A 144,179-nucleotide genomic window follows, 5' to 3' on the forward strand; every position below is an offset into this window, starting at 1 on the left:
AACCAATGAGAAAAAATGTTCTCTTTAATTGAAACCTAAGTGGGTTTTGCCTATTATTCCTACGATTGTCATGTTTCAGCCAATAGATTTTCCTCTTTTAGAATAGACTTTTGGTCCAATTACCTAGACCAAATGCATTTGGAAAGTCAATGCTCCATAAGCCATTTAGCTTGATGATACCTAAGAAACCATCAGACCAGTTGAAGTTATCCTAAATTGGCGATCTTAGAACATTGTTGCACAAAATCAAGTTTTTAATGATATTAGTCAAATAGCCAGAAGAATAGAAAAAAGGTTAGAGTCACAAACTCAAACCATTCTCTAACCAATTGATGCTCTCTGAATTCACATCCAAGAAGTTCACAATGACATCATGTCATGTATTGCACTTCAAATCCATTTCTACAACCAAAAAAAAAAAGATAAAGTCTTTGAAAGTTCAACTCCAACACCTATAATAAATGGTACAACAAGCCCTACCATGTCTCCAACATATATATTCCTTTTTAGACCATACTATACAACACCTCAAGTAGTTTAGAAGATATTAATGGATCCTTTAGTTCATACAATTCTGAACAACAATCCTTTGATCAAACACCGTCACAATTTTTCATTAGAGAATGCTATGGTCTGTCCAAATCAAAACCAAATATTGATCCCCTTATAGAAGATATTCAATCCACTATAGACCAAGACCAAGCTCCTATAGGAAATCCTTCAAGATCCAAACCACCACCTCTTATTGGAAATTTCAAATTCTAGTATTTTATTTTTTATGATGTCTATGTATCCTAACAGAAAAACAAAATCCACGAAATGACTATATGGCTTAATATGGAGATGCTTAAACCTCACGCCATGATTAGACAAGTTTTATGTAACTTTGTTGCCTATTTTACCAGAGATCTAAAGGAATGGTAGATTATTTTAGATGGATATCGTCAACTCCAATTAACACTTCTTGATATAAACCTGTTTATGTTTCAAATCTACACAAAATTTATAGGATATCCCAAGCATATTGTAAATCAAGTTCGTGGAGAATATTTCAAATTGAAATATTGTTTTTTTAATCCAAAAGACCTAGTAAAATATTTTAAGAAAATTTGAGCTTGTTTCTTTATACTTTCAAGGAGTCAATGATCTAAATTTAAAACAAGCCTACTTGAATCAACTCCCAGACCCACTAAGGAGTGAAACTCTCAAATATTTAGAGTTCCAAGGAAAAACATTGGCTCAAACTTCTCTTGGTGATTTATATCAAATTATGCTTAGCCAATAACAACTCTTGTGTAGCAAATCTAAGTTTTTATATAATGTTGAAAGACTTGGAAAAACTCTCAAAAAAACCTATGATCGTCCAAATTTGAGAATCAAATGCTTCTATAAAGATTCTCATTGTAACTATCTTACAAGAAAAAAAAAACATCACAAATGATACAAGCCCTAGGCCCAAAGAAATAGACGACATAAAACTTTTCCTTAAAAAAGATTTTTTTGCAAAAAACACTCAAACTGAAAACATGATAGATGTTTCATCTATAACAAAAAAGGGCATTTATCAAAAACATGCCCACATAAAAAGAAGAAAAAAACGGTGAATCAAATCTCGCAGATTATTGATCTTAGATCTTATGATATCGAGTTGTTTTTCTCTGAAACTGAGTCAAAACACTCAGATCTTGATTTCATTTTACAAGATTCAAACTCAACATCAGAAGAAGAACAAGTGTTTGACTCCTATAAAGTATTTACCCTACCAACTTCATCAATGTAAGTCACCCAGCCTCTTATTGAATTAAATTTTTTACATAGCAATATGACCGTCTTATCAAGGTCATTGATCACATTTATACGAATGTAGTATCCTTAATCCTTAGGCCAATTGTATTGCATCCCTCATGTTGGAAGCCTTACATGAAATTTCTCAAGGTTGCAAATAGTGAAGTATTTTCCATGGAAACCATAAGCAAAATGGTTAAGATCCAAATTTTTTCCAATGTGTTTGTGTCTCACAAGCCTCAAATTTGCCTGGGAATGATGCCATTATTGGTTTTGACCTAATCCAAAAGTTCTTAGAAAAATGAATCTTTTTACATCTTGATGGACTTCAATTTTCACAACATTTCTTTCCTTAGAGCAAAATCCAAAATTACTTCATGATCTCTCCAATTAAAGCAATACAACAACATATAGTTGAATATTCATGTGTACAATCTCATTTTGAATTCTTGCAAAAGTGTCTTTACCCTTTGTGGATGAGACTTGAGTTTTATGTCACACTACCATTCAAGAAAAATGAAGATGTAAATCCTACAAAGCAAGTCATAAAGGTCTAAATCTCGACTTTGCTCAAACAAGTTGAGACAGAGCTACAACAACTCCAAGATGAGAAGCTTATTGAGCCCATTAAATCCCCATAGGCTAAATCTGCTAGAATTTCCTGATTCCCATTTAACCCATACCTTCATGATACCATAAGGGTATGGGACAAGCCTGTCAGGGCAAACTAAAGACCATGGTATGTTTGGGAGAGTTAAGAGTAGGAAATCAAGCAAACTGGGGTATGACCAAGGCGCCTTCTCACTCACTCGAGCATTAGGTCCTCTTAGGTTTTCTCTTTGCCACTCAACTATTCTCTCACTTAACCTTTTATAGGGAACTAGTATAACTTTGTGAATGTTATTTTATTTTTAATTCAAATTATTCAATCACTTAATGACACATACTTTGAATACCTAATTAGGATATTCAAAACTTGGGTATAAATAATTTTATTAATTATACTGTGCATAAAATTATGTATATTAATAATGAGTATAAATATCGAGTACTAGTTTTGCAAGCTGTTTTGTCCTTTGCTAAATGTTGTTACTCTCTGGTCATATAGCTTGCATATTTTAGCAAGAAATTTTTAAGGAAGCATTGGAAGGATTTCCATAAAAGTTTAATCTTCTAAAACATTTTTTTTATTTTTTTAGGAGTATAGAGTGTCAGTTTCCTTTAATAGCCAAGAGGACATTCCATCACTATAACAGTGATAGAATTTTGAAGTGTTATTCTGAGTGAATAATGTACTTTTGTTTTTGTTTTTATGGTTGGCCTGTGCTTGTTATTGTAAGATGTTTTGTTTGGACTTAGGTTGTTTCACTTCGTGAATTCTATCATTATAGGAACTTTGATAAGCTTTCAAGAAGGGAAAATTTAGTCTTCTTTATTTGATAGTGCAAGCCTAGTTTAGTTGTGTGTTGTTTCTTACTTTCCTTGCTTGATAAAATATGAATAAATTGTATTTCTAGTATATTAAATTATATTAATGATACATGAATTTATACATATCATATATTCTATCTAAAAAATTACAAATAATATACAATTATGTAAAAGAGAAAACATATATTTAAAATATATGTTAACCTAGAAAACTATATATTTAGGATATATTTTAACATAAAAAATAATATATTTGAAATATATTCTAACATCTTCCCAAACTCACGTAGGCAAGAATTGAATTTATAATACAAATCAAGAGGTGATGGTGTCAATGATAGGATAATGATATAAGTATAATGAACTGATGAACTCATTTTTCCACATAAGAGAAAACATGAGTGTGCCAAAAAGAAAAACTGGCAAGAATGTTCAACTTTGATACCATGACAAAATATGAATAAATTGTATTTCTAGTATATATAACTATTTGAATAATATATAAATTTATATATATCGCAGATTCTATATAGGGAAATACAAATCAATATATAATAATGTAAAAAGAGAAAAGATATATTTAGAATATATGTTAGCCTAGAAAACCATATAATTAGGATATATTTTAACAAAGGAAGCAATACATTTGAAATATGTTCTAACAAGACGGATGAACATAGGTTGTTTCCATGAACTCTCTTTGGAGATCACGTTGCTTTGTTTATATATATTTTTACTTTAAGAAAAAAGATATGTCGTGATTGTGTGTTATTTTATTTTAAATTTAAAATCATCTAATCATATTATAATACATCATCATATGCATATTATACTTATTATTAATACATATAATTTTATTTACAATTAGTATCCATTTATATATCAATAATAATATAACAACATCCAATAGAGTTTATTTTATCCTTAATTTAAAATTAACTAATCAAATAATGGCGTACCTCTATTAATATATAAATTAATATTTATTATAAATATAAATAATTTTATTATTTATGGATTTGCATGGTTATTTATATTGATAGAGGTGGTGGAATGGCATGGTGTGAGCCACATAAAAAATGGACCACGGTGTTGCCTGAGTACGGTTGGTCCTTACCCTTTAAATTATTTGTAAAAATAATTTAACTGGATTTCAGCATAATTCTTCTATGTGGTCTACCTAGAAATAATTAAATATATAAAATAATTAATGTTTTCTAATAAACTCTTAAGCGAGAATTAAATAAAGAGTAATACTATATGTACTCATTTTGGATATATAAATATATATACACTCATATGTATCATTATATGATTGATTATTATTTTATTCTTAATTTAAAATTATTTAATCACATGATGATACATATAAATATATATATATTTGTATACCCAAAATAAGTACACATAATTTTATTGTTAAATAAACTTAAATGTCCGGATTTGAGCGTAATTCTCCTATGTGGCTGACTTAGAAATCGCAGCCAGCTTGGTGACCGTACAAAACGTTTCAAAATCAGAGCCTGCCAAAGGGATAGGACCATGATTTTCTATACATCCCAATGGTTGATTGTATGTATATAAAAAAATGGTCCTAGTTTTGGAAATTGGCTCTTTGAATCAATGAAAAGCCAATTTGTTGTTCCAAATTCAGAATTGATAAAGACCTCCCATCTTCTGCAGTACGAAAGGTCGATTCATCTATCGTGATCAACAAATTAGCTCTTTATCAATTCAAATTAATTCATTTGTCGTGATTAATAAATTAACTTTTCATCAATTCAAAGAGTTATAATGCATAAAAATGAATTGATTCTTTATTTTCATACACAATGAAACGGTTTTTATGACAAAAACTATATAAAAAAAATATATAATTTTTTAAAAATTATGCTGAAAAAATAAATTTTATTTTTAAAATTTTATTGATTAAATGATAATTATATTTTTAATATTGATAGTAAATTTAAGTTGGAATCCAAGAGTCTTTTAGTCTACAAAATCCTTAAAAATCAAAGCCTGCCAAACGCTGGAATCGCGGGACCATGACCGACCCTGCGGCTCACCTAAGGAAAGGGAGCGCGTGGGATAGACTCTGGTCGGTGATCACGTGCCGTAGATTGAATGGAAAGAGTGAGTGGATGGGCTAATAAATAAATAAAATATTATTGACTTTGACTTTTTAAAAGTGGTCAAATTCGCTTTGGTTCAATTACCAAATGACCCTCACTTTCCATCATAATCAAACGGTTAAGTAATATTTTTCATTTGATAAGAATAAATTATGTGTTTAAGAATTAAATTTCCGGAGATGAAGGATATCATTACTATCCTCTCTATAACCAATCAGCACCCTTGATTGAACATTAACTTATAATGATCTAAACTCTTTTCGTGGCCGAATGGTATTTCATGGAACTACCATTCTCATCTTTTAAGATCGTTAGTTTTAATATTTAAAAGGTGATTATAATATATTATTTAAATATTATAATTATGTTAATATGATTCATATTTCTAATAATTTTTTTCCTTATTTTCACTTTACTTCTTCAATTTCCTCTTCTTTTGTTAATTTTATTTATGTATTTTCATGTTAATTTTATATTGCTTGTTAACGTAGTAAAATATCATAGACTTTACTTTTTTTGGGTGGTGCTACAAAATCAAAATTTACATAAAAAATAATGTCATATTAATATGTCCTTTTGACCCATTTAAAGAAATTATAATATAAAATGGATTATAAGTTTTCAACGTGCATGCAGGACATTGATTATCTTGAAGAAATTTTAACATTAAAAATAAGGGAGAATTATAATTTTTCCGCTAAATTATAATTTATGGTTAATAAAATTAATTATTTTTTTAAGGCTAGATATACTGAATAGACAAATACCCTCTATAACTTTTATTAATTGTAAATAATATTTATCCGAACTATATTAACATATTTTCATCCTATTTTATAAAAAAATTAAAATTTAAAATCTAAATCAGTCACCAACAAAATATTATCGCCAATGACGGCAAAAATTACATTGGATTAATATGACTTTTAAAAAATATGAATAAATTATATTTCTTGTGTGTGTAAATTCATGTACAAAAAATTAGTATTTATACTAATATATAATGAGGTACAAAAAGAAAAAAAAATTAAAAAATTAATTTTTTGATTGTTTGATTTTTGTAATTGATGGACTGCTTAATTTATGAAATTGATTGATGATTGATTAGTGAGATTGTTTGCTTATTTGATCTTTGGGATTGATTGATGATTGTTTGCTTGATTTCTTGTTTGATTGGTGATATATTAGATATCTTCAACACTCTCCACAAACTTAAGGAGGCAAACCAGATGTCACTTGAGTTTGCTAAATAAATCAAAAAATTGTCTAGAAGGATAAAACTTAGTGAAAAAATTGGCGGCAAGTTGATCAACAAAAGAAACTAGATGAAAATGTAGAATGTCCTAAAGCAAAGGTTGTTGAACAAAATGACAATCTATATCAATATGTTTTATACGTTTATGAAAAATATCATTGTGAGTTATTTGGATAGCACTTTGATTGTCACAATAAAGATGAGTGGCAAATGTCTAAGGTACACCCATGTCATGCAATAACCATGGTAACCAAAGAAGTTCAAAGGTGGTGTCAATAAAAGCTCAATATTCAGCCTTGGTATTGGATCATGAAATGACAGACTACTACTTCTTATTGTACCAAGAAACCTTGTAATCCCCAAGAAAAAGGCTATATCCCATAGTAGAGCGTCTGTCAGTTGGATCACCAGTCTAATCAACATCAGAATAAACTTGCAATGCTAATGATGATAAGAAGGAGAAATGTAAGCCATGGAATAAAATGCCCTGACAATGAGTAGATCTAGGAGCTGACATGAAATGGTTGACAAGATGAACAACATATGCAATATTAGGATGAGTTACTATGAGATAAACTAAGCTTCTAACTAACTTATGATAGAGACTTGGATCTCGTAATAGTTCACCATTGGCAGCACGTTACTTGATATTCGTTTCTAAAGGCATATTGGTTGTTTTAACATTAATTGGTCTGACTCTAGAAAGAATATCAAAAGCATATTTAGCTTGTATGAGATAATACCCATAAGAACTTGAAGATACTTCAAGTCCTAAGAAATAACTGAGAGATCTAAAATCTTTCATTTCAAATTATTGACTTAAGAAAATCTTGAAATTAGAAATTTCTGTAAGATCACTACTAGTATAATCACGTTATTGACATAAAGAAGCAACAAAATAATGTCAAAAGTAGAGTTGTGAACAAATAGAATAGAATCATAAAAACTAGAAGAAAAACCTAATTGTCCAATAGCACTGCTAAATTTTGAAAACTATGCTTGTGGAACTTGTTTTAGTCCATATAGGGCCTTTTCTAACTTGCAAACCTTATTAAGAGGATGATCATACCCTAAGGAGGCTTCATGTAAATTTCTTCTATAAAATCTCCATTAAGAAATTCATTTTTAACATCCATTTGAGATAGATGTCAATGTTTGACAGTTGTAAATGCTTGGAGAGTTCAAACAAAATTGAGTCAAACAATGAGTGCAAAAGTCTCCTCATAATTAATGTCATACTCTTGGGTAAAACTTTTAGCCACAAATTGAGACTTATATCTTTCAACAAAGCCATCAAAGTGAGTTTTGATCTTGTAAACCCATTTCCAATCTATAAGAGACTTTCCACTAGGCAAATCAACAAGCTCCCAAATTTGAGTCATGATAAAAGCGTCAAGTTTTTGTGCCATAACTTGTTGCCACAAAAGATTAGAGGAAGCCTCACAAGAAGTGCAAGGTTCATGTAAGAAGGAGATGGTAGCATAGTAATGATAATCACGAAGATGAGAAAAAGTTGTTTACCCTAGTACAATGTAAATGATCTGTGAACTTAGGAAATGATCTTATTATGAGGTTTCCATAAATTGCTCAGACGTATGAGAAAGTTGTAAAGTAGGGTTACTTGAGGTACCTGTAATAAAATTTGGAAATAGCTCTAAAGACAAATATGTGAATAAGAGAGTCTTAGGTTAATTTGCAATGTCATAGGATACAATGTCGGAAAACCTCTTATGTTCCAAAAATGTGACATGTGAGATATGCACACACCTAGGAATAAGATCATAACACCTATAATATTTATGTTCAAAACTATATCCAAGAAAATAACATAATCTAGACTAAGGTTCAAGTTTCGTTCTTTTATGAGGATAGAGATGAACAAAACATGCACAACCAAATATATGAAACAATGTATAATGTGAAGGATTAGAAAAAGATGCTCACAAGGAGTCTAATTACTAAGGATAGACGAAGGCAAATGGTTGATGCTATAAATAGTAGTGAATGTTGTTTCCCCTAAAAACTGCTTTAGAATGGATGAAACAATAAAAAGAGTACAAATAGTTTCAAGAATGTCTATGTTTTTGCTCGATTTGACCATTTTGTTGGGATGTACTTGGACATGAGTATTAGGGTAGAGTGTCATGATCCTTTAGAAGAGTGAGTAATCGAGTGTCCCTGTATTCCATGGCATTATCAGAGCAAAAAATGTTAATGTTTCTAGAAAATTGAGTTTTGATCAATTTGGCAAACTCATTATAAACATCAAATAGATGACAAAGATTATGTAAAAGATAAATCCAAGTAAATTGTGAATAATCATCTATAAATATAATAAAATATTTTGAACCTCTCATAGTTGTAATAGGTGGAGGGCCCTAAATATGTACAAGATCAAATGGTGAAGAAGTAATAAAATCACTTTTATTGAAAAGCAAACTAAGATGTTTACCAAGTTGACAAAAACATATAGTCAAAATCTTCATGTGCAATATATCTTAATAATCTTGATGATGACAATGTTTTGAGATGAGACTTAAACACATGACCTACCCAGGAATGCCAAAGACTCAAAGACACATTAGACTAGGTAGATACAACAACATTAGTCACAAGAACATAAAACAATGTAAGCTTAAATAATTGCCCTACTTTACAGCTTTTCCTAGTTGTCTTACTCATTTATGGATCTGTATAACATAGCCATTATTAGAAAAATATAAGTTCAATCTAAGTTCACATAATTGGCCAACAGATTAAAGATTTAAGGAAAGTTTGAGAACAAGGTAAGTGTTTGGAACAAAGAGATATGTAGTAGAGATAAATCCTATATCGCTTACTTGCATTATAAATCCATTAGCAATTTGAATGCTAGAAATATTATTAGTTAAGGTCTTGAATGAAAATAATGATAAGGAAAGAGTTATATGATTACAGTAAGTAGAGTCAAGATACTAGGAAGTATTACTTGTGGTGTTAGAAATTGCAAAAATATAAGTAAAAGTAGAAGAACTAGTACCAACTCAAGTGAGAGTTTGAGTGATAAGTGTCTCAATGTTAGCCTTTGATAGAGTATGTGTGCCAGAGGTAAGTGTGGGTGCATATCTTCAATAACAATAATGACAAAATCGAGATGGAAACTCTAATTTAAATTATGTGTTGATTCCATTTTCTTAAATTAGAGTTCCTTTTATCATTAGAATGGCATTCCTCATATGTATGTCTATTACGATGACAATAAGAGCAATATTTTGAGGAATTAGATGTAGGTTTTGTAAACTATGAGGGAGTAGCAAGAACTGTATCTAAGAGATAGAGTTTTCGATTTGCATATATGTTTCTTCAAAGATTAATTCTATTATAGATATATCCAATGTTGATAAAGGATGGCGATCTAATAGTGAAACTTGAACTGATTCAAAATCTTCATGAAGAGCCATAAGAAACTGAGTTAATCATTATTTTTATCATGATATTGATACAAAGCTCAATGTCATCATCTTGTATTTTATCATGACGAGAAGATGAAAATCTCTTTATCACATCACCGTCGTCGCACTAAGAGAAAGAGAAGGTCAGAGACAACGTTAGAGATGACATCAAAAGATGTAGTTGAAGAATGGAGGTGAAACTACTATTTCTGAAAGATATAGAAGACGACTGAGTTTTAAAAAATATAAAAACCCTAGGTTTGGAGGTGAACATGTTACTTTTCAAAGTTTAAAAACTTTTAAATAAAGATGAAATATTAGTTTCTAAAACCTGGGGAGGGGGGAAGAGTAATAAGTTTTATAACTTTTTAATATAAATAGTAAAATAACTATTTTACCCTTCTCTTTAACAGAAAAAATTAACAGAAGTTTGTCTATGGGTGAGAAAAGGGGTTTTTCATCTCCAGTGGATATAGATTTGAGAATGGCCTAAAAATTAGGTAGGAAATAATCTTTTCCCCTATTCTAAATAGTTTAAATTTATTACAAAATTTTTCTAAATCAAATATATATTTACTAAAATTATACCTTTAATAATCTTTATTACAAAATTGCTACCCATCTTTTAACCCTAAACCTAAATCTCTCTTTTTTTCACATATTCTACTCTACTACCGCACACCTAATCATCATCTATTTCTATTTTCTCTAATCGTTTGTAGTTTCGCTGTCTTCTTGATTTTAAATTCCATTTTCTTCATGTTTGCTTTGAACTCACCATTCCATCGAATCTAAACATTCTATCATCATCATTATTGTTGTCAATCATCTTGTTGGTAAGTCATTTTCCTTCCTCTTCATTCCGATTTGTTTTTATTTATGAGTTACAATGGCTTCCTTCCTAGTTTAGGAGGGAAGTAAGGAAGAAATGTCAATTCTCTCTCCATAGAATGTGAATGGTGGGTTAGATTTTGGTTTCTGGAACACTTGTAGATTTTCATTTTTATTAAATTGCATTTTATGAGCTTTTGTCAATTGAGTGAAATGTGAATAGGGATGGTTAGGAAGATGAAGACATAATATTTTATTTATTTAGAAATGATGAAATGAAGAATGTGCTTAACCATAGAGACTTGATAAAATTTTTGTGACATGAAATGTGCATAATATATTTGAAAATGTTTCAAATGGATCTTTGTCAATAAGGAAAAAAAATCCGAAGAGAAATTCTTACAAATTAAGTTATAATGGAGAAAAGAAGATACCAAATCTTTGGTTATAAAGAATGAATATTAGCATATATATTGACAATAGAGACAAGATGCAATTTTCATAGTCTATTATGAAATTATTAACAAAAAAAGATTATCAAAAAAAGTAATTTTGAAACTATTTTAGTGTGTTATGCTAGACAAATGGTTGCAATGATAAACAATTTTACTTAATTTTCTTCAACCATTGTGAACTTCTTGAGGGATCTTACTGTGTAAACTTCTTCGGTACTTTGGGGTTTTTGATTTTGACATAATCAAACTTAATCAAAGATAATTATTTTGGGATTATAATGGTTCATGTTTTATTTTGGGATGGTGAAATTAGTTTGTTGATTGTGATTTGCATTATGGATTTTAATATTTGTGTTCTATATTAACTTATATTTTAAATTATGGATTATTTGATAGGAATGTCTATTAAAAACTCCTCGGTTAATAAAAGAAAAAACATTGAAGATGTTAATATTCAAAATTCTCAATCCTTTAAAAAATTAACATCTTCTGAAAGTGGTCATCATACTACAACTCTAATAGGAAGTAATCAAATGTAATTGATTGTCGATGAAAGTAATAAATCAAGTCAAAAGATGGATAGTCTTGTTCAAACCCTATTCAAAATATACCTAACAACTCTCTTGTTACTGGTTCTATTGGAAGATGTAAATCAATTGTATGACAACATTTCAAGAAAGTAAAGGTTAATGGAAAAGACAAGGAAGAGTGTAACTATTGCTATAAACAATTGGTAAGTGGGGGAAAAAATGGCATTGGACATTTACATGATCATCATAAAATTTGTCAAAAGAGAAAATATCATGATGTAGCATAGAAGTTGCTTGTGAGGTCTTATAGAGAAAATAATAAATTGACATTATCCACTTGTCAATTTGATCAAGAGGCAAATAGAAAAAATCTTGTAAATATAATTATACTGCATAAGTATCCTTTAAGTAGAATAGATTTGTGTGGGTTTATGAGATTTTGCAACACCATTCAACCTTTGTTCAAGATAGTCTCTAGGAACACCATTAAGAAGGATGTAATGAACATTTATGATGTTGAAAAAGGCAAGACAATAAAATTGTTAAACAAAAATTTGGGGAGAATTGTAATCATTTGTGATTTGTGGACTACAAACAACCAAAACAAATGGTATATGATTATTATAGCCCACTTCATTGATAACGAATGAGAGTTACAAAATAGACTTATAAAGTTATTTTTTGTATGTTTAATGTTTTTTAATATATTCTGTTTATATATATATAATAAACATTTTTCTATTTAAATTATAGGTTTGTTTATGTTCTTACCCCATTTATAAAAGATATGATTTTTGAGGTATTGATCGATTGTTTTTTTGAGTGGAATACTGATAAAAAATTGTCCACATTGATTGTGGACAATTGTTCCATTAATGATGCAATTATTGATGACATCTTAAATAAATTACCACGTTCATCATTTATGTTTTATGATTCATTATTTTATATGCGTTGTTGTGTTCACATTCTCACTTCAATTGTTCAAGATGATTTATCTATAATTAGTGATGAAGTTGCAAAGATTCGAGAGAGTGTTGCTTTTTAGAGAGCATCACCTAAAAGGGAGCATTCAAAATACAAAGAAGTTGTTTCTTAATTATAAGACTTGTTGAAACTCAACTTATCTTATACTTAATTTTGCTTTAATTTACAAAGAAGGTTTTTTGTCGATTAAAGCTTTGTGAGCCATACTATATATGTTTACCAATAGAGAAAAAGTGGGACTTGACATAAGATATTTATGAGAAATTGGAAATATTTTACAATGCTATTATATTATTCTTTGGCACCAAATTTCCGACTGCAAATAAATATTTTTCTAAAATTTGTTAAATTAAAATTCATTTAACAAAATGACTCATGTGGGAGAATGCCATGATAAAGAAGATAGCTGCACAAATGGTTGAAAAATTTAACAAGTATTGGAATGTGATTCGTGGTGTTATAGGGGTGACCATTGTTTTAGACCTTATATTCAAAATGAAATTATTAGATTATATATTTCTTTTGATATATGGAGATGATGATAAAAACAAAATAATCAGAATTCAATAGTATTGTTGTGATTTACTTTATGAATATAAACTTGAACATATAAGTAGTATAAGTCAAACTTTATTTGCTTCATCTTTTTCAGAATCCAGTTTTTGTGGTGATGAGGAGTACCTAACAGATTTTGATATGTTTATTGAACAAGAATCAAGTAATATCCAGAGAAAGTCAGAATTAAAATATTATTTAGAGGAGCAACTTTTATTTAGGAGTTTGAACTTTGATATATTGACTTAGTGAAAGTTAAATGGGCCTAAATATCCAACCCTGAGAAAGATTCCTCGAGACATTCTTGCTATTCTAGTCTCTACTACTGCTTTTGAGTCTGTTTTTAGCATTGTCAAAAAGGTAGTAAGTCCAAATCGTAATAGATTTCATTTAGGTATAGTAGAGACATTGATATGTTCTCAAAATTGGTTATGGATTGGCCTAAAAGATAATAAAATGAATTTTTATTTATTTTAATATAAAGTTAATAATTATTAAATTTTGTTAGTCTTTAATTTTTTTTTAAATTTTCTTTAAAGGTGAAGAATTTTATTCGACAATCTACAATAATAATGATTCAGAAGATAATATGTATTCTTATTAATCTTTTTAATCAAATCAAATAATTAATTTTATTTCAAGTGATTGAAGTATTGGTTTTTAAAATATTGTAAGAATTCATTATCTATTTTTGTATATATTATAGTTGATAATTGATGACATGGACTTAAGTTTCATTGTCCAATCTTGACGTTTGACATATAAGTAGATTTCGATTTTTCAGTATATTTCAATTAATTTTATATTTTTAATTGGAAGATTAGTTGAAATATTAAGGAAAATAAAAACATAAGTCATAAACCTAAAACATAATAAAAAGATTACTTGAACACAACTCAAAATAATCAATTCCAAAATTTACTGATTGATTTGTTGTATTTTGTGTTATTCTACTTGAATGTAAGAGGGATTTGGAAAGGTACTGTGGAATTGTGCTTCAACTATTCACCTATGAGGACTTATTTTGTTACTTTATATCAACATGAAAAATTAATAAAGATATCATAAAAAGCAACTAATAAAAGGATTAATTATTGCATATTGTTAGATTTTGTTAATATTATTGATTTTTTTTAAAAGAAAATTTTGTATTTGAATTAAAGTAACAAGTGAATATTTTGTAGCTCTGATAGAAAAATATGATTTATTTTAGAAAAATATGATTTATTTTATCTATTAAAAAATATAAAAAATTGAAATTTATATTTACCAGTACGGAGAGCAAATTTTTTCCTACGAGAACAAGAAAGGGATAGAGATTTTTTGTTATCCTGTAATGGGGACGGGATTGATATCCCTTCCCCACTGCCATCCCTAATTATGGATAATGGTAAAATTATAAATTGACAGTTAGGTTTTATAGACTAAATTGTAAATTTATGAAACTATAAACAATTCAAACTATTATATATTTTTATTTAAAAAAATAGATTTAAAAATTGTTATTTGACCTTTATAACTTAAATTTTTTGTTACCAGAATCTATTTATTCAAAAAGTAATTTATACTGTCAAAAAATAGAAAAAAGAGCAATACTATATATACTCATTTTAGGAACATAAATATATATACATTTATATGTGTCATCATATGATTAATTATTATTTTATTTTTAATTCAAAATCATCTAATTACATGATGACACATATAAATATGTATATATTTATGTACCTAAAATAGATACACATAATTTTATAATAGAAAAAATGTTTTACGGCCAAACTTTTAGGTGAAATTTACCTTTTTGTTGTTTTAGACATTTGTAATATATCAATTTAACCCTTCTTAAATTTTAAAAATTAACTATCAAACCCTTGGATTAAACCGTTTACAAAAACTAAAGATTAAATTCATCTCATTCGAAATTTTAAACTTAAAATTAGTCAATTAATAAATATTTCGAAGACTCATTAATTTATATATTGAACTAAAACGGCAGCGATAAAACGGAAATTATGATTTAATTAATTTTTAAGCCATATTTAGACACGTAGATCTAACAGAGATCTAGAAATTGCCACGTGGAACGAAAATTCCTCAAGATTTAAAATTAAAAAAAATTAAACGAGGACCAGGTGGATGCAATCGGACGGCGGGGAGCGCTTGAGGTGGAGATAGAGATTTAAAGGAGAAAATGAATATCAGCAATAAAACAAAAAAAAAAAAAGGAGAGAAACGTTTTTTTAGAAAGAGAAAATAAAACAAATCTTTTCGGGTCTGACGGTGACGTTTTGGTTCAAAAAAGCGTCCAAGTTCTCTTCATGTAAGAGTCTGGGTCCCGCTCTCCACCCTTTCTTTTCCATTCTCCTTTCATACTAAAACAACGGCGCTTCCTTCCAGCTGCGGATCAGACATAATTCATCTAATTTCTCTTCTTTCAACTGTTTTCTATTTTTCTTTAGCTTCTTCTTTGTATTCATAAAAGGGAAATAAATAATAGAACGGGTATTCTTGTTGTGTTTTGGTGGGTGCTTGAGTTGTGTTTCGCCGCCCGCCTGTTGTTTTGTATCAGCGCTTTAAGCGGAGCGGGTTGGCCGGGTTTTATTTGCTGGTTTTGTTTTTAATATTTATCATTTGTCTTTGGAGTTTGTGGGTTTTGTTTTTTTTTTTTTTCGTTTTTGCTTTTGGGTTTTAAAATAAACAGCCGCTGAACTGGGGCTCTACATGTGTTGTGTACAAATTATTGCTTTATCAATGGCTTTAAGTGATGAACTTTACTGTGAAATATGAAAACCAGTCTTGAATTTGTTCAATACGTCTCTGCATGTCGAAGAAAAGATAAGATCTGAAGGTGCGTTTGATTTTAAATCTGGATTTTTTGGGTATATCTAATATTTTTTACTTGCATTTGGTTTTATTCGAGTAGAATGCTGGCTTGGTTTGCCGTGTTGTTTTTTATTTCTTTGTTTCTCAAACAAAAGAGAAAACTTTATTTTTTATTCCTTTCTCCTTTTAGGAGGGATCTTCGGCGTGGCTTTATTTATTTAATTTTATTTTTTGATGAGAAAAGAGACGTAGTTTTCTTCATTACTGTACTGTGCTATTTGGAAATATATGATGAAGATATAATATTTAAAATGAGAATTAGATAGGAAAAGTTAATTAAAGTATGAACCGTAGAGGGTATTTATTAGTTTTTCGGCGTTCTTTGTGTTAGATCTCAATTTAATGCTAATTAATTCTTATTGGTATTAATTTAATTGGATTTATTTCTTGCTTTTCTGTTTTATGCAGGAAATGAGAATTGAAGATTGGGATGTTGATAATGCTTTATTTGTTTGTTGGTTTGCGAGGTTGTGAAAGATTGAGGATAAACTGTTGAAAATGGACTGAAGACGCTGGCAGTCCAGTTTTGGATGCAATGTTAAAGGCATTAGCTACTGGGCTGTTGATTTTTTCACTCCTAATATCGGTATCTGTGGCTGACAACGGCTTTCCGAGATGTAATTGCGATGATGAAGGGAGTTTTTGGAGCATTGAAAGCATCCTTGAGTGTCAAAAAGTGAGTGATTTCTTGATTGCTGTGGCCTACTTTTCAATTCCGGTTGAGCTGCTTTACTTTGTTAGCTGTTCAAACGTACCATTCAAATGGGTCCTCTTTCAGTTCATTGCCTTCATTGTTCTATGTGGAATGACTCACTTGCTCAATGGCTGGACCTATGGACCTCACCCATTTCAGTTAATGTTGGCCCTTACCGTGTTCAAGATCCTCACTGCCTTGGTCTCATGTGCCACAGCTATAACTCTCATTACTCTCATTCCATTGCTTCTCAAAGTGAAAGTTAGAGAATTCATGCTGAAGAAAAAGGCTTGGGACCTCGGTCGAGAAGTTGGGATTATAATGAAACAGAGAGAGACTGGATTGCATGTTCGTATGCTTACACAAGAGATTCGCAAATCTCTTAATAGGCACACAATCCTAGATACAACTTTAGTTGAGTTATCCAAAACTCTGGGTTTGCAGAATTGTGCAGTTTGGATGCCTAATGAGATCAAAACTGAGATGAATTTGACCCATGAGTTGAATGGTAGGAACTACTTGGATTTGTGTAATTGTTCTATACCGATTACAGATCCAGATGTTAAGAGAATTAAGGGTAGTGATGGTGTGACTATCCTTGAGCCTAGCTCAGCACTTGCCACCGCAAGTAGTGTAGAGTCTTGTGAACCAGGTCCTGTGGCTGCAATTAGGATGCCTATGCTCCGGGTTTCAAATTTTAAAGGGGGAACTCCAGAGCCATTCCAAGCGTGTTATGCAATATTGGTTTTGGTTCTTCCAAGTGGACAACCTAGAACTTGGAGCAATCAGGAACTAGAGATTGTTAAGGTGGTTGCTGATCAGGTAGCTGTAGCACTCTCTCATGCTGCAGTGCTTGAAGAGTCTCAGCTCATGAGGGAGCAATTGGAGGAGCAGAATCGAGCTTTACAACAGGCACAGAAAGATGCTATGATGGCAAGCAAGGCTAGAAATGCATTTCAGAAGGTAATGGGTGATGGGATGAGGAGGCCAATGCACTCAATTCTGGGTTTGCTTTCGATTATGCAGGATGGAGAGATGAATAATGACCAAAAGATGATTATCAATACAATGATGAAAATCAGCAATGTTCTTTCGACTTTGATAAATGATGTGATGGACATTTCAACGAAGGATGGTGGAAGGTTCCCACTTGATATTAGAACTTTCCGGTTACATGCCATGATAAAAGAGGTGGCTTGTCTTGCCAGGTGCTTGTGTATTTATAGGGGCTTTGGTTTTTCAATTGAGGTTGAGAGGTCCTTGCCTGATCATGTCATGGGTGATGAGAAGAGAGCTTTTCAGGTGATTTTGCATATGGTTGGGAACCTATTAAATGGCAACAATAGAGGAGGGACTATAATGCTTCGAGTTGTCTCAGATGGTGAAAGTCAGGAGAGGAATGATCAAAGATGGGCAGTCTGGAGACAAACCTCATCTGACAGGGATGTATATGTCAAATTTGAAATTGGGATGCACAATGTTGGTTCTCAATCTGAGTGCTCTTCTTCAGAGGGACAGCTTTGTGCTAGAAGAAGTGCCAGTGATGGAATTGAGGACCGTTTGAGCTTCAGCAATTGCAAAAAGCTAGTGCAGGTGAGAAGGGTAATTAATGTTTTTTGTCTTTTCATATATATGTATCTAGGAAGCTGATTATACTTGAATCATTCAACAATGGTAGTTTATAACTTTTGCTCTTTGACAGTAATTGTTTCCTTTTATTTGAGAAATACCACAATAAACCTCTATCTTCAATTATGGTGGTAAAACCGTTCATATGACCAGACTGGTTCCATCTCAGATCATTTTGGTAGATTCTACAAGGACCATTGTTATGAACTTCAAGAAATATAAGTGATCCATTTAGTCTTCTTTTTTCTTATTTTATTACCAATAAATATTTTGTAAATTTTATTATCGAGCGATATTTTAGATTATCATGTTTCTTCTGATATTAAGTATATGCTCGAAGAATGCAGCTTTTCTTTTTTATTTATGAATAAAATTAGCCCACATTTGTTACATATATAGGTCATTATTATTGCTTGGTTGACTTGTTAAAATCCAACTAAAGTATTGATCTCAGTAGCAATCCATCTTACTGCAATACTTGTGCACATGTGACTATTTAGAGTAAGAAATCAGACAATGATACTGTTCTAAACGTATATGAGAATATTACTGCAATGTTAACTTATACGACCAAGCTGTTCAAATTTGTTAGAGGTTTTAAAAGTGTTAGTTCTACAATGTATAACTTGGGATATAGTGAAAATCATTTAGCTCTGACTATATTCTTTCATTTATTCGAACAGTTTATAATAATTTTTGTTTCCTTCTTATTGGCAGTTGATGCAAGGGAACATCTGGGCTGTCCCAGATTCTTGTGGTTTTACTCAAAGCATGGGGCTTGTTCTTCGGTTTCAACTACGGCCATCCATTGCAATAGCCATCTCTGAATCTGGCGAATCTTCAGAGCATCCACAATCCAATTCTCTTTTAAGAAGCTTGCAGGTTTTATTAGCAGACAGTGATGATGTGAATAGGGCTGTGACCCGGAAGCTGCTTGAGAAGTTAGGTTGCAATGTATCTGCTGTTTCATCTGGATTTGAATGCCTTAGTGCCATTGGCCCAACCACATGTTCATTCCAAATTGTTATTTTGGATCTTCAGATGCCTGAGTTGGATGGATTTGAAGTTGCATTGAGAATTCGGAAATTCCAGAGTCCTAGTTGGCCATTGATTGTGGCCTTGACAGCAAGTGCTGATGAAGATTTGCGGGAAAAATGCATGCAGGTTGGCATGCATGGTGTCATTCGAAAACCAGTTTTGCTGCAAGGAATTGACAATGAGCTTCGAAGAGTCTTGCTGCGGGCAAACGAAGTGTAAGTTACCATATTGCAGCTATCTTTGAATCTATTCTGGTGACAATCTCAATGAAATTAGCACTGGCACGATTTTGCCTCCCCCTAAAAACCCACCATGTCCCAAGCACGCAAATGTTACATACAGTACATTCACAGTAAGAAAGTATACAAGTTTAGCTCTTTTTCTCTTTATGCGGAGTTTAGATGAAAGCCATGAACATAACATTAAAGATTTTTCTCTTTTTATACAAACACTAGACTAAAGCTGACCCATTTGTGTAAATGGGTCGAATTCGCATTGTCTTCTTGTAACACCGTTCAGAAGTCACTCGACGCAAACACACTTCTTATGAGATTCAAGATGGAGACAAAGTTCAAGGGTTTGCTCCCTGAAGGTGAATTTTGTACACAAGACGTAGTTTTATTTACAATAAAACTATGCATGTTAACTTTAAATGCGTAAATAAGTATATTTGTAAATAAGTATATTTGATAAATATTATCAAATGATTGAATGATTTTAAATTAAAAATATTATAGTATTTTTTATGTATTCGAGAGTGTATGCTCTAGACATTAAAATGGGGAGGATGTTTCATGAAGAGAGCCATGCAGGAATCTCAGAATTACGAACAAACACAAGTTTATTTTGGTTTGAATTCAATCAGAGACAGGGCACGTGAGAGGTGGACCCAGAACAGACACATCTCAACCCCAGCCCTTTAATTGGTTTCAATATGAATTCTATATTATGATGAGAGGACTTGACGATAGATCCTTTTGGAATATTGACCAAATGAGCGAAGCAAATTCTTGTGGTTTGGCATCTATCGCTTTTGCCGTTCAATTCCTCCAGCTAAATTTATTTCCCTGTCGGCTGGTATTCGTCGTGGGTGTTTCATTACCCATAATACCCTAGGTGGAATGACTATTTTTCACCAAAAGAAAACGATAATTTTTATTATTTAAATTTAAGTAGTTTATTTTTTATCTTTATATTAAAGATACCGGTAAAATTTATTAATTCATTTTTTATAAAAAAGCAAAAATATCATATATTTTTATTAAAATTATATAATAATTTGTACCAAAATATTATAAAAAATTAATTCACGTAGTTAATAATTATAAAAACAAAAAATTATAAAGAATCAACGACAAGATTGTTTCTTTTCCGTTGTTGTCACCCTTACATCATTGTTAACAAGTATGTTAATTTCTGATGTGTGAATGAGTCTTTCTATTGTTGTTTGCATTTTCAACCTTATGCATAACTTCTTGATATTAATGTTTTGTTTATCATCAATTTAATCTAGATCTTTCAGATCTCACTCAAATTTGCCTTGTTTTGCCCAAATTCGTCCTTGATGAGCTTTGATTTGATTGGATCTTATTGAATCTATCAACTTTAAAACATCTCACTACCTATAAAAGTTTCAAGAGCGACCAAATCCACGACTCCTTTTGAGTCTTTTCCGACAACCAAGAAATGAAAAATGAGGGAAAAAACTAGTTTAGAGGGAAGAAAAATATAAAATAATTGAAAATATAATTTGTATGGGTGTAAGTGATATTACCTATATATATATATATATATATATATATATATATATATATATATATATATATATATATATATATATATGTATACAATTTTGATTATATAGTTAGATATACAGATTATGTATTATCGTATACTTAAATAATTTTGAATTAATGATAAGATAATAATCAATCACATGATAATATATTATTTATATATTTAATTATATACTTAAAAATATGTATATAAAATATTAATGTTTGGATAAATGAATCATCCCTGACTTTTTATGATTCGAATTTTAATTTTTACTTCTTACAAATTTAAAATGTTGGGAATCTAAACTTTCTTTAGATAGAGTTTAGAGCTCCTGGACAAAACCATTGGTCCTCGGGCCATTCAGGTTTGAAGTTATCACCCCATGTTAATTTGTAATTCTATTCTTGAGTTTTCTATAATATTATTTTTTTAATCACTTTTTATGTATTACTCGGACCTAAAGGTGTAATTAAACTGAGATGAGTTGAATATTGTTCCTCTCAAACTCATTTCGATAATCTTAAAGGTGAATTCGAGCTTGTTAAAGAAATGGCTGATTCAAACTTGGCTAAAAAAAAATTATATTAAAACTTTTTAATTTTTAAAAACATATTATATTTGAATTTTATAACATAGATATCTATCAATTAACCACCCAAATTCAAAGTTTGAGATTTTGTAAGTAAAAGATTTAAATGGTTTATTGATATAATACTTAAACTAAGTTGTAAACTTGCATACTCGTCAAGTCAATCAATATTAAATTCGGGTTTAGTTTAATGGCCAAATTTAAATGATTCAAACTCAAACTCAATTTAAATTGAATTATAAATAGCTCGTGAGCAACTTGTCTTGTTAACACTCTCACTTGAATTAGCTGAAACCAAAGCGGTAATTTTCAATGCAAATTCTTCTTTCCACTTTGGGTATGCTTTTTTTTTTTTCTTCTACATAAAATATCAGTATTTTGACTTGTTAGTATGATTGAATACTAAAACAAGCTTTCCATACAACAGTCCTTACATATTTCAACTTTTTTTTTTCGTATGTTTTCAAAACAACTTTTATGCTCACTTCCCTTAGGACTTGAGTAATTAGACTCTGGTTAAATAAAGGGCAGAGATCTTCAGAAAGAAGCTCTTGATGGCTAATAGATAATATGATGTATTTGTGACCACAATTATCTTTACCTAGTATAATCCACAATTATCTTGATGGCTAATAAATCATTATTAGGATTCTAAGTGTAAAGTATGCGCTTTTATTATAAGATTTATATAAAATTGAACTTTTCAATTTCAATAATTACCTTTTAAGATGAGATTCTATTAAAATTCATATCATTTGGTATTAAAATCATCTTCATATTTCTCAATTGTAATTATATGACGTTGGTGATGACGATGGTATTACAGTGTTCATTCGAGGTTTATAGGGAGTCAATGCATAGTCAGTCCACGTGTGTGTTAAGGTTGTAAAATGTGATGATATGTTAGAATTTCAAATTTAAAATACGTGCTTCTAATTTGAAGTTTATATGAATTTTAACTTTTTAATTTAAATAACTAACTTTTAAAATATGACTTTTCCAATATTCATATCAATTGCAGTGTAGAATTTTCCCCTAGTATATTTACAAGCATAGAGCAGCCGAAACATGTTAGACAAATCTATTAGCAAAGCTTGAAGATCGATTATAACATGCAACAAGATTGCATTAATTATATAATATACTGTGAAGCCGGCCGCCAATTCTTGAAATCAACACCGAGTTCCCACGAGCCCCTGCATTTGACTAGAGGGAGAAAAACCGGCAGACCTGGGGGGAGGAATAGCTAAAAAATGTGCCATCCAGTATGATTAGATTCGAAGGAGGTTTCCTTTTTGATCTCCACTCATGGGAAAGTTGAAGCTAGCCATGATCCCACCACATATTATTTTCTTCTTTTTCATTGAGATTAGCGTAGTGGTGGATGGTGAACCTTGCTTACAACTCGTTATTCGGAATTCTTCTACCCTTCAGTCCCTAAATATACCTATAGGGAAAAAAAAAAAAAAACTTTAGCGAAGGAAGAATAGTGAACAGACGAATATTTCATCATTATTTTTACAATTTTAATAATTAATCAATTATACTTTCGATAAAACTTAATAAAATTACAATTTTAATGATAGCCTTATAATTTTCTAACAAAAAAACTTACAAAGCTGTCGTTATAAATAAGAATAGACTTAACTAAGTTTATTCACTTTTAAAAGTCAATTTTGTTTGGTTTTAATAATTTCAAAATTTCAAATAAGTTATTAAAATTTGATAAAAATCGGTTTAACTCAATAAGTTTAAGAAATGACATTTTCACCTAAAAATTTGAAAGATGTGAAAACAAAATTTTGAAATCTTTTACATGCAAATAATTACTCTAATAAAGGCTAATGTTTCAAAATTATAAAAGCAACTATTTAAACTTGAGTTTTTTTAATAAATATTTAAGAGTTCTTCATTTGAGTTTTGTTTTTTATTTTCCACCTCAATCATTTTTTAAGTTCATTAAATAAATTCTTATAATTTAAAATTTATAACCAAATAAAAATATTAGTTAATATGTTTATGGAAATATTATTTATCATCATCAAAATAAAAATATAATAACATATTGAGTTAACAAAACATATTTTTGCTGACTAATAAAATTGTATTGTTTAGAACGGGAAAATTCTAGCCCAAAAAAAATATTTCAGTTTGCCAAAATCTTTGAGATGAAACCTCTTGCTGCTGAGAAATAATTTCAAGGCAAGAATGACTGACTCATTACTTCTTTTTATTACTATGTTATCAACATAGACAAGTACAAAAGTGAGTAACCATTTTTAGAGTAATAAAATAAAGAAAAACCAGATTTACCTTGTGTAAAGCAACATCAAAAGGGGCTTGAGAGAGTTTGAAAAACCAATTTCGAGACATTTGTTTGAGATCACAAAGAGATTTATTGAGTTGACAAACAATATTCTCCCCCTTTCACTGATAACTAGGTGGAAGTGTCATATGTATTTCCTTATCCAAATCTCAATGTAAAAATATATTATTAATATCAAGCTGATAAAGAGACCATTTTTTAATAGTAACTACAATAAGGACATAAATAGTGACAAGTTTGGGTACGAGAGCAAATGTCTCATGATAGTCTATTCTTTCTAATTAGGTGTATTCTTTTGTTATAAGTCTAACTTTGTAGCATTCAATATATTCATTAGATTTCATTTTAATCCTGAAAACCCATTTGTAATTGATTGGTTGCTCATCACAAAGAAGAGGGACAAGAGTCCAAGTGTTATTATTCTCAAGAGCTTGTATCTCACCTTGCATTACATCATGTTATTCTCGAACTTGCACAACTTTAGTAAATGTTTTGGGTTTATTAATGGAAGACAAAGAAGTAAGAAATGAAATGGGAGGATTAAATTTATCATAAGAAAAATAACTTTCAACGGAATGGGCAATATGTTGGCCCAATGGCCTTAAAGGTCCAACCCACATTATTAAATAATTCTAATAAATTTAGATAATTAGTCATAAAATCCAATTTTACATTGATATCCCTATCATAAAAAGATATAAATAGCCCTCTTTTGGGTGTGACCCATAAATGAAGCAAAGGTTACACATCAGAGTTTTTTCTTTTCTTGCCTATGTTACCCCGTAGATAAAAGATAAAAAAGGTCAGATTTGTCTTTGGTCTTTAATTCATTATAAGGTATTATTAAGATCATCGAGGGTTTACTTCAAGAATTATTTAAACGCTTATTTCTCTTATATTGATAAATAATCACAAAGTATTGTAGAGTTTTGACTAAGAAAATAATTTGGGTATTTTTGAATGTTTATCTTAAATTCATAATTAACTTAAAAGTGATTATACCTTATTTTATTTATAGTGGATTTAATTTGAAATTTAGCATATGGTCTTTTCCCTCTATACTGGAGGGTTTTCCATGTAAATCCTGTGTTCATAGTTGTGGTTGTTTTTCTATTTCCTACATACAATTAATATTTCTTGTGATTGATTGAATTAGTTAATTTGTACAATTAGATTTATTATTTGTGGCCCCAACACAATACCTGAGCTTGAAGAAGAAAGTTTAGCCTAAGTATTAGAGTAGTGGTAATCACTTAATTGTGTTGGATGATGGCAGAAGTGAGTGAAACAATGAAGTTCTTGAGGATGAACAATTGGTTGTGTAATGGAAGGTTCCAGAGCATGTATGTTGGGGTTATCTTGGACAGCAACAGAAGACTTGGTGGATGGTGGAGGCGAGGTGATAAGAGTTATGAGGGATGGGTGGTGTTACAGGGGGATATGTTACGTCTTGATCAAGAATAGGAAAGGGGATTGCGAAACATAGTAATTAAATCGCGTATCGTATCATGTATCAAAAATTTGATTTTTTATATCATGTATCAAGTATCATATTGTATAGTATGATATGAATTTTAAAAAATGAAATAATTAAAAATTAAAAAATCTAACTAACTTGTTATCATTTTGAAAAATATCACAAATACACTTAAAAATTTAAAATTACTCTTATATACCTCTATAATATCATCATTTTCTCTAAAAAGTGTATCGATCCATATCAGTAATATTTATCGTATTATAGGATATATATTGTATCATATTAATTCGATACACCTTATGATACATATCATTTTACACCTATATCGTATTATATCGTAAAATACATATTATGTATCATAAATTATTGATAACTATACTGTGAAAGGCAAAGAATGGTGAAGATGATCTAGGCTATGGAAGGGAAAATAAATCTTAAAAAAAGTTGCGTTACGACAAGTAAATAAAAATTCTTGCATGCTGTTTTAGCATAAGGATAACTAATGATAACACCAGGTTTGACTCAAAAATCAAATTTTTGATTGATGTTCATGACACAGTGATCATAACAAAGACAACCAAAAAGACACAAATGATGATATGTAGGAAGGTTGCTGAAAAGAATTTCATATGGAGTTTTTAATGAAAACTTTAGTAGGATATGATTAACAAGATAACAAGCAATAAAAATGTAATCCCTGCAAAATACTAATGGTAAATTTATTTTAAAACGTAAAGAGCGTGTGATGTTAAGAAGGTGGTGATGTTTCCATTTTACAATGTTATTTTGCTAAGGGGTATCTCAACAACTATGTTGGTGGATAACACCTTAATTATTGAGAAATGTGTTGAACTCATTGGAAAAAAAATTTAAGTCCATTATCAGTGCAAATTTGTTTGATTTTAGTGTCAAATTGACGTTCAACCAGAGCGAAAAAATTGTGCAAATGAAATATGGATTCTGATTTATTTCGCATAAGTTATACCTGTGTTGAACGTGAGTGGTCATTAATAATGGTGAGAAAATATCATGCACCAGAAAAGGATGGAATTTTATATGGTCCCCAAACATTAAAGTGAACTAAATTAGCTCAAGTAGTACTAAAATTTTATCTAGTTGGAAAAGGCAAATGACAATGTTGAGACAAAAGACAAATGGTATAAGGACTCTTATAACAAAAAGAAATACGGAAATCCAACTTAGACAAATAAGATGAGATAGAAGGAGAAGTATGCCCTAACCGCCAATGCCAAAGATCAAATTGACCATCAGTAGTGGAGTTTACTGCAACAATATGAGATTGCACCTTTAAGTAATGAAGTGCACTCTCTTTACCCATTCCAATCATCTTCTTCGAATGCAGGTTCTATGTAACACAATGATCAGGAAAAAAGGTTATTGAACATTGGCGATGTTTAGTTAATTTAGTAACTGATAATAAATTAAATTGAAAAAGGGAACAAAAAGAACATTTTCTAATTTAAGGTTTGGGGCAAGTTCACAAGTGCCAACATTAGTTAAAGGGGTTGTTTATCCAGTTGGTAATTTAATTAAAGTAGACTAAATTGAAATTTTTGAATCAAGGTTAGTTGAGGACAATGCTATATAATCTGTGACACCTGAACCTGTGACCCAGAAATCAAGAAAAAGATGAGATAGGAAGCAAGAAAACGAACCTACAACATTTGCTAAAAGAGTAGCATTACCAGAAGAAATGAAAGCAAGAAACTGGTGAAATTGCTTTTGAGTGAATGATAAGACATCATCAGGTTTTTCTGAAGAGGATGTAGCAATATCAGCACAAGGTGGAGGCTTATATTGGAATGCTTGGATGAGTTCCTTTTTGGTGGAATAATGCCTTTTTGCTTTCTCCTATACCAAGATTCACTGTGTCCATTCATATCACAATGGTCACAATAATAGTAAGTTTGGAATTGCACTTGTAGGTCTGATTGGAGGCATCCATGGCTGATTTCTCAATGTTTGTAGAAGGGGTTAAGGGTATGGACTTTGACGTTCTTCTTGTAATAATAAGGCATAAGCCTTGTTCACTTGTGGCAGTGGATGCATAAAGAATTTGATTGCGAACAACACTATAAGAATCATTGAGACCCATGATAAAATCCATGAGCTTATCAATATGAACAAAACTAATATGGTCCTTAAGAGCATTACACGTTTAGGAAGGATATGTTTGATGTGACAATAGTTTATCCCAATTACATTTTAAGACAATATGAAAAATGGCACAAGAAGTTTGATCTTGTAATAGTTGAAACAGTTGGCTTAATAATGCTTTTGGGAAAAATTGAAAATCAAAATCTCAAACACTAATATTTAAGTAATTAGATTAAAAAAATACAAAAAAACACGTTATTCAGATCAAAATGATTCAAAAGAAAGAGGTTCAAGATAAATAATGTTCTTGTATCAAAATTTGTATCAAGTAAAATTTATATAGTAAATGTAATTAAGTCTCACCAATTGCCTTAAAATTTGTTAAAAACTACCAAGTGGAAAAACACATGAAAGTAATTTAGTTTAAAACCATCATTAAATATACAACCAACAACTACATGACGCAATTATCTATAAACCTAGGGTTTCAACTAACATTCTAAGGTTTATTAAATTTATCAAGTATTATGACCAATTGACAAAATATATACAGATATTATAACGAAATAAGAATAGAACTAAAAAAATGAGAAGTCATTATTCAAGGTGAATGAGATTGATCTACTTACCTAATGAAGAGAGACTGAAGGAGCAAAAAAAGAGAAATATTGGAGATGTTGAGGTCGAATGTATGACAATTTGGAGATGTGTGAGGCTGAAGGCATGACAAAACAAGATGAACCTTGGAGACACATGAGACTCTACCATAAGAATGACTTTAACTTAAAAAAAAAAAAGCCTGTGCTTTTTACTTTTTATTAATAATATTATATTATTACATTCTATTTATTAAATTTATAATAATATTATATTTAATATCAAATTGAATTCAAACTAGTAAGAGATAAATAATGTTATTGAATAGATAAATAATAATATCAAATCGATTGAATGAATATATCTTAAATTTGGTTCAAATCAAACAATAGATGAATTTAAATTGAGTCAGCTCGATTATAGGTTCTAAGAATACATATATTATTATGAAAGAAAAAAAAAATAAAAAATGGTGTTTTCAACCGTTTAAATATAAATATAATTAGAATATATGAATATATTAGCATAATTTTATATTGAAAACTTAATAATCAAACACATATTTGGGAAATTAAAGTAATTGGCCAAAACAAAAGGGGTTTAAGCGAAATTGCCTAAAAAGTTAAGGATTAAGCGAAAATGCCTTGAGTATCTGCAATGACCAAAATGCCCTTATATATAAGGGAAGAATTTTATATATTCCTTCCCAAATTTCCCCTAGTTCACCATTGAAATTCAAAGAAATTCACAAGTCTTCCACGAGTCATCCACGGTGCAGCATCTGTTCGTGTTTTTTTGACTTTTTTGTGTTTTTAAGAGACCAAAAATAGCAAAGAAGGTTAATACATCATCCCTGATCTTATTTGAATCAATTTATTGTTAGAATTATTGTGATTTGATGAAGATTTTGAGCATTGAATGTTTAGAGTTTCGATTTTGAACAATGCATAATATATTTTGATTCATGATTGTTTTGATTGAAATTTTTTAGGGCTATTGTGTTATAGGATGTGTAGATTTGATTTATATTGAAACTGAAGGTTGAAATAACGATTTTTGATTGAAAATGTGTTAGTTTAGTCAGAGATCCAACCCAAAGGACCCTTGGATTCCCCAGGTGAATTGAATCTCCCTCGAGCTAGAATGATAGCTCATGGGATGGGGTGAATTTCACTTTTTCAAAGAATTAGGACCCAAAAAAGGAGGGGGAAATCCGAGGGGGATGTGAAATTTTACATAAACCCAAGGGGTTATCCATGGAATATGGAGAATATGGGGGGTGGGGGAAATTGACTTTTTTGAAATTATAGGGCCTATAGATGATTAGAAAATTAATAAAGGGGCAAAGGAAAACTATAGGACTTGTGTAAGGGTAGAAAATACATAAGGGGATAAATTGATATTTTTCACACCTAAGGTTTTTTGAAGTATAATTTTCAAATTTCATATCCGTTTTTTCTATTTTAGGCTTTTTCGATATGTAGTTTTCAAATTTGATGTTTGTTTCTTGATTTTTATGCTTTTCTAGGCTTGTTTTACAATATAATTATTGAATTTCATTTATTTTCTGGTTTTTGTCATACTAAGCTAATTCAACGTTTAGTTTTTGAATTTCATGTTTGTTTTTTTTATTTAAGTTTTTTGGATGTGTTATTTTCGAATTTCGAGTTTGTTTTTTAATTTTGTGCTTTCTGAGCCAATTTTCTTAGGTTATTTCTAAATTTCAGTTTGATATTTTGGTTTTTTATTTCTAAGCTATTTCAACATTTAGTTTTTTAAATTCAGATCTATTTTTTTATTTTTGGTCATTTTAGGATATTTTGACTTGTGCTTTTTAGATTTTCGAGCAATTTATTTAGTTTTTGACATTCTAAGGTATTTCAACATTTAAATTTCAAATTTCAGTTTTATTTTTTTAATTTTCTAGTTTTTGTCTTTATAAGGTATTCCAAAATGTAGTTTTCATATTTTAGGACTATTTTTTCCTATATTAGTTATTTCCATACCTGTTTATATATTTGATTTTTATGAAATTTTTATAAAGTTTAAAATTTTTTTGCAAGATACTTCTTATAAAAGAAAACGTGATGATGGCGAGTTAAGAATTCCCGATGAGTCACAACACTTTCGAGCAGAGGTTATATATCGTGTCCTATATACTATTTTGTCGAAGATTAGGTCTACACTGACACTAGAGTAGTTACAATTGTTCGAGAGGATATGCTTCAAGTATTTTCTTTGATTACCAGATATCAAATTTTGTGGAGTGTTAGTATACTCATTTCTGCTACAACAACTATATCGAAGCTTAGACAGAGATGAGTTTTAGTTTAGAGTTAATGTGGTTGACGTGAAATTTAGCCTATTCAAGTTTGTTTTGATGATAGGGCTACCATTCAACCATATCATTACGTTTTTATCATATATTCCACATAGATCCAGATATAGGATTAGAGATACTTACTTTCAAGGATGTCAAAAGTGTATTATCACGATATTGAGAATGTTTTCCTAGCTAGGTCATGGGGGGATGATGATATCGACGTTGTCAAAATGGCCTTGTTGTATTGTCTATATATGGTGTTGCTTGAGAATGATCGAAGAAAGAAAGTATTTGTAGAGTACCTTCAGTTGGTTGATCACTTAGATAGATTTAATTCCTATCCCTAAGGTGTTCCAGTGTGACAAATGACTTTCGAATCGATGTCCCAAGCGAGTGATAGAGTCTGCTCTGATCAAATGCATGACATGCATATATATGACATCTACAGATTTTCCATTACATTCCAAGTAAGTGTATATTTCTTGATTATCTATATTGATTGACAAAAACATAAATTAATTTAATTTAACTATTAGTGTTTATATTGCGTCTCTATAGATTTTCAGGTGGCATATGCAAGATGTACCTGGTTTGAGTTATATGGGTACTATTTTCACGATGATAATGTAATTATTAATTAATTAGTTAATTGATACCTTAATTATTGAAAATATATTGAATTATATATCTGAATGAATAAGATGATATCACTTTCCTACTCTAACTGTCATGAATGAAGGTGGCTAGACCATCGTATGTAGACATTGTTCTATACACGGGTATGTCAGATCCATATTCTTTATCATCCTTTTTTACCGCCCCCCCCCCCCCCCCCCCCCTCCCTCCGACGGGAGATAGAGTATCTTTAGTGATGCCACTTGTTGATATACCAGTTAGTAGTCTTGAGACACCTGAAGAGTCCATTTAGCCCCTTATTACAAAGCATCTTACATGTCCTTTGTTGTTGAGACCCTAGCCACCAAGACCATACACCTTCTTGAGGTTTAGGACCATACTATCGATTCCCTTGTTGTAGAGACTTCAACCATCGAGATCACACAACTTCTTAGGATTCAAGACCGTGCTACCTATTCTGCCACACAAGAGTGTCCCCTGACTGCATCACCCATTATATCCCTATTAGATGTTGTTTTAGCCTACTAGGGCACTATGATATTACGTGAGATTTTCTATTTACGGGATGAGGTGTCTTCTCAAATAACTTGATTAGAGGATCATTTGACTTATTTGGAGGAAATTGTCATGCATACACGTCTAAGTCCAGTTGATCAAGTTACAAAGTCACATCTTATTTATTCCTTCTAAAAATTGTATTTATTTGTTTCTCTAACATATATATTAACTTTGTGTAGGGTACGCACGATGGTTTCAGGACGACGTCATCGATTGACCCTTTGATTCCATCATGTCACCCTTATGAGGTATATAATTAATTTTTTTATGATATTTAATATGAAATTTTGTTATTATATTTTATATAAAATATCACTGATTAAGTTGTTATTATTATTCGCATAGGATAGTGGCTATAAAAGAGTCTCGATTGGCCCTTTGGTTACATCACCTCTCCCATCCGAGGTTTGTCATTTATTGTTGTTACTATATTTTTTTGAATTATCATTAATTAATTTGTTTTATATATTCATACAGGGTCCTAGTCATGAGGGTGTTTCAGTTGGCCCTTCGGTTGCTTCACCTCCCTCATATGAGGTTTGAAAATTATTGTTATTATTGTATTTTATATGAAATACCATTTATCAATTAGTTATTAATATTCATATAGAGTACTAGCCTTGAGGCATTATTGATCGAGAGTTCTCCCTTTATACCTTCCCAACCGTAGAGGTAGCGTATTTTTTTATGAATGTAATATTTAAAGATGAATCATTTTCATTTGATGAAAATGGCTATTATCCGTCGAGTTTTGGCAGGAGAAAAAGAGATTTGAGAAGGCTAGTCGCTAGTTGGAACAGAGATAGTTGCTGGAGGAGGAGAAATAAACCCTAAGGGGGAAAAAGTCACTTTTCAAACTTTAGGTGGTGGAAAAATTATTAGATTTTTAAATTTGGAGGGGAAATGTGATAAGTTTTTAATATTTTTAATATTTTTAGTTAAATAATATTTTTACTCTTAATCTTAAAGGTTAATTTTAACAAAAAAATGAATATTTGAGTTTTTTAAAGTTAATAAATATGAGTTGAGATTTCACCAAACCTTGGGTGTGAATATGTCTTTTGGCCCAATATTTATTATCTTTAAGTTTTTTCAGTTTGTTTTTTTTTTTTTTAACCATAAATTGCGAACATTATCATCTTCACTTCTTTTCCTATTTCATATTAATAATAGCCAGTTGGCACTTGTCAAATTATAAGATAAATATTAAGATGTTTAGTTAAGTTTGCCACAGGAGCTCTGTCATATACAGAATTACTCAAGTTTGATCCTTATAACTCTTATTGAGTTATACCCGTGTTGAACGTAAGTGGTCATCAATAATGGTGAGAAAATATCGTGCACCAGAAATTGATGAAATTTTATATGATCCCCTAACATCAAAGTGAATTAAATCAGCTCAAGTAATACTAAAATTTTGTCTAATTGGAGAAGGCAAATGGCAATGTTTAGACAAAAGACAAATGGTACAAGGACTCTTATAACAAAAAGAAATATGGAAATCCAACTTAAACAAATATCATGAGATGAAAGGTGAGGGATGCTCCTGCTAATGGCAAAGATCAGATTGACCATTAGTAGTGGAGTTTACTACAACAATATGAGGTTGCACCCTTAAGTAATAAAGTCCACTCTCTTTACCCATTCCAATCATCTTCTTCAAATGCAGGCTCTATGTAACACAATGATCAGGCAAAAAAGTTATTGAACATTGGCACTGTTTAGTTAATTTATTAGCTGATAGTAAATTAAATTGAAAAAGGGAACATAAAGAACATTTTCTGATTTAAGGTTTGGGACTTGTTCACAAGTGCCAATATGAGTTAAAGGGATTGTTTGTCTAGTTGGTAATTTAAGTGGAGAGACTGAATTGAAATTTTTGAATCAAGGTTAGTTGAGGACGATGTCATATAATCCGTGACTCCAATCAAGAAAAAGATGAGGTATGAAACAAGAAAACGAACCTACAACATTTTCTAAAGGAGTAGCATTACCAGAAGGAATGAAAGCAAGAAACTAGTGAAATTGCTTTGGAGTGAATAATAAGACATCATCAGGTTGTTTTTTGAAGAGGATGTAGCAGTAGCAACACAAGGTAGAGGCTTATATTGGAATGCTTGGATGAGTTCCTTTTTGGTGGAATAATGCTCTTTTGCTTTCGCCTTCTCCGAGATTCACTGTGTCCATCCATGTCACAATAGTCACAATGATAATAAGGTTTGGAATTACGCTTGTAGGTCTGATTGGAGGCATCCATGGCTGATTGCTCAATGTTTGTAGAAGTGGTTAAGGGTATGGCCCTTTGATGTTCTTCTTATAATAATAAGGCATAAGCCTTATTCACCCGTGGAAGTGGATCCATAAAGAATTTGGTTGCGAATAACACTAAAAAAGATCATTGAGACCCATGATAAAATCCATGAGCTTATCAATATGAACAAAACTACTATAGTCCTTAAGAGCACTACACGTTTAAGAAGATGTGTTTGATGCGACAATAGTTTATCCCAATTACATAAAGAGAATATGAAAAGTGGCACAGGAAGTTTGATCTCATAATAGCTGAAACAGTTGGCTTAATAATGATTTTGGGAAAAAATGAAAATGAAAATCTCAAACACTAATATTTAAGTAATTAGATAAAAAGAAATACAAAATAATACATCATTCTGATCATAATGATAAAAAAGAAAGAGGCTCAAGATACATAATGTTAGTGTACCAAAATTTTTTATCAAGTAAACTTTATAGAGTGAATGTAATTAAGTCTCGCCAACTGTCATAAAATTTATTAAAAAACATGAAAGTAATTAAGTCTAAAACCATCACCAAATATGTAACTAATAATTATAGAACACAGTTATCAATAAACCTACGGTTTCGACTAACATTATAAGGTTTATCAAATTTATCAAGTATTATGACCAATTGACAAAATAAAGAGAGATATTATAATGAAATAAGAATATAATTAAGAAAATGAGAAGTCATTTTTAAAAGTGAATGAGATTGATCAACCTACCTACGGAAGGGAGGCTGAAGGGGCATAAGAAGAGGAATATTGAAGACGTTGAGGCTGAAGGCATGCCAATTTAGAGATGTGTGAGGCTGAAGGCATGACACACGAAGATGAACCTCGGAGACAGGTGATACTCTACAGTGGAAGAAGAATTCTAGAAAAGGCTGAAAAACACTTTAACAAAAAAAAAACGTCCTATTTACTTTTTAATATAATAATATTAAATTATTAATATAATATTTATTAATAATATTATTATATTATATTATAATAATATTATATTTAATATCAAATCAAATTTGAACCAAATTTAAACTAGTGAAAGATAAATAATGTTATTAGATAAATAAATAATATCGTTGATTGAATGAATATATCTCAAATTTGGTTCAAATCAAATTAAATACTAATTCAAATTGAGTTTGCTCAATTCTAGGCCTTAAGAATACATTAATTATTATGGAAGAAAAAATAATAAAAAATGGTGTTTTTAATCATTTAAATATGAATATAATTAAAACATGAAAATATATTTACATAATTTTATATTGAAAACTTAATAATCAAATACATATTAATAGTTCAATACCAATGATAGTTCATCTTTTAAAACTAAATTGTTGTTTTTATATTTTCTTATATTTTACATTACTTTTTATTTACTTACTACTGGTATATATTTTATAAACCATATTTTGCAACTGAAGTTCTAGTTGTTAAACAATTTATTTACAACTAAAATTTTAGTTGTAAAACTAAAAATTTAGTTACACATTTTGCAACTAACGCTATAGTTGTCAAACAAAAAAATAGACAATTAAAATTTTAGTTGCAAAAATAACTAAAAGGATGAAATTATTATTTATTTGCAACTAAAAATTTAGTGGTAGAATATTAAGTTTACTTCTCTTTTACAACTAAATACTTAGTTGACAAAATATAATTATTTGCAACTAAAAATTTTGTTACAGAAAATTAATTTTAATTACACATTTCGCAACTAGCGTTATAGTTGTCAAAACAATGATTTACAATTAAAATTTTAGTTGATAAAATAACTGAAATGATGAAATTATTTTTCAACTAAACACTTAGTTACTAAAACAAAAATATTTTAGAACTAAAAAATAAATTGTAAAATATTAAGTTTGCCTCTATTTTTTAACGAAATATTCAGTCAAAAAATAATTACTTGTAACTAAAAGTTTAGTGATGAAAAATTAATTTTAATTATACATTTCGCAACTAACATTATAGTTGTAAAAAAATTATTTACAAATAAAATTGTAATTGCCAAAATAACTAAAAAATGAAATTATTTTGCATAGGAGTGGCCCTATTCAGCGGCTAAGAAATTAAAAGGTCATTAGTTTGAGAACTTGTAGTAGTCATGGCAAAGAAAAAATTACAGGAGTAAAAGAGTAAGAGCTTAAAGCTTTGATACCATGTTAATAATGAAAGAAAACGAACTGGAAAACCAGTTTATTTCTAGAGTGCAATAAAAAAAGAATATAAATAATGTGTGCTAAACAACTATAAACTATTGTTATGTATAAAGTGAAAAATTAAGATATTGAATCTCAGGATTTGTGCTAAATTAGTGTAATGTACAATGAAAAAATTACGCTATTGAATACCATGATTACTACCGTCTAATAGATAAATAGTGAAATAAAAAATAGAAAAAATAAATATCTTTTATATTCTTTTTTAACTCTACACATGCTTTTTTTTTTGTTTTTATATTCAAATGCATATTCTAAAAATTTTATATTCAAATGTTCACCTGGCATGAAAAATATTAATTAAATATCTTCATTAATAGGGTCTAGAAACAAGTTCAAGAAATTTTAAAAGATAAGAACGATATAAAAATAATAATTTTTGATTCTACAAGTTTTTGAATGATACACAATCAGTTTATACTATCTTTTAGTTTTATAAGCATTGAATGTAATATCTATTACCTTAATTGAAATTACAATTTTTTTTTGGTGATTACGGATTTGGAAATACATAGAACACACAAGGAAAAAAAAAGTTAACTCTAAATAAAAAAAATTGATTTCCTATTATTAAAAAGATGCAAATATTTATCAAAAATATTTAAGGAAAGACGAAATCAAAATATTTATCACATTACTCTCCTACAGTTGTCACTTTATTGATTTAGTAATATAAATACCTATCACACAGACCTAGAGATCAAAGCTTCTTGATATATAAAAATTCAGTATGAGTGTTCTTAACAAAGCAAGTATGATTTTCTTATTGAAGATATTAATAATATCAAATATGTTGATAAGAAGTCAGTCGATTGGTTTTACCCAAAAGGTGAATGTTGTAATAGTGAATGATTTGCAAAGTAAACTGGAGTTGGGTCTTCATTGTAAATCCGCTAATGATGATCTAGGTTCACATGTGCTCCCTTATATGAGTGAATACTCTTTTCAATTCAGGGTTGACTTTTTTGGGAGAACTCGATTCTATTGTCATTTTGTATGGCAAGGGCGTTCCGAGTGGTTTGATATCTTCATTCAAAAAAGAGATTCTTGCGGACATTGTGTTTGGAAGATAAGAGAAACTGGTCCGTGTCTCCAAAGTACTAAGGAAGTTTGTTTTGGCTGGAATCGTTAATTGATGTATGCTTTTTTCAAGTTTTTATGAAATTGAATAAAAATATTATTGAATAACTTTCAATGGATTATTTTGACGTCCATATAATATTTCACATCTAAAATTTTTTTAATACACTTTATTCAATAAATCATGACTAATCTAGAGAGCTAATGGTCTTAAACTTTTTTTTTTAATCTTATTTAAAAATTTTAAATGTATTTATTAATCGGGGATATTAATAAATTAAATGAGGACTCACCTATGAATATAATGAACCATTTGTAACGAGAATATTCATTTTGTTTCATTTTTAAAAAATTGCTTCTGGGACTCACCTATGATTAATAAATAATTTAATCCCTTTTTGACCTCTATTAATTGGAAAGTTGAAGATAGCCATGACATGATCCCACCTCCTATTATTTTCTTCTTTTTCATTTAGATTAGGGCAGTGGTGGACGGTGGACCTTCCTTAAAACTCGTTATTCAGATTTCTTCTACGACAGTCCCCTATATTATTTGTTGATAACAAAGAATAACATCATGTATTCTAAGTTTATGCTATAACTCTTTTATTTTATATATGTTCTATTGAAATTTCTCCCTAAACTCAGCACTCTTGTCTTGCCTTTTATTTTTGCTTATTTTTAGGTTAGAAAGATAAAAAAAAAATAGCAATATTTTATACATATATATATATATATATATATATATATATATATATATATATATATATATATATATATATATATATATATATATATATATATATATGTGTGTGTGTGTATATATGTATGTGTATATATGTATATATATATATACACACAAAAATATATATAGATGTATCATTATGTGATTGAATATTACTTTATTATTATTTCAAAATCACCCAATCACATGATGATACATTATGTGTGTATACATTTGTATACAAAAAATATATACACATTGTTTTATTGAAAAAAAAAGTACAATAAAAGTTTCAAGACTCACTGAAATTGCGATGGATTTTGACTGTATACATAATATTTCTTAGGGATTTCAAGTAATTTGTTAAAGTACAATTACAATAATTTGTCTTTTATTACTTACATTATATTAGTTGATTTGTAAGTACAATAAAACTGTGTCCATAAACTAGGTATAAACTTATGCACAAACCATAAGTGTAAATTTATGTACAAGCAATAATATGTTATTATGAAATTATATGTTATTTTATTTTTAATTTAAAATCATCCAATAACATATTGATATGTCATTGTTTGTATACATAATATTATTCTTATAGATAATAAAAGATTATGATGATATTATATTACCAATTACTATGTCACCAATAAAAAAAGAGTAATTTAATTATCACAGTCAATTTAAATATTAAAAATTATTAAAATAATCTTAATTTTAATGCAATGTTATCTTTATTTATTAATTTTTATAACAAAAATACCATGTTTTCAATTAAAATAGCAAATAAAAATATTTTTTTTTTAAAAATATATTAACAATATGATAACAATTTGAAAAATAATAATTTAATTAATTAATTTCATTATTTAAAAACATTGAAAAACTATTATGATGGAAACTATTTTAGAAAATAAGCATATATTTTAGATAAGACATGTTAGTTTAACAAAATACAATACTAATTTATACTCAACAATATTTTAAAAACATTTAAGTAAAATAGTATTTTAGTTATTTTTATTATTGACAAATAAAAACAAAATTATTTATATATACTCATTTTAACATATATATTAATAAATTATACTAAAAAAATCTTTCACATTATCTATCTTGGTGATTATTTTTTATTTTTAGTAATAAAGTATTATTTATAGCAAACACACCAAATTAAGTATTTAATCTTTTGATATTATATATATGTATATGTGTTTTTTTATTCCTTTATATTGTGATTAATTTGACATTTCATATTGTACAATTCTTATATATAAATTACAAACTCCATATCGGGCACATTAAGTATTCCTGCTATTGTGATTCCATAATTTCCATTTCCAGTGAACTGTTGAAATATTTCTTTCTCTCTCTCTCTCTCTCTCTCTCTCTCTCTCTCTCTCTCTCTCTCTCTATATATATATATATATATATATATATATATATATAAACCAAAATCAAACTTATCCTTTCTTGATTAAACTATGTTACAGTGAATAATCAACCAAAATATGATTCTATCATACTTAACAATTAAAAAATAAAAATAGTAGAATAGAACACCACAATTTAACGTGAAAACCTCTTTGATGTGAAGGACAAAACCACAGGGCATCCCCTAAACTAATCCGTCATATTCAAAATAATGATACACAGTTTTCAACTTATGAATGAGTACACAACCCTTCAAAGTAGCAAAAAAAAAAAAATAATAACATAACTATAAAAAGTTAGATAACATCATATATGAGCATAGAAAAAAAACCCTTCAACTTATGAATGAGTACACAACCCTTGTAAGTTTTTAGCTCACGATATGAGCATAAAAAAAAACTCCACCATCCAAAATATAACATCAGATGTATCTAAAATACTGTCAAAATTTGAGATAAAAAAAAGACATTTTTCTAAAAACTGTCTAAACTGAACTGCAATATATAACTAGTCAAATTCTAACATAAATAACAACTTACTTAAGAGATAAAAAAAATGATCAGAGATAAAAAAATGATTTCCACTGTTCAGAATAAAAAACAATGAGTCTTCTACTAGCAATCCAAAAATCAGAGAAATCTAATGGTGAAATTGAGAGAAAACGAAAATTTCCTATATCTGCACAATGAAATCCATCATAGCATTTTTCTTCTCTTCTCTCTCCTGTATTCTGACTATTTTGTGTTCAAATATATATATATATAGATAGTTATGGTAAAGTGTTATGTATACAATTTTTTATACAAATAATAATATGTCACCATAAAATTAAAAAATTTTAAATTTAAAAATAAAACACACCCAATTGCATGAGGCCATGTCATTATTTGTGATTATTTGTTAATTTGATCAGTTTTTTATGTACAACTGTTATATTATAGTTTATTTTTTTTGGCTTGTGAAGATACTTGGTATAAACTTGCTAAAACTATTTGCATTTGTTAATCATTTTCCTCTATTGTGTTTTGGGTAAGTAAATAATCACAAGAAGGCCGAATCATAATTACAACACATGTCAATCACTGACTGAATATTACAATATAAGAGTAAATTAAATAATTCAACCCTATTGTGTTTTTTGGTTTTTCATCCCTAGCCACTAGAACTTTGGGCAATCCTATGGGAAATGCAAATGTGGATGCAAAGTTTCTTGGCAACAATCGGTGTAGAAAATATGATAATAGATAAATTTCATATTGATAAAATATAGAAGATGTTAAATTTATATGTATATTTTATATTACTTGAAGATATTAAAATAAAATTGATTAAATAATTTATAAACTCTTTAAATAATTTAAACGTATTTTTAATTGTAAAACCTAAATAGATAATGTGATTTTTAGGCAATAATTTAAACTTGTAAAAGCTGAATGCTGCGGCATCTCATCCTCACTTACAGGATCAACCTTGTAATATAATATATGCTCTTAAAATTTAACTTTCTAAAGTTGTAATTAGGAATAAACCCTAGAAATAAACATCATCCTAAACAACTTGAAATTTGGGTTTTAATGATTGGTTTAAGTTAAACTATTCTTTAACATGGATAGTAGAAGATGTAAACACGATGTGCACTCCACGACAATTGGACTTGAAAGAAAAGCTAACATATTCCAAGATTTCTCTCCATCATCTTCTCTTGGATGATGTTTGCAGCAACCCCACCATTAAGCTTAATTGAATATTTGTTAGTGGTGTTAATGGGTGATCTAAATTTCTTTAATGTAAAGTAAGTGGATTCTAAGAGTCTATGCAACTGCAAGTGGGTAGGGTGGCAACACTTGTAAAGGCAAGAGTAAAAGTATATATATAAATAAACCGTATGACCTTGAATAATATAATTATTATTTTTTAATTTTAAAATTATTTAATTATATATTATTATATCAGTTTATACAAATAAATTTGTACAATTTATTTATACATATAATATATAACATTAGTCTTGTAACAAAGAAAAGAGAGAATACATATATGTTTTTATTCGTCTTCAGGAGTAGTATTATAATTAGAGCGATAGCAATTATTGAACCAATGGGGCCATTTGCTTTTTTCTTCCTTTCTTTTCTTTTATTAAGATGCCTTAACGACATTGTATTAAGATTTATTAAGTATGACGCGTGAATTCATGTGAAGCGGGTCCTCCTTGTTTCAAGATATCTCATTCCTTAGGATCCCTCAGCCAAAGTTTCATTAAAATATAATTGAACACATCTTAAAAGACTTGTAGTAATGTAATTGAGATTTAACCTTAGCAAAAATTTGACTTAAAAGGCTGATAAGTCATAGGTGAACTTTGTTTGAAACTTCTAAATTTAACGACTTTATAAGTTTAGTTTTGGAAGCTATATGTCATTTAAATAAAATTATATACACAAATAAATTATATAAACTTAGATATACAAACTAAAATTGTAATTTGTGTTGAGTTATGTGATTATTTAATTTTTTTTTCATTCTTTAAAGAACCAAAATATTGGTTAAACAAAATAATATAATCAAATGAAGAAAGATGAAGACCATAAAACAAAACTAGGAGGCAGTACTTTTTCATTTTCTAATTCATCATACGAAAAAAAAAAAAAAAAAACAATCACAACATTACTAGACTTGAGAAAAAAAAAAACTGACAAAAACCTTTATAATATAAAACTAATTTATAGGCTATAATCCCATGAATAGATCTATAAAGACCAACTACATAAACTAAAAAAAAAAAATTGGTTAAATTCTCAAATTGTCTCCCTTGAACCAATTTCCTCAAATTTAAGTATGTCCAACATATTCTTCAGCTTCACGAACATCTCTAGCTTTAGTGGCTTTATAAAGATGTCAGCCACTTGATCTTCAGTCTTGCAATAATCAATCTTAATCTCTTTATTTTAAACCAACTCTTGTATGTAGTGATACTTGAAATCGATGTGCTTATTGCGACCATGATAAATTAGATTTTTAGACAAATCAATAGCAGAATTGTCATTACAAAATATTTTGATTAGACCATCTTGCTTGTGTTGTAATAACTCAAGTATCCCCTTCAACTATACTGCTTGTGTAGCACTACTGGTTGCTGCCATTTACTTTGTCTTAGCTGTGGATAAAGTCACAACCTACTGCCTCTTAGAAGACCACAAAAACACACTAGACCCATCCACAAAATGATGAAATACGATTGAATCCAATAGCACCACTGCATTTCGATAAAACTTTTCTCCTTGGACCGAGCCTCCCAAATGAAAAGTGTAACCTCGAGTACTCCTCCTTTCAATCATGTCACCAGCCTAATCACTCTTTGTCTAACCAACAAGACCATTACCATCAACATATGAATAAAAGATACCATCTGGTTGTGTGCCTTGGATATATCTCAATATCCTCTTAGTTGCTTGTAAGTGTGACTAGCACGGGCACTACATAAATCTGCTAATTAATTCAACACTATAAAAGAAACACTGTGGCTAAATGGACCAAACATATTTATGTTAGACTACATTTCATTCAAGATGTATTGGTTGATCAACAAGTTAAAGTTGAGAAAATATCATCACATGTCAATCAAACTGACATCCTAAAAAAATTTGTGTTTGTGAGTAAGTTTAGTTGTAGACCTAATAGTTCGTGTCATCGGATCGTGTTCGTGTCATGTTAATTTAGGTTTCGTGTCAAAGCCCTTCAAGTCTAACCTGATCCGAATTAAAATTGTGTCAAAATTTTTTAACTTTAACCTAACCCTTAAATATTTGAATTGATCCAGTCCGACTCAAATTAGCCTAAATTATCTATTGTTTTCACTCTCCAAAGTGTTTTTACCGCTTTAATTTTTTCACCAAATTATCCCTAACCTACTGTTAATAAAATATACAATATAACATTTTATCTTATTTATAAATTATTTAAAAATTATATACTAAGACCTTTAAAACAAATCAATCATTTGAATAACCAATTCACATTCTTACTATTTAATAATAAAATAAAATATTTAAATAAAAATAAAAAATAATATGAGTAATTTCAATTATATAAAAATACAACTATATATATAGTCTTTTAACATTTCTATAATTTATCTTATAGTAATATTTTTTCAAAACATTCAAGTCAATTCGATTATGTCAGGTTATTTTTGTGTAAACCTTAACACTATCCATTTTAATTTTGAGTTTTGTTTGGTTGACCCAAAATAAATTTCGTGCCAAAAAAACTTAATCCTAACCCTATTTTTCATATCATGTCATGTCGAGTTAATGAGTCGTGTTAAAAATTGTTAGCTCTAAGTTTAGGGAAGCCTTAGACTTACTCAAAGTGTGTCCTATTTAAAGTGTTGTAATATATGCAATGGTAGTCTCTACTTAAACTTAAGCACCAGTTTAAGCCAAAAAGGAGTCTTGTAAATAAAGTGTCTTAAGCTGGACTTGAGGAAAAATTGTAATATTGATGTAAGGGACAAAATTATCATTTTTGTGCAAGGGTTTTATGGTCATTACAAGATTTAGATTTTTTCTAACCTAGTTATATAAACAAACGTGGAATTCTCTAGAATTCCTTATCTTTTTTTTCTTTTTTGCTCTTTTGCTTTCTCTTACGCTCTCTACTAGGGTTTGGTATTCAAGTGAGATAACTTTCTAGTTTTCTCCAATCTGTGTTACATTTGTTAAGTATGTCTAGTGCATTTGGTAGAGCTTGATTTCAAAACATTTTGTTGTTTGTATACTTACATCAAAGTCTTTTGGTATTTTAGCTTGATTTTTGTGACTTTCATTTTCTTTGGATCCCAGATTGAGTGTTTCTTGCACTTAGAGCTTTTGAGGAGCAAATTTTCGTTTTCGATTGCATAAGGTCATTTCGAGAATTTAATCACCTAAACCCCATTGGTTCTTCTACTTTTCTCTTCAATTTCACTTTGGTTTCTTTTTGCTTGGGGACAAGCAAATTCTTAAGTTTGGGGGAGTTTGATGTGTGTATAAAATACACACAAATAGAGTTTTAACAATAAGCTTTTAAAGTTAATTTATGGTTTATTTTGTCAAATTTTTTAAGTTTTATTTATTTTTTATGGCTTGATCTTATTTTTGTACTGTGAATCATGTTTTAGATGTTTTGGAGATGTTCAAGCCTTCTTAGAGAGGAAACAAAAACTTAAAGAAGCAAATAGGAAAAGTTCAACAAATGTATGTCCATAATTACTAGGTGAAAATAAAATTTAAAAAATAAGAAAATATGGTTTAGTGGCTTACCATATAAAGAAAGCTTCGTGTTTTCCACTAGCCTATCACCAAAAATACAAAAACCCCAAGGTTTTTAGTGAGAGAAATCTTCAAGAAACAAGGTGGAGATTAAATATTCAAGATCAAAGAAGGAAGAACTAAGAGAATCAATTTTTGAAGACCTTAGAATTTTTCTTTATCTTTTTTAATATCTTCTTTTATTGATTAAAATATCTCTTTCTTTAACTTTATCTTATAATTTAAACCTTATTGTCATGAATAGTTAAATTCCTTTGTTAGGATTTATGATAAATCTATAAATTCTCAAAAATTATGTAATGGGTCTTGATTATTGATAAATGATAATGAATGTTTGATTTAGTAATTGTGTTTTTAACTTTTTGCTTAGTGTTAGATCCCAATATTATGCTTGTTTATATATTGAAGTGTGATATTAAGAAATATATACTCAGTTAGTTCATGTCTTTGCTAAACCTATAATTTTATTTAGAGATAAATATAAATTCTTTATAGGTACATTGATTGTCATTAAAATTAACAGGTTTTAATTAACATCATACAACAAAAGTAGATAAACTTTTAATTTTAACATGTCTAATTAACCTTGAGAGAGGAATAGGGTAAAATAGGATAATAAACCATTAACAATTCATCTTATCATTGATCTTAATTGGATTCGTTAGAAAATTTTAAGTAATTGATAGTAAAATCATAAACCTTAGGGTTCTTAATATCGGTATTTTATTTTTAATTTATTGGCTGATTACTCATTTTCATCAATTTTAATTAGATAAGTTGCATTTTAATTCAATTTCCCTCTATAGCGTTTTATTTCTCTATTTAATCTTAATTACAAAATGAACTAATACTCAACAATCAATCCCTGTGAAATCTACATCTTTCTATATTATTTGATTGATTTATATACTTGTGAACCATAGGCAACACTCTACATATGTTTTTCTTTTTAAATATATATCAAATGCATGTGTTCGAAATTTTATATTCAAATATATATCTTGTATGAAAATTATTGATGAAATAATTTAATTTATTGGGTCTTAAAAGCAAGTTCAAGAGATTTTGAACAATTAGGACATGAGCAATAATTTTGGTTTCTACGTTTATTTGAATGATACACGATCAAATTTATATTCTCTTTAAGTTTTATAAGCATTTAATGTAATATTTATTATCTGAATTGAAATATTGGCTTCTTTCTAAATTTAATTTTTTTATTTTTTAAATGTATTATTGAAGATATTAATAAATTAGATGGGCGCTTATGTAAGGATAATGAAATTTTTGTAATGAGAAAATTCATTTTGCTTTAATCCGAGAAAAAAAAAGCTTTTGGAAATGAAAATAGTGAAATAAGAATTAAAAAAATAAATATCTTTATATTCTTTTAACTCTACACATGGTATTTTTATGTTATATCAAATGCACATGCCTAAAATGTTATATTAAAATGTAAAATAAAATTATGTGTATAAATAATATACACAATTTTATACACAAATAATAACATATTATAATATGATTAGGTGTTGTTTTATATTTTTTAAATATGAAAATTTACAAATTTTATTGCACAAGCAATTAAATTAATATAACCCATGAGTAGAATTGGACTCAAACCGAGCCACCTTGAGCTCAATATCGAGTTCGGCTAGATCGAGCCCAAAAAGAGCCCGAGATTCACGAGCCTGAGACCGAGCCGGAGCTTCAATATTCAGAGAAAATGAGCTCGAGCCCGAATACGAACTGTAAGTCGAGTAGCTTGTGTAGGCTCGTGAACTTGGAGCTCGACTCAGCTCGCGAGCTGAGAAGCTTGCCCAAGGCTCGCAAGCAGAGCAGATCGATTCGGCTGGCGAGCCGATTCCCATTTAACCAAAAACGGTGTCGTTTTTGGTTAAATGAAAAGGGCAATTTGCTTCCTTTCTTTCCTTCACTTCTTCTTTCTTTCAGTCGCGTAAAAAGTAAAAACTTTCTTGAGATTCTGAGAACTCCAAGTGCAGCAGCTGCTCTCCAATTTCAGTTCGAGAGTATAACCCTCTTGAATCTTATGTTCCGACCTATTGTCTACTTTGACAGGGGTTTCTGTAGTGTTCAGATGTGCCAATAGAATATTTGTCCAGCGATCGGGATTTCGCCAGTGAGGAGTTTGGTGATGACAACGACGACGACAACGTGGACGACACAAATATATTTTAGGTTTGTGTTTTTCCATTTTTCCATTTTTTCACTTTTAATTTTTTAATTTTTGTCTTAAATTGATTGAACCCTAACTTTGGAATGAGGGTTTCTGAATTGGAATTAGGGTTTTTTAAATATTGTCCATTTGATATGAAATTTAACCTGCTGGAAAATTGGAGGATACAAAATGAATGGATAGTAACGGTTCTGAGTAGGAGCTTGACCTAGAAGATGTGAGCAAGTCAATATCAGGGAACTTTGATACTAGTTCTTCTGTTTTTAATAGCGAGTTGAGTTTATCTATTTATAGAGACTGATTAGGTGGGAGGACACGTGTGAGATACAGTTGCAAAAACTCTTTATGTTACAAAACTAGAGATGAATGATGAGTTTTTATTTACAAAAGAAAACTCATCTTTCTGATATGTTTATACTTGTTTGTCCATTTTTCTTTATCCTTGGTATAAACATGCCCTTAAATTAGTTAGAAGTTAATCTGATCTCTAAATTTTGAGCCCTGTAAAATTTGTAATTTCATATCAGTGCTTGTATATTTTACTGTTTAATTTGATGTAGAGTAGGGTATCTTGAATTTGGACCGTTATACTATTATGTTGTTTTCTCTGACTAACCGTTGGCATATGATTGGGATGTAGAATATGACGTCAAGAAGAATAGAACCATCTAGAGCAAGTCGAGCTTCATCGCAAGCATCTACTGCAAGCACGATAGCTCCTTCTGTATGTACATCCATTAAGAGAAAATCGATGCAAAGTGAAACACCTATACCTACTAAAACGGTTGGAATTGATGGTGTGGATATTGATTTGGCTAGAATAGGAGATTTTGATGTCTTAGCTTCAAGTGAAGAAGCCGAAGCAACTGAACGTCTTGAAGGACAAACAGAAGCACCACCTTCTGTTATTCCATCTACTAAGAGGAGGAAAACATCAGTTGTTTGGGAGTGTTTTCCTAAAGATAAGTTTGTTACTATTGGAGATGCTACATATGCGGTTTGCAAGTATTGCCAGAAAAAGCTGAAGTTGCAAAAGACCAAGGCTACTTCCCATTTGACACGACATATGGAGCAATGTGTTGAAATGAATAAAGCAATAGGGAAGGACTTACTTGTGGGGGGACAAACTATCTTGGGTTTTGAGCATTCAACCTTAAGGGTACCTACTCCAACTGTGGTGAAAACAAAGACTAATTATGAGCATCCCAAGGTTAGTTTGAGTTCAATTAATAACGTCTATTGTTACTTTGAAATTGTTATGAAATTAACTTTATTAACTAATACAATGATTATGGTGTTGGTGTTTTAGGTTCGAGAGGCTTTAACTCACATGGTTATGATATCTGAATTGCTGTTTAATATAGTTGAGCATGCCAACTTCATTAATTTTTGTCACGTTCTGCAACCTCTTTATGAAAAAGTTGGAAGGAAACAAGTAAAAACTTATTGTATTAGGGTTTATCAAGCAAAGCGTGAGAGGTTGAAGAAGACTTTTAAGGAGACTAGAAGGATTAGTATTACTAATGATCTTTGGAAGTCATATCATCAAAATATTGAGTATATGGTACTCACGACACATTGGGTGGACCAGTCGTGGTCCTTAAATAAACGGACTATAAATTTTGTGCACCTACCTCCGCCTATAAGAGGAATAGACATTGCAGCAGCAATTTTTGATTGTCTAAAGGGTTGGGGGATTGAAAACAAGGTAAAATCAAATTTGCAAATTGTTTAACTTGATACTCATATAATTTCATTGCATATAACTTTATTAATATTCACTAATTTTGTTTGTAGGTGGAAACTGTCACAGTAGACAATGCTACTGCAAATGATAGTTGCGTTAGAAGATTGAAGGAAGATTTTCAAATGCAGAGACCTTTATTATGTGATGGAAAACTTTTCCATGTTAGGTGCACTGCCCATATTGTAAAATTGTTAGTTCATGATGGGGTGGCTGTGATTAAACCCATCATAGACAATATTTGGGAAAGTGTGAAGTTTATAAGAGCTAGTGAGGCAAGACAAAAAAATTTTGCGAAAATTTCTATGCAGTGTGGAATAAAAGAGAGGAAGCTAGTTTTGGATTGTGCTATACTATGGAATAGTACATACAAAATACTAATTACAACACTACAGTTCAAAGAGGTCTTTCTTCATTTTATGTTTGTTGAGTCAAGCTACATATATATTGCCCGACAAGGGAAGAGTGAGAGAGATTAGAGGTTGTCTGTGACTTTTTAGAAATATTTAATGATATAACAAAATTAATTTTTGGGTCGCAGTATACAACTACAAATATGTATTTTCAAGAAGTTTTTAGGATAAAAGAGATCCTGAAAGAGCGAGAATTTGATGAGGATTATTCTATATCAATGATGGTGTGAGCAATGTCAAAAAAATTTAACAAATATTGGGGTGAGATGAATTTTCTTATAGCGATCGCTAGCATCATGGATCCCAGGTAATTAATTTACAATTGATTGGGTTTATTATAATATATATGTATACAAAGAATATGTTTCTAACTAATTTGTTTGGCTTATGATGATTTCAGGATAAAGTTTCTTATGATTACTTTGACATTTCCCATTTTATATGGTGAAGAAAATGCCCTTGTGGAGATAGAAAATATGAGAAGAACACTAGAAAAATTATACAGAGAATACGTTGACATGTTATCATCAAGAAATTCATCAACTGCATTTGCACATCCACAACATCAGATAAAGACCAAACAAGCACCATCAAGTACATCAGGTACATTAGATCATTGTCATTAAATGAAACTTTATAACATATCATTAGTTCTAACATTTAATTTGTACGTAAATCATCAAACTCTCGATATTTAGAGAGTAGACGTTTTCATTTAATTTGTACGTAAATCATCAAGCTCTCGATATTTAGAGTTAAATGAAACTGCATTTGAAGGATCATAAAGAAAAAACATACTTAGAAGAAACCATGAAGTCTGAGTTAGAAATGTATCTAGAAGAACGTATTGTTGAGATACCTGACGAAGTCAACTCAGACGACTTTAATGTGCTTCACTGGTGGAGGGACAATCAATATAAGTATAAAGTACTTTCAAAAATGGCAGTCGATATCTTAGCAATTCCTATTACAACAGTGGCTTCGGAGAGCGCATTTAGTGCGGGCAGTAGAGTGATTGACACGTACTGGTCATCTCTATCGCCAGAAACAATCAATATGCTTATGTGTGGAGCTGATTGGATAAGAACACTTTATAATATGAAGAAACAAGATGAGGTAGTCAATTACTTATCACAACTACATGATATCTTCTTCTTTTTCATTAAACTGTTGGTAGTATGATTAATAGCTTTTATTCATTTTTAATTTCTTGAAGAACGAAGGTAAAAACAAGATTGCTGAGCTTATCTTACCAAATAAATAAAGATATAAGGTAACATGCCGTTTAATAGCATTTAATTATTAATTGTTGTTGTCTTTATAATATTTAATAGTTGAGTAACTTTGTGGATGTATGCGACGTTGTTTTTTTATCTTAATAGAATCCAGTTGGGTTTAATAGCACGTATGAACTTTTTTGCACCTATATTGTTGGAAGCAGCCCAAATTTTATTATATGTTGTATGTATCTTGTTTCAAAGACTACTGAGAGGACATTGGAACAAAAGTAGGAAGATCAAAAGAGGGTAATTTATTATATGTTGTATGTATCTTCCCTTCAATTATTTTTCTTTGTGGGAACTGCATCATTGACAAAAATGTTGTTACTGTGCGATATATGCCTCTGCTGCTCTACTGTGTATAAGTTACAAGTAAAGAAAAAGGAAAATCAAAAGCAGAGGAAGCCATTTGCTTTCTACACTGCTTCTCTGTTTGGGTTCTCTTTCAAGAAACACACTTATCTGTTTTCTCTTCTCTGGAAAACTTTTTTTGTTTTGAAGATGCCAAGACCAGGTCCAAGGCCTTATGAATGTGTTAGAAGATCATGGCATAGTGAAAGGCAGCAACCATGAGAGGTCCTCTCATTCCAGAAATTTTCAGGTCTAACTCTTATCACTTTTTTTATTTTTTTCCTTTATCAAAAGTTCATATGTGTTTATGTGTAGTTACCAATTTTTGGCTTCTATTTTGCTTAGAGTTGGCAAGAAAAGCTCCCTGTTGTTGTCTTGAAATCGGTAGAAATTATGTACTCTAAAGCCAATTCGGAGGTTGGTTCATTTTAGTTCAAAATTTTGAATTTTGTTATTCCTTTCTGATGGGAATCTAATTAAAAAAGTCGACCATCGCAGGCCCAAAGGGAAGAATCCAGAAGGCAGTCCAGGAGGTGAGGATGTTGGCCCAACTGAGAGCAAAAAGAAAGACCAAATGGGTGAGGACAGAATGGAGAATTCACTAGAGCAGCTGAAAGACTGAAATCAGTTGTTTGGTTTTGCTGTTGAACTCATTATTGTAAGCTGGGTATGTTATTAAAGTTAATGTTTCATCATGGACATGGATTGAAATATTAAACTCTGCTCAATTCAGTTTCAATAGGAAAACTGCTCAATTATACATATGTTACCAGGCAAATGAGGGTGTATATATGATTCTGATTGTTCTTTTCTATCCTTGCGTGAGTGAATGTTTGGGCGTTGATGATTGAGTTGTAGTTGGAGAGATATAAGAATATTGAATCTGCAGGAGGAGGCTGTGTCTGGAGCTTGCTGGAGGAGCTGTGAGATTTGCTGGAACCTACAGCTAGCTGGATATTTGGCCCTTCATACAGGTTTGCAACACTTTCTAATGTTTCTCTGTAAACAAGCCTAAAGTCTGATATGTTCTTGGGTTTAGTATTGTTCATTTTCAAGCTTAAATGTTGCATCTTGATTATGTGATAGACTTAAATTTGTAATGTAAGTTTCAGAAAGTAAAAGTTAAATATTAATAACTTAATGTGGTTTGCATTTTGCCTAAAATTAGTAGCGAAAAACACCTTTTGCATTTTGGATGGGTGAATTTCAATGATCCAGAAGGCTGTTTTCTGTGACATGTTTGGAACTTGGTCTACTTTAAGGGGGAGTTTATTGAGTTTTTAATACTATTATAGTTATTGAAATTTAATGTGACCAAATATCTCCAATTGACTTCTTTTTTTCGTTATGTTTGTTCAATGATGTGCCATCTTGTAGCAATATAGCAATCTTATTGCATAGAGTTGTCTATACTTATTGAATCAGCAAATATAATATTTAGAGTAGAATTGTTTCTGTTTTCTCTTAATTCTAAATTAAAAGCCTAATCTGAATGCTATATCAATAGTTGGTAGACAGAGTTGCCAAAGGAGAATTGAATTCTGCTTTTGCTGTTGTGAGGCCTCCTGGCCATCATGCTGAAAAAGATGAAGCAACGGGATTCTGTCTATATAACAATGTGGCTATTGCAGCAAGTTTTCTGTTAAATGAAAGAGTGAAGGCCAGGTTTCTTTCTATTTTTATTTTTAAATCAGTTGTCATTCATAATATAAGATGACATTTATATCTATCATCTTCAGTTGTCATTCATAATAGTGGTGGCATCTCTTTCACTTGTTCCAATTTGCATTATTGAAATCAGATCTTGTTGGTACACTGATATGCCTTATTTTTGTTCACTGCATTAATAAGTACATGTATACCTTCATAATTTGTTCTATCTGGCTGTGTTTCGGCTGTGAAAATTGTGCTAATCTGTGTTGCTTGTTATGGAGGACCTAGAAGTATAAATGGGATCTCTGTTTGTGCAACTTCTTGACATATGGAAAAAGAGAATTGATATCTTCTTGACATATAATCTGAGTTACATTGTTTAATCTGTGTTTTTTCATGGTTAGTGGTGGATAATTTGGGGTAAAAGTTTTCCATATACAGTCATTCATTTTTCAGTTTCCGTGTTTTCTCTGTAAAGTTTGAAGCTTGCTTGGCATATTAGATTGGGTTTTATATTTTGGTGCTGTGTGTCTAATCTGTGACCTATTTATGGTTCTTCATATGCTTTGTAGTGTTGCAGCTTTGTTATAACCAGTTAACAGGCAGCATACCCACCAAGCTTAGTTCTTTGAAGAAGCTTAGTGTTGTTGCTCTCCAATCTAATCACCTCACTGGTGCAATCCCTGCAAGTTTAGGTGATCTGAGTATGTTAAGGAGACTAGATTTGAGCTTCAATCGCTTATTCGGTTCAATCCCGCAAAAATTAGCTGATGCTCCTCTTCTGGAAGTTTTAGACATTCGAAACAATACTCTGTCTGGCAATGTGCCTCCTGGTAATCAAGTTTCTACAGCTTTTGTTTGATTTATTCTATTTTTTGATTGATAATTAGTCTGATTTCTTGAAAAACCTCAATGGAACTTGATTTTGTTTTAATATGGTTAATGAAGCTTTGAAGAGACTGAATGAAGGATTTCTATATGAAAACAATCTGGAGCTATGTGCAGCTGGGTTTTACTTGAAGGCTTGCAGTGCTTCAAGTAGAATCAATCCTAATAGACCTGAACCTTTTGGAACTAGTACAACAAGAAACATGCCGGAGACAGCAGATTTGCAGCCGCCTTGCAACCAAACTTTCTGCTCAAATTCATCCAAATCTCATCAAGCATCTGTTGTTGTTCGTGCAATTGTTGTAACCAATGCATTATTAGCTTTCCAGGATAATAAACACAGATGCTATGACCGTTTGGAACTGGTGCTTGACTTGGTCCTCACGTGGCATTCAATATGAATTTGTTTTACAGTTGAAAATTGCATGTTTCAGGTCAACTTTCCAAGATAATCACAGATGCTATGACCGTTTTTCCATTTTTGCTGGGTTTACTATCTTAAGATCATATCTTTGCATTCAAAGCTATAACTAATGAAGTGGAAGTATCAATAGCTAAGCTAATAATTAATTTGGTTTCTCCTGAATCATGGGTCGGCAGGTCGATGAAAGTTTTTGTACATGCCTTTTTATTATAACAATAAAATTATATGTATCATTTTTGTGTATAAAACACTCATCTGAGTATAATTTTATCTTTAATTTTTAATTATCCAATCACATGATAATATATCGTTATTTATGCACATAATATTATTCTTTTGTTATAAATATAAGAATGATTTTTTATATTATCATGTGATAAAAGAAGTTAAGTTAACTAAACTAGTGTCCGAAAAATAAAAAATTATTATGAAAAAAAACCAGAAAAACCTTTGCTGAATATAACTGACAAACAAGAATGGAAGTTACACAACGTGTCACAGACTCACAGCAGGTGGATGGATGGTGTAATGCAAATTAATTGAAACTCACGCCAAGTTGGTCTCCTATTCCAAACTTGCTTAAAAATAATAGGAAAATTGTTGCAAAATGAAAGTAGGAAAAACACAATCAAGAATACTGAAAGATATTGTTTATCCAATTAATAAATTATTTATTTGTATAATAAATAAAAATTAAGGTATAATTGTTTATCCATTTAAAAAATTATTTTAATTTATTTAAAGAAAAAATTCTAGTTAAAATTAATGTATACGAATTAAAATGGGATAAAAGAAGTCAAGTCAATTAAATTAGTGTCCGAAAAATGAAAAATTATTATGAAAACTAGAAAAACCCTTGTTGTACACAACTAACAAACAAGAATGAAAGTTGCAGGGATTGATTATCTGCTAAATTAGTTTTGTGTTTATTCTTGAAAATATTTAAAATATATAAATAGATTGATTTACAAATAATGAAAATGCATTAAATAATGTTTAAACGAAAATAACATTTTGAAATTGAAACTGTGATCCTGTGAACAGGCTCGTTAGGCTCGGCTCGACAGCTCGTTCGATAGCTCGGCTCGATGGCTCGGCTCGTTAAGAATAAGCGAGCCTAGCTCGATATCCCGACTTGTGAAACATATTCGATTTGTCAGCTTGCTCCAAGCTCGCGAGTAGCTCGGCTCGGTATGTATTCTGAGTCAGGCTCCTTAAAGGCTCGCGAATAGCTCGTGAGCCTATGAGCTCGAACATGAGCTGCATTTTCATTACGTTCGACAAGCTCGAGTCGTGGCTCGGCTTGAATGAATAGTTATCGAGCTGATACCGAGTTTGCCTGTGTTTGAGCTCGGCTCGAAATCCAACTTTATCCATGAGTGTGGTACTCAGGATGTGATATCAAACATTATATTATTGACATGAATTTGTGCACACACAATGTTATTTTGTAGAGTAATGTACAATTGTAATGAGTATCAGATTGGCTACTGATTAAAATATGTCATTATATAATTGTGTATTACTTTATCTTTAATTCAAAATCACTCAATCATACGATTACATATCATTATTTAAATAAGTGTACATAATATTACTCTTTTTTATGCATTTAATGAACAAAGTTTTATAAGCAATACTTCTTTTGTAGCTATGGTTAACTAGGAAAATAGTCAATCTATCGTACCAAACCCTAAATGCTTATTATAATCAGCATTAGATCTGATAGTTCGTGTCATCAGATTGTATTCATATCGCATCAATTCAGATTTTGTGTCAGATACTTTTAACTCTTATCTGACCTGAATTATAATCGTATCGAAATTTTTTAACCCTAACTTAACCCTTTAATATTCAAATTGATCTGACCCGACCTAAATTGACTCAAAATTATTTATTGTTTTTACTCTTCAAAGTGTTTTTATCATTTTAGTTTCTTTATTAAATTACCCCGACATACTATTAATAAAACACATGATATAACATTTTATCTTATTGACAAATGATCTAAAAATTTACTTACTAAAACTTTTAAAACACGTTAATAATCTAACTAACCAAATTAAATTCTTACTACTTAATAATAAAATAAAATATTTAAATAAATATAAAAAATAATATGGGTAATTATAATTATACGAAGATACAATTATATACAATCTGTAAATATTTTAAATTTTTACTATAAAGATAAAATATATAATTATAATATGAGTAAGAACTTTCAAAGACGTCTATAATTTGACTAACTAAATTATTTTTTTACTACTTAATAATAAAATAAAATATTTAAATAAAAATAAATAATAATATGAGTAATTATAATTATTTAAAGATACAATTATGTACAATTTATAAATATTTCAACTATTGTTAATATTGTTTTTTAACATTTTTATAATTTCTAACAAATTTCATTCAAGTAACATTTCCCTAAAATATTTGAGTCGATTCTGATCATATCAAATTATTTTCATGTAAAGATTAATACTATTCAATTTAATTTCAAGTCATATCGGATTTATTCGAAATAGATTTCGTATCAAAAAACTCAATTCTAATTTGACATTTTTCATATCGTATCGAATTAATAGGGGTATTGAAAATTACCAACTCTAATAAGTACAAAACTTTTATGACATCGTACACAATCTCGAAATTGAGGATCTTCAAAACCTACATATTATTCCACATATACTTCTTCCAAAAAAAATTCATTCAAAAATGCAATTATTATTACTTTACTAATTTAAAATCCTAATTAATTGAGCCTGAAAGACATGTTCAAAAAATTTTTAATGATAAGAAGCAAATTAAGTAATTATTTTTGTTTCTGCATCTATTGAAATGATACATTCTTATTTTTTAAGATTTGTTAACCAAAGCACTCTATCGATATTATTATATAAATGTAATTTTTGTCTCTAAATTGAAGTAACACATTTTTTTTTATAATTACATAATTGCCACAAAAGACTTAAAACAGATATGTCTACCTTGAAAGAAAAATATCTGTTAGTTTATACTATCTTTTAGCATAATTAAATAAGTATCTAAATGATACACAATCAATTTATATAATCTTTTAGTTTTATAAGCATTGAATGTAATATTTTTTACCTTCAGTGAAATGATCTTTTAGCATTGAATGTAATATGAATGAAATAACATACTTGCAATCACAAACATAAAACACACAAGGAAAAAAGTTGTTAACTTCACTAAATAAAATAAACTATTTCGTATAATTAAAGAAATTAAGATATTCATAAAAAATATATATAAAGAAAGATAAAATCAAAATATTTGCCACATAACTCCCCCACAGTTGTCATTTTATTAACGTATTAATATAAATGCCTTCAACACAGAAACCTATTGATCAAATTAGCTTGATATATAAAAATTGAGTATGAGTGTTGTCAACAAAGCAAATATGATTTTCTTATAGAAGTTATTAATAATATCAAGCATGATGATAGTAAGTCACTCGACCGAACTTCCCCAAAAGGTCGAATTTCCCACGAAGGTGAATGTTCAAATAATAAATTATTTGCAAAGTAAATTGGACTTGGGTCTTCGTTGTAAATTTGCTGATAATGATCTTGGTTCACATTGGCTCCGTTATTCGACTACATACTCTTTTCATTTCTCGGTAAACTTTTTTGGAACAACTCAATTCTATTGTCATTTTGTATGGAAAGGGCGTTCTGAGTGGTTTGATATTTTTATTCAGAAAAGAGATAATTGCAAAGATTGTGTTTGGAAAATAAGAGAAACTGGTCCTTGCTTCCAAGGCCTCCTAATTAATGAGGAATATTGTTTTAGTTGGAATCGTTAGTTGATGTATGCTTTTTTTTTTTTTTAAGTTATGAAAATGAATAAAAATATTAATGAATAACTTTCCTCGGATTGATTTTGATGTCCACGAAATATTTTACATCTCAAATTTTTTAACACACTCTATTCAAGAAATCATGACTAATCTAGGGAGCCAATGGTCTCAAACTTTTTTTTTTTAATTCTATTTAAAATTTTTAAATGTATTCATTAATCGGGTATATTAATAAATTAAATCTACATTACTTTGTGCAGACACTATTTCATTTAGTAGACACTAATGTTATATAAAATTATATTGAGTATCAAATTGAGTATTAATGATAATGTGTCATTCCCCCTTAGGGTTTTAATATTTTCATGGTGTTTCCAATAAGCTTCTTTGTTGCTCTCTTCCTCCTAACACTCTTTCTCTCTAGACGTCACCCATTTCGTCCGTCATTAAGGAACAATAACTAGATTTAAAACCCACGAGTCGTTTTCAAATCTAGATGAATCATTGTTAGGGCTAGGTTTCATCTGTCATCTACCTTAGTTCATCTTCCTTCATCGATCATCTTCCTTCATGCGTCATCCATCGTCCTTTGTCCATCTCATTTCCTTTGTCCTTCGTTCGTCTCATTTCCTTAGGTTTGGGTTTCATCCTTTGTCCGTCAAACCTTCATTGACAAAATCAATGACATCAGAGAGGGAGAGTTAGGGCTAGGTTTCATCTGTCATCTACCTTAGTTCATCTTCCTTCATCGATCATCTTCCTTCATGCGTCATCCATCGTCCTTTGTCCATCTCATTTCCTTTGTCCTTCGTTCGTCTCATTTCCTTAGGTTTGGGTTTCATCCTTTGTCCGTCAAACCTTCATTGACAAAATCAATGACATCAGAGAGGGAGAGTTAGGGCTAGGTTTCATCTGTCATCTACCTTAGTTCATCTTCCTTCATCGATCATCTTCCTTCATGCGTCATCCATCGTCCTTTGTCCATCTCATTTCCTTTGTCCTTCGTTCGTCTCATTTCCTTAGGTTTGGGTTCCATCCTTTGTCCGTCAAACCTTCATTGACAAAATCAATGACATCGGAGAGGGAGAGGGAGTAGCGGGAGGAAGAGAGCGATGAAGAAGCTTGTTGGAAAATCTGAGAAAAAAATTAAAACCCTAAGAAGAAAATGATTACTTTTTAAATCTTGGATGAAATAACATTATTAGATTTTTAAATTAAGAGGAGAAATGTAATAAATTTTTAGTTTTTTAATATTTTTAGTTAAATAATATTTTTACCTTTAACCGTAATAATAAATTTTAACAGATTGATGAGTATTTGAATTTTTAAAAGTTAATGAAAAAGAATATAAAAAAAAAAAAGTAAACTTTGAATAGGAATAATTGCTTTGGGCTGGTTATAATTAGTACAAAGCTTTTTTAAACTTGTAGGCATAATGGCGAAACTGAGAATCTTCAAAATCAACGAGCACCCATAAGCAATTATTATATAAAGATATATGGAGCCACCAGTTTCAACGACAGCCCAAAACACTCTGTCCATATTGTTACATGAATGTAATATTTGTTCCCTAATTTGAAATAACACCTTTTTTTTTTATAATTACTACTTGCCACAAAAAACTTAAAACAAATATGGATGTATAAAAGCTATCAATTTTTGTTAAAAATATTTATTCTAATGAAGGTGTATTTGTTAATTCATATTACTGTTGTATTTATTTATTATTTGTTTATTTGTTTTATGTTTTAATTTTCCAAATTGAACTGTTTTATATATAATCAATGGGATTACGAGAATCCTTAAATTATATGTTTTTAAATAGTTTATATTTCATTATTTAATTATTTTACAAGATAATTTGATGTCTAAAACTATTGAAATCATAATGAATGATACAAAATTGAATAATTATAAATTTATAAGTTGTAATTATAATGTGCTGTGAGAAAAGTAACCACTTTAGAGAATAAATTGCTCTTAAATCAACCTTCAATTGAGATTTGTCAATCACACAAGATTTTAATTCTTTTTCATAATTTTTAAATTTATTTATTAATTCGGGATATTAATAAATTAAAGGAGCACTTGCCAAAGAATGATGAACTGTTTGTAATAAAAAAAATTCATTTCGTTGGAATAAAAAAAAGCATTTAAAGAGGATAAATAAAAAAATTAAAATATAAATATAAATATCTTTATATATATATATTCTTTTTAACTCCACATTTTTTATGCAATAAAACTAGACATACATGTTTTTGATACACAAATTAAGTACACAGATAATATATCATTATGTAATTTGATGATTTAAAATCAAAGTTAAAATAATACACAATCACATGATAATACATTATCTATGTACCAAAAGTATGTATACATGACATTGCTCTTTCTTATGTTATATCAAATGCATATTCTGAAAATATTATATTCAAATGTATAGCTTGCATGAAAAATATTAATTCCATATCTTCATTAATAGTGTCTTAAAAAAATTCAAGAAATTTTAAAAGATAAGAATGAAATATGCAAAATAATTTTTCAAGTGATCCACTAGAATCCGGCTACCACGAAGAAGAAACATTGACATAGGATTCGACAAAGAAGCGCCCTTCATCGATGCTTTTGGACAATGCATCATTGTCCAGATCAACAATTCTTCATCAACGCTTCTTCTCTGTGGTGACCAAGTTCGTTGAGTCACAAAATTCTATTGCATCACCGAAAAAATAAAACTCTAAAGGGAAAATTGCAACTTTTCAAAGTTTAATTATGAGGAGATATTGTTAGTTTTCTAAACTAAGAAGGGAATTGATATAAATTTTTGGAGCTTTAAAGTTTAATAGTAAAATAACGATTTTATCTTTATCTCTAATATAAATTAGTCCATAGATGAGTATTTTGGTTTGTGAACTATCATTGGTGTGCTTTTAAGATTAGACTAAAACTTGGATGGGAAATATCTTCTAGCCTATATAAAAATTTAGAATGAGTGTTCTCAACAAAGCAAGTAATATTTTCTTATTCAAGCTATTAATAATATCCAGTATGGCTATATTAAGTCAGTCAATCAGTTTTCCTTTTCCTCAAAAGGTGAATATTGTAATAGTGAATGATTTGCAAAGTAATTTGGATTTGGGTATTTATTATAAATCCGCTAATGATGATCTTGGTGCACATTAGCTCCTTCATTTGACTGGATACTCTTTCTATTTTAAGGTGAACTTTTTTGAGAGACTTCAATTCTATTGTCATTTTGAATGGTAGAGACATTCTGAATGGTTTGATATCTGTGTTCAGAAAAGAGACTCTTGTAGACATTATATCTAGAAAATAAGAGAAACTGGTCCTTGCCTCCAAGGTCGTGAGGAAGCTTGTTTTAATTGGAATCGTTAACCAATGTATGTTTGTTTTGCAAGTTCTTTACGAAATTGAATAAAAATATTATTGAATAACTTTCAATGGATTGGAATAATTTATAAATTAACGTGGACTTGGTTTTTCATTGTAAATCTACTTATGACAATCTTGGTAAACATGTGCTCCCTTATTCTCTTTTTTTAGTTAAAGGTAAACGTCCTTAGAGGAACTTAATTCTATTATCAATTCAAATGGTAGGGCATTTCGAGTGGTTTGATATCTCCATTCAAAGTAGAGATTCTTGCTAATATTATGTCAGGAAGATAAGAGATATTGCTCTTGCCCCTTTACTAAGCATACTTGTTTTACTTCCAAGTTCTTTATGAAATTGAATAAAATATTATTTAGTTACTTTCAATGGATTGATTTTGATGTCCATAAAATATTTTTCATCTCAAATTTTTGAACACACCTTTGTTCAAGAAATTTGGGCAGTTAAAGAGAGCCAAAATTCTTGAAAATAAAAAATATGAAAATCTACATATTTTATTACATAAGCAATTAAATTAATATTGCATTAAATTAATGTAATCAATATGGGTGTTAACAAGATGTGAAGCCAGACACTATATCATCAACATGAATTTGTTCACACAGTCATTTTATGTCGAGTAATTTTATGTGCTATTATAATAACTATCAAATTATGTATTATTTTATCTTTAATTTAAATTTACTCAATTATATGATAACACATCATCATTATTTTTATTTTTATTTTAATGAAAAAGTTTTATAAGCAATACCTCTGTAGCCATGGTTAACAAGGGAAGTATTAAATCTATCATACGAGAGCCTCATTGCTTGTTATAATCAATACAAAGCTTTTTTTAAGCCTATATGTTGTTGCACATATTCTTCTTCCATAAAAAATCCATTCACAAATGCAATTTTTACTTCTATTTGATAAAATTTACATTTTGAAAAATAAGCCTTAATTTGAAATCAGTAATTAATATAGGGAAACACCAGTAAATAAATAAATTATTAGTAGTTTAAAAAGATTTGAATGATAAGAAGGAAATTAACTAATTATTTTTGTTTCTGCATCTATTGAAATGATACAAACTTATTCTTTAAGTTTTTTTAACCATTATATGAATGTAATATTTTCTCTCTAAATTGAATTAACACTTTTTTTTTTAATAATTATATACTTGCCACAAAAGACTTAAAAACAGAATGTAATTTTTTTTTTTAAGTTTATACTATCTTTTAGCATAATTAAATATCTGAATTATACGCAATCAATTTATAATATCTTTTACTCTTATAAGCATCGAATGTAATATTTTTTACTTTAATTGAAATAACATTATTTTGGTGATTATATATTTGCAATCACGAAGATAAAACACATAAGGAAAAAAGTTGTTAAATTTACTAAATAAGATAAATTATATCGTATAATTAATGAGATTAAGATATTTATAAAAAATATATATAAAGAAAGATAAAATCAAAATATTTGCCACATGACTCTTCCTTAGTTGTCATTTTATTAACTTACTAGTATAAATACCTATAACACATGAAACTATAGGTCAAAACATCTTGACAGACAAAAATTGAGTATGAGTCTCGTCAACAAAGCAAAGATGATTTTCTTGTTGAAGTTACTAATAATATTAAATATAGTGATAGTAAGTCACTCGACCGAATTACCACAAAAGGTCAAATTTCCGGCGAAGGTGAAAGTTTCAATAATAAATGACTTGCAAAGTCAATCGGGCTTGGGTCTTCATTGTAAATCCGCTGATGATGATCTTGGTTCACATTTCCTTCCTTATTTGACTGAATACTCTTTCAGTTTTCCTGTAAAGTTTTTTGGGGGAACTCAATTTTATTGTCATTTCATATGGGAAGGGCATTCTGAGTGGTTTGATATTTTTATACAAAAAAGAGAATCTTGCAGAACTTGTGTTTGGAAGATAAGAGAAACTGGTCCTTGCCTCCAAGGTACTAAGGAAGTTTGTTTTGGCTGGAATCCTTAACCAATGTATGCTTTTTTTTAAGTTCTTTATGAAATTGAATAAAAATACTAGTAAATAAATTTCAATGGATTGATTTTGATGTCCATAAAATATTTTACATCTCACATTTTTTAACACACTTTATTTCATCATGACCAATCTGGAGAGCCAATGGTCTCAAACTTTTTTTTTATTCTTTTTGAAAATTTTTAGATGTATTTATTAATTGGGGATATAAATAAATTAAATCAGCATGAATTTGTGCACACACTATTTCATTTTGTAGAGTAATGTGCAATTATAATGAATACCAAGTTAACTATTAATAATGATTTGTGGTCATCTATTATAATTCAAAAGCACTTATAAATGCACACAACACTATTCAAATTTTATTTGTTAAACGAACAAAGTTGGCTAAAGGATTATTTCTGACCCAAATTTTAACTCAATCTCAAAATTATACCACAATCGATAAAAAACTCAAACACTCACCTATAGATTAACTGTAGTCAAAATTTTCAGTTAGAGACAAGAATAAAATCATTATATTATCCCTAAACTCTAAAATCTTTAAATTTATATCATTTTCCAGCTAGATTTTAAAAACTAACACTTCACCCCATCTTAAAGTTTGAAAAGCTTAAATTTCACCCCTATGTTTGTTTCCCTTCTCCGACTACCACCATTCCCACCGACGGGCAGTGTTTTTCACCCATTGTCTAGATTTGGCCATGAAGGACAACAAATGATTGTCACCCACAACAATGAAACGTCATCCTTTGTCACGTCTTCCAAATTTGGACAACGCTTCGTCATCTAGATCTAGACGATGAAAGGTCGTCCCTTGTCAAATAAGATTGTTGTTTTCTTCTCTATCACACAATCAGATTCCCTAAGCTACCAGAGATGAAACCTAGAAAGGGGGAATAGACATGTCAATTAGGTAGAGCCAAATGGAGGCCCAACCCAAAACACAAATTTGAAGCCCGACTCGGAAAGGCTTGGCTCGGCACTATAGTATGTTGGGACTAGCCTATGGGCTTTCTGGGCCAAGTTGCGGGTTTTAATATTAGGCTCATGGGCTAGCGCGATTTAATATTGTTTACAAATTTAAAAAAAAAGGCAGAAATGAAGGTTTCTGCTTGTGATAGTTATTTTTTTTATTTTTTCTATATAAACAAATCCAAAATTTTTTAATTTCCAATTTTATTTACAAATATCTCAATTTCAATTCTTTTATTATATTCTCCATCTCATTTTCTCTTATCAACTCTCTTTCGAAAACTGTCTGAATTTACAAATAATAATTCTTTATGTTTATAATTTCATTTTTATTTCAATTTTATCATTACAAAAAATTACAAATAGATTCAACATCAAATGAATCCAATGTCAAATGAATTTAGAAATTTAGATGTTGAGGACGAATAGATAAATGGATAGTATATATATTTTATTTATGTTTGTAATTATACAATATATAAATTAATTTATTTGTACTATGTTATAAACTTATAATATTTTTGATCATGTAACCATAGTATTCTTCCGTCATGAGTGAGAGATTATAAATAAAAAATTTGGGGTACTGTCCTCGGTTTTAATAATTAAAAAATAATTTGTGTTTAAAAATTTTAATTAAATTTTTTAAAAAATTGTTTAAATTTGTCAGCAGGATTAAAGCTCATGGGTAGACCCATTCAAGATTTGACCAACCCTATATATATAGGGTCGGGTCTTGGGCTGTAACACCCCTCCCTAGAAGTACTACCCACCGAAGGAGAAATATTACGAATTAATATCCGGAGTGTCTATTTTTTTTTCTTTTAAAATACTTTAAAATAAACGCATCACTAAAAGTGTTTAGAAAGTATTCCAAGAAAACTGAAAATCTGAAAACGAATAAAAGATGTATATACTCATATGAAAACTCATCTGAAAGCATCTGAAAACAGAGAGTAATCATATACAACTGTACAATCATCTCAAAAAGGTCACACAAGAACACGCCACTGTATGCATGTAATATAAACCAGAGATAACCTGCTCCAGCTGGATCTATCTTCACTGACCTGACCCTACCTCGTAGCTACCTCGATCACCTGTACCTGCAATCAGGAAAGAAAAGGAAGTGAGAGATAATAACACTCAGTAAGGGGAAAGAATTAAGTAAACTATCTCTTTTCCTGTTCTAACTCACTCTCGGGACTCAACCTCACTCATAACTCCCATAAGAACTCGAAGGGATAATCTAGTTCATGTTTTACTATTTAGGTCATACTTTGTCCTATTTGGTGTCTATTTGATACTTTCTGGAAGCTGACTATAGGGATTTGACACTTTTCTAAGCTCAAGCTCTCTTCCTTTCTCTCACTACACTATTTCTGAATATGATTTGAGCTTTACTATGAGTATGCTCTACTGCGAGCAGACCCTACTGTAGGTCTATGTCCTACTACGGACGTGCCCTACTGTGGGCGGTGTAGTGTAAAGTGCCCCCTCACAGTTTATAGCATGCATGCGTGTCTTATATTTTACAAATCTTGCTTCCATCTAAATCTATTCATAACTCACCAGACCATACTCTTGGGACAACCCCTGAATCTTGAGCCCCAAATTCCTTTTCTTTCTTTTCTTCTTCTTTTCTTTTTCTCTTATTTCTTTCCTTTCCTTTCTTTTCTTTCTTTCTTTCCAAAAACTACGAAATACTATTCACAGAACAATCATTTGGCAGGGCAACCTTCTTTTTCATACAATATAACAACCCAAACGGTTTCTAATTCATACAAGCTATATATCGTTGAAAAGAGGATTCAAAGATATTTCTAACAAGCTATAATAGCACTCATAATTCAATATATAAGGTAGTCAAAACATAGGATGAAATCAGTGGCAAAAACTATCTCCTCTGTTTATTTGGTAAAACAGTCCTTGTGGTTCATACAATATTTAACAGTCCAAATGATCCCCAATTCATACAAGCTATATATCCCTGAAAAGAGTATTCAAATAGATTTCCAACAAGATATAATAGCACTCATAACTCATTAGATAAGACAGTCAAAATATGAGATGAAGTCAGTGGCAAAAACTGTCTCCTCTATTTATTTGGTAAAGCAGTCCTTGTGGTTCATACAATATTTATCAATCCAAATTATTTCTAATTCATACAAGCTATATATCATTAAAAATAGGATTCAAAGATCTTTCCAACAAGCTATAATAGCCCATGATTCATAAGATAAGATAGCCAAAACATGGGACAAACTTAGTGGTAAAACTGTAAATATTGTTTAACTCTCTGTCATCAACAAAATCACACACATAGACACCCAAAATGGCAAAACAACATTTCTCAACTTCAAAATCATCATTTATAACATAGATCCAAAGAACCAAAACCCTAAAACATACAACATATCAAGAATGATACCCCTTACCTTATTTCAAGCTAATTTTTTGCAAGTTGGCTTCCTTTTCTTTGTCTTGCTTCCTTTATCACCAAAATCACCTTAAATCAACACCAAAACATACTAACATATTCATATAACATACATCCAATACATATATAAACATAGGTAAAGGGAAAAAGAAGAGATCTTTTGGTTACTAAGGCTTCCAAAGTGCTTCATTTTCTTTTCTTTCCTTACTTATCTTCCAAAACTCCTTCAAATCCTTCCTTTTTCTTCAAAAAAAACAAAGAAAAAGCATGAAGAAGGCTGGCTGCTAGATGAGGCGGAGAAGAGGATGGAAAAAGGGTAAAAGTTGCCTTTTTGACTTTTTTCTCTCTTTATATAATCTTTATCTCATTTTCTTTTTATTTTCTCTTTTCTTTCTTTTTTGTTTTTAATTTCTTTATGTATATCTATATAAATATATAGATATATATATAAAAACACACACACACATGCATGTGAACATATATATTTAAAACTGAAAATATCTCGAAATAGGGTCAAAAGACATAAATGCCCCTGAAACGCACCCGAGGGTATTACATGGGCCTTCAAAATCCATAGGTCGACCCGGCCCAAAGGCCCATTACTATACAAGCCTAAGGCCTGGTCAGGCCCATGAGCAAATGGGCCGAACCGAAGTTGGTCTGGCATGACCCATTGATGTGTTTAAGGGGAGAAAAGTGAATTTTTCAAAGTTTAATCATGAAAGAAAATTGCTAGTTTTCTAAATTAAAGGAGGAAAATGATATAAATTTTTAAGGTTTTAGGGTTTGGGGATAGAATGACTATTTTATTCATGTCTCTAACTGAATATTTTAACAAAAGTTAGTCGATAGGTGGGTATTTGAGTTTTTTATCTATCGTAGATGTGTTTTCGAGATTGGATTAAAACATAGGTAGAAAATTATCTTTTTCCCAACAAAGTTTTATAAACAGTCCCTCTTTTGATGACTAACAAGGAAAGTAATCAATCTATCATACTAGACCTTCGATGTTTGTTATAATTAGTAAATAAAAATTTTTCAAACTTGCACACGTAATGGCGAAATTGAAGATCTTCGGAACCCACGTGTTGATCCACATAAACTTATTTCATAAAAAAATCCATTCACAAATGCAATTTTTCGGTCTATCTATTAAAATTTAAAGTTTGAATAATATGCATAAATTTGAAATCAATAAGCATACATAAGCAATTATCATCGGAAAATATATGGAGCCACCAGTTTCATAATTTCAACGGCCGCCCAAACTTCATTAGAAATCAATAAATAAATTATTAACATTTTACTAATTTCAAATCCTAATTAATTGAGTCCGAAATACATGTCTAAGAAATTTTGAATGATAAGAAAGACATTAAGTAATCATTTTGTTTCTGCATCTATTGAAAAAATACATACTTAATTTTTAAGTTTTTTTTAACCATAACACTGTCCATATTATTACATGAATGTAATATTTGTTCCCTAAATTGAAATAACACGCTTTTTAATAGGCCAAAAGACTTATTCCCATCCAAGGTTTAATGCATTTCTAAATACATATTTGTAGAGTTTTAAAAATCTAAATATTCATCTATAAATTGTTAAATTTAACCAAACTCATTAGTTATAGGGGGTAAAATTATTATTTTACCTCTAAACCCTAAAACCTTAAAAATTTATATATTTTTCTCTCTTTGATTTAGAAAACTAATAATTTCTCCTTAAGATTAAGTTTTGAAAAATTCACTTTTTCTCTTAGGGTTTCAACTTTTTGGTAAAACCTCTCCCTCTCTACCAATTGGCACTATCCATCTATCTCTCTCTCTTCTTTCAGAATTATCTTCACCAAAGAAGACAAGTCTTCATCTAGATAAAGATAAATCGTCTTTGTCTAGATGAATTGAAAAGGCCATCAATTATGCTTCATCGGTTGCAAACAAAAACATCTAGAATCAACGGAGAGCCAACAATAAAAGGCAACAAAAACAAGACTGATCTAGAGACGATTCAATGAAAACGCGACAAATCTATCATTTGAGCTGATTCTTAATCTTTGATTCAATTTGTATTGGTTGGAGCTTCTTCACCTGTTGCCGGCAGTGGCAGAAGGAGATTGTGGCCATTGTCGTTGTTGTTGTTGTCGCCAAAGAGAAAAAAACTCTAAGGATGGGAGGTGGGGGGTGGGAAAAGTCATTTTTTAAAGTTGAGGTATGGGGTGAAATGTCAATTTTTAAAACCTATGAGGAATAAAATTATATATTTTTTAATATTACTAAAAAAATAATTATTTTGCCCTTAGTTTTAACAGAAAATTCTAACAAAAATTGTTTACATTTTTAAAATTTTACGAATGTGCATTTGCAAGTGGGTCAAACCTTGGGTGAAAATAAATCTTTTGACCTTTTTAATAATTGGATACCTGCCACGAAAGACTTAAAACAGACATGGATGTATAAAAGTTGCTAATTTTACTCTAAAATATTTATTCAAATGAAAAAGATAAGGTATGTTTTTTAATTTATATTAACGGTATATTTATTTATTATTTGTTAATTTGTTTTATGTTCAAAATGGAATAAATTTGAAATAAATAGGTATAATTAAAACACAATTTTGTATATTTTATTATTGAACTGTTTTAAATATATTCGAGAATCCTTTAATTTTATATTTTTAAATTATTTATATCTCATTATTATTCAATTATTTTACATATAATTTTATATCTAAAACAATTGCTTTAGAGATTTATCACTTGATTTTACCCATCAAAATAACTTTTTTCTAGGTTTATCCAACAATATTTGATTGGAATTGAAATCACAATGAATGATACAAAATTGAATAATTATCAATTCAAGAGTTGTAATTATAATGTGTTATCTCAAAGGGAAGAGTGGTTTAAGTTTTTTCTGTTGACATATTAATATCAAAATTTTGACTTACCATATTAAGTGATTGTGAGGTCGATCACTAGACATGAAATTTGTTCTACTCAGTGTGAATGATTCCAATCAAGTGAGAGTTATCATTTTAAAAAAAAAAATTATAATGTGTTGTGAGAAAAGTAACCACTTTAGAGATTAAATTGCTTCTATTTTAAATTTTTTTAAATATATTTATTAATTGGGGATATTAAAAAATTAGATGAGCACTTACCAAAGAATGATAACTGTATGTAATTAAAAAAAAATCATTTCGTTGGAATTTAAAAAAAAAGCTTTTAAAAGGATAAATAATAAAATTAAAAATGGAAAAATATACAACTTTATATACATATATATATATATATATATATATATATATATATATATATATATATATATATATATGTGGGGCCAAAAGATTTATTCTCATTTAAGGTTTAATGTAAACCCAAACTTATATCTGCTAATTTTTGAAAATTTAAATACTCATTCGTCTGTTAAAACTTGATGTTACTGTTAAGGATAAAATTATCATATAATAAAAATATTTTAAAAAAAAAAACCCAAAATTTATTACATTTTCCCCTTTGGTTAAAAATCTAATAAATTCCCTCCAACCCAAAGTTTAAAAAATAAATAGTTCCCCCTAAGATTTTTCCTACCACCACTTGCAACGGTCGAAGAGGAGACTGTGACGTTCTCCCTCCCTCTCAGCTTCTCTCTCAGTCTCACTCTATTCTTGGATGAAAATTAAATGTGTCTTCATCCAAGAATGAAACCGGATTGAGAGAGAAGCCAAGAGAGAGAACAACGTAGTCTCTTTCTCCGGCCATCGATAGTGGTGGTTAGAAAAACCCTAGAAAAAAATGTTAATGTTTCAAACTTCAAGTTAGGGGGAATTTATTATATTTTTAAACCTGGGGGAAGGGGGTAAATGTGATAAATTTTAGGTTCTTTTAAATATTTTTTTAATAACAATTTTATCTTTGATAGTAACAACAAAATTTAATAGATGAATAGGTATTTGAGTTTTCAAAAAATTAGCAGGTATGAGTTTTGATTTACACTCAACCTTAGGTGAGAATAAGTTTTATTTATTTCTTTCTTTCTTTCTTTCTTTCTTTCTTTTTAACTCAACACATGGTTTGTTATGCTCAAAATCGTATATTAAAGTGTATACCATGCATAGAAAATATCAATTAAATATCTTAATTAATCGAGTTCTTAAAAATAGTTTAAGAAATTGTATAAGATAAGAATGAAATAAGTAATATTTTTTGTTTCTATATTTATTTGAATGATAAAAAATCAATTTATACTATCTTTAAGCTATATAAGCATTGAATATAATATTCATGATCTGAATCAAAATGATGATTATTTTTCTTTGGTGATTATGGATTTGCAATCGTAAATTAAAACACATTAGGAAAAAAGTTCCTAATTTTACTAAATAATAAATTAATAATATTTTTTCTCATTAAAAAAATTATAATGTGTACTTATTACAATCTTTATATTTACTTTGTCGAAAATGTATAAAAAAAGAAAAGATAAAATCAAAATTGTTGTCACATAACTCTCGCTATATAAAAATTGAGTATAAGTTTCTTCAATCAAACAAATTATTAATAATGTCCAATATGACTACAATATATAAATTTTTCAGTTTTCCCAATAGTGAATGATTTGTAGAATAATTTAGACTTAGCTCCTCATTGTAAATCTGTTAATGATGATCTTTGTGAATATGTGTTCTCTTATTCAACTAAATACTCTTTTAAATTTAAGGTAAACATTCTTGGTGGCATCTTTGTGAATGGTTTGATACTTCTTTCAAAGTAGAGATTATTGTGAATGTTATGTCAGGAAAATAAGACATTCCTGTTTAATGAGCATACTTGTTTTACTTGGAATAATTAATCAATGCATTTTTTTTTCAAGTTCTTTATGAAATTAAATAAAATATTTTTAAGTTACTTTCAATGGATTGATTTTGATGCCTATCCAATATATTCTTACATCTCAAATTTTTTAACACACATTATACAATAAATTTTAGCTGCTATAAGCAATTAAATTATAATGTTGCATTAAATTAATGTAATCCCTGTGTGTTAACAAGATGCGATATCAAACACTATGTTATCAACATAAACTGCCCATACATTATGTAATTTTAAAAAGAGTAATGTTACATATAATTATAATGAATCTCAAGTCGGATATCAATGATAATATATCATCATATGATTACATATTATTTTATTTTTAATTCAAAATTACTCAATCATATGATAATATATCAATATTGATGTCCAAATTTATACACGTGCAAATAACATTATTCTTTTTTATATACTTAATGTGTAAAGTTTTATCAGCAATACCACTTTTGTAATCATGGTTAACAAGTGGCCAATCTATCATATCAGAACCTTAGTGCTTGTTATAACAGCGAAATTGAGAATCTTCAAAACTTGCATATTGTTTCACGTATATTTCTTCCATAAAAAATCCATTCAAAAATGCAAATAAAATTTAAAATTTAAACAATATGCATAAATTTGAAATCAATAAGCATTAATAAGCAATTATCATCAAAAAAATACATATATACGAAGCCACCAGTATCAAAATTTCAACGACTGCCCAAACTTCATTAAAAATCAATAAAATTATTAATAGTTTACTAGTTTCCAATCCTAATTAATTGAGTCCGAAAGACGTGTTTAAGAAATTTTGAATGATAAGAAGGAAATTAAAATATGTACTTAATTTTTGAGTTTCTTTACCCGAGACACTCTATCGTTATTATTATATGAAGGTAATATTTGTTTTCTAAATTTAAATAATATGGTTTTTTATAAATATATGAATGTCATAATATAAATAAGTGATTTTAAATTAATGATAAAATAACATCTAATTACGTAATAACATATTTGTATATAAAAAATACGTATATATAACATTATTCTAAAACAAATATGGATATATAAAAATTGCTAATTTTAGTCTAATATAATTTATTATAGATTTTTTGTTGTAATTATAGTGTGTCGTGAAAAGAGCTATAAGTTTAGAGATTAAATCACTTTCAAATCAACCTTCAATTGCGATTTGTCAATCACAAAATATTTTTTATTTTATTAAAATCTATCCCCTGCCAACAACACTACTTCCCTTAATTGGTTGTGTCAAGAGTCGGTGGGACAATTTCCATTAGTTAGTGACTCGATGATATTTCACCAAATAATTGATTTTGAGTTAAGGGTGGATGGTTTGTGATTCATGGCGGTGAACGTGGTGGCGAATTAAGGGAGTTGGTGGTTTATGATTCTATGCATAAGCTATAAAACCAATACAACCATTTAAGATCACTTAAGAGTTTGATTATAATTTATTGATAATGAGTTTCGAATACATGTTTTATATTTAAATATATTTATCTTTACTATTTAAACTATCTTTTAAGGACGCGTCTTAGTGATATTAATTTAGAATTTAGAATAACATTGATAATGATATGAGAATATTATTAGGGGAAATATTTTGAACAATTATTCAACAAAGCTTTTAATTATCATCACAAGGGCATACAAAGCCTTTAATATATGGGGTGGGTGGGACGATTTCCATTGGTCAGTGACTCGTTGATATTTCACCAAGACAATTGGTTGTGTGTTAAGGGTGGGTGGTTTGTGATTCATGGCGGTGAGTGTGGTGGCAAAATAATGGAGTCTGTGGTAATGATAGATGTAGTGTGTGCACGGTAAACTTACAATAAATTTGAGAAAAGAAGGCCTCTTTCACCCTTTATTTGCATTTTTAATAATCTTTTATGCATAAGCTACAAAACTAACACAACCACTTGAAATACCATAAGAGTTTGATTATGATATATTGTTAATAAGTTTTAAATACATATTCTTATATTTGAATATATTTATCTTTTTCACTTGAACTATCTCTTAAGAGGAGTTATAGTGATTTTAATTTAAAATGACAATGACAATAATATAAGAATAATATATGGGAAAATGTTTGGAACAATTATTCAACAAAGCCTTTAATTATCATCACAAGGGCATGCAATGCCAAATGAGCGATAAGTATAACAGATGGTTTTACCCAAATTAATATTATAATCTAACAGAAGAAAACTAATAGATCTTGGAGCAAGAGTCACCTCTGTCACCTAATCAAGTCTCACCTTCTTTCAAAAGTTCTCCTGCCAGATTATGGAGAAGAGCATCCCCCATTCTGTCAACAATTCATGTGTCTTCCAAAAGAAAAAGCTTTCAATCAACTTTAAGGGATCTGTCAAATGAGTCATCTGGGTGAGAAAAGAAAGGGTTTTGTACATAAAAAAATTCTGAATTTAAGTCTCTTTTTGACTCGGCTCAAATAGAATTCCTTATTAGAAAAAAAAAAAAAAAGGGAAAACTTTACGGGACTTGATCGATCATCATGCTTTTATTCACAGTGAAGCTGTCAACATATGGCGAGGAGGGTTGGACTGTCTGCAATTGATCTTCCAGATCATCAAAGTGCCAGAGAGGAGCCATGCGGCAAAGGAAGAAGCTGAGATACATTGAATGCTCCACCTTCAAGGAAACTGAAAATAAAGAGAATGTCTTTTACAATCTTGTTACCTTTTATTTTATTCAGATATGGCTTTACACATACAAATTAATATCATTTCTTTGCCTAGTTCTGGTTAAATCCATTAGAATTGACTGATTTAATAAAATGAAGAGACAAATGTCAAGATTATCCACTCCCTCCCCTTATTATATAAGCTAACATTAATATTTGTATCGGCAAGTATTTAATATAATTATATCTTTTGGGGCATAACAAACAAATAGGTAGCTTTTTTATTATATTATCTATTGAACTATAAAACTAAACTGATTTTAGTTATCCATCAAAATATAATAAAAAGAAATAACATCTTGCTGATACAAATATAAGTAAACCAAAGGTTAGCAAAACTAGTAAAGAATTAAAGCCTATGCAGGTTCTCTATTGAAAAAAAAAGTTCTCTATTAAAAAAAAAAAATCTTGCTGATCTTTGGTTCTTCATTATATTTCATCCTCCTGAAAACCTAATACGACAGGTTCTATTTTTTCATCAGACATGAAAGTTGTTTCCAGCCCCTATCCTCATATATTTTTTAATATTTCTTCAACTCTAATCTATCTCGTCTAATAATATAAAACTACATAAATAGTAGTAATCCCGACTCAAAAATATAATTCAAAGGAAAAAATCTGGTTTGATAATCTTTTTATTGGAAACAGAAACGAAAACAAAGAAAACCTATAAATATACATTCAAAATAATGGCTCCGCTTCTTCTTATTCCTTCTTTCTTTCTATCCTCTTTCAAGAACTATCTTTAAAAAGCAGAAAAATAATATATATAATAATGATAATAATAAAAGATTCACAAAGGTAAAGTCTTCCTACCTTCAATTTATAAATAGAAATTGTAGTTCTAGCTAGAAAGACGGGCGCGTGTGAGCCCCACTATAAGCCTCTTGTGGCTGACCGCCATTTGGTGGCAGATTATAAATAGAGATTTGTGAAGGATCAGGAAGAGCAGTGTGAGGGTGGTGGCCACTGCTTTCAATTTGCTGAGGCGAATTATCAGCGGGCCCTTGGATCTGTCCTTGACCGCCAGTCTCTTCATCATCTTCTAGAGGCAATCTCTCGTACGTGGCATTTGCAAACGTGGCGGCTATGACTGTCACAGGGCCAGCTGCCACCAGTTGCCCCACCACACTCCCTCCCACCACCTGACCCTGTCCGCCGGCCAAGTTCACCGTTAGCCCAGTTGAGCCTGGAGGAGCTGGTCCGGACAAAAAAGCCGCAGTCAACGACAAAATTTCAAACCTACCTGGTAGTGCCGTCAGGGCACCGGGTGCTGATGGTTCCCGTGATGTCTTCTTCATCTTCATTGCTTCTGGTTTCGTTTACAGAGATTTCAAGGTCACGTTTGTTTAGAATCGGTGAACTGGCAGCCGGGCCCATGCCCGGCATGCTGACTTGATTGGTCCACCCAGGGTTAGCCAGTTTTGTTGAATTGTGGTAAAAGAGCAAATAAGAGAAGAAGATTAAGCAAAGAATCTAAATCAAATTTAAGGATTTCGCTTTCGTTTATATTTTTAGCTGTTTAGAAGTTGAGGATTTGAGATCAGAAAGTCAAAACAGAGCTAAACAAGAAACAAAAGATTAGATGTACAAACTATGGATTGTTCTTTATGAGGTACTGGAACTCAACCTTTCACAGATTTATGAGAGAGAAGGCAGAAGCTAGTTAGTGATCGAGTACTGAAGAAAGAGAGGTAGTTAGAAGAGAGAATCAGATCCAACTGGTGATGGAGTGAAAGTACAGAAGAAGAGAAAAAAGGACTTTAATTTAGAAGATGAAGAATACAAACAAACAACAACAGATGCAAAACCCTCGATAGAATCAATTAAAAGAGGCACCCATGCTGAGACAGGAAGAGAATAAACTAAGTGTGAGAGGGAAATTTTACAGTATTCAAAACAACAAACTCAAAACACAACAATCAATCAAATCTCTTTTTCCCGTTCTTTTTTGGGAAAAGGACTATTTCCCACCCATTTTTTACCCTACTCTCAAACTTATACTCACGGCAGATCAAAAACCACTTTTCCCACCCATGACCAAACTGTCATCCATTTTTTCAGTTAGGGATAGAGGTAAAATCGTCATTTTAATCATAAACCTCAAAACTTTAACATTTCAGTTCCCCTCTCCAGGTTTTAAAAACTAACATCTCAACCTATCCTCAAAGTTTGAAAAGTTTAGATTTCACCCCTAGGGTTTGCTTCCTTCTCCGGCCACCACCGACGGCTGACGCATTCCACCGATCTCCCATCTCCGACTACAAAGGACAACGAAAGACAACCCTTCGTCATCCAGATCTGGACGACAAAGCGTCATCCAGATCTGGAAGAACAGACGAAGGATGACGCTTCGTCATCCTTCGTCGTCACGTCTGGACGACGCAACGAGAGACGAAGGACGACGAAGCATCGTCCTTCGTCTTCTGGGTGGATCTCTTCGTCGCACAGTGGTGCGACGAAGAGATCTCTGTCTCTTCGTCGCACTACCGCCGTTGCATCAGGAGAAGTAGGAGGCCGGTGACGACGTCGGAAGACGAAGTTGAAGAACGGGGGTGAAATTGTTATTTTTGAAAGTTATGGGGGGTAGCTGCATTTTAAAAAATATGAAAACCCTAGGTTTAACGGTAAAAATATTACTTTTCAAAGTTTAAAAACTTTGGTAATGGTAAAATGTTAGTTTCTAAAACCTATAGGGGGTGAAAAGTAATAAACTTTATAAATTTTTAATATAAACAATAAAACAACTATTTTATCCCTCCCTGTAACAGAAAAAATGAATAGTAGTTTGGTCATAAGTGGAAAAAGCAATTTTTGATTTGCCGTAGGTATAGGTTTGAAAATGGGATAAAAAATGGGTGGAAAATAGTTCTTTTCCCTTTTTTTTTTCTTTCAAAAAGCTACAGCTCTGTTGTGATTCGGGGAGTAAGTATTTTCTTTGTTATTTGGATAGTATATATCTGAAATTTGTAGTCATATAAACCAATAGAAGCTCTTATTATAGAGGCTTTGAAAATTAGGGTTTCGTGGGGTCGCGTGTGCGTGGGAAGTTGGGTAGCACGTCGTTTTCTCGTGCCCCAACATATGAATTAAAAAAAGGAGAAAGAGAATATTGAATTGGATTATTTGGACCACACTCATGATTACAATCCGTGAACAATATTTATATAATTTTATATGAATTATATTATATATAAGTTTTTTATATATAATTTATTATATAAATAATAAATTATTATATAATTAAGTATTATTTTATTTTGAAATTAAAATTATTAATTATATAATAATATATTATTTATATATATAAATTATATATCAAATATAGTTTTATTTATTTAATATTATATATTCAGTTTTAAATTTTTAATTAAATATTTAAATAATCTTTTAATATATAATTAAATATTTTTTTATTCATATTTAAAATTATTGAATCACACAATGAATAAATAATCCCTTTTGCCCTAGCATCATTTTACAAGTTGTAGGAAATTGAGCAAATTGCGGTAAAATATATTGACTAATATATATGACTTAATGTCATACATAGCAAGAGAAGAAGAGATGGTTTCAAGCTGTTGATCAAATGAAGAAATTAAAAGACAGTGGCTAGTAATAGCCTAACAGGGTGGTAGTGATTATATAATTTTCAATATTGGGATGATAACGATTAATGGTGGTAATGATGGTTTTATGTAAAGATCAAATAACAGAAAGTTGGATATAGATAAAAAAATGTTAGTGAGAATTATATGCATGTAGTATTGTATTTATCAATTATTTTAAAGCCAGATTAGTGATCAGATTAATTATTTTATTAATTTATGGTTTGAACAATTTAATTAGATAATAAATTGATTTAAATTATTATAAAATTATTATGTACTTTTTAAATAGTATTAAAAATTTACTATATTTTTTTAACATAAAATATATAAAACATAATTTCAAAAATGTTAATTAAATAATTGACATTCCATTACATAAATAAAGAAAAAATTAATTATAAATTTTATCATTAATTCAATTAAGATCTTAAAAATTGTAACTCTTTTAAGTTTAATAAGACCAAAATTTATATAATATTATATATACCTAATCTTATTGGTTTTAAATAATTTTCCTATTCAATGAGTTTACCAATCTTTAACTTAATTTTAAAAAAAATAATATTTATATATAGACTGAATTGAATTATGAAACTAAATTATAAATTAATTCACAATTTAACCAATCACACTAACTAATTATGTCCTGTTTTAAAAACAATACTATTTAGTATTATTTAACTATTTCAAATATATGTTAGTATATAAGGCTATCATAGATATTTTATGCACTGACATAGATAATTTGTAAGTCAAGGTAGACATTTACAACCCATAAAAAACTGAAATTATACTTTTCCCCAAATTTATTTCCGCTAAAACCACAATACACACTGTTAGTGTGTGAAATTTCATATTTTTCGGTATTTAATTTTCTTGATTTGTGATATTTAATTCGTTAATTATTTGATTAATTGCTTGTTTTAGGAAATTGGGCGTTAATTGCATTATTCTGAGAAAAGATACAAAATAAAAGGAATTTAGAGTTGTCACGTATCAAGACAGAATGACGGCAAAATACATAGGAGATGACTGATTGTGGAAAGGAGAGAATCGCGCTATTTACTGAAAAATTCACAGTTGAAGACTTAATTAACAATTGGAGGAAGTTCAGGTCCTTTGGATGATATTTGGCACAAAAATATCTCTCAATGACTGAAGCAGACTTGACACTATAAAAAGGACAATTGCTTTCTGTTTTAGGGTTTTTTTTGAGTTTTTTTATTATCTTTTTCTTTCAGAAAGAAACAGAGCCGCAACCCTTCGCTGGTTCTTCTTCAATTAGTATAGGATTTTTATTTTAATTTTATGTGAAGCTATGAACATAAACATGAGTGGCTAACTCTTTTCTTTAGTCGAGTAATCAGGATCATGGTTCTACGACGATTGTGAGATCTTCTTTACCCGTTCTTTTCTTTTAAATATTTAATTTATTCCTGATTTTATTTATTGTTGTCTTGTTCAATTAAATAGGAGACGTCTTATTTATTGGATTAAAAACAACTTTGCTAGATTAAATTATTGAATCCGTATTTGTTTGATGGTTTAATCATAAGTGGCTGACTAGCATGCTTGATGAAGTAGAATAATTATTGCATGTTAGTGGAATAGGTTAATCTAATTTAAACAAAAACAGCGTCCGTGTTTTGTTGATTAGAATCGGTAGCTTTTCTAATTCTTAATTCTGTTTTCAATTTAAATTCTAAGATCGTATCTAGAACTAATTGAAAAACAAGAGAAGTAATTAAAGAACGTTTCTTAATTACCAACACCTAAGGAAAAGCAGAACAACGAGCGTCTCGATGTTTCATAACTGGTTTATTTAAAAGGAAAAATTAATCTTTTTATCGATGATCAATTGAATTGAACCATACCTGAATTACTTGGCTAGAACTCGTCTTTTTATTGTTTCAATCTAGTTTTCTGATTACTTTGATTATTTAATTCTGAATTAATTTATTTTTGTTTATCCGTACGATTCGAAACAACAAAATCCCTCTTGCTTTATTTTGTTATATTTCAGATAAATAACCCAATCTTTGTGGATACGACTCTACTTGCCCTATCTACAAGTTTTCATTGAGAGAGTAGAAAATTTTATTTTTGGTGGATTCGACACCCACCAAATTTTGGCGCCGTTGCCGGGGATTGGTGTTGATAATTTGTCTGAAATTTTTTTTTTTTAATTTTTGTTTAATTTTTTTTTATGACCTGTTTGAATCCTGCATGAGAACTTCAGTTTGATTCTAAAATCGAGAAGACTGCGAGACAACTCCGCAGGGAAACTAAATTAATTAAAGCTTCTTCTTCTTCATCTTTTGGAATTAATTTAGGAGAGGATTTACCAAATACGAGAGTAACAGCAATGGCCGAACGAGAGCTTACTTTAAGGGAGATGGTTATACCTATCATCAATCAACAACCTCTGTGCATTGCCTATCCAAACATCGATGCCAATTTTGAACTCAAATCAGGTTTGATCCATTTATTGCCTACTTTCCGAGGATTATTAGGTGAGGACCCTCATAAACACTTGAAAGAATTTCATGTTGTTTGTTCCACTATGAAACCACAAGGGGTAAGTGAAGAGCAAATTAAACTGCGTGCTTTCCCTTTCTCTTTAACTGATAAGGCTAAGGATTGGCTATATTATTTACCATCAGGTTTTATCAATAGTTGGGATGAGCTTAAAAGACAATTTTTAGAAAAATTCTTTCCTGCTTCTAGGGCCACCTCAATTAGAAAAGAAATATGTGGGATTAGGCAATATAGTGGGGAGACACTTTATGAGTATTGGGAGAGGTTTAATCAGCTCTGTGGCAGTTGTCCCCATCATCAAATTTCTGATCAGCTATTAATTCAATATTTTTATGAAGGTTTATTGTTGTCTGACAGGAATTTGATCGATGCAGCAAGTGGTGGAGCTTTGGTTAATAAAACTTTAACAGAAGCAAAGAGATTGATCTCAACAATTGCCGCCAATACTCAACAATTTGGCATTAGACAGGATGCAACGGTGAGAAGGGTTAATGAGGTAAGCAATAATAATCCTCTTGAGCAAAGACTTGATAAACTCACCTCCTTGTTAGAAAAATTTGTAGTGAATCACCAACAAGTGAAGGCTTGCGGGATCTGTTCGAACACGGAGCACTCTATAGATGCATGCCCTACACTTCAGGAGGACACACATGAGGATGTTAATGTCGTAAGGGGTTATCAGAACCAAAAGAGGTATGATCCATACTCGAACACCTATAATCCAGGATGGAGATATCACCCAAATTTCAATTATGGCCAAAAGAACAATAACTTCCAACAGCCTGGATACCAAAATAGGCCCCCCCCTCCTCAAGCGTTTAATCCAACACCCCAACCTCAGCCGAAAGGTATGTCTCTTGAACAAATTGTTACTGCACTTGCTAATAATACACAACAATTTCAACAGGAGACAAGGGCTAGCATTCAGAATCTAGAAAATCAAGTCAGCCAATTAGCTACTGTTGTGGGAAGATTGGAAACTCAGAATTCTAGTAGATTGCCATCTCAGATTATGGTGAATCCAAAGCAAGATGCAAATTTTACTGAGAATATCAATGCAATCACCCTGTGGAGTGGTAAAGAATTGAAGGATCCTGAAAAGAAGATTCCAAAATATGCAAGAGAAAAGGAGATCGAATGCGAAATTGAGCCAAAAGAAGCCCAAAAATTGTCACCTCCTGCAGAGAAGTACATGCCACCTTCTGTGGTCACTCCACCTCCTTTCCCGAGCCAACTTGCAAAGAACAAAAAAGAACAACAAGAACAAGAGATCCTTGAAGTCTTTCGCAAGGTTGAGGTAAATATTCCCCTTTTAGATGCTATTAAACAAGTTCCTAGATATGCTAAATTCCTTAAGGAATTATGCACGTCAAAAAGAAAACTAAAAGGGGATGAAAAAGTGCATGTCAGTGAGAATGTTTCAGCCATTCTTCAAAGAAAATTGCCTCAAAAGTGTAAGGATCCAGGTATGTTCACAATCCCTTGCAAGATTGGTAATGTTAAAGTTCAGAAAGCTATGATAGATCTAGGAGCATCCATTAATGTCATGTCTAGCTCAATTTATCATTCTTTAAATGTAGGACCTTTAAAACCCACCGGTGTAATAATCCAATTAGCTGATAGGTCCAATGCATATCCTAAAGGGGTGTTAGAAGATGTTCTTGTTCAAGTTAATGAATTGATTTTTCCTGCTGACTTTTATGTGCTTGACATGGAAGATGATAACTCATCTAAATCAGTCCCAATTGTGCTAGGAAGACCTTTTCTTAAGACATCTAGAACAAAAATCGATGTTTCGGAAGGTAATTTAACTATGGAATTTGATGGTGAAGTAATTAGATTCAATATTTATGAAGCCATGAGATTCCCTAGTGATGTCAATTCAGTTTTTGTTGTTGATATAATCGATTCCCTAGCTCAACAAATTTTTGAGTTGCAGGATTCTGATAATTTGAAGGTTGTCCTTAATAAAGGACTTAACACAAAAACATTGTAAAGAATTGAGCAAAAGCTTGTGGTAGATGACAGATTGAGTGATACGGTTTACGAGCTAGAACCATTCGAAACAACCAGGTATGATGTTTCTTATATTTTATTACCCGTTTCTAACTCAAAATTACTTCCATCAATTGTGCAGGCACCCGAATTAGAACTTAAGCCTTTGCCAAGCCATCTCAAATATGTATATTTGGGAGATAATGAAACCCTTCCTGTGATAATTTCTAACAAACTCATTCTTCTTGAGGAAGAAAAACTCATTAGAGTTCTTAAAGATTACAAGGAAGCCATCGGATGGACCATCGCAGACATTAAGGGTTTGAGCCCATCACTTTGTATGCATAGAATCTTGCTGGAAGAGAACACTAAGCCTTCGAGGGAAGCTAAAAGAAGGTTGAATCCTCCAATGATGGAAGTTGTGAAGAAAGAAATAATAAAGCTTTTGAATGCTGGTATGATCTATCCTATTTCAGATAGTGATTGGGTAAGTCCAATACAGGTAGTACCTAAGAAAACTGGTTTCACTGTTCAAAAGAACGATAATGGTGAGTATGTTCCTATTAGAGTTTAAAATGGATGGAGGGTTTGTATTGACTATAGAAAATTGAATGCTTCTACTAGAAAAGATCATTTCCCTATACCTTTTATTGATCAAATGTTAGAAAGATTAGCTGGTCAATCTCACTATTGTTGTCTTGATGGATATTCAGGTTTTAACCAAATTCCAGTTGCTCCTGAGGATCAAGAAAAGACGACATTCACATGTCCTTTTGGTACTTTTGCATATAGACGTATGCCTTTTGGACTTTGCAATGCCCCAGCCACTTTTCAGATATGTATGGTTAGTATATTTTCAGATTATGTGGAGAATATCATAGAGGTATTTATGGATGACTTTACTGTTTATGGTAATTCATTCGAATCTTGTCTAAATAATCTGATTAAAATTTTGAAAAGGTGTATTGAAACAAACCTTGTGCTAAATTATGAAAAATGTCACTTTATGGTTGATCAAGGTTTGATATTAGGGCATATAGTGTCTTCTAAAGGGATAGAGGTAGATAAGTCAAAAATTGATTTGATTAAATCCTTACCTCACCCAACTTGTGTTCGAGAAGTGCGTTCTTTTCTTGGACATGCAGGTTTTTACAGGAGATTTATCAAGGATTTTTCAAAAATTGCCCAACCGCTTTCAAGACTACTACAAAAGGATGTCCAATTCGAGTTTGATAGAGAGTGCAAGAAAGCTTTTGATCAACTGAAGGAACACCTAATTTCTGCGCCGATTGTTCAGCCACCCAATTGGGAATTACCTTTTGAGATTATGTGTGATGCTAGCAATTATGCTATAGGGGCTGTTTTAGGCCAGAAAAGTGGAAAAATTTCTTGTGTGATTTATTATGCTTCAAGAACTCTTGATAATGCTCAAAGAAATTATTCTACAACTGAAAAAGAATTGTTGGCAGTAGTTTTTGCTTTAGAAAAGTTTCGCTCTTATTTATTGGGCACTAAAGTAATTGTTTATTCTGATCATGCAGCTCTAAAGTATTTGCTTTCTAAGAGAGAATCAAAGTCGAGGCTAATTAGATGGATACTATTGCTGCAAGAATTTGATTTGGAGATTCGAGATAGAAAGGGAGCCGAAAATTCTGTGGCTGATCATCTAAGTCGATTGGTGACTGACGAAGACCCTATGCCTTTCCAAGATGCTTTCCTAGATGAGAATCTTTTTCATTTAAATAGTATTACACCTTGGTATGCTGATATTGTTAATTATGTGGTCACTAAGTCATTGCCAAATGATCTCACTAGAGCCCAAAAGGAAAAAATTAAAAGTGATTCTAAGTACTATATATGGGATGATCCATATTTATGGAAGCAATGTTCTGACCAATTAATTCGCAGGTGTGTACATGATAGTGAAATCCAATCTATCTTGGAGTTTTGCCATTCTTATGCATGTGGGGGTCACTTTGGCCCGAAAAGAACAGCACGAAAGGTTCTAGAATGTGGGTTATATTGGCCTACTCTATTTCGAGATACATACATATTCTGTAAGTCTTGTGCTAATTGTCAAAGGAGTGGGAATTTAGGACATAGGGATCAAATGCCACTGAACCCAATTTTGGTTTGTGAAATTTTTGATATTTGGGGAATTGATTTTATGGGTCCTTTTCCATTATCTTTTGGTAATTCTTATATTCTTTTAGCTGTTGATTATGTTTCTAAATGGATTGAAGCTAAGGCAACAAGAACTGATGATGCTAAAACTGTTGTAGGATTTGTCAAGACTTACATTTTTTCCAGGTATGGGACACCAAGAGCCATTATAAGTGACCGTGGAACCCATTTTTGCAATCGGGTCATGGAGGCATTACTTAAGAAGTACAATGTTAATCACCGAGTCTCCACAGCATACCATCCGCAAACGAGTGGACAAGCCGAAGTTTCAAATAGGGAGATTAAGTCTATACTTGAGAAAACGGTAAATCCAAATAGAAAGGATTGGAGCCTTCGTTTGGATGATGCCTTATGGGCCTATAGAACTGCATACAAGACTCCAATAGGTATGTCTCCTTATCGCTTAATATTTGGTAAATCTTGTCATCTCCCAGTTGAATTGGAACACAAGGCCTATTGGGCAATCAAACAATGCAATACGGACTTGAATGAGACAGGTAATCATAGGAAGTTACAACTTCAAGAATTAGAGGAAATCAGAAATGATTCCTATGAAAATTCTCGGATTTATAAAGAAAAGACTAAGCTTTTCCATGATAAAATGATTTCTAGGAAAACCTTTCATGTTGGACAAAAAGTACTCCTATATCATTCTAAACTTAAATTGTTTTCGGGAAAATTACGATCTCGTTGGATTAGTCTTTTTGTTGTTACTAATGTATTTTCTCATGGTGCAGTTGAAATTCAAAGTACCTCTACCAATAAAAATTTTAAGGTTAATGGCATCGTCTAAAACCTTATTATGAAGGATTTCAGGCCTACAATGTAAAGGAAATATCTTTGGCTCTCCCAAATTGATGAATTGGTTGCGTCTAGCCAAAGACATTAAAAAAAGGCGCTTATTGGGAGGCAACCCAATTGATCTTATTTTTCATTATTTTTAATCATTTTGTGTCTTTAATTAAGGTTTAAATTTAAAAAAAAAAACCAAAATTAAAATTAAAAAATTATAAAAAAAAAAGAAAAAGAGCAAATTTCATTTTTGTGTCTTCTCTTTTATTTTTCTAATCTCTTTTCCTCCCTGTTCAATTTCTTTTCATCTCTACAGGCCCAAATCAAATGTCGACAGCTTCAATCACTCTTTCGCTGCACTAACACTCCTATTCAGGGAAGTCCTCTTAACTTTCATTTCATTCTTTCTTTTATATGTGAGCTTCAATTTTTCTACATTAAGGACAATGTAAAGATTAGGTGTGGGGGAGGGAATGCATAATTTTTCAATCTCTTTGGAACCCTTGACTCTCTTGAAAGCTGTCTTAGAATTTGCTTTAAGTTAGTATGCATTATTGGTTCGAGTTTGAATGCATGAAAGAGGCAAGTATGATTAGTGATTTTGCTTCAAATGTTTCGAGTATCTCATTGATTTTAATGATTGAATTGAATGAAAATGTGCAAGGTTTGCTACAAGTTGAACACTATTGTGAGCTTTTGAGCCCATGAGCATTTCATTACACTTTGCTCTAATTATCTTCTTTGTTGAGTGTTTATCAAACATGGCTTGTTATTCTAGAATTTGCTCTGTTATGCATTTCGAGACCACATTTTTTTTGAATTCATGCATTAAGATGATAAGGGCATTTAGGATTAACCACTTCGAAACTCTTAAAAAGCCATCCATAGCTATATTTTCTAGTAGATAGCCAATTTCGAGCCGAATCCCTTTTCTTTGTTTTAACCCATAAATATTTACCCTTAAGCCTTTTGTTTTATCTTGTTAACCCTTGTATCAAGATATTGTGAGAGTGAATTGCATGATTAAAAAAAAAAAAAAAACCAAATGGGTAGATGGGTAGATATAAGGAGTGAAAAAAAAAAATTTGAAAAAAAAAAAAAGAGAGAAGATATTCATCCCTATGTATTGAATAGGAAGTTTGGACAAGTGAAGTATCCATAATTGTATAGAAAAGAAATCCAATTATTCCTACATGTTGTAAATTAAATTTTAAAAAAAAAAAATCTTTGAAGAAGGGATGAGTTTCACTGAAAAAAAAAAAAAAAAGGAAGAGAGAAATGTGGTTGAAAGAGTTATCTTCGTTATTCTTTAAATATCATGTAAGGGAACTCACTCATATCTTGATCTTTACACCTATATTTTCATTCTTTTTCCTGCCTTCACCTAAGCCCCATTACAACCTTACTTAAGACCCTTTGATTTTTACATCGTATTCATATTTATTAGTGGTGGAGTTATGATATATGAGCGAACTTATGGTAATGACTTGCTTTGTTTTGATCTGAGAGCTAAATGAAACCCTCAACACTTTGAGAGTATAGAGTGAAACCAATGTGAGGGTGTAGAATCTTGTTTCATTTGATTTTGATGACATTGTTGAGATTGATGAGATGCTTATGTTTTTCCAAAAATTCATGCTATAAAGACTTGTGCTCTTGATTGTTGTTTTGGACTTGGGTTTCTAATGCATCTTAACTTTGAGTTATTTGGGGATGTACTGAAAGGAGGGAAAAGGGTGAAGAAGAGACTGATTGATGTTTACTTGAGGACAAGCAAAGGAATGGTGTGGGGGAATTTGTTAGTGTGTGAAATTTCATATTTTTCGGCATTTAATTTTCTTGATTTGTGATATTTAATTCGTTAATTATTTGATTAATTGCTTGTTTTAGGAAATTGGGCGTTAATTGCATTATTCTGAGAAAAGATACAAAATAAAAGGAATTTAGAGTTGTCACGTATCAAGACAGAATGACGGCAAAATACATAGGAGATGATTGATTGTGGAAAGGAGAGAATCGCGCTATTTACTGAAAAATTCATAGTTGAAGACTTAATTAACAATTGGAGGAAGGTCAGGTCAGGTCCTTTGGATGATATTTGGCACAAAAATATCTCTCAATGACTGAAGCAGACTTGGCACTATAAAAACGACAATTGCTTTCTGTTTTAGGGTTTTTTTTGAGTTTTTTTAGCATCCTTTTCTTTCAGAAAGAAACAGAGCCGCAACCCTTCGCTGGTTCTTCTTCAATTAGTATAGGATTTTTATTTTAATTTTATGTGAAGCCATGAACATAAACATGAGTGGCTAACTCTTTTCTTTAGTCGAGTAATCAGGATCATGGTTCTACGACGATTGTGAGATCTTCTTTACCCGTTCTTTTCTTTTAAATATTTAATTTATTCCTGATTTTATTTATTGTTGTCTTGTTCAATTAAATAGGAGACGTCTTATTTATTGGATTAAAAACAACTTTGCTAGATTAAATTATTGAATCCGTATTTGTTTGATGGTTTAATCATAAGTGGTTGACTAGCATGCTTGATGAAGTAGAATAATTATTGTATGTTAGTGGAATAGGTTAATCTAATTTAAACAAAAACAGTGTCCGTGTTTTGTTGATTAGAATCTGTAGCTTTTCTAATTCTTAATTCTGTTTTCAATTTAAATTCTAAGATCGTATCTAGAACTAATTGAAAAACAAGAGAAGTAATTAAAGAACGTTTCTTAATTACCAACACCTAAGGAAAAGCAGAACAACGAGCGTCTCGATGTTTCATAACTGGTTTATTTAAAAGGAAAAATTAATCTTTTTATCGATGATCAATTGAATTGAACCATACCTGAATTACTTGGCTAGAACTCGTCTTTTTATTGTTTCAATCTAGTTTTCTGATTACTTTGATTATTTAATTCTGAATTAATTTATTTTTGTTTATCCGTACGATTCGAAACAACAAAATCCCTCTTGCTTTATTTTGTTATATTTCAGATAAATAACCCAATCTCTGTGGATACGACTCTACTTGCCCTATCTACAAGTTTTCATTGAGAGAGTAGAAAATTTTATTTTTGGTGGATTCGACACCCACCACACACCTAGAATAAACAAACCCTAACTAGAATTGACAAAACTCATTCAAGTTTAAACTGCACGAACTACACAAACATGGAAACCATGTAAACTTCCGCAAACTATGTAAACCTCACAAACTATACAAACCCATGCAAATCACACAAACCAGCAAACTATGCATAACCCATTGTGTGGTTGCATGGTTTGCGTAGTATGGATAATATGCCTGTAAATTTAAGCATTTTGCATCCAAGTTTTCTCTCCTTGAACAACTACACTTTCAGACAACTAAACCATAACTATTAACAATTGCATTTTACTATCCATTTGACAAAAATAGACATAAACCTAAATCGTGTAAACAATGACCAAACATAAATAACCAAAACTCTAACTTATCTCTGAATCCATTTCCGAAATGTTGTTGTTCATTAAAGGTGTTGCTGCTTGTCAGAGATCCTAACTTCAAGGATAGTCATCAATTGGTTTGAGATTTCCATTTTCGGGTATCTTGCGTTTTTTAAATTTGGTTTTACATGTGTTTTGTTTTGATTTTGGTTGAGAGTTTTTTGTTTTTTACATTAGGGCAAAATGGGTATAAATTATGTCATTTGCTTATAAAAGTAAAAGACAAAAAAATTAGTCTAGAAAGGTATAAACGACAAATCATATGCCTATTTTAATTAATTTTCCTTAATTATCTAAGTTACAAGATAGAATAATATCATCCTAATTAATTAATAATAAAATTATTTACACAAATAATATGTACAACTTTATTCACAAATAATTACATATTACTATATAATGAAATATTATTTTATCTCTAATTTAAAACTACCTAATTACATAATGATTTACAAAATTATACATATTATTTATACGTGTAACATTACTTGTTAATTAATCTTATAGCGGAGAACACATGGACATTTTAAAATGAAAACCTTAAATCTTTCAAATTCCAGATAAAATTAGGGAAAAATACTGATTCATGGTCTTCAGTGTCTTCAATCTAATCTTTGTAAATCAAATTTGGAATCTTACAAGAACATTATAACTGTTTTGAAATCATTTGTTTAGATAAGACAATACACAAATAAAACTAAATTCCCGTCATCGATTCAGATGTTGAGTAATTCCTCTTCGAAATCTTGTAGGCTCTCAAATTCTGTAAATGATTGTGTATGTAAAATTTCAGAATTTTAAATTCTGAGTTTAGAGGCTTATGTATGACTTATTTATATTCATCTTTTCTATCGAAAGGTATAATCGCAAGGAAAAAATTGTAAAAGAGGAATTTCCAACTATAGTTGAATTAATTACAATAAAATTATGTGCATCCATTTTTTATACACAATTTATATACACAGATGAGATGTTATCATGTGATTGAATTTTTTTTATCATATGATGACACATATTTTAAAATCACTTAATTATATAATGACATATCACTATGTACATGAATTGTGTATCAAAAATTGGTACACATAGCATTGTTCAATTAATTATCCTTTGATATTCAGAGAAAAAAACTGACATTTTCATCATTATAATAGGTAATATTAATTTTTCATAAGTTTCCTCTTAAAAAATTAAAATTAAATGTACAATCAACTCTCATTAATTTATTTATTTATATCAGTTAATATGATAATTATAAAATTATGTATACAAACAAGTATATATAATTTTGTATATAAATGATAATATGTCACTAAATAATTGAATGTTTTATCTCTAATTCAAAACCACTCAATTATATGGTTTGTGTACAAAATTATGCATATTATTTTTATACATAACATTACTCATATGTTATCCTACCATATGTTATTTTCTATTATTTCAAAATCAATTAATTTTATGTTATCATATTAAGTGATATAGAAAACTTGTAAAATTTATTTATGCATATAGCATTACTCTTAATTTAATTTATAATCAAAGTTGTAATGGAAAAAGGATACCGAAAGATATTCGTTTTATGTGTTGAGGAAAATTAATTTTTAATTATTATTTGTATTTAATTAAAAAATATATGTTATTATTTATATATAAAATCATACATATAATTTTATTATAATTTTTTAACCGGCAATTGAATATAACTATATCATTTGAATAGAAAAAATTAATTTTTTTTTTCAATGTTACATGATTTACTAGAGGATACTTTAAAAAGATTCACTGTGTATATGAGGAATTTAAATAGTTAAAAAAATATAACTTATCATTCTCTCACACACACACTCTTATAAGTTTTGTATGTCTATAAGAAATGAGTTATAAAGTTGTCCTTTCTGTTATAAATTTTAATAATTGGACACACACACACGCCCTTCTAAGAAGTATTGTATGTCTATAAGAAAGGAGTTATAAAGTTGTCCTCTTTGTTACAAATTTTAATAATTGGAATAGCGAAATAAAAGAAAGATGATACTCTTTTAGACAGAATATGAAGCAAATTAAGAGATGTATATAACTTTTTTGATGGAAAGAGAGAATGTATATTGCAATTAAACCGGGGGGAGCTTCTTTATATAGACAAATTCCGTTACCCATAACCAATAATATCATTCCACCTCTCAATTTTCACTGCCCACTCTGCCTTGTCATTAAATGCATTCCCACCAAAATTTCTTATTTTTCTTTCACCTAGTGGAAAAATTCACTATATATATATAACATTATCCCTTATATTTTCATAATTTATAAATAATTATATTAACTTTATTAAAAAAAAACTCGATAGGGTAAAAATCAAAATAAAAAAATATAATTATTTAATTTTATATAAAATAATATTAGATATATTAAAACTGTTTCATTAAAACTTTTATTAAGAAAACCTAATGAGACAAAACTTAGTAAAAGAAAAAAAAGTATATTACACATTTTGTTCAATATATGATAAATTCAAATATTTGCTCCCTCTAATAAATGTTTCCCCTGATGAGTGTTGTTTCTGATGAGTGCTCCCCCTGATTATAGTGAGATTAATTTGGTTACTTGTTAAATCATCATATACTAATGTTATACACTAACTTTTCAAATATTGATATCGGTAATATCTTAATGAACAAATCTGTAAGATTCTCACTAGATCGTATTTGTTTAACATCAATTTTTTTGCTCTGTTGAAACTTATAAGTGTAAAAAAACTTTGGTGAGATATGTTCAGTTATGTTTCTTTTAATGTATCTTCCTCTGATTTAAGCAATACATATTGCATTGTTTTCATATACTATGGAAAAAGTGTCTATTGTAGAAGAAATATTACATGTATTCCGAATATGAAATATGATAGACCGTAATAATATACATTCTCGGTTGGCTTCATGGAGATCTAGAATCTCTAAATAATTTAAAGATGTTGCAACCAAAGTCTATTTGGTAGAGCGTCAGGATATCGCTATGTAATTATAAATAAAAATATATCATGTCTATAAGTAAGTCATATGAGGGTCAAAAAGATAACCAATATCTATAAATCCAACCAAACTAGGATTTTTAAGAGATTTGACAGAATATAATAATTTAAATCTCTAGTTTCACATAGGTAATAAAGTATATGTTTGATTTCATTCCAATGACGACGCATTGGTATAGAGCTAAATCAAGCCAATAAATTGACCACAAAAGGTTTATCCGATCTAGTGTTTATTCGACCAAATATAATATGACCCTAATAACATTAAGATACAGTACTTTAGGACTAAGTATCTTTTCATCTTCTCCTTTAAGACAAAATAGATCCTTTTCCAATTGAGAGACAAAACAACCATTAGGGTGTACAAAAGATAAGTCTTATTCATATTAAAGCATTTTAATAATTTTTCAATATACGCTGATTGATGAATAACTATTTTATTTGAATTGTGCTCAATTTGTAAGCCTAGATAATATTTGTTTTTCCTAAATCTTTTATCTCAAATTCTTTTTTCAAATATTCAATAGTTTTTAGAGTCTTTTAGTAGTCACAATTAAATACATGTTATCAACATAAACTATTATAATGGTAAATTTGGATTCTGACTTTTGATAAAGACACACATGGGTATATAAAGTTATTCACATAGTCCTCTTTTTTTCAAATATTCATTGAAATGATTGTACCACATTCGTCTAGATTGTTTTAATCCATACAATAATCTTTGTAATTTAATTGAGTATACACCTATTGAATTGACCCTTTGTACTTTAGGCAATTTATATCTTTCAAGAAGTTTTATATAAATTTCAGTATCTAAGTTTTCATACAAATAAGCAGTAATTACGTCCATTAAATGCATATGTAGTCATTCAGAGATTGTTAAACTAATTAAATATCTGAATATGATTATATTCATCATAAGTGCATAAGTTTCATCAAAGTTTATACTTGGTCTTTGGGAAAAGCCTTGGGCTAGAAGCATGTCTTTAAATCTAGTAATCTTATTTTTCTTATTTCTTTTTCTTTCAGATACTCATTTATATTCAACTGGTTGTACATCCTTAAGTGTTAAAACTACAGGCCCCAACACTTGACATTTTGCTCGAGAAGCTAATTTTGCTCAAATGTTTCTTTCCATTTAGGTCAATCGTATATTTGTTTACACTCAGCCACAATATATGGTTCAAAATTGTAGTAGCTGCTATAAATAAGAATATATCATCAATATTAACCATTTCGCATTTCTACATCTCTCGTGTATAAACATAATTTAAAGATATTTTAGTATTTTTATTTTTTCGTTCTTCAAGATTTTGTATTATTTTATTTTTAATTTAAATTAACTAATTACATGATAATACATTATCATTTGAATAAATACATATTACATTATTCTTTTTTATATGTTTAATGAAAAAGTTTTATAAGTAATACCTCTGTAATTTCTAGCCATGATTAACAAGCGAAGTAGTAAATCTATCAGGCGAGAACCTCATTGCTTGTTATAATCAATACAAAGCGTTTTTAAGCTTGTACACATAATCTCAAAATTGAGAATCTTCAAAAACTATATGTTGTTGCACATATTCTTCTTCCATAAAAAATCCATTCACAAATGCAATTTTTGCTTCTATTAATATGAAATCAGTAAGCATACATAAGTAATTATCATCGAAAAACATAGGGAAATACCAGTAAATCAATAAATTATTAGTAGTTTACTAATTTCAAATCCTAAATAATCGAGTCTGAAAGATGTTTAAAAAAATTTGAATGATAAGAAGGATTTTACATATGAAATTGAATAAAAATATTATTACTTTCAATGGATTGATTTTGATGTCCATAAAATATCTCACATTTTTTAACACACTTTATTTCATCATGACCAATCTAAGAGCCAATGGTCTCAAATTATTTTTTTTTTAAACTCTATTTGAAAATTTTAAAATGTATTTATTAATTGGGGATATAAAAAAATTAAATCAACATGAATTTGTGCACACACCATTTCATTTTGTTGAGAGTAATGTGCAATTATAATAAATACCAAGTTAACTATTAATAATGATTTGTCATTATATTATTATAATTCAAAAGCATTTAAAATACATGATAACACGTTATCATTTGAATAAATGCACACAACATTATTTTGTTATATTTGTTAAATGACCAAAGTTTGGCTAAAAGAGTATTTCCCACCCAAGTTTTAACTTAATCTCAAAATTATACCTATAATAGATGAAAAACCCAAACACTCACTCATAAATTAACTACAGTCAAAATTTTCATTTAGCGGCGAGGATAAAATCGTCATGTTACTCTTATACTCTAAAACATTAAAATTTATATCATTCTCTCATAAGTTTTAAAAGTTAACACTTCACCCCATCTTAAAGTTTAAAAAATTTAGATTTTACCCCTAAAGTTTGTTTCCCTTCTCTAGCCACCACCATTCTAACCGACAGACAGTGTTTTCTACTCATCTTCTAGATCTGGCCATAAAAGACGACAAAGGACTGCCTTCCACGACCACGAAGCATCATCCTTCATCATGTCTTCCTGATCTGGATGACATTTCGTCATCCAAATCTAGATGACAAGGTTCATTCTTCGTCGGAGAAGAGCGTCACTTCTTTCCTATCATCAGTCAGATTTCCTAAGCCACCAGAGATGAGACCTAGAAAAGGGAGAAAAGTAAATTTTTTAAAGTTTAATCGTGGAAATAAATTGTTTGTTTTCTAAATTAAGGAGGGGAAATAATATAAATTTTTAAGATTTTAAGATTTAGGGATAAAATAACAATTTTATGCATATTTCTAACTGAAAATTTTAACAACAATTAACCTACAAATAGATATTCGAGTTTTTTGTTTGTCGTAAATATATTTTTAAAATTAAACTAAAACTTGAGTAAAAAATAGTCTTCTCCCAACAAAGTTTTATAAACAGTACCTCTTTTGTAGTCATGGACTCATGGCTAACAAGGAAAGTAATCAATCTATCATACTAGACCTTCGATGTTTGTTATAATTAGTAAAAAACTTTGTTAAACTTGCACACATAATGGCGAAATCGAAGATCTTCGGAACCTACGTGTTGATCCACATATACTTATTTCATAAAAAATCCATTCAAAAATGCAATTTTTTTGTCTATCTATTAAAATTTAAAATTTGAAATCAATAAGCATGCATAAGCAATTATAATCGAAAAATATATGGAGCCACCAGTTTCATAATTTCAACGACCGCCCAAACTTTATTAGAAATCAATAAATAAATTATTAATAGTTTACTAATTTCAAATCCTAATTAATTGAGTCCGAAATACGTGTCTAAGAAATTTTGAATGATAAGAAAGAAATTAAGTAATCATTTTGTTTCTGCGTCTATTGAAAAAATACATACTTAATTTTTAAGTTTTTTTAACCGTAACACCGTCCATATTATTACATGAATATAATATTTATTCCCTAAATTGAAATAACACGTTTTTTAATAGTTTGAATATATATATATATATATTCAAACTATAATAGTTGAATCATATGTCGTATTATATATTAAAAACTTAATTTACTATATCATGTATCATATTATATGATACACCCTTTAAAAATTAAAATAATAAAATATTATAATTGACACATCATTATTTTGAAAAAAATCACAAATATCAATAATATTTTAAAATTTTTCATATATACCTTTAATGCATTATCATTTTTTCTAAAAAATGTAGCAATTTATATCAATAATATGTATCATATCATAAGATATATATTGTATCATATTAATTCGATACACCTTATAATATGTATTGTTTTTTATCTATATCATATCGTATCATAGGACACGATATGTATCGTGTATTTTAGGATATTAATTACTATGATTCAAACCATGATTCAAACTAGACTTAATCGTATTTTTTTAGTTTAGTTTAGTGTGGTTTGAAATCTAAAATTGTTTGATTTGGTTTGAAAATTTTTTAAACTTTTTTTTCAATTTGATTTGAAAAATCTGTCAAACCGTACCAAACTGGACCATGCACACTCCTAACAGACATGGATGTATAAAGGTTCCTAATTTTAGTTTAAAGTATGTTTGTTAATTTATATTAATGGTATATTTATTTATTATTTGTTAATTTGAATTATGTTCAAAATGGAATAAATTTGAAATAAATAGATATAACTAAAACACATTTTTTTAATTTTCAAGAATCTTTTAATTGTATATTCTATTGTTGAACTGTTTTATATATCAATAAAACTATGTATACCCATCTTTGATACATAATTTGTGTACACAGATGAGGTGTTATTATGTGATTGGATGTTTCTTTATTATATGATGACACATGTTGTAAAATCATTTAATTGCATTATGACACATTACTGTGTACATGAATTGTGTACCAAAAATGGGTACACATAGTATTGCTCTTTATATATATACGTGAGAATCCTTTAATTTTTTTTTTAAAATTATTTATATCTCATTATTATTCATTTATTTTACATATAATTTTATACCTAAAACAATTGCTTTAGAGATTTATCAGTTGATTTTACCCATCAAAATAACTTTTTTCTAGGTTAATCGAACAGTATGTGATTGGAATTGAAAATCACAATGAATGACAGAAAATTGAATAATTATAAATTTATAAGTTGTGATTATAATGTGTTACCTCAAAGGGAAGATTGGTTTAAATCTCTTTTAATGATATATTAATCTCAAACTTTTAATTTATTAGATTAAGTGATTGTGAGGTTAATCACTAGACCTGGAATTTATTCTATTCAGTGTGATTGATTCCAATTCAATGTGATGGTCTAATTCGAGTGTGGTTTCTCGTAATTAAAAAAAATTATAATATGTAAATTGCCTCTATTTTAAATTTTTTTAAATATATTTATTAAGGGGGAGATTAAATTGCCTCTATTTTAAAATTTTTTAAATATATTTATTAATTGGGGATATTAAAAAATTAGGTGAGAACTTACCAAAGAATGATAACTCTATGTAATAAAAAAAATCATTTCGTTGGAATTAAAAAAAAAAAGGCTTTTAAAAGTATAAATAATAAAATAAAATATGGAAAATATATAATATATATATATATATATATATATATATATATATATATATATATATATGTAGGCCAAAAGATTCTTATATATATGTATGGCCAAAAGATTTATTCTCGAATACTTATTTGTCTATTAAAATTTAATGTTATTATTAAAAATAAAATTATCATTTAGTAAAAATATTTTTAAAAACCTAAAATTTATCACATTTTCCCCTTTAGTTCCTCCTAAAGTTTTTCCAACCACCACTTGTGATGATTGAAGAGGAGATGATGACGTTCTTTCTCCCTCTCAACTTTTCTCTCAATCCCACTCTATTCCTAGATGAAGATGAAACATGTTTTTATCCAAAAATGAAGCTAGATTGAGAGAGAAGCCAAAAGGGAGAGAGAATGCCACAATCTTCATCTCCAATCGTCAATAATGGTGGTTGGAAAGACCTTAGGGGAAAATGTTAATATTTCAAACTTCAGGTTGGAGGAATTTATTATATTTTTAAACATAGAAGAAGAGGGGAAATGTGATAAATTTTAGGTTCTTTTAAATATTTTCTAAATGACAATTTTACCCTTAACAGTAATAACAAAATTTAACACATGGATGAGTATTTATGTTTTTGAAAATTAGTAGATATAAGTTTGGATTTACACTCAACCTTAGGTCGGAATAAATCTTTTGCCTCTCTCTCTCTCTCTCTCTCTCTCTCTATCTCTCTCTCTCTATATATATATATATATATATATATATATATATATATATATATATATATATATATATATATATACCATTAGTATTTGTATCGGCAAGTACTTAATATAATTATATCTTATTGGGACATAATAAACAAATAGGTAGCTTTTTTATTATATTAAATATTGAACTATAAAAGTAAATTAATTTTAGTTATCCTCCAAAAAATAATTAAAAAAATAACTAACCAACAATTCTAAAAGGGAAAAGGACAATTTCCCATCTAAATTTTAATTGAAATTCAAAATCACATCCACAACAAATGAAAAACCTAAATACTCATCCATAAACTAATTGCTGTACAAATTTTTAATTAAAGATAGGGATAAAATTATTATTTTACTCATAAACCCTAAAACCTAAAAATTTATATCATTCCACCCCCTTAGTTTAGAAAATAACATTTACCCTCCATGATTAAAATTTGAAAATTTAACTTTTCCCCTTTCCAGACTTCATCTCCAGTAGCTTAGGAAACCGGTCATCAATCAAGAAGAAGCAAAGGTCAAGAATGACCCTTCGTCATCCAAATCTAGATGATGAAGGGTTGTCCTTTGTCACTAGATCTGGAAGATGGGTGAAAAGCGTTAACTGTCGATTGGAATAACGATAGCCGAAAAATGAAACAAATCCTAGAGGTGAAATATAATCTTTTCAAATTTGAGAATGGGTTGAAGTGTTATTTTTAAAATCTATAAAATGATATAAATTTCAAAGTTTTATGATTTATGGGCCCCTGTCTTTTACTGAAAATTTGAACGACAATTAGTTCATGACTAAGTGTTTAAATTTTTCATCTACCATAGACATGATTTTAAGATTAAACTAAAATTTGGGTGAAAAATAGTCCTTTTTAATATTTCTTCAACTCTATTCTATCATATAGTAATCCAATTAGCTATGTCTATATTAAAAAAACTATTAAATAGTAGTAATCCCGACTCAAAAATATAATTCAAAAGAAAAAATCTGGTCCGATAATCTTTTTATTGGAAACAGAAACGAAAACAAAGAAAAGCTATAAATATACATTCAAAACAATGGCTCCGCCCCCGCTTCTTCTTATTCCTTCTTTCTTTCTATCCTCTTTCAAGAACTATCTTTAAAAAGCAGAAAAATAATATATACAATAATGATAATAATAAAAGATTCACAAAGTTAAAGTCTTCCTACCTTCAATTTATAAATAGAAGTTGTAGTTCTAGCTAGAAAGACGGGCGCGTGTGAGCCCAACTATAAGCCTCTTGTAGCTGACCGCCATTTGGTGGCAGATTATAAATAGAGATTTGTGAAGGATCAGGAAGAGCAGTGTGAGGGTGGTGACCACTGCTTTCAATTTGCGGAGGCGAATTATCAGCGGGCCCTTGGATCTGTCCTTGACCAGCAGTCTCTTCATCATCTTCTAGAGGCAATCTCTCGTACGTGGCATTTGCAAACGTGGCGGCTATAACTATCACAGGGCCAGCTGCCACAAGTTGGCCCACCACACTCCCTCCCACCACCTGACCCTGTCCGCCGGCTAAGTACACCGTTAACCCATTTGAGCCTGCAGGAGCTGGTCCTGGCAAAAAAGCCCCAGTCAACGATAAAATCTCAAACCTACCTGGTAGTGCCATCAGGGCACCGGGTGCTGATGGTTGCCGTAATGTCACGTTGGCCACGGAGCCACTGCCACTAAGCACGCAAACGCCACGCTGTCGCCTCCTTGCGAATTGGGCTACACTTTCTACCACATCAGCTCCACCAGCCACCTCCATGACATGGCTACGGAGAGAATTAGGGCTGTCCCTGGTTACGAAAATTGGTGGTTTAGGTTTGTTTTTGGATCCGGCAGGTCTGCCTCGGGGTCTGCGGTTGCCAATTTCAACTGCTCCCTCTCTGGGTTCATCACCAGTGTCTCTGTCTTCTTCATCTTCATTGCCTCTGGTTTCGTTTACAGAGATTTCAAGGTCACGTTTGTTTAGAATCGGTGAACTGGCAGCCGGGTCCATGCCCGGCATGCTGACTTGATTGGTCCACCAAGGGTTAGCCAGTTTTGTTGAATTGTGGTAAAATAGCAAATAAGAGAAGAAGATTAAGCAAAGAATTAAATCAAATTTAAGGATTTCTCGTTTATATTTTTAGCTCTTTAGAAGTTAAGGACTTGAGATCAGAAAGTCAAACCAGAGCTAAACAAGAAACAAAAGATTAGATGTACAAACTATGGATTGTTCTTTATGAGGTACTGGGGCTCAACCTTTCACAGATTTATGAGAGAGAAGGCAGAAGCTAGTTTGTGATCGAGTACTGAAGAAAGAGAGGTAGTAAGAAGAGAGAATCAGATCCAATTGGTAATGGAGTCAAAGTACGAAGAAGAGAAAAAAAGGACTTTAATTTAGAAGATGAAGAAGAATACAAACAAAGAACAACAGATGCAAAACCCTCGATAGAATCAATTAAAAGAGGCACCCACACTGAGACAGGAAGAGAATAAACTAAGGGTGAGAGAGAAATTTTACAGTATTCAAAACAACAAACTCAAAACACAACAATCAATCAAATCTTTTTTTCCCGTTCTTCTTTCTTTCAAAAAGCTACAGTTCTGTTGTGATTCGGTGAGTGAGTATTTTCTTTGTTATTTGGATGGTATATATCTGAAAATTGAAGTCATAAAAACCAATAGAAGCTCTTATTATAGAGGCTTTGAAAATTAGGGTTTCGTGGGGTTGCGTGTGCGTGGGAAGGTGGGAAGCACGTCGTTTTCTCGTGCCCCAACATATGAATTTTCAAAAAAGGCCAAAGGACATTTTCACAACACCCCCCAAAAAATGTTTCAAATTCCTACTCATTAACTTTGAAAACTTATTTATCCACTTATAGACAGTTAAAACTAACCGAACCTGTTAATTATATCATTTTTCCTTTAAACCATAAAAACTAACAATTTTTTTCTAACCCATATTTTCAAAAATAGCATTTTCCCCCTACGGTTTTTAATTTTTCAGATTCAATTTTTTTGACAATAAAAAGACTTATCTGATGATCTCTAGGCAACGTCTCTTCCTCTCCTGTATGTCCTCTTTCTGACGCTATATGGAGTCGTCATCATCAAAAAGCGAAGATGACTCGTCTTCGTGGCTAACAAAGATGAATCGTCTTCGTCTAGAGACAAAGAGTCTTCGTTAACGACAAAGACTCTTTCTTAACAAAGAGTCTTTCACATGGACGAAGATGATTCATCTTCGTCTCTGATGAAGACAAGTTGTCTTCGTTTTTTAATGACGACGAAGTCACAGAGCATCAAAAGGAGGACGATTGAAAGGAGGACACACCTAAAAGGAAGAGATGTAGTCTAGAGATCACCGGAGAAGTCTCTTTGTCACCAAAAAAATTGAATTTGAAAAATTGGAAACCCTAGGTGAAAATTGTTATTTTTGAAAACGTGGGTTAAGGAAAATTATTAGTTTTTAGGGTTTAAGAGGCAAAATAAAATCAATTTTACGTTTATTTTTAATATTAAATATATAATGATAATTTTGTCCTTAAAACTAACAGATTTAACCATCGATAGATAAATAAATGAGATTTTTAAAGTTAATAGAAAGAAACTTAGAAAAACAGCATATTTTAGGTGAAAATAAATCTTTTGGCCATAAAAAAAAAAAAAAAGGAGGTAGAGAATATTCAATTGGATTATTTGGGGTCCTAGTTTCAATGGTCTTAACCTAGCATTCAATTTGCACATATCCTTGAATCCATTCTCAACATTTTCGGGTTAGAATCATGTCTTTGTCCACACACGATTACAATCCGTGAACTTATCTATATAATTTCTTATGAATTATATTATATGTATATATTTTTTATATATAATTTATTATATAGATAATATATTATTATATAGATAATATATTATTATATAATTAAATATTACCTTATTTTTAATTTAAAATCATATAATAATATATAATTTATATATATAAATTATGTATCAAAAATATATATATATATATATAATTTTATTCATTCAATATTATATATATTCAATTTTAAATTTTTAATTAGATATTTAAATAATATCTTAATATATAATTAAATATTTTTTTAATTTTTATTTAAAATTACCCTAGCATCGCTGGTCTATCTCATACTGCAAGTTGTAAGAAATCGAGCAATTTGCGGTAAACATGTCAAGTTTATATGTACATCTAATTTAAGAATGTCAAATATATTGACTAATATATTTGACTGAATTTTTCAGGAGAAGGGATTCACGGGTCAAATGAAGTAATTAAAAGACGGTGGTTAGTAATAGCCTGACAGGGTGGTACTAATTACATAATTTTCAATATTGAAATGATAGCCATTAATGGTGGTAATGATTGTTTCATGAAAAGATCGAAGAACAGAAAGTTGGATATTGATAAATAATGTTAGTGAGAATTATGTATATGTATTATTGTATTTGTCAATGATTTTATAATCGAATTAATGATTAAATTAATTATCTTATTAATTTATAATTTAAACAGTTTAATTAAATAATAAATTAATTTAATTTATTATTAAATTATTATATTTTTAAATAATATTAAATGTTTATTATATTTTTAAATATAAAATATATGAAATATAATTTTAAATATGTTAATTAAATAATTGGTATTCTATTACATAAATAAAAAAATAATTATAAATTTTATCATTAATTCAATTAAGATCTTAAAAATTCTAACTCTTTTAAGTTTCATAAGATAAAAATTATGTAATATTATGTATACCCAGTCTTATCGATTTTATATAATTTATCCTGTTTAACGAGTTTACCGAATTTTAATTTAATTTTAAACAAATTAATATGTATATATACACTTAACTAGATTGTGAAACGAGCATAGATTGTAAACTAATTCACAATTTAACTAATTAAATTGATCGGTCCTGTCTAATTTTAAAAACACTTATATTTAGTATTATTTAACTATTTTAAATATATGTTAGTATATAGGAGTTTTATAGATATTTTATATAATGACGTAGATAATTTGTAATTCGATATAGACATTTCAACCCATAAAAAAATTATTTTTTTTTTCCCAAATTTATTTCCACTAAAACCACAATACACACTTAGAATAAATAAAACCTAACTAGAACAGACAAAACTCATTCAAGTTTAATTTTTTGTTTTGTATATTAGGGATTTTTAAGTTGAAAGTTTGGAGGGTCAAGAAGAATTCTTGAGCAATGGTTAAAAATTTTTTTTTTCGATTTTCATGAAACATCACTCTTATTAAAATAATTTAAATAAATAAGGTACACATAAATAATAAAAAATAATATTATATGTACCTATTTTGATAAAATAATCTAAAAGTTTAGACTATTCAATCGAAAAAATAAAGTTTAGTAAGTCAAAAATATTTTATCTCACAAGAATTATCTCAATCATCACTTTTGAATTTAAACAAAAAATTTTCATTCTTAATTTTTATAGTAATATTATATATATAATTATTATATATAATTTTATATACAAATAATAATGTAATATTATATAATTAAATAATTAAAAATAAATAAATTTTCAATTACAAGAAAACATAATATTATTTATATACAAAATTATATATAATTTTATTATAATTTTTAACTGTATCCTATTTTTGTATACTAATAATTGAATATAAATATGTCATTTCAATAGAAAAAGTAAATTTTTTTTTTTAATGTAAGATGATTTACCAGAGGGTACTCAAAAAAAGTTTACTGTGCATATGAGAAATTTAAATATTTAAAAAAATAACTTATAGATATAGATTATTGTATATCTATAAAAAAAAAAAAAGAGTTATAAATCTGTCCTTTCTGAATATTAAAAGAGAAATTATATAGTAAATATTAAAATGCAATATTGCTGTGATAAAATATCGTACTAATTAATTAATAATAAAATTATGTATGTAAATAATATATAATTTTATTTATAAATAATTATATATTATTATATAATAAAATATTATTTTATTTTTAATTAAAAATTATTTAATTATATAATAATTTATTATTATTTATACATAAAATTATATATATTATTTATACACTTAATATTTCTGATTGATTAATCTCACAGAGGAGAACACATGGACATTTTAAAATGAAAACCTTAAAATTCATGTTTTAAAATCTTACAAGAACATTATAACTGTTTTGAAATCATTTCTTACATATTATTTTATCTCTAATTTAAGTTGTATAAAAATAATATCAATTTGTGTAGAAACAACATTGAGATGTTTTTTCTTTAATTTAAAATTATTTAATTATATAATAAAATATTATTATTTATATATAAAATTATACATATTATTTTTATTTATAATATTGCTCATATGTTATGCTATCATATGTTATCTTCTATCGTTTCAAAATAAACTAATTTTATGCTACCACATTAAGTTGTGTAGAAAACTAGTAAAATTTGTTTGTATATTTAATATTACTCTTAATTTAATTTATAATTAAAGTTGTAACGGAAAAAGGATACCAAAAGATATCTGTCTTATACGTTAAAGAAATCCAACAAAGTCAATATATAGGGTTGAATTTGAATCAAACTTGTTCAAGCTCGAAAATGAACTTAACTTGAACAAGTCTGACTCAAGTAAATTTAAATTCAAGCTTAAGAATTAAATATATTTTAACTCAAGTTTTAAGAGTATTCAATTTGCTAAACTCATGAGTTTTTTTATATAAATAAATTAAAATGACATTATTTTAATAAATATTTTTCAGAGTAACATCGTTTTAATTGATTTTAGCTTGTTATAATATTAAACTCTCTATATATATATATATATAGAGAGAGAGAGAGAGAGAGAGAGAGAGAGAGAGAGAGAGAGAGAGAGAGAGAGGAGGGTCAGCATCAATACGTTGTGGACCGTCCAAGTTGCGGTGTCTTAAAAAATGAATTTATAAATCTGTCAACTTAATTTGATTAAACAAAGTTACAGATTCGGCACTTAGTCAAATCTTCATGGAGAAGGAGGGCTCTAATCAGTCTTTGTCTCAGAAAATGTGTAACATGAATGAAAGTCATTTGTGGCTATCTTTGCAGGACTATTTTTACTTTTCTCTTTTGCCTTTTCTTTTTTTCTTTTAAGTTGAATCGGGTGGCTGTGTGTGACGCATTATCTAAAGCAGATATCTCCTGTATAAACTATTGACTAAATTCTCACTTGAAAAGCAATACTAAGAAATTCTAAAGCCCAGTTGCATGGTTCATTAGAATCGATCAACAGACTTCTAAAAGACAATGAAGATGTGTCCCTAAATGGTTGACACGTTAGCAGCGCCCCCCCCCCCCCCCCCCCCTCAAAAAAAAAAAAAAAAGCTTGAGTTATTAAGAGGGGTTAGGCTATTTTGACTTTGACACCATGTCATCGTCATCTATCCATTGCAGTCCCATGGTTTAAAAGTTATGGACTCAGAGAATTGGTATAAAGAATAGCTACTTTCACTCCTCTCTCAAAACTGTTCAATTACAAAAGATATTTCCAAAAACTTGATGTCAAAATTTTAAGTTAAATGTTTATATAAAACAGTCTGATCCTATGAAAAACAGTAAATCATATTAAAATAGTAGAGAAGATGTAGTTATGGCACCATCTTAAACCGAACCATGGTTCCTGATATTATACCCCTCGACGCATCCATGATGTTGCCCTGAATTTTCATTAGAGTTCACTCAAAACAAAGCAACAGAGTTTCACCAAAGAAAGTGAAATTTGCAGTTGAACTAGCTGTACATACCATTCGGTCAAGCAAACGATTACAACTTAACAACCTATGGAAAGTGTTTAGATCGACGCTTCATGAGACAAATTCATGTATATAATTGAATATGAAAGATAATGATCTTACTTGTTCGAACTTACTCTCTTCAGAGAAACAACTCTTTCTTTCAAACAGTCTAGTGCCTTGCCGCTGTCATGCTCATTAAATTCCCGGGAGTATTAGGAGGAGGCTTAAGGCTACCTTCCTCGTGGTCATCATAGTCATCAATGAAAGATGCTCTGGAAGAGTGGCGTTCTCTGCATTAAAGAATGATGGAAGCCTAATAACAAAGGTTTAAACGCACAGGCCCACAGATGCAATTGAAGACAGGAAGCAGGAAAGCAATTTGGGGAATTCAGAAGGGGGCAGCTTGGGAGATTAAGGAGATATTGAAGCTACCAATTTAGGCATGAAAAAGACCATTCAAGATTATGTCGCTAGTTGTGAGGTATGTCAAAGAAATAAATATCAGGGTATGAGCCCAGTAGGATTATTGCAACCAATGTCTGTTCCAGAAATAGTTTGGGAAGATATCTTCATGGACTTTATTAGAGGTCTTCCCTGTACAAAAAAGAGTGACACTATCTTGGTGGTTGTTGATTGCCTCTCTAAGTATAGTCATTTTTTATCTCTCTCACACCCATACACTGCTAAGGCGGTGGCTGAATTATCCAGTAGGGAAATTGTTAAGCTTCGTGGGTACCCTAGATCGATCATTTCTAACCGATACCGCCTGTTTATGAGTCAGTTTTAATGGGGACCATTCTGAAATTTAGTAGTGCTTACCATCCCTAATTAGACTGACAGACTAAGATGGTTAACTGAGGCCTTGAGACTTATCTCCGCTGCATTTGTGTGTAACAGCCTAGAGATTGGCCCAAATGGCTCCCTTGGGCCGAGTACTGGTATAATACCACCTTCCAGAGCTTCATTGGTATTACCCCATTCAAAGCCTTATATGGGTGAAAGCCCCCAACTCCCTTACACGGGATCAAAAAGGTCTAAGATTGATGACGTTGATGTCTACCTTCAATAGCGCAACACTATTTTAACATAATTGAAAGATCAACTCAATCGCGCATAGGAGCATATGAAAAAGCAAGCTGATTTATATCAACGGGAAATTCACTTCAACGTTAGGGATACGGTGTTCTTGAAACTTTAGCCGTATTATTTTTAGAATTTGGCTCGTCAACCAAATGAAAAATTAAGTACGCACTTCTATGAACCATTTAAGATTACAAAGAAAATCAAATCGATTGCTTATCGGCTCGTCCTACCTTCAGGGAGTAGGATTCATCTTGTCTTCCATGTTTCTCAATTAAAATGGGTCATTGGACCTACCATTCACACACAACCTCTTCCCATTTCCTTATCTAAGGACATGGAGTTACAATTGCAACCAAAGTCTCTGTTAGTTACTCGTTTCTCCCCACAAGGTCACTTGGAAGTTCTCATTAAATGGTGCTAGCTGCCTGACGATTATGTCGAGTTGAATGAACAATTTCCCCTTTTTCATCTTGAGGACAAGGTGCGAGTCGCTTTCCGGGGAGGGGGGGGGTGGTGTTGTTGGTGGGGTGTGGTTAATTGATGGATGCCTCATAACAAAGGTTTATACACGCAGACCCATAGATGCAATTGAAGGCCGGAAGCAGGAAGGCAATTTGGGGAGTTCAGAAGGGAGCAGCTTGGGAGAATTAGGAGATATTGAAGCTACCAATTTAGGAAGTCCTAGAGTGATGTACGGCAGCAGCATATAAAGGAAAACAGAGAAGAAAATAGGCAGCAGAATATTAGATTTGATTTAGAAAATATTGTCTTTGGATTTAAAGAATATTATTATTGATATGTTTCCTATGTAAGTTAGTATTCTCTCTTATTGGTTATTTAAATGCCTTGTTGAGGGGGCTTACAAATTCATGGATTACAAACTCATGGACCACTCTGAAGGAGCTGCTGTGCGTGCTCGAACCAACAGATTGGAGGTTTGCTTGCCACCATTAGAGGTTCGTAACAAAGAGATCATGATACAATTTCAATATCTACATAAAAACATCACGCATATTATGAAAATTATTCGACTAACACAGAATGAAAATAAAACAACTGAGCAAGAAAACCTTCTTATGAGCCTATGACCTGCCTCAACCCCAGCCCACCCTGAACAACTTGTTCCAGTGTCGAAGAGAAACAGTTCAAGACAATATCTAAATATTAAACCAAACCTCTTTTGAGCACCCAAAAATTTAGAAATCTTTTGCCTACGAGTACATTATCAGAAACAAATTGAAACAGCAGTTGTAATATCCATCTGAAAGTGATTTAAAAAAAAAAAAAAAGGAGACTATTATCAGCTTTACTGATATACAAAGGGAAGTCTGCAGAAAGGGCTAGATATCAAGGCTGAAAACAGCTACACAATCACAGAAATTCTTACTTTTTATGTGGAAGAAATACAGAGGAACAATATAAACAAAATTCTCAAAGGTACATCAATGCTACATCAATAACCAATGAAAATTTTCAAGCTTTGGCAATTTTTTAAAGAATTAAACAAGTGTGACACAGAAGGGCCTTGACAGGTAAACTTGAAGATTAGAAAATAAAGATTTGCTATTCAGTGTGGCTCTATGAGGACCGAGTATAAGACTTTTTAACCTATTAATTTCAATACTTGCAGTACTCATCACCAGTTCAAGCATCACTGATATTTGCTTATCATATCATAAAATTGTAAACAGTCTTAAAAACATGAATTCTGAATTATTAATCTATTGATTTTAGAGCTTCGAAACCCCAGAAACCAATCAAACTGATCTTCATTTTACGAATAAAACATATATAAAAGTAAATATCAGCTGGATACAAAATATATATAAAAAAAATGAATAATCAAGTAATTGATTCTACAAAAAATGAAATGGAAAACAGATGTTGGTGAGACATTGTTAACGAACCTTCAATAACTCATGCTTTGTTTATCAGAGAGATTCAGCTTCTTTGCTTCCAAGATTCGGGGACTTTTTAAAATGAAATTGTCAAGAGTAGGGTAAACAACAAATTTAAAATACTTACCAAAAAGAAGCCAACAAATTTAATATAAGGTTCGCTTGGATGCAGAGAAAATGCAAGATATTGGAAGGAAAATGTAAATAGTGACATTGAAATATTTGAATTTTACTTGTTTGCTTTGTGGCAAAAGAGATCACAAGCAGTTCTTTATGTTCTTTTCTTTGTAATTTTTATCCATAGATGAGAAGGTGACTTCTTCCAAGATATTAAATGCCCTCAACTCTCAATCCTTCATCATCTGAAAAGCAGTGGAAATTAGAATTCTTTTTTTTTCAAGTTTTTATCATTTGGGGACTTGGCCTGATTGAAGCCTGGCATGGATCTGCCTAATGCTATTAAAAAGAGAAATGTATATATACAAAATGAGTAACTGAAAGTAATTGTCCCCTATGGTAGCTTGAGTGGTAAAGTCCAGACCTTTCTCCTGCTTGGCCTGATCAGTTAGGGCCCAAACAGATGATCCAGCACAAGCTGTTCATAAAATAAAGTTGGGAATTTAATTTGCCCATTTCTCCACATCAGTGAGGTATTATTGTTCTTCCACACTGTACCTCATAGAAAGCAAGCAAACAAACAAATTTCTCAGTTGGAACATAAATCTGGAAATTAGATAGTTTCCATTATCACTACTTATGAATTCCAGGCTGGTCTCTTATTCAACCACTAACTAAAAAATTAGAGAATGGTGCAGCAAAATACTTATCTAAAGAATAAGTTTTGTATAAGCGAGTTAATCAAGATTAACCAATCACCACAGAGAGAATAATGTGTTTCCAGTGGAACCATTGGTGGTTCCAATATACTATCAAGGACTAACTCCTAACATCAGAATACAAATGTAGAAAAATAAAACACAGATTTTTCACGAGAAAGAAAAACTATACACAAAATATAAGCACATTCTACAGAGAAGAATTATACTTCTTTTTTCATATAAGAAGTCAGAAACTTCTCATACCTTAGCGATAAATTACATGATCACTCAACTCCAGTCTTCAATGACATAAACTCTTGTATGTGCAAAGCTCATATATTCACATTTTGTTGAATTGTCATCTGTGTCTTCATACAAGTATCAGGAGTGAAGGAAGTGTTCTACGTGACTCTTTTACATACAAGCATCCAAAAATCTAGTCAATTCAAATACAAAGTTCTAAATTGTAATTGCCACTCCATGCAGTCCTCAAAATCAAAACTGCTTGCACAGTCTAATAAAGCATTTTGCTGTTGTTCGTAGCGACATATGTAATTCAAGCCAACAAGGAGCTCACAGACAGCTGCCTCCACCTTTTCCCTGTCAGCAAAATACAGTGTTTGCAGCAGTAGAACATTTGTCCGCATCACAATTTGCTGTTGCTCGAAATTTCGTTCACTTTGCCACCTGATCATATTATGAGCCAGTGGAGCAAGCCACTTCAGTATCCCATCAAGGGTCTCTTTCCAATCATGGGCAAGTGGAGCATCATATATTGCCAGATTTTTGATATAAGTCTTGAGTTTAGTCTTAAGAGACGTTCTTAAGCTAGCAGGCAACATATGATATAAATCATCCCCAGCTTCCTTGCCAATTAAATGAGGGTATCGAAGCAGCTTCTCTATGACAATTATGACATTGGCATAATGCAGGGCAAGTGCAGAACCGCCCACAGTTGAGGGAGAAGCATATGCGTTCAACCTGTTCTTGGGGCCGAATGGTGCACCGTTTATCATGCCACACACAGACTGTCTAACGCTGATTTGACTGTGGATAAAAGAGCCAGAATGAATAGGCTCTCTCTTCAAACTGCCATTGCCAACACTGCAACGACTTGAAATTTGACTACTTCGTTCCTCACAATCAATTCCATCATCATCAAACTTCGAAACTGAACTGCCTAATCTAAGACACTCCATAAAAAGCCTTGCAGGACTAGCCCCACACGGAACATTAAAATCATCCACTCTACACAATGCTACTTCACCTCTCCTTGAGTCAATCTGAGACTTCAAACTTAGCTCCCCTTTTTCCAGTCCACATTTCTCAATTAACCCTGAATGATACCCATTACTACTACGCCTGCTGAGACCCCGTTTCAATGGACCTGAAACCACTTGGATGTGACCCGAAACCTGTCTGTATTCATCCTTCAACACAATAGAATGTTCCTCACCCAACACAAGAATGTCACTCCTTAAAGCAGTCTCCCCAAAAACAACACAAATCCTGGCATAAATTGTACACACTGTCCTAGCTAACAACTCAACAACCTTATCATAAGTTTGATTCCAAAGCGAAATTTCCTTAAGATGCCGCACATCCTGCTTCTGCCAAACCAACTTTTGCTCAAACGCTCTGCGACTTTCTTCATGGTGATTCTGTTGAAATTTCTTAGACGTTTGTTCCAACTCATTCAAAACCTCCAATTCACTATACAAATTGGCAGTTGCATTGACAAACCTCTCCATTTTTCTCACCATACTCTCCATATCTTTAACCAAAAACCCCAATTCTTTAACATCAACAACTCCTTTCATAACATCATTATACACATGCTCAAATCCTTGTAAAGCTGGTTCACAACATTTCTTCCCTAACCTGGAGACAACACCAGCAACCCGGTTCAAGTCATCCAACTTCTCAGCTAAAGCAAGCCGAAGAAGATAATTTTGATCAGTTGAAACTAAGTACTTAATCCCCTCGGAGTTCAAGATCTCAGCTTTCAGCTTCGAGATCTCGGAATCTGTCAAAGATTTATGCAAATGAATAGTCTTTGACATGACATTAGCCACTTCGAAAGAAAGGATCCCAATGAAGTGTTTAGCTTCATGACTTTTGGGGCCCCTTTTTTTCTTGGAAGAAGGCTCGACAAGAAAAACGTGTTTAAGATGTTAGTTTTTTTTCTTTCTTCATGGCTTCATGCATGGTAACTGCTTTCTTCATGGCTTCATGCATGGTAACTGCTTTCTTCATGGCTTCATGCATGGTAACTGCAGCAGTTACCTCTTCATGGGATAATGGTAACTGCTTCATGCAGTTACTTCTTCATGGTGTAATGGTCTGTAACTCCCATGTCATAACTCCACAATTTGCGTAGCATTCTTGATGGTAGAATGCTTCTTCAGGCTATAAATAGGGTCCCTGGGTGAGCTTTTTCTACACTGAAAACATACACCATTCTATGAGAAAAAGAGATCACCTGGAAGACGAAGGTTCAGAACAATTTCCAGAGGATTATTCTGCATCAAATCGTCAAGCAATGGCTGGAGGTTAGTGTTTAATATTCCGCAATTTAGTTTTGGTTTCTATCTTGCATATTCAGTATATATATATGCTTAGATAGAGACCATATACATGATTCTTACATTTGGTATCAGAGCTTTTTTATGCCTCTGCCTTGCTTTGATGTGTTAAACATGCATAATTTTATGAAATCCCGAATTTCTTTAGAGAGAGAAAGTTGGCTGTTGGCATTTTTTGAATAAAATTTTTATTTAGATGAATTCTACATCAAAAACTGAGAATTTTGATATATGGAACGTCAAAATCAGAGTTTTATAGGCTGATTTAGAGTGCAAAATGTATACGGGTCTGAAACCGGGTCTGTCGACCCGAATCTTGACCCGGCTAGAGGTCAGGGACGATCTTCAGATGACATGTCGTTTGCTTTTGGTTTCTATAGACGACATGTCATACGCATCACTTCTGTCTCTTTTGTTATGCACTGCCAGCCGACATGTCATTTGCATTCATCTCCAGTGGATGACATGTCGTTCATCTACTATATTAAAATGTTAAAATTTTCTTCAGTTTCGTGTCTTGAACCCAGGCCACAAGACACAAGGTTCTGAACGAGACACTTGCCGCTCAGCCAATTTCATCTTCGTTGAAAATTTGGGACCTCATACATTGTTATATGCTTTAGGTTTAGTTTTCATGAATTTGGGGTTCAATTTGAATATATTTTTGGCCTTAATAAAATATATTTTATAATATGTGATTGCCAAAATTATTATTATTAATTATTGGATAATTTAAGTTTCATTTATCCAATTTTTAGTAATTTAATATTATTTATATGATTAATTTTATGCATAATTTTAGTTTAATTGAAATTATACTTTAAATAATTTCTTAAGGATTATATGCATAAAATTAAATGTCATGTGATTAGTATAATATTTGATTGATCATAGAGTAGCCACAGCATCTTTGATTATATCAAAGTTATACATTAAGTATCCTGGGATCACATTTAGTTATATGACATCAATTGTAATTAATCAATATAAGTATGATAAATTTTATCCCACAGGAATTTTTATTATATTTATGTGATTAATTAGGATAAAATAACAAATTATTTTTCTTAATCTACCCACAGGAATTAAGAAAAGGAATATAATTTGATAGTTTTATCATACGGTTTATATATTTGTAGATAAACCTATTTAAATTAAAAACTTAGCCCACAGGCAGTTTTTATGTTATATGGTTTATATATTTAACGCATGTTTATACATTGGTAGAACATGATATTAATTTTGATAGCTTCAAATTTAGTGACTTAAGCGTGTATGTTAATATTTATTTGCAGTTATTCAACCTGTGAATTTCTCTGATAATGTATGTGATGTTCCTATTTTGAGTGGTGACAATTATAAAATTTGGAAGGAGAGAATTCTTCTCCAATTAGGGTGTATGGACATTGATTATGCTATTAGGAAGGATGAACCACCTATAGCTACAGAAACTAGCACTCAAAATGAAATTGCCCTGTATGAACGTTGGGAGCGATCTAATCGCTTGAGTATGATGTTCATCAGGACACGCATATCTGCTAGTATTCGTGGTTCAATCCCTGAGTGTAATAATGTCAGGCAATTACTGAAGGCTATTGATGAACAGTTTGAGTCTTCAGATAAAGCACTTGCCAGCACTCTAATAACAAAATTTACATCAATGAAGCTCACTAGTGTTAAAGGTGTGCGTGAGCACATCATGCAAATGAGGGATCTTGCGGCTCAACTTAAGGCTCTTGAGATTGAGATGTCTGAATCTTTCCTGGTGCATTTCATTCTAAATTCTCTTCCACAACAATACGGACCTTTCAAAATCTCTTATAACACACATAAGGAAAAATGGTCAATCAATGAACTTCTGACCATGTGTGTTCAAGAGGAAGGAAGGTTGTTGATTGAAAGGAATGAAAGTGCACATATGGTTACACAAGGGAAAAAGACGAAAAACCAAGCTAAGTATAAGGGAAAGGATAAAATATTCAATCAGCCCGAATTTAAGAAGGAATCCAAATTTTTTTTCTGTAAAAAGAAAGGACATGTCAAAAAGGATTGCATTAAGTTTAAAGCTTGGCTTGAAAAGAAAGGTAATCCAATCTCACTTGTATGTTATGAATCTAATATGGTTGATGTTTGTCATAACACTTGGTGGATTGATTCTGGTTCAACAATCCATGTTTCAAATACCTTGCAGGGCTTTCTAAACCAAAGGAAGCCGATGGCCAGTGAACAAAGCATCTATTCAGGAAATAAGATGCGTTCACATGTGGAAGCGGTCGGAACGTGCAGATTAGTTTTAGATTCTGGTTTTGTTTTGGATTTAGAACGAACCTTTTATATTCCAAGTTTCTCTAGAAACTTGATTTCTGTTTCAAGACTTGTACCCTTTGGATTTTCCTTTACATTTAATGAAACTGTATTTAGTTTGATTTATAAATCTGCAGTTGTGGGAAATGGTACATTGTCTGATGGTTTGTTCCGAATTCATTTACAAAATAATGTTTCATTTAATTTGATGCATGTTCAAGATAATGTTGGTATTAAAAGAAGTGTTATGAATGAAAATTCTTCTACATTGTGGCATCGGAGATTGGTACATATCTCCATAGAAAGAATTAAAAGGTTAGTGAATGATGGAGTACTAGATACTCTAGATTTTACTGACTTTGATACTTGTGTGGATTGTATAAAGGGAAAACAAACCAACAAGTCAAAGAAAGGTGCCAAGAGGAGTTCAGACATATTAGAAATCATACATACAGATATTTGTTGTCCTGATATGGACGCTTATGGTCAAAAATACTTCATCTCATTTATTGATGATTATTCACGATACATGTATCTCTACATGCTCCATAACAAGAATGAAGCATTAGATGCCTTTAAGGTTTTCAAGGCAGAAGTAGAGAAACAATCTGGAAAACAAATTAAAATCGTGAGATCAGATAGAGGTGGAGAATATTATGGTAAATACACTCATGATGGACAAGCACCTGGTCCATTTGCAAGGTTTCTTGAAGAAAATGGGATTGTTGCCCAATACACTATGCCTGGTTCTCCGGACCAAAATGGTATAGCAGAAAGAAGAAACCGAACTCTATTGGACATGGTGCGGAGTATGTTTAGCAGCTCCAAACTTCCTAAATCACTGTGGATAGAAGCTCTTAAAACGGCAGTGTATATATTAAACCGAGTTCCAACCAAGGCTGTTTCTAAAACACCATTTGAGTTATTTAAAGGTTGGAAACCGAGTTTGCGACATATACGCGTTTGGGGATGCCCGTCTGAAGTAAGAGTTTATAATCCATATGAGAAGAAATTAGACCCAAGGACTATAAGTGGTTATTTCATTGGATATGCTGAAAAGTCTAAGGGTTATAGATTTTATTGTCCATCACATAGCACTAGAATAGTGGAATCTCGAAATGCAAAATTTCTTGAAAATGACTTAATCAGTGGGAGCGATCAATCTCAGGATTTAATTTTTGAGAAAGATCATTCAGGTACTCAACCACCCATTTCGAGTAATAGATTGGTTGTTATTCACAACACCCCTCAAGTTCAAATGGATGTTGAACAACCAATCAATGAAATTCCACAAGTTGCTGATAATACTCTAGTAGATCAAACTGTTCAACAACCGTCAGATATTGTTGAACCTCCAGTTGTACACTCTACTCCACAAGAGGATAGTGTTACAACATTAAGAAGATCAACTAGAATGAAGAAATCAGCTATTTCTAGTGATTATATAGTGTATTTACAAGAAATTGACCATAATTTAGGAGCCGAAGATGATCCTGTTACGTTTTTACAAGCAATGGATTGCAGTAAATCTATTTTGTGGTACAATGCTATGAAAGATGAGATGGAATCTATGAAGAGTAATGGAGTCTGGGATCTTGTCAAGTTACCTAATGGGGCAAAGGCCATTGGGTGTAAATGGGTCTATAAAACAAAGAAAGACTCATTAGGTAACATCGAGAGATATAAAGCAAGACTCGTTGCTAAGGGTTTCACTCAAAAGGAGGGAATCGATTATACAGAGACCTTTTCTCCTGTATCTAAGAAAGATTCTTTTCGTATTATAATGGCATTAGTAGCCCATTTTGACTTAGAACTGCATCAAATGGATGTGAAAACGGCATTCCTCAATGGAGATTTAGAGGAAGAGGTATATATGAAACAACCTGAAGGATTCTCCTCTAGTGATGGTGAGCAATTGGTGTGCAAGCTTAGGAAGTCCATATATGGATTGAAACAAGCATCCCGTCAATGGTATTTGAAATTCCATGAGGTTATCTCTTCATTTGGTTTTGAAGAGAATATCATGGATCAATGTATATACCAGAAGGTCAGTGGGAGTAAAATTTGTTTCCTTGTTCTATATGTGGATGATATATTACTTGCAACCAATGATAAAGGATTGCTTTATGAGGTGAAACAATTTCTCTCTAAAAACTTTGATATGAAAGATATGGGTGAAGCGTCTTATGTCATTGGCATTAAGATTCATAGGAACAGACCTCAAGGCATACTAGGTCTATCTCAAGAAACCTATATCAACAAAGTTTTAGAAAGATTTCGGATGAAAGATTGTTCGCCGAGTATAGCACCAATTGTGAAGGGTGATAAGTTCAATTTGAACCAATGCCCTAAAAATGAACTTGAAAAGGAACAAATGCAGAACATTCCCTATGCTTCAGCTATTGGAAGCCTTATGTATGCTCAGGTTTGCACAAGACCTGATATTGCATTTGCTATTGGGATGTTAGGAAGATATCAGAGTAACCCAGGTATAGACCACTGGAGAGCTGCAAAGAAAGTGATGCGGTACCTTCAAGGGACCAAAGAATACATGCTTATATATAAACGAACTGATAATTTAGAGGTAGTTGGTTACTCCGATTTGGATTTTGCCGGCTGTGTTGATTCAAGAAAATCAACATCTGGATATATTTTCTTGTTAGCCGGCGGAGCCATATCTTGGAGGAGTGCTAAGCAGTCATTGATTGCTACATCTACCATGGAGGCTGAGTTCGTTTCTTGTTTTGAGGCTACATCACATGGTGTATGGTTGAAGAGTTTCATATCTAGGCTTAGGATTGTGGATTCTATTTCTAAGCCGTTAAAAATTTATTGTGACAATTCAGCTGCTGTTTTCTTGGCTAAAAATAATAAAAGTAGTAGTCGAAGTAAACATATCGACATTAAGTATTTAGCCATTAAGGAACGTGTAAAAGAAAATAAAGTGGTCATTGAACACGTCAGCACTGAATTGATGATAGCCGATCCTTTGACAAAAGGCATGCCACCAAAAAGTTTTAAGGATCATGTAGAGCGAATGGGAGTTGGTCTCATGTTGTAATAGTGATGGTACTGAGTTCCATCATGTGATTTGATGTATATACATTTTCTATAATAAAATTATTCAGTTTTTCAATTGATTAAGTTTTCTCATTTTATGTGCACATTTTGGTTGAGAAAATAATCAATTTTGGACCTAGAATAAACATAAGGTTTATTCATTAAGTCATAAAGGAATGAATACATCGTGATACATGGAAGATAATACTCGTTCTTAGAGGACTTATCGCCATGATTCATGTATTTTATTTCTTTACTTCAGTATGTGGATTGATGGGTTACAGACCAAGTGGGAGAATGTTAGTTTTTTTTCTTTCTTCATGGCTTCATGCATGGTAACTGCTTTCTTCATGGCTTCATGCATGGTAACTGCTTTCTTCATGGCTTCATGCATGGTAACTGCAGCAGTTACCTCTTCATGGGATAATGGTAACTGCTTCATGCAGTTACTTCTTCATGGTGTAATGGTCTGTAACTCCCATGTCATAACTCCACAATTTGCGTAGCATTCTTGATGGTAGAATGCTTCTTCAGGCTATAAATAGGGTCCCTGGGTGAGCTTTTTCTACACTGAAAACATACACCATTCTATGAGAAAAAGAGATCACCTGGAAGACGAAGGTTCAGAACAATTTCCAGAGGATTATTCTGCATCAAATCGTCAAGCAATGGCTGGAGGTTAGTGTTTAATATTCCGCAATTTAGTTTTGGTTTCTATCTTGCATATTCAGTATATATATATGCTTAGATAGAGACCATATACATGATTCTTACATAAGATTGCTACTTACTTGGTTTCCCATCTTGAGTATCCAAGGTCCTGCCACCATTTCTTCTTCTTAGAGATCTCAGCTGGGTAGTTGAAAGTTAAACTCAAAAAACAAAAAGCTTTCTGCAACAATTGATTGGTGTTGGAGAAAGTAAAAGTGGGAATCAAAAAGAAGAGCAGCTGTCTTGCAGACAAACTCTCATCGTGTATGTGTTTGTGGGAATCACTATTCAAACTAATTCAGTTTTTCAGGGTTTTCAAAAATGTTTGTGACTTCTGCTGCCACTGCCGTTCAATGTACTTAAATTGAATTTTGTTGACTTTTTTCTTTTCTTTCTAAGCATATAGTTTGGATAATATTTTATTATCAAAATAAAAAAATTATCTTAAAGATAAATTATTTAAAAGTTTATTAAGTATAAATAATTACTATGTTTGATAAAATTTAGTAGATATAAATAATTATTATATTTAATTAAAGGTAATAAAAGATTATTAGTAAATTATTTTACTTAAATACCTTTGAATATAATTATTTTTAAATATTTTTTATATTATTTATCATATTAATTAAAAATAAATTTATTTTTATCTTAAAAAATTAATAAATAATAATATAATTATAATAAAATCAAGATTACCTCGGTAATCTTTAAATACCTAAAGTGAAAATAGTAATCGGATTATCACTTATATTACATGTTACGTCAGCATTGGTAATAGAAGATTATTATACTATTTTATTACTAACAAATCGAATAAGAGAATAAAATATAGATTAGCAAGGTAATCTTGAAAAACTCAAACCAAATGCCCCCTTAAGCATTTCAGAAATTTAGGCCATTTAAAAGAACCTGAATCAATTATTTATATTACTAAAATGCCTGAAGGATTGCATTTCACTCAAATTTTAATATAAATATAAATACATATTTATAAAATTTAAAAAATTTAAATACTCATAAATAAATTAATTTTATTAAAATTAAAAATAAAATTATTATTTTATTAATAATATTAAAAAATATATAATTTTATCTCTTTTTTCTTTCAATTTTTGAAAACTCTCATTTCAACTTTCAACCTCAACTTTAAAAAATAACTTTTTTTCCTTAAATTCTTAGAGTTTGCTGCAAAGTTTGGCTACAGTGACAATGGCAACCAATCAATTCTGACATTGATCGGTCTTCTTTGCCTCTACCTTTGCTACTGCTAATGACGTCAAACGAAGTTTGACGAAACCCTAATGACTACTAGGGTTGAAGACGAAGAGGCTTCTTTGAATCAATTTCGGATAGTAAGAATTCGTCAAGTTCGTGGCCAAAAAACGGCTCTTTGTCGATGATTGTCCAAATTTGAAGCTGAATTGACAGAAAACATGATGGATTTTTATCATCCAAAACTGATTTGACCAAGCTTCTTCATCTTCAAGTTTCATTGTTGTCAAGACTCTGTCGGTCTTTTTTGGTGTCATTGATGATAATAGAGAGAGGCACACAAAAGGCCAGTGGATGTCAGAATGGATTAGTCGCCACCATTGTCATCACCAGAGTTTGTAGTTAATCTAGGGATTTAGAGATAAAAAAAGTTACTTTTCAATGTTTAGGTTAAGAGTGAAATACTAGTTTTTAAAATTCGAAAAAAAAAAAGTTATATATTTTTAATATTATTAATAAAATTATAATCTTATCTTTAATTCTAATAAAAAAAATTTAATAATAATTAATTTATAATTAAGTATTTAAATTTTTTATATCTTACACATGTATATTTGTATTTACAATAAAATTTGGAGGAAAACTAATCCTTTAGCCTTGTTATAAATATCATATTTTGGCAACTTGGAAACAGTGGATAGGTTGGGACAGATTTTTACAGCAAATTGGTACACATAGATTTGACTTGTGAATATATTTTAAATTTTGTTTTTTCCTTTATTTTAATAATATGTTTCAATAATATTTTGAGAAATTCTTAGGATGTGACATCATTAAAATCAAAATTTTGATTTATCTTATATAATAATTAAAAAATTAATTATTAAATTTAAAATTTTATTTATTTAATATAATTAATTAAACTTTAAATAAATAATCTTATTCAAATAAAACTACACCATGTAAATATATATATGTACAAAGAATGTCTTCTTTGACACATTCAACCTTCTGTGTTTAGTGTTAAAAGTAACGTAACAATAAAGTTAGAGAATATTGAAGGTTGACTTTTGAAAATTATATACAACTTTGAACAAGGGCAAGCATATTGAAATTTTTCTACATTTCATATTGAATATGTCAATGAAAAAGAAAATAAAAATGCTTTAAATTCAAACCGAATTATGATATTGAAATTAGGCAAAAAAAGAATATTTAAAATTTAAATTAAAAATATTTAGAAGTAATAAATAAATTTTCTTAACAAATATATTAAGGGTGGTTGGTTCTTTGAGGATTTGGTGCCAGGAAAGTACTACACAATCAGGTGAAGGGTCCAGAGAATTTGAGATGAAGTGGGTTTGACCTTTGACCTAAGATTAGGGTTGGGAATGTATTAAGTATAGATCAAACACCCTCTAATTTAAGTTTAATTTAAATAAAAAATTTATTCAATTTGAGTTTAAAAATAGTAATTAAGAGTGGAGAGAGTTCAATTCCAATTGATGGGTTGAATTTATTATTTGAATTCATAATTTATTAAAAAATAATATCATTTTATTTAATAATAAATAAAATAACATCTTCTTTTATAATTAATTGTCATAATTTAAATCGAGTCATAAATCAAATTCGAACTGAATTAAAACATCTTTGACTCACGAATCCAACCGACTCAAACTTTTCTTAACTCAACTTTTGTTCAGTTTTAAAAACAAGTATATCTTCTTGATTTGAACTCAACTTAGATTCAAGTTAAATAAATTTAAATTGAATCAAATCGGATTTTCAGATCAAATCAACTTGCATCAGATCTAACTTTACCTAAGATTGCTTTAGGGTCAACGAAAGTAGAAGCTATCAAACCAACTTTGACTTAAATCAAAACTAACATATTTGATAAACAAAACAAACCCAATACATGTTTCAATTGTGGTGATAAAAGTTGGAGGCAGAGTGGCAGACAATATTTGGTGCTCGAATCTCCTCCAAGTTTGTCATTTGAGGCTTTCCGGTCAAATATTACACACTGTACTCGACAAGCTTGCAGTATTATAAACAACAATGTTATACGAACAAGTTTTAATACAGATGATATGTTATCATATAATTAAATATTATTTTATTTTTAATTCAAAATCATTCGATTATATGATGATATATTATCTGTAAACTTTATTTTATTATTAAAAAATATGTACACATAATTTAATTTTATTATTAATATAGGTTTCATTTGTAAAAATATTTAATTTGAGCAATCTTTAGCTTGAAGAAGCTGAGGGTGGTTTAAGTTGTAACTTCTCCATCCGAACTTTGAAGCTTTAATTATTTTCTCGATCAAACAAAAAGTAAAAGAGGGACTATTCTTTGTCCCATCTTTTAGCCAAGACTTTGGATTAGATTTGTTGATAATGATGAAGGAAAAAAGAAGCTATTATGCATGGAATTTGACTAAAGTGCATGGAGTTTGTCAAAAGTTAACCATGGTGGGAGTTGGTGACGTTTTTCTTTTTTCTTTTTTTTTTTAATGGACAGGTCGTATTTGACAACGAAGCCCATCTATATGGGTTTTAAGAGGTACTTCGAGATTAAAAGAAAGAAATATTAAATATGAAAGTATGAGTTTAAACTTATTAATGACATATTAATATTAAACTCTTATAAAATCTATCACTGAATCAAGATTTTATTTGTTTAGGTGGATTAATTCAACTTCAAATAAATTGTTTGGCTTAAATAACGATCCCTTGTTATTAAAAAAAAGCCAAATGACTATTTCCCACCCAAGGTTTTATGCAAATCCATCTCTCACCTACTAACTATCAAAAATCTAAACTTTCTCCTGTAGGTTATTAAAATTAACAAAAATAGTTAACTCATGTGATAAAATCATCATTTAACTGGCAATATATTAAAAATAATGAAATATTATCTATTTTTCTTTTAGGTTTAGAAAACTAGTAATTTTTCTTTGGATTAAATTTTAAAATCTTACATTTTCCCCCCTGGGGTTTCTCCCCCCCTTTTTCAATGCCAGAACAAGCCAGCTTCATTCTCTCTCCCATTTTTCAATGCCTCTCAGATGTCTTCCCCCTCACTATGAATCATCTTTGTTCAATAACAAAAACTATTCACAGTAGAGGAAGATGTTGCAGAGCACTGGAAAAGGGGAGAAACTAGGAAACTGGCCAGTTTCTGACGCCAAAATAGGAAACGGGAAAAAAACCCTAAACCCTAAGAGAAAAACTATAAGATTTTAAAGTTTAATCCTGGAAAAAATTATTAGTTTTCTAAACTTAGAGAAAAAATAAATAATGTTTTATTATTTTCAATATATTATTAGTTAAATGATAATTTTTCTCCTAAAATTAATTATTTCTGTTAATTTTAATAGTTTGTGGGTAAGAGTTTAAATTTTCAATATTAATAGATGAAATAGTTGGTTTGCATCAAACCTTGGGTGGGAATAGTGTTTTGGCCTTAAAAAAATCTATCCATTTTGGATTTTGTATGGATATTCTGCGAAAGAGATAAGGAACAATCAAAAAATGACAAAAAGAAACAATGGAATTTTTATGAATTGGCTTCTCCTCCTTGGAAAATATGTACATGAACTCTGCTTAATCCTTTCTCTAATCCTTCAATTATTTGTCTAATCTCTCAATTATTTGTCATTTAGAGAGAACGAAGGGTTAATCAAATCCATCAAATTATTTGATAGCTTTTTCTTTTTATTATGTCCCTATACATTCTTTAAAGAAATAATAACATTTTAAAGTATCGAATTATAAATAGATTGAATTTTCAAGATTTTTTTTGAATGAGCCGAAGTTTTAGATTCTTTTTTTAAGAATGGATTAAACCTTTAATATTTTTCAATGAACATAATAAACAAATATAATTAGAATTATTTTTTTAATTTTATCTTTATTATGATCCTTTACAGGAGTCTATAGAAAAATATCTTCAATAAAAAAATCTAAAAATTTAGTTGCTTTAATAACAAATTTTGAAAGCTCACTCTATTTGACCCAAAAAAAAAAAATTCTATCCATTTAATAACAAAATATAATATAAAAAAATATAATCATGTGGACACCTAGGGACCTTTACGTTAACCTTTGCCTATCATTTAGTGTACCTTTGAGTCTTCTGTATTGTCTTGTGTAGCTTTTCAAATGTAATATTATTAGAAATAATATTATATATATAAATAAATTATATAAACTTTATTTATATAATCTGATATATTAGTATTTATTTGGGTAATTTTGAAATGAAATTAAAATTAAATAATCACATCACCATATTATAAATGATAATTTCAGTTTGCATAGATAAATATGTAATATTTGTTTATACGTTTGGCTTTATTCTATTATTATTAAGTGATACATCAGCTTATTTTTATTGCTATGTTTCTTGAGATACCAAATCCAGTATGTCGAAGAAAAGGACTTGCATGTTAATGGAGAGTGGAGAAGATTCATACGTAAAAGCATAAAAGGGATGGGTTGAAAGTTACGAATTCCCACCTTTTTGTATGTAAGTTTTTGTTTGGACCAACTTTTTAGAGGAGAATAAAAGGGTAAAGCTGCTGAATTTGCCCCACAATCTGCTTTTCTAAGAATTATATAATAAGGGAAAGTCATTGTCCTTTGCCATGGAGAAGGTACTACTAATTTTTAACTCAATCAAGGCTAGACATGATCTAGGTTGAGTTGGGCCGAATTTGGTGTGGCTCGCCATGCCCACATGCCATAGCAGCCTGCGGTATGGTAAGGCTTTCGACCCCTAAGCCATGCTTCCATGAATCTTTAACATATTGGCTTGAGTACAATTGGAACTCTATAGATGATTTTTACTGGTAAAGATTCAATTGCAATCATAGATGTTATATCAAGTTTGTAGTGTTGTAGACTTCCATTTATAAGTGTGACGTCCACATGGTTGTTCTGAAAGTAAAAACAAAAGAAATAAGATAAAAACAAAGGACTCTTTGAAAGAAAAAACCATTTTTTATATAAAATAAATAAAACATGATCCTTATTAAAATTACAAAGATCGAAAAATCCAATGAAGATCACTAAAGCTTTAAAAGTAAAAGACATGTTAATCGATTACAATTTATATAAAAGTTGCATTTCCAACAAACAGAGAAGGGTGAATTTTTCCAAAGTTGCAAGGAAACCAAAGGCAAAAAGGTTAGAGTTGATTCACATAGACATGTAAGGATCGCTCTTATGTTATTCATTGAAGGCTGAAAGTATTTTTTAAAATTGACTAATGATACAAGAAAAAAGGAATGGTTTATTTATTTAGTTATTTTTTAAAAAATAATGTTATATGTATACATTTTTTAGTATACAATTAAGTATATAAATTATATGTCATTATGTAATTAGGTGTACGTTACTTTATTATTAATAAAAAATCACCTAAATGACACATTATTTATGTACCTAATTATGTACTTAAAAGCTACTACACGACAAAGCATTGACTATATTAATCAAAACAATGTGTGGGTTGATGCAAAAAGAAAAGGGAAATTGAAATTTTTACCACTATTTTATTCCGTATATACAAAAATGCCACATATCCTAAAGCTTAAACAAATATACCACAACAGTAATCACTTTTTCCAAAATACCCCTCTTTAATCTTTCAAGCGTATATTCTCTCTTTCTTCTTTTCTGTAACTTTTTTCTCTCCTCTTTCTCATCTTTCAAGTGATAAAAGAATCATGTAAAAAATAGAATAAATGTTTCAAAAATAAAAGAAGAAAGGAAAAAACTGAAAAAGGAAATAGATTTCAGATTAACAATTCTTTACTGAAAAAAAAAACTGAAAAAAAGGTTAAAAAAGGTTGCCAAAAAAAAAACTGAAGAAAAAAACTGATTAGCAAATCTTATTCGGTAGATTTCAGATTTCAGAAAATTGGAAATCATATCGATAGATTGGGTATTTAATTAAAAAGAAAACTGGAAAAAAAAAATTAAAAATGGTTGACATGGGTTGGCGTTTTATAATTTTTGGGGGTTGGCGTTTCCGCCAACCTATAATTATAAATTAAAATAGGACGCCAACCCATAATACTTTTTTACAAGCAAATGGTTGGCGTCACCAGGCACCAACCCATTATATTATATTATAATATAATATAATTATATTATAATATAATATAATAATATTATATTATATTATTATATATTATAATTATATTATAATATAATTATATTATATTATATTATTATATATTATATAATATTATTATATTTTAATTATAATATAATATAAATTATATTATAATATAATATAATATTTATAATAAAATATTATATATATATATAATATTTATAATAATATTATAATATTATATATATATATATATATATATATATATATATATATATATATATATATATATATATATATTGCCAAAGGTTGACGGCATCGCCAACCCTTGGCCCCGCCAACCTTTGATAATTATATATTATATATTATATATATAATATTTAATATATAATATATAATATTAATATATATTATTTATTATATAATATATATAATATATACAAATAATAATATTATATAAATAATATATAATATTATATTATATAATATATATATTATTTATTATATATAATATAATTATATTTTAATTATAATATAATATATATTATATTATATAATATATTATATTATATTATATAATTTAATATATAAAATAAACTGATAAGGGTTTCCGCCAACCCTGGCAATAATATATACATATATTATATTATATAAATATTATATATAATATATTAATATTAATAATAATATATATAATATATTAATATATATTTTATTATATATAATATTTATAATAAAATATTACATATATTTTATTATTATAATATTACAATATGTTATATATTATAATATTATATATATATATATATATATATATATATATATATATATATATATATATATATATATATATATATATATATATATATATTGCCAAAGGTTGGCGGCATCGCCAACCCTTGGCGACGCCAAGGGTTGGCAACCCCGTCAACCTTTGATAATTATATATTATATATTATATATAATATTAAATATACATAATATTAATATATATTATATTAATATATATTATATAAAATATAATATAATTATATATTATAATATATTAAATATAATATATAATATTATTTTAATTATATAATTAAATAATATTATTTATATATATATATATATATAATATATATATATATATATATATATATAAAGCCCAACCTTGGCTTTTTATTAAATTATAATATTATATATATTTTATTATATAATTATTAATAATATAATATATTATTATAATAATATAATATATTTTAATATAATTATAAAATAATATATTATTTATATTATTATAATATATAATATATATTATTATAATATTATATAATATAATATATATTATATAATAATAATATAATATAATTATAATATATAAAATTAATATAATAATATATATTAATATAAATACATTATATACATATAAGGGTTGGCGTTCCCAACCCTTCTATGTTAACGCCAACCTGACCTAATTCCCAGATTTCACGCCAAGTTTTTTTTTTTTTTTAGGTTAAATGCAAATTTTTTTTTTAAGTTTTAATTCTTAAATGCTAATTTTTTTTTTTCTAGTTAAATCCTACTGAATGTGATCTTTTTCGATGGGCATTTCTTACATTTTTTCGATGGTCATTTTTTTCCAGTTGAGTTTTTTTGTGGTTGCTTTTTTTTTTTAAATCTTTATTTTGAAGATTTCTTAATCTGAAGAATTTAGTATTTTCTTTCCTGTTTTTGTTTTTGAAATCTGAAGAATTCAACATTTTTTTCCAGAAGAGAGAGTGATTGATTCTTTTATCACTTTGGAAGAAGAGAGAAAAAAGTTGCAGAGAAGAGGAGAGATAATTTGTGTATGAAAGATTGAAGAGGGGTATTTTGGGGAAGGTGATTACTGTTGTGGTATATTTGTGAAAGCTTTAGGATATGTGACATTTTTGTATAAACGGAATAAAATAGTGGTAAAAATTTTAATTTTCCAAAAGAAAATGTATGTCTTTAGCAGTAAGAGGTGAAGACAACCTTTCTTCATAGAGACTATGGATGAAGAAATTTATACAGTACCCACAAGGTTTACAAGGAAAGTTGATAAATGGTATGCAAACTTCACAAAAGCCTAAATGGGCTAAAAACAGAAATATGCTCACAAAAGAAGTTACCATTGACAAAAAGCATGGCCAGCAGGGGGGGTATGGTATGCAATTTTGCAGGCTATGCCAAAGGCCTTGGGGCCCGACTTGATGTGATTAACGAAAAACTAAAAATTAAAAATTAAAAATGTATAATATAATAGGATGACTAGTTAAAATATGTAAATGAACTTGCTCAAGATCTTGGGTCATGTCTTAGGTCTTGTTATATTGCCGGTTTTAGTATAATATGACTTATGGAAACGAAAAATCATATTGAATTCGACTTAACATGACCTGATATGACCAATGATTATGTCTAGATTAGAAAAAGAAAGCCAAAAGTCTTGTAATTCATTTTCTTCGTATCAATCTAATAAAATAGATAGTTTAATTTAATTTATGATCAAACTGATTAATTATTTAAAAATTAATTATTTTAATTATTTTAATATTAAAATAAATTTAGTGTGAAATTGGTTGAATCAAATCTAGTTTTTACGTGATTCAGCTATAAAACTATTCAATTTAATTCGTTTTAACTTAAAAAAAATGATTTTCAAACAAACTGAAGTTGTTTTTGCTAGTAGATTTCGGTTTTTGAAAACCATAACAAGATGAAAAATATTTCCGACCCATTAATCTGATCTAAATTTTAAAAACATACTTCTTTGGCAAACACAAAATATAAATCGGTAGACCATCAACATCATGTACAGTTTTTCTTTGTTTGCCGCTGGTGCATTTGCCAAATGGTCAGAAACCATTTACACAATTTGGTGGATCTTATTATGAAAATATTTATCGCTAGAATTCTTTTATCCAGATAAAATTTGAAAATTGATAACGGCCGTGCTCTTATTGAAGAATTTATGGCTTGAATTTCCCTACAATTTTTTTTTTATAATAAAATTATATATATATATTTTAAATATATAAATAAATATATATCTTATGTGTTTATAATTAAATAATTTTAAATTAAAAATAAAATAATACTCACTCATATAATAATATATATAAATATATATTAATTTATATATTCAAAATAGATATATATAGACTCGTTATTCTAATTTGTAATATGAAGATCATAAAAGAAAGCATATTCAGATTAGGGATGGCAAAGGAGAGAGGCAGGGAGGGGATTTCAATCCTCGTCCTCATTACAAGGATGAAAATAATTTTTCATCCCCTCCCCGCGAAGAAAAAATCTCCTCCTCATTCCTACGAAAAAAATCTTCTCTCCGTACTCGCAAGGAAAAATTTCTTTCTTCTACCCTCTAAACACAATATAAATATATTAAATAATAAAATTAAAATCAACCTATTATTTTAAATGTCACAAATATAATATATTAACCATTTTAATTTGTACAATAAAAACCTAAATAAGTTTGAAAACATAAATAATCTAAAACTATATAAATATGTTAATATTTTAAGTAAATATATTAATATAAAAAGATAGAGACATGGATGAGGCGAGAAAGGGGCAGAGTAGGGAGAGGATAAATATATCTTTGTCTCCAATTATGGAGATTTTTTTATCTCCATTTTCTATTAGGATTAGGGAGAGTTGAGCCCCTAAAATTGGATCAAAATTATCATCTCTAATTCGGATTACTAAGAGATTGAATTCATCATACTCCATTATTTGACAATCATGGGAATGACTGACCATTTATTGAAAATGGGAATACAAGAAGAAATCCCTCTTCCTCGAGTATTCATACGTCTCTAGAATTCTTTCTATTTTTCTGTTTTGACTATTCAACCGCCGTGCTTGAAGAATGATAGTTGAAGAAGCTGCCATGTTTACAATTTTGATAAATTTGAAGAAATGTATAAATTATTATTACATGGATCAAAACATATAGAAAATTAAAAAGTCTAGGGTTTCTTAATTAATAATTAGTATTTAGTTTGAAAAGACCAATTTATCACTCTTCTGACCAAAATATTATTCTTAAAAATTTATTAGAGAAATTAAATATTTTTTCTATTTTATTTTGAAAATCATTATACTTACTCTCGTATATTTTGAAAATAACTATAATTTTAATAATTTATAATATGATATTTATAATCTTAACTTACGATATTTTGTTCAATATTTTGAGATTGTAATTAGCAGACTTGTAACTATTAAGAGGTACATTATAATTTTAAAAATATCAAACAAACCCCAAACTTTTTTGAAAATTTAAAGCTCCTTAAAAATTTATCAACATCTTTATAATTTCAAAAATTACAATTTACACCTAAACATACAATTATACATTATTAACACCTTTATTTGTATTTATATTACTAAATTCTTTTATTACTTTTAATTAAAAAATTAATATAACTTATAATAAAAAATTATGTAATAAATATTTTGAGGGTTAAGTATTATTTTGAATTTTATTTTTATTTTTTTAATAATTTTATAAAAAATTCAACATGTCATCCCATCAAGCCTTAGTGGAAAATAGTTGTTAGGCCTTTGTGATAGCGTTGGGAGGGGATTTTGAGGTCCAGAATAACTTCAATGTCTGTATATTCAGTGTATTTTGAAAACCAATGAAGGCGCCTTGGACCACTGTTGACTGTAGTGGAGGAGACTACCACTAGCCCTTGATTTCTGGATCGAATCTCTTTTTACTATGTATTTTGTCTCCTATTACTTTTCCTTATTTTGTCTGTCACCAATCAAATTGTCTCAGATCTGACATTTCATGGATAATACTGCCACCTGACTTTTGTTTTTTCTGAATAAATACGTAAAAAAAAAAAAAAGCCTAATGAATTGATTTACCCTAATGAATAAATAGAGTGAAAAAATAAATAAAAAAATTATAGGAATATAATACAATAAAAAGTAAAATAATATATTTATAAAAAAATTATAAAATTTAGAAAAATATAAAATCGATCATTAAATCTGTAATTTAATTTATTTAATATGATTAGTTTAATCGAAAAACAAAAAACAATTTGATAAATAAGAGAGTTCTCAATAAAATCAAAATCTCCAATTTGGCTCAATTGAAAGTTCAATACATTAAATTATTGATCTAATCAACTATATGATGCTAATTTGATTACATTTCATCTAATCCCAGTTCTAAGACGGAATTTTATGTATTAAATTTGAAATGTTGATCCCAGATTTACCTCCAATTGATCAATTTGTCTCATTGCATTACATTTTTCTGTCTCCTTCAACCATTTTCTGAGCAGCCAAACAGATTTCAAAACAAGAAATTATTATTAGTTATGAACAAATCAGGTTAATTATGGTAACAGAGTGATAAATAAAACAAGAAGAACAGCATATACAAATAGTTAAATCACGTGCATGTTGTTCACCACATACACCGTCAGATTTAAATCCTCTATCTACTTTTGACCATCCTATTCTACAGGCTATGCTGGTACAGAAAAGAACGGTTTAATCGGAGCCTTTTCGTAACAGAACGGAGCGGCCGGATGCTGCCACTTCTTGAACACCAGCTTCTCACCTTCTGTCCGTTGCTCTTGCCGTGAATCCGTCCGAGACTTAATCTCAGCGGCCAAGTCAATCGACGTCGGTGACGAAGCAAGCGGTGATAGGAGCGGAATCGCCACGTTCCAAGTGGACACTGGACTGATTTGCAGAGAAGCCGGACGACGACGCTGGAGCCTGCTCGGCTGGGTGCTGGTTTGGCTTCTGGATGGTTCGGCCATAGAAGAAAAAAAGATCGAAACCGAGATTAAAGATTTTACGTCACTTGTTTTTCATCCGATTTGAGAAGAAAAAAAGAGGAATGTGAGAGAGAATGGAGAAGGCAGGTTACATATAAAATAGGGCCGTAAAACGAAAAGAGGCATGTGATGTGCACGTTTCCACTCCACGTACAGAAAGCATCTAATAATATAGAATAATGAGCTGTCACAGATTCAAAGCTCGAGTTTCGACTTTGGAGCCGATTATTTATTTAAAAAAATTAAAAATAATTTATGTATTTATTATCGCCATAAACTTAAGGGCAAAGAACAATTTTTCGCTTAAATTTTACTCTAATATAAAAAATATATTTATAATAATTAAAAAACTCAAATATCTATCTATCTCTAAACTATCATTAAATTTATCGTTAAAATCGTTAAGATCTATATGACAGTGGTCATCCTCTGAATTATTCTATTTTATTTATATGTTATTTGGTCGTTGTTCACCTTAAAAAATGGTTGGATTTCATATTCGGTATTCTAAGGGAAAAAGTAAATTTTTCAAAACTTAATTTAGAGAAAAACTTTTTCAAACTAAAAAAGAGAAAATGAGATATAATTTTAATTATTTTAATATTATTACTAAAATAAAGATTTTACCATTTAACCTAACAAAAATTTTATATACATGTCTTAACATACTAAAACTTAGATAGATATTTAGGTTTTTCATCTTCTACGGTTATATATTTGTCATTTCATCAAAACTTAGGTGGTAAATAGTCTTTTGGCTTAAACTTAATAATATGGTGTAGACTTGACAATTCGTACCATTTAGTCATTTTCGTATTATATCAATTTAGATATTAAGTTAAAAACCTTTAACTTTATTTCGATTTGAATTTGAATTATATAAAAAAATTTCAACTCTTCTAACTATTTAATATTTTTATAATTTATTTCTAACAAATTTTATTAAAATAATATTTCTTTAAATATTCGTATCAGCTTGGTTTAATTTAAATTATTTTTATATCAACCTTAATACAATTCAATTTAGTTTTGAGTTGTATCAAGTATTTTATATTATAAAACTCAATTATAATCTAAATTTTTTCTATTATATCATATTACATTAACGAATCGTATTGAAAATTTTTATTTTTAATATTTTTAAATATATTTAATGGTGAATATGATAAAAATAGTTTTTTTTATAGAAAATATATATGAGAATGGAAGCTTAGCCAAAGCCAAGCTGAGCCAATGAAGTAAGGAATAAGGAGGTGGGAATGAGAGAAAAAGAAAAGGCAATGAATAAGTGAGTCAAAGAGATGGTTGGATGCGTTATTTGACTAACTAATCTCAACAAAAGAAGGTCACTTTCACCGACCCCACCACCCCCTCACGAATTCTATGGGCCCATTAATTTTCCACCTTCAGATTAAGTAGTAACGCATGTCAACATACCATCACCGGTCCCCCCTCCCTTTTCTTTTTTAATCATACACGTGTATGGTCCACATCTGCTGTTATTTTTGTTGCCGTTTTTAGCGTCGACAGCTATTGACAGCCGGGAGGGATGGTTTGGGTCAAATTTATGTGGGCATCTGGTCAAAGGTTAGAACCGTCAATTCGAATAATTCCACTTGACGTTAACGGTCCGTTGTGGGTTGTCGCTTTTGTATTGCGGAGAAAGCTCTAGAAAAGTTCACTGAATCACTTTATTCTTCGTCAATGAAAAACCATGAATTCCATCGCAGCAGCTTCAAAAGCAAGAGTTGACGAACTCCGAATACTCCAGAAATAAAGAAGATTGAAAATTATAAATTCGGATTAAAATTATGATCTCTAACAAAAGGTGAGCAAAAGAGTCACCACCAGATTGGAAAAAGGAGAGAAGAAGAAGAAGAAGAGTCTTATTCTCTCCGCTACCGTGTCTGCTATAGTGCGCTCTACAATGGCGCGTCTCAAAGTAAAACTCCAGCCGCAACCAGTACAGCTAGTGCGGACCAGTGCATGCATCTACAGCCGCAGTCCAGCCTGGTTTCTTCACCACAGCAGCAGCCAAATATTCAGTTCGTTCAATTGATTTTCAATTTTAATTTAACTTCATTCTGAATTTATCATACTTTTTCTAGATCAATTATAAATTTTTGTCTAACTAAATTTACATGGAGATACTACAGGTTACATACTAGATAATATTTTGTAACTAGATTTTCTAGATCAATCATCACCATTACGATTCTTAGATGGTTTGCAACTTGGGCTATCCATTTGCTCAACAGAAACTGAGACTCTTCAAATGAAAACCGTCCACCATGCACTTTAGAGACCTTAAAAAAAAAAAACTCTCATTCTTGCAACTTTTAAAGATGTGCAATGGAAGGTTTCAAAAGTTTTCAAGACATATCCCGAGTGTTTGAGTCACATTGACGATAACTGCATGAGTTGAGAAATTGTTGCTATTACCTACACAAAGATGTTATCGACAAATGAATGGATTACTATAACACTTAGCATGTAAGTATTGACAAATGAGTGAATTATTGTAACACTTGCATGTATGAATGAAGATAAAATAGTTTTTTCATATATTTTAAGTTGACCCATATTTAGCGTGGACATGATTAAATTGAAATTAAATAGAATTATTTAATTTTAGTTTATGAACGATTGTTCATGAGTCTATGAACATTTATTCATAAGTTTTCACATCAACAAGGTTGGATAAACTATGTATACAATTTTAAACAAGATGAAGAGTAAACGTCCATTCATTCGGTTATGAAAATTACATTTTGATATGATACGTTTTCGTAATTTTGGAGATTTACATCAAAATACACGAGCATGTCATTATCCAACAAAAAGTTGCATCAGAGAGGAGATTTCACTCTGCAATTTTCAGTTTCAAGCGACAACTTCCAACATGGTTTTCTAGACGAAAATCGTAGAGAGAGATAGTGTGTTCACCAACCTAAGGCGTTCATTGATTCGACAAAGAGGTAAGCAAAAATATTTGCCTAGGGTTTTGTTCATATGATACTTACTTAGTGAATGTTTACTTGATTGATGAAGTCATGTTTTGTCACGTAAAATTATAGGAGTATGTATAGTTATAGTCAGGTATACATTTGTCTATACCAAAAACATTTTTATAATGATATATAAGAATGATATGTCTAATTTTATTTTTATTTATTTTTACTAGATCTCTCTTGAAATATTTATATTGATCCATTTCCTTCTCATTTGAGCAAACAAAATGAAATCATTCTAATCGTTTGAATATTTTTTAAAAAAATATATTAAATTTTTTCATGATTGAAGTATTAAAAAGAAAAATAATAATGGACAAAATTGTAAAACAAATGAAAACTAAATTAATTAACAATTGATTAAAAGAGTTTGAAATTATGAAATTGAAAAAACTGTTAATAGATACAGATTGAAAAATTATGAGTTGGGAAGGGGGAAAAGAATTTATATAGGCAAAAAATGAAAAAAAAAATTAACCCAATGGCTACTAGCTAAGAGTTGTTAGAACTTGGAGCGGTACAGAATGGCACCCAACCATCCTACGTCTTTTTTTTTTTTTTTTTCACAACCTACTATAGTAACATGTTATATGTCAGGTTAACCCACAGTCCTAATTATTAGGAGCAGACATGATTTGGGCTTTGTGATACCACTAGGCTTAAAATCTCTTAAGTTGTCCCTCTGTAGGTCTTTAATGAGTTAATCTACATACTTTTGTAACTAACTCATCCTATTTTATTTTTTTATTGTTTTAATTCTCGTTAGTTATTATTAATTTTTTGATTTTTTAATAATTAGATTGGCCTACTAATTGTGTCTCAAGGCCTGGGGTATGACCTATTAGCCTTACATGACCTAGAATTTTATAAGTCATGCCCTCAAGGGTCGGGATATTGGTCGATCAAACTGTTTTGATATATTTAATTATTTTATTTATGTTAATTTATTTATATATATAATTTTATTTATTTATTTATATAAATAATTTTATTAAAAAAAAGCTCTGGTGTCCCAAATTTTTTTTTTTTATTATTATTATAAACCACAAGTCAATCTTCTTTACGGGAAATTTTAATAAATGGCCAAAATACCTTTTTATTAAGCAAAAATACATAATTTTACTATTCTTAAACGAAAATGCCCAAATTTTCTATTCCTAAGCAAAAATGCCCTAAACTTTTTTTAAAATACCAAAATTACCTTTCACCACATTTATATAAATCCCCTCACTCACTCTTATTACACACACTTCTCATGTTATTCAAACACTCATTTTCACTCTCATTCTTACTTAATATCAATTAATACAGGTTCGTTCGGACGAAAGAAGTTCGTATTTCTAAATTCGATTAAAAAAAAGGCTATTCGTGAAAAAAATGTATTTATAGGAATCTTAACCTAAAAACTTAATTTTATTTGTTAAATCTAGTTTATATGTCATATAAAGAAGGTACTTGAATATTAGATAATAATATAGGGGTTAAATGCAATGTTAGATAAATATGAAGGGTATTTTGATATTATACAATATATAAAAGATTTAAATAATATGTTAAGAATAGATAGGTATACTTTACCTAAAAACTTAATTTTATTTGTTAAATCTAGTTTATATGTCATATAAAGAAGGTACTTGAATATTAGATAATAATATAGGGGTTAAATGCAATGTTAGATAAATATGGAGGGTATTTTGATATTATACAATATATAAAAGATTTAAATAATATGTTAAGAATAGATAGGTATACTTTGATACAAGACAACATATGAAGGTGTTAAATAAAATGTTAGATAATTATGAGGGGTCAAATGAAATTTTATAAAAATATAGGGGGCATTTTGATATTAAACATTGTAAGAGCATTATAAATAAATTTTAAGAATAGATAAATGTATTTTGATATGAGACAACATACAAGGGTGGTAAATGCAATGTTAGGTAATTGTAGGGGGTAAAAAAATATTTAAAAAATATAGGGGGTATTTTAAAATTACATAATACATGAAGGATTTAAATAATGGGTTAAGAGTAGATAGATTTTTTTGATACAAGAGAACATAAAATGATGTTAAATGAAAGTATAAATGATTATAGAGGGTTAAATAAAATGTTAAGAAAAACATGGGGGTATTTTGATATTTCATAATATCATGAAAGATTTAAAAACATGTTAAGAATGAATAGATGTATTTTGATAATAGGAAAGATACGAGGGTATTAAATAAAATATTAGATAAGTATAGGGGGCTAAATAAAATGTTAAAAAATATAAGGGGTATTTTGATATTAAACATTGTAAGAAAGCTTTAAATGAAATATTAAGAATAAATAGATACATTTTGATATTAAACATTGTAAGAATGTTTTTAATGAAATATTAAAAACAGATAGATACGTTTTGATACAAGATATTATACAAGAATGTTTAATAAAATATTAGATAATTATAGGGGGTTAAATAAAATTTTAAAAAAAGATAGGGGGTATTTTGATATTAAACATTGTAAAATGTTTTAAATGGAATGTTAAGAATAGATAGATGTATTTTGATACAAGATAACATACGAGGGTATTATATAAATTGTTAAATAATTATATGGGGTTAAATAAAATATTAAAAAAATATGATGAGTTTTTTTATATTAATAATTGTAATACTGTTTTACATAGCTATTAAAGATTTTTTGGTATAAATGAATAATTATTTCAAAAAATTGTCATTGCAAGATTAATAATTAAAATGGATGATTATGCATCGATTCGTTACCAAGGAGAATAAATTCAAGGTAGCAACAACACAATGAAATATGTTGGAGGATCCAAACAATTGATTAAAATTCCTTATGGAACAACACTTGAGCGATTTATTAAGCTTTTGAAGGAGTCTTGCAGTATTAATCTAATAAAAAACTACCTTCAACTATCAATGAAGCTAAAAAAAATTGAGCTCGATTGCCCCGTACAGATCCAAAATGATGAAGATGTCTAGGGTTTTATTGATGTATCTCAGTACTTACAAAAATGTATTCATGTTTTTGTTACATGTATCCCAATTGAAGGGCAGAAGGAAAAAGATAAGGATGAAGATGAAGATGGAGAAGAAATTAGTGAGGTAAAAAAAGAATATAATTTGGAAAACTTGATTGATTTCAGTAATAACTCATTGTACATTGCAAACACATCAGCGCATGGAGAAAAAGATGAGTTCCCGTGAGTCCCGACTGGGGTGACTTTAATAAAAATAATATGTCTGATATTCCTTTTGAAGATGTAGAACTTGAGTATATGGTACCAATTACCAAAGGTATGGATAGTTTGTAGCTTGAAGATCCTATTTCAAGTAGTGAAAATTATTCTGGGCCATTTTTTAACAATGTCCCCACTGATCCGTTTAGGTGGTTCATGATTTTTCCCCATAACCATCAACATCATCAGGTGGTACTAGATCGATTCGATAAGAGAATAGTGTGAAGGTCGGTGATATTTTTCATAATAAAATATAATTGAAAGACGCTGTGAAGCAATTTGTTTTACTTAAAGGATTTCAATTTATGGTAAAAAAGTCTGAAAAGACGCGATAGAAAATTAAGTGCAAGGCTGAAAATTTTGAATGGTAAATACATGCAACCAAGTCCAAAGTCGGTGAAGTGTTTCAAATCAATTATATGAATTTTATCCACATATGTTCAGTTGATCAAATCATGTCACATCACAGACAAGTTGAGACCAAGCTTTAGGTCAATTAATGAGGTTAAAGTTTGTGATGATTGATCGACTTTATCGGCCTAAGAAAATAATTGTGGACATCGTTGACCGATATAAAATTGATATTTCATATTCACAGGCGTGGCGGGCAAGAAACTAAGCTATAAATTTCTTTGAGGGCCTCACCGGAGGAATTATTTATGCTATTACCAAATTATTGCTACAATTTACAGTGTACTAATCTGGGCACCGTTATTGCTATTGAAACGGATGATGATCATCGATTTAAAAATTTTTTCATGGCATTAGGATGTTTCGTTCGTGCATTCAAAGAATATCTCTAACTTGTTATTTGCATTGACGTTGCTTTTCTTAAAGGTCGATATTTAGGGTATTTATTTATTGCGGTGACTCTTGATGGTAATAACCAGATATATCACATTGGTTTTGGTGTAAAAAAAAAAGAAGATCATAACACATGATCTTGGTTTCTCAGAAGGATTAAAGAATGCATCTATGACCTTTCCGAGCTGGCCATAATATCATATCGACATCATGTTATATTTTCTGCAATGGCTGAAGTCTTTCTAGATGTCCACCATAGATGTTGTTGTCATCATCTTTTGTGTAATATGTGGGTAAAGTATAAACGAGACTCAAAGGTATAGTGTTTAAACAATTATTAAAATTTTGAAATGTAAATCTTTTTTATACATTTTGATTATGAAGTTCTCATATTTTTTACCATCTTACAGGTTGCAGATGCATATTGAAAAGCCACAAAATCATACATAGAAGCAGAATTTGGGGCGATGATGTAATTTCTTGATTCGATGAACCCTTAAGCTAAAGTTTATCTACGTGAGGTCAGATTTGAACGTTGGAGTAGAGCATACTTTTCAGGACATCAATACAATATCATAAGAACTAATATTGCAGAGTCATTTAATGTCATTGTCAGACATGCACGGGGCCTACCTATCACAATTCTCGTCGAGTTCATTCGTGATACCATGCAGCAATGGTTTTACGAGAGGAGAAACCATGCAAGTAAGTATCCAATCGTTAATAATTAAAAGTTTTTTATCATGTACTTTTTCCCTTTAGTTTTGATTATTAACAAATGTGTTGTTAATATTTTTTCAAATTATAGATGAATATCCTAACTTTGTCACCCCTTAGGGGGAGGAGAAGACCAACAGTCGTCTGTCAAAGTCTACACACTTAGAGGTTCGACTAATTACACCTATTCAATATCAGGTTGTTGGTTTTCGTGGATACATAGGTATTGTAGACTTTAGTGAAATGTCTTGTAAAAGTTTTAGCTTTCATGTATTTTGTGCAAGCATGTCATCGCTATTGCACGACACATGAGGCTCACAAATGTCAATGCATGGGTTCATCCATTTTTTCGCACCGAATTATACTGTGTAATATATCAGGAACCTATCAATCTTCTTGGAAACCAAGAAGAATGGTTGCACTCACCAGAAGAAATAGTTATTCTACCCCCCATCTTCGATAGTCGTTGTTCAGGTCGCCTTTCCAACAGAAATCAATGTCTTTCGCAAGGAGAAAATGTTACACCCAGGATTTACAATCGTTGTCATGAAGTAGGACATGTACGAACTCAATGTAAAACCTTAACACCAGTTCCAAGCTCTGCCCCGCAGCGGTCATCCAGAAAAGGCAAAGGGTCGAGATCTTGACAAGCTTATATTTAGTTTTGTTAGTTATATGATTCATCATTGTTATACTTAAGTGATATATAATCGATGTATTTTCATTATTGTTTCAAATATATAATTGTATTCACATGTGATGTAATAACTTTAGTGTGAATGATTTCTTCATTTCATATTTGTTGGAATGAGTTGTTTGAGTATTTATTTATTTCATCTCATGTTTGATAGTAACATCACTCAAATCACATATAATTACTTTCGTGTCAAGATTATTTAAAAAATGAAATCAAAAGGATATATTCATATATAATGATAGATAAAATACATCGTACACATACGCATATACAATAAATATATACATAAGAACATATGAAGAACAATAAATAAACAATGAACTAATTAAATATACACCTGTGATTTACTCGATACAGTGGAAATACAACTGCGATGCTAAACCTCGATGCATGGAGGTAGACAGCTTTTGAAAAAAATCGACACTTCGTGACAATGCCAAACACTAAAAAAACGTAACATAAACACGCCACAATCACTGGAGTCTTCCCCTTACTGAGGGACATCTGTCGCTTGATGTAAATATAGGGGATCACATCATGGAGTCTGCCAAAAAATGATCTAGAAACTCGTCGCATCTAATAGTGCGGGTATGAATATCATGTACGATCACATCTGTCACTCGAGAGACCCCATATTTACTAAGTATGATACCTTCGAATCATACACCTAATCGACCACTCACAGAAATCTATAATTCTGACCATCCAATGTGTGTAGTCGAAGTTTATAGGAATGAAAACCTATAAACAGTGAGAAATTAAAGTTGATTACAAACTAATTCAACGTAAAATGGCCTACGAATGAAAATACTATTATACTATACCTTATCGACCATCCTCATGGTTTGTAAAACAAACTCGAGCTCTGCCAACTCCTACAGGCCATCTCAATATAGCTACGAAGAATGTGTGGGCAGTCGTCTAACATTGTGATACAGTCAAACGGTGATCGTCCTGATGCCAATGTAATATAGTCAAAAAGGAATCCATGTGCTAAAATAGTATAAACAACTTCAAATGTGTTAGTTATTGACAAGTATATCAAACTTTTAACCAAATTATATAATATAGATAACTTACATCGTCGGCCAGCTACTCGTGCAACTCTACCACAAATTGCAAAAATGTAACACTCGGATTCAAGTATGCCAATGAACTCTACTTCCAAAATTACCCCTAGAGTTGATTTTATAACTTGTTGTTTAAAAAAATTGTAAAAGAATTATAGAAAACTACTAAATGAACAATAAATTTCAAAGGGGGTAAAATGGTCATTTTAGAAGGATTTAAGAGACAAAGTGGGAATGTAAATTGAATGGCACACTTGAAATTATATAATAGTGCTAAGGATTTTTGGTAATTGGTTAAGGATAAAATAGTCATTTTTAGAAAAGGTTAAGGGTAAATTAGTTCAAAAAGCTTATAAAACCAACCAACTAATCATTTTCTTATTCCTTAACGGAGAATCTCCATAATTTTAACTAAAGTTTTTCCTTCAAGCAAAAACTCATCAAAAAACCTAGTTAAACCACCCAATTTCCAAAGCCTCCAGTTATAAAAAGTGTAGATCTATTAATTCTAATAAGTTCTAAGATAAAAAGTTTAATTTTTAAGATATGTCAAGTTTAGAGTTTTGATGAATGATTATGTTTTTGATTGATTAAGGTTGCTAAGAAGAAGAAAAGAAGGAGAATAAGCTTAAATCACCTAATTAGCAAACAAAATATAAGAATTTTATACTTTACATACTTGAAATAATTTGAGTTAGGTGTTTTAAATAATCTTCACTTGTATAAGTATGCAAAGTATGAAATTCTTACATTTTCTTTGCTAATTAGGTGATTTAAGTATATCCTCCTTCTTTTTTTCTTCCTAACAACCTTAATCAACCAAAAACATAATCATCCATCAAAACTCTAAACTTGACATCTCTTAAAAATTAAACTTTTTACCTTAAAACTTACCAGAAGTGATAGATCTACACTTTTTATAACTGGAGGATTTGGAAATTAAGTAGTTTAGCTAGGTTTTTTAATGAATTTTTGCTTGAAGGAAAAACTTTAGTTAAAATTATGGAGATTCTCGGCTAAGGAAAAAGAAAATGAATAGTTGGTTGGTTTTATAAGCTTTTTGGACTAATTTACCCTTAACCTTTTCCAAAAATAACTATTTTATCCTTAATCAATTACCAAAAACCCTTAGCACTATTATATAATTTCAAGTGTGTCATTAAATTTATATTCCCACTTTGTCTCTTAAATCCTTCTAAAATAATTATTTTACCCCATCTGAAAATTATTGCTCATTTAGTAGTTTTCTATAATTCTTTTGCAATTTCTTTAAACAACAAGTTATAAAATCAACTCTAGAGATAATTTTGGAAGTAGAGTTCACTGGCATACCTGAATCCGGGTGTTACAAAAAAACTGTTATTTGACTTCAATCCGATGAAGTAAACAACATGAGCGTTGGAAGCCGCAGCTCTGGTGTACCATTTGAGGAAAAATTCTTTACACTCTGAGGCAGAGGATGGAATGGTTTTGAGTTACCATTTCACTCTCCCTCTAATTGGATTTGTATAAGGGGTGCGAACCAGTGGACCTTTTCAGACGATCTAACTGCGTGCTATACGAATTAATTGCAAGTACATACAACAATTAATTCATTATTTTATCCTCGTAACAATTATGCATTAATAGATTAATGTTACCTTCTCCATGTATGCGGGAAGAGATTTGACTAGAGAATTCTGAATGACGATCAAGTCCATCGTGCGTGCCCCCTCGACAGACTACAAAATTATAATTTTGAATATCTCAGTGAACAATATATATGAATATTTATATACTAATTATAATTGATATACCTCAATGTGGATGGCCTCGGAAACGTCCTTTTGGAAATCCTTCTCCTGTGAACTAATATCCACTATCCTTTTGCTAGAGCTTGGGATATCAGCAAGTAACCATAGTCGCTCGTCCTGAAAAAGAGACAAAATATTGTTAAATAAATATTATATCAAGAAAAACAAATCAATCAATAATATTTCTTAAAAAAACTTAACCTCAACTTTCGGGGAAGGTATTCGAGGAGAACCCTCAATCGATAATATCTCATTGCGGGTCCCTTATATGCATGAAAAGAACAAAATGATGAATGATAATTCATATAAAACATAAAAATTTACAATAATTTTTATACCTCAAGTAGAGGATCTGAATCAATCAAAGATCCAATCGAAAGACCTTCAAGAGGAAGAGCTTATACGAATATATAAAATGAATTAATCGATAACAAAACAGTCATAAAAATAGAGTTCCATCGATAAGTGACATATTTTAGTTCGAACAGGTGATTCAACAGAAGGGCCGATCGGTGCCCCCTCCTGGCAATTACCCTAAAGTAATAGTAATAATAACTTAATCAGTGGCATTTCATATATAATAATATTATAATATAATAACAACATTTAAAATTAAATATAATTTTGAAATCAAATACAGACCTCATACGACTGATAGGATGGTATTACGGTATCAATGGGAGAGGTCGTCAGATATCATCGTCCCTCTCTTGTACGAATAAAATTATAGTTGTCAGAATAATAATGAAATACAATTTTTATAAGTAATAAATTAAATGTGGTTTTACAACCTGATCGACGGGGGCGGATATGTACACGTGACGATATCCTCCAAACGAGTCATATGATCCTCTAATTGAGTCACATTGTCGCATAATCGAGTCATCTGTGAAGACATATTGTCACGAAAACTCGAAATCTCACACAAAATTATAGCACCCAAGTGCGCCAACGCAGCATCTAATGTAGAAATACTAGGTGATACTGATGAGGGACACTCTTCAGTAACAGGATGGGTAGTACGGTTCCCAACTCCAAGAAGGTTTGTGGGCAATGGGCTCTAAACTCCAAAGGGACAGAGAGGTTGCTCCATAATAGAAGGTTGAATAGGTTTTTCATGTGTCTCAGAAGTCTCGATGAGTATATTTGAATGTCCTAAGACTAGAGAAGCCCCGTCTCCTGTCGCGAGAGGAACCAAAAATGATGAGGAGGAATCAGCATTCAGTAAATCGGTGTACCCGCGAATGTCAACATCCCAGGGTAAACCCTCTTCTATCAGTGATGGACAAAGTGGAAATGTGACATCATCTTAATCATGAAGATATGTAAGTCAAAATAATTACAATATTCAACGAATTAATCAATTTATTAATTAACAACTACATATTGGGTCACCAGTGAAAATAGTGCCTATATAACTCTAACTAGGGACGTCCCGCGTACGCTAACTAAACATCTGGGGGGATGTAGAGATATCAATAATGTCAACCCAATCGTACAAGGTGTCCAGCGTCTCATATATCTAATATAGTAATATAATCATTTACGATTTAAATAAATCAATTCATATTTTTGTC

General features: G+C 29.9%; 6 protein-coding genes across 6 annotated transcripts; 2 read left to right on the top strand and 4 right to left on the bottom strand.

Moving 5' to 3' along the window:
• The first annotated feature begins 15,764 nt into the window (after positions 1-15,764).
• Positions 15,765-20,389, top strand: LOC123211222 (ethylene receptor 2-like). Its single transcript, XM_044629813.1, has 3 exons — positions 15,765-16,243; positions 16,687-18,565; positions 19,319-20,389. The coding sequence occupies exons 2-3, from the start codon at positions 16,814-16,816 to the stop codon at positions 19,856-19,858; spliced, it is 2,292 nt and encodes a 763-aa protein (XP_044485748.1). The 5' UTR covers positions 15,765-16,243; positions 16,687-16,813; the 3' UTR covers positions 19,859-20,389.
• Positions 20,390-52,612: 32,223 nt separating this feature from the next.
• On the top strand, positions 52,613-54,064 carry LOC123212569 (receptor-like protein 46). Its single transcript, XM_044631749.1, has 3 exons — positions 52,613-52,755; positions 53,327-53,587; positions 53,703-54,064. Coding segments are annotated over exons 1-3 (603 nt in total). The 5' UTR covers positions 52,613-52,754; the 3' UTR covers positions 54,044-54,064.
• Positions 54,065-73,693: 19,629 nt separating this feature from the next.
• On the bottom strand, positions 73,694-76,229 carry LOC123212470 (AT-hook motif nuclear-localized protein 20-like). Its single transcript, XM_044631629.1, has 2 exons — positions 75,154-76,229; positions 73,694-74,296 (listed from the first exon to the last, which is right to left on the bottom strand). Exon 1 carries the CDS (start codon positions 75,642-75,644, stop codon positions 75,186-75,188), a length of 459 nt encoding a protein of 152 aa, XP_044487564.1. The 5' UTR covers positions 75,645-76,229; the 3' UTR covers positions 73,694-74,296; positions 75,154-75,185.
• Positions 76,230-98,776: 22,547 nt separating this feature from the next.
• LOC123212318 (AT-hook motif nuclear-localized protein 20-like) lies at positions 98,777-100,384 on the bottom strand. Its single transcript, XM_044631417.1, has one exon. It carries the CDS (start codon positions 99,823-99,825, stop codon positions 99,031-99,033), a length of 795 nt encoding a protein of 264 aa, XP_044487352.1. The 5' UTR covers positions 99,826-100,384; the 3' UTR covers positions 98,777-99,030.
• A 9,096-nt stretch (positions 100,385-109,480) lies between these two features.
• On the bottom strand, positions 109,481-118,393 carry LOC123210324. The gene is made up of 2 exons (XM_044628604.1): positions 118,137-118,393; positions 109,481-111,579 (listed from the first exon to the last, which is right to left on the bottom strand). Exons 1-2 carry the CDS (start codon positions 118,183-118,185, stop codon positions 109,847-109,849), a joined length of 1,782 nt encoding a protein of 593 aa, XP_044484539.1. The 5' UTR covers positions 118,186-118,393; the 3' UTR covers positions 109,481-109,846.
• A 12,371-nt stretch (positions 118,394-130,764) lies between these two features.
• LOC123210769 (uncharacterized protein At4g14450, chloroplastic-like) lies at positions 130,765-131,405 on the bottom strand. Its single transcript, XM_044629243.1, has one exon. The coding sequence runs from the start codon at positions 131,239-131,241 to the stop codon at positions 130,942-130,944; it is 300 nt and encodes a 99-aa protein (XP_044485178.1). The 5' UTR covers positions 131,242-131,405; the 3' UTR covers positions 130,765-130,941.
• Positions 131,406-144,179: the final 12,774 nt, after the last annotated feature.

The sequence above is a fragment of the Mangifera indica genome, chromosome 3 (genome assembly GCF_011075055.1).
Source record: "Mangifera indica cultivar Alphonso chromosome 3, CATAS_Mindica_2.1, whole genome shotgun sequence".
Lineage (NCBI taxonomy): Eukaryota > Viridiplantae > Streptophyta > Magnoliopsida > Sapindales > Anacardiaceae > Mangifera > Mangifera indica.

Coding starts and splice junctions, on each gene's coding strand:
- LOC123211222 (XM_044629813.1), top strand. CDS start 16,814: ATGTTAAAGGCATTAGCTACTGGGCTGTTGATTTTTTCACTCCTAATA. Junction 18,566..19,318: donor ATTGCAAAAAGCTAGTGCAG/GTGAGAAGGGTA, acceptor TCTTATTGGCAG/TTGATGCAAGGGAACATCTG.
- LOC123212569 (XM_044631749.1), top strand. Junction 53,588..53,702: donor GTCTGGCAATGTGCCTCCTG/GTAATCAAGTTT, acceptor TGGTTAATGAAG/CTTTGAAGAGACTGAATGAA.
- LOC123212470 (XM_044631629.1), bottom strand. CDS start 75,644: ATGAAGATGAAGAAGACATCACGGGAACCATCAGCACCCGGTGCCCTG.
- LOC123212318 (XM_044631417.1), bottom strand. CDS start 99,825: ATGCCGGGCATGGACCCGGCTGCCAGTTCACCGATTCTAAACAAACGT.
- LOC123210324 (XM_044628604.1), bottom strand. CDS start 118,185: ATGGTGGCAGGACCTTGGATACTCAAGATGGGAAACCAAGTAAGTAGC. Junction 111,580..118,136: donor GGGAAACCAAGTAAGTAGCA/ATCTTATGTAAG, acceptor AAAAAAACTAAC/ATCTTAAACACGTTTTTCTT.
- LOC123210769 (XM_044629243.1), bottom strand. CDS start 131,241: ATGGCCGAACCATCCAGAAGCCAAACCAGCACCCAGCCGAGCAGGCTC.